Below are 121896 nucleotides of genomic sequence, written 5' to 3'. Positions count from 1 at the left end.
TCTGGCATATATTAGGAGTCTTACTTAGGCAGAAAAGTGAAAATAAGGAGAGACACAGAGGAGATGGATGGGCATGGGGAGGAAGACCCCAAAAGGTAATGGGGCAGCTTGGGACCAGGGTGGCTGCAGCCCAGTCCCTGGGCGCCTCCCCAACACCGTCACCTTTGCCAGACGCTTCTCCAGGGCGGAGTGGGCAGTCCAAGCAGGGGCTGTCACGACGCCGGAGACCCCAGCCTCCACTGCAAGCTAAGCCAAGGTGGGCACATCAAAGGGAGAGGGAGAAGTTGGGGGACAGGCCCTGACTCACTAACGCCTCCAGGGGCCTCTCCCCACACAGCTGCAGAGCCTTCTAGAAGCAGTCAGTTCTTGCGCTCCTCTGATAGCTGAGGGCTGGCACCTCCCTCCGGGGAGCAGTGAGTGAGTGAGTGTGGCCCAAGGGGCAAGTGTCCCACAGACAGGCTGGAGTCCCCAGGTCCAAGGAAGCATCCGCTCCCAGGACCCTGAGCACAGCCACCCCCACACATGACCGGCCATCAGGGAGCCCCTCCGCCTCCCCCAGGGCACGGCGCTCACTCAGGCGATCTGGGCGGAGATTCTCCAGAGACCCTGCAGGGTGCTGGGTCTTGCACCTGTCCTGGTGGGCAGAGGGTCCACACAGACCCAGCACACCCACGCCCCAAGGCTGGGGGCACAAGGCAGTGGCCACGTCCCTTCCTGGAAGAGCTTGCAGGGACCTGTGCTCCCAGAGCCACCTCAGCAGGGCCCAGGGATCAGCCGTTAGTAGGTGGATCCTGATGTCTGGAACACTGGCGGGCCCTTCTCCTTCCCGGCTTCTGGGACAGGGCATGGGGGCAGGCAGGGCCTTTCAGCCCCACCCCTCTGGGAGCAGGCCGCTTTCTCCATAAGGCCCGGGAGGCCCAGCACCCAGGGCCTGTGATTCTTTCAGGGGTCCGTGAAAATGTTTCAATTTTAGTTTCTTTTAAAATAAGAAAAGGGGCCGGCCCAGTGGCGCAGCAGTTAAGTGCGCACGTTCTGCTTCGGTGGCCCGGGGTTTGCCAGCTCGGATCCCAAGTGCAGACACGGCACCGCTTGGCAGGCCATGCTGTGGTAGGCATCCAACATACAAAGTAGAGGAAGATGGGCACGGATGTGAGCTCAGAGCCTGTCTTCCTCAGCAAAAAGAGGAGGATTGGCAGATGTTAGCTCAGGGCTAATCTTCCTCGAAAAAAATAAATATATTAATGCTGAACATATAGGAATCCAGACTGGTTTATATCCGTCTTTATACCAACCCAGTCATAAAACATACTCATTAATATTTTTTACTGGAGGAAGGCAAAAGTGCGAGGCCCACGGGGTCAGAGCGTGAGGCCAGAACCTACGAGAACTCACTCCTCTCGCTCCACAGATATTGTGGGGCGTCGGTCCAGTGCCGGGCGCCATCTAGGTGCTGACAGGAGCAGAGCATGGACGAAGCAGACCCTGGGCACCGTGAGCCCGTGGAGATGTGTCCCCACGCGCCTTCCGGCTGGCTGAGTGCCCCAGAGGGTGTGTGGGGCCAGAGAAGGTGCTGGGAGGCCTGGGTGCAGCTCTCCTCAGCCGGCCACTTCCCTCCACAGTCCCTGGCTCTGAGAGGCTCTCAGTCCCAACCAGCCGTCTGTCCCCAAGCGTGCCCGAGCCGAGGGGTAGTCAGGTAACATTTTAACTTCAGGCCCCATGGTCATCTCACTTCCTCTCCTGGATAGGGAAGAAGGTGCATTGTACAGCTTTCTAATTTTGTTTTAACTCCAAGTTGCTCTTTCTGATCTCTCCGTTAGCAGCTCAGATCCCAGTGGACGCCCAGCACCTCCTCTCCCACAGGCACGGGCCCAGGGCTGGGGCCCAAGTCCTTGGCACACCCCAAACTGTACCCAACCCCTCACATTTGCAAAGGACTTGAAAGTGTACGGCATGATCTAATGGTCATTTACTTGTCATGACTTGCTAACGACCCCGATAAGATGACCCACATCCTCCCACTTCACGATCAGTGACGGCGACAGAGGACGGGGAGGACTCTGTAGGTCTTCAGACTTGTCCTCCACTGGGGATTGATGAGAAGCAGAGCTCAGGGAGGCCATGGCGTGCCCAGCGTCCCTACGCAGGGGGACTCAGCTGCCTGCTCCGCGAACAGCCCCCTCACCTCACTGGGCTTTACCTTCCTTGAGCTGGAAGAGCTGGACCGAGACCATTCCAAGCTTTTCCTCCAGCTTTAACAGTCCGTAATTTTACTCTACATTCAGAAGGATAAGGCCGTTGATGGAAAAAAACCCAAACCAAAACCCACACACCCCCGGCCCAAAGAGATATGATTCAAGAGTAAGCATTTTTTTGGTAAAAGTCAAAGGCTTTGCAGTTCCAGGATGTGGGAGCACACTTCCTGTATTAGCCAGGGTCTCCAGACAAACGGAGTCAACAGGACGTACACAGAGAGAGACCTCCTGCAGGGAACTGGCTCACATGATCACGGAGGCTGATGAGCCGCCAGGCCTGCAGTCAGCGAGCTCGAGACTTGCAGGAGGGCTGATGGTGCGAGTCCAGCAGGTTTGGGACCCAGGAAGATCCAGTGTTAGAGCCTGACAGCAAGAAAAACGCCGACATCCCAGTTCAAAGGCTGTTAGGCAAGAGGACTCCTCTCATACTTGGGGGAGGGTCAGCTTTTTGTTCTAGTCAGGCCTTCAACTGACTGGACGAGGCCCACCCGCACTAAGGAGGGCAACCTGCTTTACTCAGTCTACCCATTTAAGAGTTATTCTCATCCAAAAACACCCTCACAGAAACACCCAGAACGATGTTTGACCAAATACCTGGGCACTGCACGGCCCAGTCACATCGACACTTAAAATTAACCATCACACCCCTTCTGAGGTAAGAGTTCAGTAAACACGAGGGCTGGAAAATTTCCTCCCCTGGCCCTGACTCCAAGGGCAGAGCCAAAGGGAGCAAGGACATCATCCTCGCCCCAGCTGGTGACAGGGGACGCCCATCTCCAATGTGGCCACAAGGTGGCGCCAGGGGAGGAAGGACCCCGGATGAAGCAGGGACCTCCCCCCCCCCCCACTTTGGCTGACTGGAAAGAAAGGGGCTCCGCCTGGGGGCTGAGCTTGGGTTTCATTCTGGCCGTGGCACCAGGGACTGTCAGGCCACGGGTGCTGGCCGGCCCTGCAAAAGGGAGGACAGACAAGTGTTCACAGTTCAACTCCGTGGAAATCTGGAATGCTCTACCAATGGAGCTGCTGGGGTCCCTCCAGCCAGACCTCCTGCCCTCACTGGGAACAATGCAGAGCCAGTGGGCACAGACTCATCTCTCCTCCGTGTCCCTCACTATGACAGCGTGGTGGGGGCTGGTGCACAGGGCTCACGACTGCCTCTCTGCTGCTGTCCAAACTGTTCCCGAGTTCCTAAACCCAAAGGCAAGGTCAGAGTGGGAAACAGCCCAGCTGCTTCCATTTGAAGAATAAGGAACAGTGGGCGGCAGGCAGCGCACGGCTCGGGGTGTTGCTGCGAGGGCAGCAGGAGCCTCACGGCCACTCGCTGCCAGCTGCTGGCACTGCTTGGCTGTCCTGGGCATGGCCACAACCTCAAAAGAGCTACTGCAGGGAGCATCCCGGGACACGGCGCCTGCGCCACAGACCCACCGTCCCGGGGGCCTGGGGATTCGGGCACAGGGACCCAAAGATCTCTCCTTTAAGGCAAACTAACCCATCTAAAACCCTAACTAAAACCAAAAACCCAAAAACAACAACAAGCTTTCTCATTGTAAAACAAAACAGACGCAGAAGAGCAGAAAGTGGAATCGACCACTCAGTGAACTAGAAGCACAGGCTGCGGGGAGGGAGGCCTTTCAAGGCCACAGGCGGGGTGCTGGGACTCGCACGGTCACGGCGTCACGCAGACACAAACACAGACGTACAAATACACATACACACGCCTACATCTACACACACATGCTGCAGACGGAGACTCTCAGAACCACCATGTTAATGCTGCCACCAATATGATTACTAAGAACTCGGCATTTCTTGCCTACACTGTCCCCATTCTCCTCCCATTTTAAAAGCTGTCAGACACGGACATTGCCAGAGCACGTAGCCAACAGGTACCACCCTCGTCCCCTCTACGACTTCACCGGCCTCAGTTCTACGGCCGACACTTGTCTCTGGCTTGCGTGGCCCTGTGCGTGCCACCGTGCACTCCCCCGGAGCTCCTGGGAGGGCTGGCAGCACCCCGGCGGGCCACACCTGCACACCTTCGTCCGCGACCTTCACAACAGAGCGTCAGTTTTGCTGGATATAAATTCCTCGGCTCACTCTTCCTTTCCATGAAAATCTTAATTATTCCATTTTCTCCCTGCATAAATCTCAGCCTTTGGAAAGCCTGATTTCCCCCCAGATGCCTCAGGGATTCTTTTCTCTAAAACCCGTCACTTTTACTAAAACACTTCTTGGTGTTGGTCCTTCTCAGGTGCCCGCCCTCTGAGTATCACCCTCACGTTCGGTCTTCTCTGCTTCTTTTCAATACATGTCACTCTCTCTCAATCTCTGCATCTTTTTCTTCCTTTTTGGTGTATACAATTTTCCTCTTTTGTACCTTTCAGTTCTTAAAGCAGTACCTGCTGCATTTTTCACTGGGTTCCTTCTAATCTAGTCAATTTCTAAAATGATTTTTTTCATTCATTTCCCATTCTTTCTTGAGTTCTGTCACCTCATTTCTGAGTTTTCCTAATTTATGCTTTTCTTCCACATCTCACATGTCCTTAATGTCTTTTAATTCATTAAGAAACAAGCTATGTTTTGTTTGCAGGCACATTGTTCTGGCTGGCCTTCATTGTCTGTAGGTCGTTCTCCTTATTCTCAGCTTTACACGCACTTGACTTTGATACTTTTCTGATGCTTATTTGTATGTAAAAGTATTTCATAAACTTTCAGAAAGGAGTGGACTTCAAGAAAACTTTCCTAATTCTACAGAGCTCCCTCTTCTGCTGTTGGTGTGAAGTATTTAAAAAGTATGTCCAATTGCTTCCAGAGCTTTCCTGGCTCCTGCCCTCCCCATTTCAGCCCTGGCCTTCTCTTCACTTTCTCTCCCTGTCCTGCTTAATTTTTATTTCACTCCAAGCAGTTTTTCCTCAGTGAGGGGTCCGTTCCTAGAAGGGAACGCTGGCAGGTCAGTTGTGGGGGTTCAGAGGGGCTGGGTGCACCAACCCTACACAGCTCCCAGCAGTGGCCTTGGCCTTCTCCAACTATTGGAAGCAGCGTGACCCCTGGCCCGGCCCACCTGCTGTGCTCAAACCGGGCACTGTCCTCCCCCCTGGGCACCTGTGGGCTCTGACGTGGCCCTGCTCTACGGCCGGCAGATCTCCACTGTTTAACGCGTGGGCTTTGTGACTACTGGTGGTTCATGCCTCTGTCTGGGGTTTATGGGGATAACGTATCATTCGCTGTAAACCATGTCCACAGGGGTTTTTTATTGTGGTAGAGTACATATAACAAACGTTGCCATTTTGACCATTTTTAACTGTGCAATTCGGTTTTCCACAGGGGGTGGCCATGTCACTTTCCCTGCGGCCAGCTGACTAAAGAGCCATCACATCACTAAAGAAACTGCAAGGGGCACCATGCCACAGGCCGTGTTTGACCTTGCGGGGTTCAAGAGAAATGACGCGCATCTTCTGGAGGCAAGAGAACTGCCAGCATGCTTCTACTTCTGCATCAGCAGCGAACAGCTGCCACGTCTGCTCTGGGAAGGGTCCTGCCACTTGAGAACACCGGCGCCGGGGCTCCAGAGCCCCTCCTCTCTTCAGTCTCTAAAGGCTCAATGTCACATTCTTCAAGGGAGACTGCCGCTTCACAATAAGAAAAAGACTTTCTTTTCTTTAAACAGTTCACATTTATTATTGTTAACAATAAAAAAATCTTTTAAAGACTATCAGTATTGTATTACCAAGAGTGAGGTAATATGTTTACAAAACATTTACAGAATTTGATATGCAAATAATGAATTTAGGGAGGAAAGTGAATTAAGACATTAGTAACAAAGGGAGAAACCAAAAGAATCATTAGTGCTGAAAAAAGAGGAAAAGACAGCAGCATTTTAAAAAGAGTGCAGGGCCCCGAGGAGAGAGACACGCCAAGGGCGCACGGAGCCTCTGCCCCAGCCCCTCCAGAGGGGGCGGGTGGGCTGTGGCTCATGGGAAACCCTGGGAGCGTCTGTGCAGTCATGTGCTTTGAGCTCTAGAGGATGTAGTCAGTTCTTGGGGATAAAACAGTGCCACTTCTGATCAACTTAAAAAGAGCAGCTCTTCAGACGGGGCAGGGGAGGGGCTGCAAGTCAAAGGGCTCTACAACATCCCTGGGCTGGTGTGGGCTGTCGAGTGAAGCGCTTTCCTGGCAGCTGTCAGCAAAATCGCCATCTGAGACACAGAGAAAGAAAGAGAGAAAGAAAGAAGGGACCGTCTCAGGTCCTTACAGTCTGGAAACAGGAAGCACTGACTGGAAGCAGCACAGACGCACTGACCAACCCTACTGTACTTGCGGGAAACAGGCTTCAGGAGCCAAGGATGAGCTTGTCTTTTCAAAGGAAACATACAGCTTGCTCGGGGAAGGCCGGCAATCGTGGAGGCAGCCCAGGAGGGGCTCCAGGGCAGAGGCAGCCGGAGCTCCACTGGCTGGGCAAGGAGGCTGCTCCGTTTCTGCGGAGCCCCAACGCCTCCCCCATGGGGCTCACACATCCTGCACACCTGTCCACTCACACGGCCACCCATCTTCAGAACAGACTGAGAGCAACGCTAACCAAGGTTTACGTGCCTGCCGCACACAGATAATGGCCATGTGGGTTTTGGCACGTGTCTTTAAAAGCACAGACTCTGCCACACACAACACCACACATCATGTCCTTATCATGGAGACAAACCCAATGCAACATTCAGACAGATTCGCAAATAACCTGCTTTTCCCATAAAAAGCTGAAAATACGAGGGCCCATACAAGATAGACCATGCTTTGTAATTGGGAATCAAAAAGAAAATGTAAAAGGCAGACCAATCTCGTACTCTGATCTGCTTCTATGAAGAATCCTCTGTAATATGAACTATTTCTACTTGCCCCACCCGCCCCAGCACCGCACTGCCACACCCCCATCCCAAACACATACACACCCCCCCTCCCCATGAGCCCACAAAGAAGCCGGGCTCCTACGGGCCAGTGTTATCCTGAAGTGGCCACACGGTGAGAACGCCAGTTAGCTAAAATGAACACTGGATAGTTTCAAGATGGCAAATGTGACTTATTCTGTCTTTAAAATACCCTTCTAGTGACTAGAAGGACCGCCTGGGCTCTGACGCTATTAAGCTATGAGGAGCACTGGGGACAGAAATGCAGAAGGAGTTCAGGACTAACATCTTGCAGGTAGGAAGAGCAACACACTGGAAGGAAAGGGAAAGAACACCTCTGCCAAGTTCACATACAGAAAAATCCTGCTCTGAAAGTGTCAAAAAGATATGAAAAGGAGGAAAGAGAAAAGCATGTTTAATGATGGCGGTGTTTCTCCTGGAGTCACGGAGAGCCCTTGACCCGCCAGCACCCACTTTAGAACAGTGGATCCATCTGGCCACCGGGAGCCAGGCTGGGTGCTCCCACCGGCTGCCTCTGAGTCCTTGCAATTTAAGCGGCGTCGTGCTCAGAGGAAAAGGTACCCAGCGGCTGTCCCTGAATCCGCGGAGCATGTCGACTGACGGCAGGGAGAAGGTGAGGACTGCGAGGCAGTTTCGGGAACAAGTTGGCAGCTTCTGCTCCACGTAGGAAGCTGGGGTCATCTCTGAAGGATGGTGTAGGAATTCATCCACTAATGGACAGTGTGGAGGTTGTTGGAAACATTTTTTGCATCAACATTTGAGATAAAGTCAACTTCTTAATTGGTACATAAACTACTTTTCTTTCAAGAGAGCCCTTGTGCTCTGGTTTGATTTTGTGCACACTGTAAACTGTATACAAAATCTATGGCTACTGAGTTACAGTTGGAGTTAAAACTGCCTGTCGAGATAGTTTTGGGATCAATGACTACATTTACCATCTGGAGAGCTATTTGCTACCTAGAGGGTGACAGGAGTCTGCACAATGAAGCCGCTGGGCAGCCGGGCAGTGGGCGGAGCACAGCGGGCTGTCCGAGGAGGCGTGGCTACGCCCACGGCGCACTGGGCACGGGGATCGCGGCACTACCTGGAAATCATGGAGCTGGAGTGGGACTGGCTGGAGGAGGTGGTGGCGGCGCTCAGCTGGGAGAACCCGCTGTGGCTGGACTCCAGGCTGCTCATAGAACCTCTGCAAACAGCACAGGAAGGGGACGAGGCGTGAGGACCCCACTGCAGGCCGGCCACTCCACTTCCCACACTGCCTACCGGACTTCCTGGCCAATCCTGCTCTCTGCTCCCCACACTCTTCTCCCTCACACTCACAAAGCAAGCCGGTCAGGCAGGGTCCTCCAGAGCCATGGCTCCCCATGCCCTCGCACCCAGATGACATCACGAACAGGCAACAATAAACGGTCCAAAGGCGACCCCACCCGTACCCAAGCCCCGCTGCACATGCTGAGCCTCCCTCTGACCAGGCCAGACTCGCGGCAGCCCCGCCTGGAAGAGGAGCCCGTACCTGAAATCCTCAGACCCGATCACCTCGGTGTAGTACATCACTTTGCACTTGTGGGAAGAGACCTGCAGGGAGGCCAGCACGTCGTCCACCCGGGGCAGGCTGGTGGCAGCGCACGCTGGCATGCTGTGGAATTTCCACTGCAGGATGTAGAAGCCGGGCCACCGTGTCACATGGGAGCCCTGGAACAAGTCAGACAGCGCCAGCTGAGAGGACTTCCTTCCAAGTCCTATCCTACAGTGGGTCTGACAGTGCCGAGGGAGCCGTCGCGAGTCCACTCAGCTTCAGCAGTCATCACCGACCATCTTGACAGGTGGAAGGCGTGCTACGCTGGTTCACTGTCAGGGCCGGTCCCATGCTGCCTTCGCTGAGTGCCAGCCCTGCGGCGAGGCCTCTGCTAGGTGCCGGGAAGGCCACGGAGAGTACCACTCCACATCTGTCCGTGGCAGGGACCCACAGCCTCGTGGGAGGAGGAACACGCTGGAAGCAGAGGCCTGGCAGGATGGGAGTGCTTGCGGGCCCTTCGCTCGGTCTCGGGGGCATCAACAAAGGTCACCCGGACCAGGCAATGCTCTCGGTGACACACTTGCAATGACCTCACTGACACATTCTGTGTTAAAAGAATGTCAATCTACAGTAGAATGCCAATCTGTGAAAATTGCTTTCTCCATCAATTCTGGAATTAAAGACTGTGATACAGCTTAAAATATTCCTTATTTTTAAAACTGAATAAAATCCTCTCTCACTGTGGTTCTAAGACCACTGGAACACTGAGAGACTTAGCCCTGAAAACTGTGAAGGCGGCACAATCACGTATCTATTAGGAAGGCCAGGAGCACCGACCGACCACTGCGCACACAAGCACTCAAAGTAACCGGGCAAAAGTTACAAACCGAAGTGACAGAGCACTTTAAAATAAACCTGAGTGCTCAGTAATGACAGTGAACAGTTCCCTACGTACTTGCTTCTCTCACTTCTATTTGGGGTGATTTTCCTTTGAAGGAGAAACGTAACACAGTCAAAGGCCGTCCTCGCGGAAGTCTCCTGAACCCCAGCTGTGTGTGCACAGAAGGCCTCTTCCTTCCTGTCCGTGTGGCTTCTGTGAAAATGCTTCTCAAGGAGACCCATGCACTTTAGACACAAGTCATGGATTCTGTCCAGAACCACTGTGCAGGTTTGAGTTCCTTTTCTTCTAAGACTCACCTGGGTTCCTGAGACATTCTTGACTGTAACACCTACCACCCTCCAGAGACAAATGGCACCAGCCACCCGGGATGGGAATAAAGCAAAGGCTCTTTCTTCTCCAGACAAATAACCAAGCGGTAGACAATCAGAGATTTTTTACCTGCACACTTTCTCCCTCTTTGCAAATCAGAGGTGACTCCACCATGCTGTAGTCGCGGCCCAACTGCCAGGCTCTGTCTATCAGCTGCACGTTGTTCCCTCCTGGGGAAGTGATGCTGTGCGCCCCCAAGGAGTCCTTTTTGGGCGGCTGTGGTGACCTCTTGGAGTGGTAGATGTTAAAGACAATGTCCCCTTTGCACACATCAAAATCCCAAGTGATCACAGAAGAGGCATCCACAATCTGAATGAGAATCTGGAAAAAGAGATGGCATCAACCAAGCGAGGTAGGCGTGAGGCCCCGTGCTGACACTGAGGCAGCGGCGTCCCCTCCAGGAGCTTCTCAGCCCCGCTGCGTGGCGGGGGGGAGAACCACCCAGATTCATAATCCAACCACCAGCTTTCCCACTGACTCTTCCTCCTTTCAACCAGTCGCTCCGGCTCCAGGCCCCGTGCCATGCTCTCCGTTAGCTATCAGCTACACCTCAGCCCCCAATTTCCCATTACACGATCTCTAGCCAGCACGCTAAAACACCAAGTCCCGGCTGGAAAACGCGTCCTAGTAATACCAAACAGAAACAACACACAGCAGCCCGCAAGTGGCTCCGTGGGTTTCTCTGCGCTGGCGAGCACAGGGAAGGTCCCAGAAAAGGTGGAAGCTAAACACAGAGCACACGGAGGGCCGGGAGGAGGTGTCCCTGGCAGGGGCTGGGGACGGGACCGAGGCCGGCCTCTGCAGAGGCTCACGTAAGGGACAGTGGCAGTGGGGCTGGGTGGACAGAGAAGAGCCATGTGGTATGGTGGGGCGGGCCTCGGGTGTTGAGTGCCAGTCTAAAAGCTGAATGTTAAACGGTGCCCGTGTGAAGATTCCCAGAAGGGAACGAGCAGAGTTACAGCTTCAGAAGATTACTGTGGAGGGATGTGAGAATCAAAACCAGATGCAAAGAGCCGTGCAGTCACTGAACAGCTTCGGCACCGGCCAGGGCCTGTGTGCGCCCGGCCTTCCGCCCAGCGCGCCCGGCGAGCCCTGCACACACCTGCCGTCTCTTCAGCACGTGCTGTGCGCCACGTGGGCCCTTCCCCACCCCACCGCTGCCCTCCAACCGCTGAAACAGCGCGGGACCCCCTCAAAGAGTAGGTCCCACACAGCGCGAGTCACATCTGAGAATGGCGGTGGCACTGACGCACGGCCCACTCTCCTTCAGCAAAGTGGCTCCCCAGGGGTGGAACCCTCCTGAGCCGCCAGGCCCCCTCTGTGACAGGCACTCTCTTTTTCTGCATTCACAACAGGGACATTTAACTCAGCCTTCGTTTCAGGGGTATCACTCTCCGCGATTCGTGCTTTACTTAACTCCAAAGCAGAACTGCGGTTTGTAGAGTTTGGATGTAGGAAACCTGGCTGTGCATTTTCACAGACACCCTCCGACTCTCAAGGAACATTTTATGCCACAAGTTCTCTACCACAGAAAAGAGCAACAGTTACCTAAGAAAAGACAAACCAGAACTCCGTCTCCTCGAACCTGCTCTCCAAATAAGAAATTAATACAAGTAATCCTCTACAAATAGTCATGAAAACTGGAGATTCTCCCTACACAATCTATGAATGAGGCACACCAAATCTGTCTCACTTGTTCAAACAACAGCAACAGTGTCCACTTGCCTCACAAGTGACAGGCTGGCTGTACGGAGACATGCCATCAAGAACAAGTGGCTGGTGGCCCAGCCGGGCAGCTGCCGTGGCAGCAGGCAGCAAGGGGTCAGCTCCTGGCCACCAGCACCAGCCCGGGCCAGCAGCCCACTCCCACTGAACGCCCACACTGTACCAAGTGCCGCCATCCTCTCCAACGGCTCCGAGCCACAGACCCCGCGCTGGGACTCAGGGAAGGGCAACTGCCTCACACCTAAGGTCACTCACCATGTCACAGTGTATATAGAAATACAGGAATACTCTTGCTTCTGCACCACAATGTGACAGCAGGAAGGGAAAATAGAGATGTGCTAGTTTTTCCTCACTCCATTATACTCACAAAAATGGGCTAATTCCTTAAAAAATATAAATAACCAAAACCCAGTCAAGAAAAAACAGAAAATGAAATTGGTTCTATACATCATTAAATAAACTAAATTTAAGACTCAAAAATCTCCCTACAAGGAAAGACCTGCTATGCATCCCTGTGTGAAGAGTATCTAGTCAAACGGAGGCCAGAGACCCCAGCTCCCTTCCCTGCGCTCTCTGAGCCGCGCCTGCTCTCCAGTGTTGACGCCCACCAACAAAAGAACACGTGTCCACAAAACCTAAAGACAAAGACCAGAAAAAGCACGATTCTTCCAACTCAGTCCTCTTGGGAAGAGCCGCTGAAGAATCTGCCGGAGGAGGGCGCGTCGCAGAGGCGCACCTCGTGGGGGGCTCCCTTGAAGACGCTCGCAGACTGGTAGATGGTTTCTGTCCAGAGCTTGAGGTCTTCGTTTTCCAGCTCCTCCGCAGTCCTGTACAGCGACTTGGGAACCAGTCCGCCCTCGGGCACTTCACACTGGAAATGTAAACAGAGCAATCAAAGCCAGGCAAACACAAGCGATCCTCTGAAAACCAAACAGGCTGGCAAGCGCCACATCCTGATACGCTCGACTCCTTGGAGCTACTCAGAAAATGGAAAACACTAGCAATGTCATAAAATATCCTGTAGTACTTAGGAAAAGAATTTAAAAAAAACACTTAAATACATGTCTTGCTTTAAATAAATGAGAACAGGTTGAAGCTGACTGACCACAGAATTCACACTAATATGCACGAGGTACTGGACTCGACTACCAAAGCTGGTTTATATAAGAATTACAAGTATTTCTATCGCACTACAAAGCAGAAAGATTATGTTAAGAAAACAGTTTTATTCTCAGCAGCTACAGGCATTATTTTTAGTACATGCAATTATAGTCAAGAAATACAATCAACGATGAAAGCTTCGTGTCTATCCCAAGTCAAACAATTGGTCCATGTCAGCCAAACAATAAAGGAGAGCTTCTTTTGAATGTGTGCATGTCGTGAACTTCCTAACTGACTTCGCCGTAACGACTTAACATTAAAGAGTACGAACTCTAAAGCGCTCCCCACACCATCAGCCCCGGGAGGCGGCCGCAGAAAGAGAACACTCCAGCCATGGCTGGCAATGGAGCGCAAGCGTCACGTCACAGCGATGACGTCATGGTAGCAGACAGCAGACCGACACGTGGAAGGGAGGCCCCTCTTCAACACCAGCCTGCACAGTAGCACAAGAGAGCTGAGAAGAAGCCTCAGAGGCCAGAGTGTGGAGATCTCAATGAATTATGAGGCCTCTCAGCAGCAGGAATGCATCGCAGGGGTCAGTGCGTGACAATGCAGGCAGGATCTGCGGTGAGTCAGGTCTCCTGCTCCAGCTCAGCTTTTCAGGTCGTAAGTAGGAGGAGCAACCACATGGGAGCATTCCCTCATATAACACAAGTCACTGTGGGTTTCTCCAACCTTCCCTCACGGTTTAATCTCACCGGCACTTGGTAAGTTAGGGTCCTGTAATTTACTTGCTCCTTGCACTGCACTGTGATTACACCCGCAACTCGTCACAGCAGGACTGACGAACTGAGAGCTGAATTCAAATGCTGTTTAAATTCCTCTACCCATCCAGAAGATTCCTGAGAGCCCAATTCATTAGCTCAATACAGGAGTCACATCCAGTGCGTACACATCTCGAAAGGATAAGTTCATCTACCATGAAGGGTGACAGAGACCCTCTCTCAGGCAGGACCCAGCCATGTGATCACATGCCACCATGCTGCCTTCAGCTGTCACTGCAGCAGTCTCTCGGGCCTCTCCAGGCCTCGGCTTCCTTCACCCTCACGGCAGGCAGTCATGCTCTGGAGGTTGTAAGGCCCTCAAGGAGCTAAACTCCTCTGAACCCCTCACCATCAGTACCGGGGGTAGAAGTGGAGGCGTTGGCCTGATAAGCCAGCAACTCAAGGTATTAAAAACCCTAAATTACAGAAGGAGAACCAGTTCCCTTAATTTATCCTCATTAAAATGTTATCCTGATTTATTGTCGGGGGGGGGGGTCTTTTTAAGAATCAACTTGATTTTCTTTTTTAAGATTTTATTTTTTTCCTTTTTCTCCCCAAGGCCCCCTGGCACGTAGTTGTATATTCTTCGTTGTGGGTCCTTCTAGTTGTGGCATGTGGGATGCTGCCTCAGCGTGGTTTGATGAGCAGTGCCATGTCCACGCCCAGGATTCGAACCAACGAAACACTGGGCCGCCTGCAGCAGAGTGCGCGAACTTAACCACTCAGCCACGGGGCCAGCCCCAAGAATCAATTTGGTTTTTTTAATAGTGTTTTAAAAAAATGCACAGCTCCTCTACAACAGTTAAAAAATCTGATCCACACAAAGCTGAGTGAACAAAGCTGGCTGAAATTATATTAGATTCTGAGGCAAACTCTCGGTAGTATTTAACAATGAAGAAATGTGCACACTGGGGCTGGCCCCGTGGCCAAGGGGTTAAAGGTCGCGCGCTCTGCTTCAGTGGCCCAGGGTTTCGCAGATTCGGATCCTGGGCGTGGATCTAGCACCCTCACCAAGTCATGCTGGGGCGGCGTCCCGTGTAGCAGAGCTAGAAAGTACCTACGACTAGAATATACAACTACGTACTGGGGGGCTTTGGGGAGAAGAAGAAAAGAAAAGAAAAGAAAAGAAAAAAACTGGCAACAGATGTTAGCTCAGAGCCCATCTTAAAAAAAAAAGAAAAGAAATGTACATGTTATCAAAAATTATCTAAATGGTTCTATTTAGTTTCACCCTGGATCAGAGAGATGCCACCCAAAAAAACAAAAACAAAAGAAAAACAAATAATCCACACTAAAAGTTCTGAGAATATTCATGCAAACCGGCATCCACCTTTCCCAGCCTTTAGGCTGCCAAATGTGCAGCATGCAACTTGCCTAAACACATACCATGCACTCTCCGCCCAGGAAGTCTGGAATAACCTCTCTATCAATGTAATCCAGCAGGCCTCCAGGACCCTGGTAGTCATTTCCTGCATAAATCAGGAATTTCCTTCTGGTGTTGTCATCAATGAATGGACTAACCTGGAAGGAATCAGAAAAGACCATGTAGTCATATTAGCTTTGCTGTCTGATTTTCAAAGACTAAAATGACAATGTGATATTATGAGTGGGTGGGTAGGGGTGGGGGGAAGGGAATTGAGTTTGACACACTTGTTCTGTAAAGTCCATCTGCATGACATTAAGACACTCAGGAATTCTTTCTTCCCTTAAATGGTCTGAGAAATTTTCTATCTTTCCATGTTTATTTTGTTTTTTCCTAAGACTTAAAGTCATAAACACATGTTTATGAATGCATGCATGTCTGCCTTCCAAATGGCTACCAGTTACTGCGAAACAGCATCTGAACCCACCAGCGTCCAGAGGACAGGAAACACCCGGGGAGCCCGAAGGATGAGGAGGCGGCCCAGAGTCTCGGGGTAGTTGGCCTCCACCACCTCGATGATGCGCAGCAGGGCTTTGACGCCGGGCCTCCACAGGTGGCGCATGTTCAGCCCCTCCAGGTCCACCAGGCAGGTCCACGAACTGTGGGGGGCGCAGACCCGAGTGTGATTATTCAATGGACAGCAGAGTTGGCAAACTGTGTCCTACAGCTACTTTTTTTCTTTCTGATATTATAAAACAGTCATTTATATCCATTTCCAAAGACACCCGGTTTTTCAAATTACAGTGTTTCGAACTATACTTCTATCTACGTCTATAAAGCACAGGGGGTCAGTGTGGCAGGACCAATGCCTGGAATGTGAAAGCAATCAATGGCCAATCAACAGCGAATAAAAACCTCAGTCTGACAAACTCAGTGACCAGCAGATAAGGTGACATGCTGTCCCTGACATGCTGAGCCACCTCTACTGACCCAACAGGGCTCGGAGCGGGCAGTTTAATACGCAGTGTAACTGAACCAGAACAGGCTACTCCTCAATGAATATCTGAGTCAAGTGCCGCCTCAGGAGCTGTGAGCACAGCAGTGAGAACAGCTCAAGTCCCTGCCCTCAGGGAACTTTAGCGCCAGTTAACCGGCCACACCCGTCTCAGCGCAACCTCTGAAGCACTGCACGTTGTCAACAGTTCACCACAACTAGAGTGTGGTTTAGGAACACAGAATAGTTTTTTGCACCACGCCCTGCCCCCAAAAAGTCTGCGACCCTGGGCTCCCAAAGCCCCTGCAGACTAAGAGGGGACAGCAAGGCCACAGGCTGGGAATGCCAACACCGGGCAACTGTCCCTCACAACTGACCACAGACGATGTTTACCTTCTACCTTTTAGACCATGGAAAATAGTAAACTATTTAGATTTGGTCCTAAAAATCTAAAACTCAAATGAGATTTTGGTTCTGAAAATCAACTAGAAATATTTAACTCATATTCTCAATAAACTGAAGGAAAAACAAAGTCGCAAATCTACCTGATAGGCCGACCAAAGACTTTTGTATTTTCTTCACATCGTCTTAGCCCTTCTTCATTGATGGAGAGAACCTATGGATAAAAGGGCCATAAAAACCCCATGATTATTCAAAGAAGGTAACACTACCGTATCAAGCTATGAAAGCAGGTGACAACAATACAGCATATTTTAGGTAAGCATGTAAACTTTCTGACACATTCATGCACACAAGCAGACCACCGACGACGAAGATCTCACTCTCAAAGAGAATAAGCACTGATCTGTGCGGCAAAGGTGACAGCCACCTTGAGTGCCATCAGTTACGAGGAGGCCCCAGACGGGCAGGGACGGGATGGCCCGCTCACCTGTCTTCAGAAGGAGTGCACCTGGCATAGTCAGAGGTAAGTGACAGTTGGCTTGGGGAACAATTTCATGCTACATGTACCAGCCAAGAAAAAGGGCAGTCTTAGGACACTTGGAGGACGGCCAAAGGGAACCCTTTGATTTGGATTAACAAACCCTTCCCTACAGAAGCGGTCCATCCACATCTTTCTGTGCAAGTGTGCACACGTGTGGAAAAGTATGTGTGCACGTATGAACACAGTGGCAGGGGCTAACAATACCCGACAAAATGCCAAAGGGGCTATTTTAGGATAATGGGACACAGATGTGCCTTTTAAAGTCTTCGTTTTTAATTTAAGGATGATAGTCTTCTCTTCCTACCTGCCCCACTGTGGCAGCTGCAGTGGAAGCAGAGCGCCTGGGGCCAGGGAGACAGGGAAGGAGCACTTGTGACAGAGCAGGTGAAAGACGCTGAGAGGCTGCGTGGAGGCGGTGCGCAGAAAGAGCGCCCCTGGGGGGCCTGATCGGAGAAGCGCCTGAGGAGGAGTGGGGAGGAGGGCAGGGACCACCTCAGTGCGGGAGCAAGGGGAAAGATGACTCAGCATGAGCTCCCAAGTAGTCATCTTGACGGGACACGGATTTTTTGTCGATGCTTCCCCTTTGAAAAACCTTTTTATAACTTTTATGTACTCTTTCAAAATTTGTAAAACATATTTATGGATTTTCCTTTCTAGTTACAAAGGCAATAAGTGCTTGTTATGACAGGACAGCTGTAATATCCCAATCCCGTTGGCAGAGAAAAAAACCGCAAAGCCGAAAGGGAACACTTACATATCTGAGCAGGGCCTCCTCCCCGAGGGCTCTCACCAAGCCCTTGGTGTCCATCTGCCCCAGCCTGAGCACATAGAGGGGCCGGCCATCTGCAGGAGGCGAGGGAAAGGGTTAGCAGCACAGTTCTGACAAAGCCATGACTCAGAACCTTTCCAGGGAAACGTGTGCTCCCACATTCCACATGAGCTTCAAGCTTGTTCTTTTTTTTTTTTTTTTTTTTTTTTGCTGAGGAAGATTGGCCCTGAGTGACCATCTGTGCCAACCTTCCTCTATTTTGCATGTGGGTCGCTGCCACAGCATGGCTGCCATCAAGTGGTGCAGGTCCACACCCAGGAACCAAACCTGAGCCACCAAAGTGGAGTGCACTGAACTTAACTGCTAGGCCATGGGGCCGGCCCCAAGCTCTTTCCTTCTAACAAGCAGCAGCTGGTTTCTGTGGAGTGGGTGAAGGTGCAACATTTTTCTGCCCAATATTGTAAAAGAAAAACATAAGAGCCAGTGGACGGAGCAGCTCAGCAGGGGCGTTGAGCCAACTCTGCCGGGGCCGAGGGGAACCTCTGCCGGCTCTAGCCTGCACCGGCTGCGGGCAGTGCTGGGCTCAGCCTCCTCAATGAAACCAGCACAAGGCTGAGCAGAGCTCTGACTTTCCACAGCAGGGGAGCATGAGGACACCCACAGACACTTTTTCTATGAATACAAAGTACTTTTAAAATTTCATTTTTTAGGGGAAAAAACTTTTTTTTCATTTCATAGGTTTCCAAGAAGTTAATGTCAAGATTTTTTCAAAGCCAGCTTCCCTTAATTCCCACGCTAAGGATCAAGATAAATGAGGATTTTCTGGAAATCTTTACATCCATACCAGCCAGCATATGTTGGCCTACTTCTTGACAGCCCAGAGGTCGAATGGATGGAGCCTGAGAGGAACCTAACGCACTATGTAAACTCCGCCGTCACGGGCCAGCTACACTTAGAGAAAAAGATCTAGGTGGCCAGAGTGTACCCCTAGAGTCGCAGCTCCGAGACTCCTGCCACTCGGTGCCACAGGGAAGCAGCAGAGAGGAAAGGCACGATTATGCTCCCATGGGCTAAGACTTGTCTTCTGCTCTTCACGGAGGGTCAGTGCTGTCATCGTGACACAGGGGCCCAACAGTCACCTTGCGTTTATCACCTGCTGAACCTGACCTCCTAGGAGAATCTGGATCTAGACCTGTTCTACTTAAAGCAAAAAGGGTTTTGTGCTCCCAAATCTTGTTGAAAGGAAGATTTATAAAGAGTCTTTCCAAACATTTAATAAGATACATTTGTTAATGTCTTACTACTAAATTTTTTAATCTTTTGAGGGCTGGAAAGTGGAATAAATATATGCTTCTAGCAAAAGCTAATAAAGCTACAATTAATCTGATTAATCTGGAGAAGTGCATGAGATGCAGTCAGGGAGACAGACGAGCCAGAGCTGTTCAGTTCTGAAAGGACCTGCTCAGAGGCGGAAGGGGGCCCAGGATCTCTGCGGCCTCTCATTTGCGACTCCATTCCATCCACAGGGGAACTCTGGACAGGAGTGGCGAGGCCATCTCTGACAGGCAGGCTTTCCTGCACAGCGTCTGCGTGCGGCGCTCCGAGCAAACCCGCTCCCGCAGCTCACTCTGCACGTTAGTCCATCGCTGTTCCTCACTTAGGTTTGGCTTCCTCCCCAAAACAGAGCTGAAGCTCTTCACCGTTTGATGTAGAAAACCTGGCTACACGTCTTTACAGACACGTCGGGGTTCAAGTCACTACACAGTTCTTCGACCAGCACTGTGCGACTGAAAAAACTCTGCCTTCAAAGTTTCGTTTCTTAAGTAAGTCAAAACAAGCTCCATCTAATAAGAAAGAAGTGAAGTAACCTGCCCGAGGGCAGCGTGTGCTATGAGGAAGAAGCAAGCACAGTCTGCTCTGCAGGGCACTTCCCGGCGGGGTGTGGAGTGTGGCACTGGGGGGGTGACGAGACGAGGCATAGGTCAATTTGTTCAAGCTAGGAGATGGGAAGGACAATGCCCTCACGGAACCCCACTTAATTCTGAAGAAGGAGGTCTCTAAGCTTGTCTCGAATGCCACGTTCACACGGTACCTTTGTCGTGATGGTGCCAGCCACCCGCGTAGTAGTCCTGAAGGACCTGCGGAGGGTTCCAGGTGTCCAGAATGTAGTCCACCTGATGCTGCTTCCGCCAAGTCAAAGACTGACACATGACCTCTCTGGCTTTGTCGATGTTGAAGTCCCGGGCACGCAAGAACCGAAGAATATGCTCATCTTTCGGGATCTATTAAGAGAAAGAGATGTTTCTAAGCAATGCTAAAAGTTGCTAAGGGAAAAAAGCAAGTTACTAAGCGAGTAAGACTAAAACTTTAACTTCTTGTCAAAAGTGAGTTGCATTATACAACTTAAAACTAGCCGTTACCAGGAAAACCTCCCTTAACGCTTTAGAAAATCAGTATTAATCTAAATAATCTTTAGAGTATTCCGTTTTAGTTTCAATAGAGTGAAGGCATAATTTCTTCAACACCAAATGCTCCAATTCACTGTGCTGCTCTATGAGTTTTTATGATGCGCACTTTTCTGTACACGTTACACTTAAATAAAGAAAATGCAGAGAAGTGCAGCTGGTTTGGTGGCAGTGGTGATGTTGCTAACAGTCAGGAACTGTCTCCAGATCTCGCTATCAGCAGGATCTGGATCTCCGAATCCACAGGTCGGCTTCCCCGAGTAAAAACAAGGCCAAGACCATGTCTAAGTCCCATCTGGACCAGCTGTCTTCCTCACGGCCACAGGCTCACTAACACATGCCGCTGGGCCACGGGAGATGAGGAGAGAGTGGCAGATGGAACCAGCTCACTACCCCACTCCTGCAGAAATAACTCGAGCACCGAGCATGCATCATCCTCACTCAGAAAGGACTCCGTTATACAGAAGTGGTTAAGAAAGTGGGTTCTGGAACCAAACGGCCCCACCACTCACCAGGTATAAGACCTTGGGCATGTTACTCAACTTTTCCATGCCTCAGTTTACTCGTGTGTACCACAGCGGTAACAAAAATAGCACCCACCTCACTGGGCTGTTGGGAGCATTTAATAAAGAGCTTGAAACAATGTCTAGTACATGGCAAGTGCACAAGAAATGATAACTATTATTACAGTGGCTGTTTTCTCAATAATTGATACTAACAGTCCTTGGACAGTTGCACTGTAGTAACTAACAGCGACACAAGGAGACAGCAGGCCAACAACAGGCAAGGCCCAGCTTCCCTTTACTCAGTGATACCAGTAACAAGCTAGACACAGGAATCTGCCTCTGCTCGCTTTCAGTCCCCCATTAGGATGAGGCTTATTACAAAAATCTAATTCTTTATGATGCTAAAATTTACCAAAAACCTCAGAATCAAAGCTCAAACATTTCTAATCTCTACGTATCTGTGAACTCTTTCCAAATCTTCTGAAAATTACAATGGATGAATACTTGGAACATACTGTTGCTGTGTAAATTGACATGTAATTGTTTTAAGTGAGGCTATTCTCTGTAAAACCCAGAAAAATACAGCTAATTACACAGAGAAAGGCCACAGGGGACTCGCATGCCACACAATGACACAAAGTCAAGGACTTCACACTCCCAGCTACGGCTGCTGGGAGCACTGACTCTCAGTAACTACGGCCGGAGTCAGGGGTGCAGGGTTTCCCAGACAGCGTCCATACACGCGAGGCGCCAACTCTCACCTTCCCCTTGTGGGTTTCCTGGAGCCACTGGCGGAGCCGGATCAGGCAGCTCTCCTGCAGCGGGGTCAAGTCACCCAGGTATCTCTTAATGTAGTCCGCATCCAGTTTGTCTGGAACATAAGTCACGTGAAACCGTTTACAACCAAGGACACTGGAACTTGAAGCATTCCGCAGTCCTGCCCGGCGCAGCTCACGTGTGGCCCTGGAGTCTCAGAGGCGAATGAAACCGCAGGGACGGCAGATTCAAACCAGCCGCCAGGGAGAAGCTCAGCGCCAGTCTCTAAAATCAAACCAGTGACCAGGCCACAGTAAACTTGCTGCTTCAACGACCTCTCCCCGATTACCATCGGGCCACTTCCAGCTGCAAATCTCAATAGTAGTCACAATAGTAACAGATACTGACTGACTTTTAATTCAAAGTTACATAAAGAGGCCTTACATGATCTAAAACCATGAAATAAAACAAACAAGTGGATCTAACCTTATTACGAACAGAGCCACTGTGTTCAAGAATATAACAAATCTTTTTCAAGACACGGTAACATAAACTGGAAGAATGTGATAAATTAAGTACAGCAAAGAAAAATTCATGATGTGAAAAATAAAACGCATCCTCAGTCCAATTAAAATATCTGCCATCTGCCACCTCTTGAAAGCTAACAAATGGCATAGTTCAGCCGCAGAGAAGAATGTATGGGAAGATAAATACTGATGGTTTAACAAAACTTCTGAGTGGTAGAATTCTCTGTGTTTTCTTATTTTTCTGCCTTCTGAACTTGGTACAATGGGCAATACTCTTAGAAATAACAAAGTTGTGTGTGTGTGTGTGTGTGTAACACACATGAAAGGCAGCAAAGCACAGTGGCTGAAAGCAGAAACTGGAGCCAGCGGCACAGGCTTAATCCCAGCCCTGCCACCTACTAGCTATATGACTCTATCTATGCAAGTTACTCAATTTCTCATGTTAACTCATGTATAAAATGAGAATAATCACCACGTTCTACCTAAAAGGAACCACTATTAAGTGACCCAATATTCATCAAGTGCTTGGCACACAGTAAGCAGCGAAAGTGATGACAACATAATTGTTAAAAGGACTAGCTGCTAATTTACATTCACTAAAGACGTCAACTAAAATAAATGAAAAATATTTCCTCATCTAAGTAAAGGCATAACTGGATGTAACTCATCCTGCCCATTAAAAAAGAAAATTCTAAGTTTCTTCATTCTAAGAAAAAAGATAAAATGAGTGTGGTACATAAACTAGAGGAAAAGGGACAGTAACGAGACCCGTTTTTTTTACTTAACATCTAAACATCCTCAGGAAACAAGGACAGTAGAGTAAGCAGAGTGGAAACGACTCCACGTAACCCACTGGTCTTGCTCTCAGACCCACCATCAGGGGTGCCCGCCGCGGGCTCAGGCACCCCACTCGGGTGACCGGGGGTCTCACTGCTCAGCCCTTCCTTTAGAGCAGCGTCTGGGACGACAGCTGACGCCACTGCTTGTTTCTTGCACGACGCAGATGTCTCTGAAGAGGGAGCAATGGAAGGTGGTGTCCAACGGGGCACAAACGTTACGCCTTCTTCTTCCAACTGACGAAGATAGTATTCAATTATTTCCTTTCCCTTTAAAACAAAACCAGTTTCAAGGTTAGTATATACTCAACATTCAAACTATTCATGCTTCATGGGTTTTTAAAACACTAATAAAAACTGAATTGCTATGGAATAAATAGGAAAAAGAAAACCCAAAAGCCTTTGTTTTTTGTTTTACATAATTATTCTACTTCTTCTCCAGAGGTCTAGGAAATACATCTAAAGAGAGGGAACTTTTTACACGACTAATTAAAAGCACTGATTTACCACACCTGTACTCAGTATGTGCTTTGTGCCTCAATCCAAATTCTTTCCAATACCATTTAAAACAAGCCTTCAAAAAAAGCACTCCATAATGCCATACTGATACATTTCAAAACCAAAATTCCACAACAATGAGTAGCAGCATAAACACGAGAAAGTAAGTTTCCATGGATGATGAAGCTAACCACCCAAGGGCTGGGGAGCCCTGAGAGATGAACTGGCTGGCACCTCTCCAGCACCGCACTACCTCCCACCAGCAGACCCTGAGCTGGCACCCGGGGGTGCTGTAAGCCCCCTGCTCCTGCCTCCCTGCAACTTTGACCTTTCCCAGCACTGCCAAGCAGAGAAGGCCACAGCCAGAGGCTACACACTCCTCCCGACCTCCCCTGGCAACCAGCACTGCCTGAATCCCCACCTATCCTTTCCACTCCCTGGGATGTAAGTCACGGGGAAAAGTCTTATTCCTCTTCAAGAAATGACTGGGAGCCCTGAAGAACCCATTCTCAGCCTTCTGAAAAGACTGCCAGCTCAGGTCATCTGAAACTCCTGCCCACCCTTTTCCATAAAATTCCAAGGCAGACTCACTTTTTTAATGTTGCTGGTATACTGCTTCATAGCAATTTTTTCCACTGTACTTTCAAAACCAAAGAAAGATTTAATATCTAAACTTGCAGACTGTTCAAAACAGGTCCAATCTTCATTTTCCGGGTGAACCTGCAGATGAATGAGAAAGCATTCCTTTAACTATACTGACACTGGAGAATATCATTTGTCTGCTCCTCAATCAACTGGTAACCAGAAAAAACACTTATTTTACTAATAATGTTATTACCATGAAAACACCAGATGGAAAAATTACACAGGTTCAAAATCATGAAGAACCAAGTAATATTTCTAAAATATCCCAAAAATGACTATTAAAAGGAGAGCTTCCTTTTCATTCTTGGTTCATTCATTCATTCACCATATTTACTGAGCAGTATTCTCCACCATGAATAAAACAAAGATCCTTGCCTTGTGAAGCTTATAGTCTAGCAAGGAGAGATAGACAACTAGCCATAAACATAACAAGTAATAAATTATATCGTTGTCAGAAGCTAAGTGCTATGGAAAAAAGAAAAGCTAGAGAACAATTCAAAGGATTAGAGGGCAGGCTGCAGAATGAAGCAGGGTGTTCCGGGCTGGCTTCATGAAGAAAGGGAGAGCTGAGCAAAGCCTGAAGGAGGTGAGGGCGGGAGTCAAGCTGAGACCTGGTGACAACGTGATCCTGGCCGAGGGAGCCCCTGGAGCAAAGGGCCTCAGGGGAAGCCTGGCCGCGAGATGCAGGAACAGCAAGAAGGTGGGCGGCTTGTGCACAAGGAAGCAGGACAGCTGAGGCATGATTAAGAGGCAACGCAGGGCCCTGTAAGCCACTGTAAGGCTTCTGGGCTTTCCCTTTGAGTGAAAGGCAGAGACACGGCAGGTTTTTGAGCCCAGAAAAAGTATGACATGGTCTGACACATTTAAATGGATCACTGTGGATTCAGTGTCGAGGATATACTGTAGGAGGGGAAAGGTAGAAGCCGAGTCTATTAGGTTATTCTAATAATCTGGTAGGAGAAGTCCTGAAACAGGGTGGTAAGCAGTGAGGATGGTGGGGCAGAAAGATATACTCGGCTCTCATCTTAGATGTACACAGTATCTTGGGTCCTTCAATATATATCTCTAAAGTGTTAGAGTGGGGCCAGAAAACATGCAGCATATTAAAGTAATGTTAACAAATAAATCAAGGCATCACTTGGCTACCGTGACGGCTCCAACAATGCAATCTGTTCTGCAGTAAACCACACCTACTACCCTACGGATCCCACTAATCGGAAACAAACGACAATATTTGAGGAAGAACTGCCCTCTAAGGCAAAGAAATGCACTGTTTAAAGAGATGGCCAAACAATTCTTGGAAGCTGTACGTTCGCATGCTCACGGGCCTCCCGCGGCCTGCTGGATTACTCACGGTGTAGCAGCAATGCTCGTTAATGATGACTCGATTAGAAAACGTTTCATTGTGGGCCTCAATGTGCAAAGTACGTTCTCGGTAATTCAGTGAGTTTTTCTGGACAAAGTAAACATAATCAACTCCTGCAATCTTTAAAAAAGAAATAAAGAGAAAAAGGGTTGATTAATAACACCCAATGGCAACAGAAGCTGCAAGCATCAATTCACTTTGGTTTTGGGGATTGCCTCCAAAATGTGCTTTCCAGTTACCTTTTTCAACAGTCTAGGTGCATCTATATCCAGTTTGCAGCGCCTTTCTATGACATGAATAGCCCCATCTTCACTCTTGAATTCACTCACAGTGTCACTGTCCACAAACATCGGAATCAAAGGACACGTAGGGAACCTCCTTTCATAGGCCTGTGAACCAATTTTTAGAAAGAGGAATTGAACAAAGATGCAACCTGAACAGTTTGTCATTGATAATCCCCCTGGAACAGAATTATCTCTTAAGACATGTCAACATGTTACATCACGGCTATCTCTGTCTTTATAGCGTAAGCTTTCATTGAAAAAGAAATTCGATGTTCATGGATTGGAAGACCCAACATAGTAAAGATGTCAATTCTCTCTATATGGATATAGAGGTTTAACATAATATCAAAATCCAAGCAAAACTTTTTTGTATCTATAAACAAGGTTATTTGAAAATTTATATGGAAAGGCAAAAGAACTAAAATAGCTAACACAACTTCGAAAAAGAAGAGTGAAGAGGGAGGAGTCACTCTATCCAGTAGTGAGGGTTACTTTACAGCTACAGCAATCAACACTGTGCGGGAGAAGGAGAGACACAGATCCATGGACAGAGCAGAGAGCCATAAATTGACCCACGCAAAGATGCACAATTGATTTTTGACAAAGACGCAAAAGCAATTCAATGGAGGAAGAATAGCCTCTTCAAGAAATATTACTGAAGAAACTGCTCGTCCATGGGTAAAAAATGGACCGTGACCAAAATCCCACACTTCATATAAAAATTAACCCAAAATGGATCACAGACAAATATTTTTGTAACATTCTTGAAATGACAAAATTATAGAAATGGTGAACAGATTAGCGGTTACCACGGGTTAAGGAAGGGGTGGGGGCAGGAGGAAAGTAGGGGTGGCTATAACAGGGCAACAAGAGAGACACTCCAGAACTGTTCAATATCTTGACAGCATCAATGTCGATATCCTGGTTGTGATGAGGTGCCATACTTTCCCAAGACGCTACCATCGGGGGAAAACGGATAAAGAACACATGGGAACGCTCCGTATTATTCCTTGTGAATAACATTTTATTAACATATTGTGAATCTACAATTATCTTAAAATAAAAAACTTAAAAAAAGACTTGCTAGAGAATTCATCAAACTTTTAGAAAATGCATTTGGGCACTAGATCTAGTTTACTCTGCAGCAACTGTGAAGATTACTGAACTAATTTCTGGATTCGCATTCAAGCCTATGTGATCCGATGGCTCACAGGTGCATGTGAAGAGGAAACCCCAGGACACAGCACGACAAGTGTCTGGGCTGGAAGAAAGAACCTGAAGAAGGAAGCCCAGGGCATGCTTCCAAGTTCTGCCCTCGGTGTAAGGAGACGATGCCCATGCTGGACAGACAGACGCCACTCCTCTACTAGGGTGTACTAAAGATGGGGGGACGGGAACTCCGACTTCCCCTCTTAAATTAATCATAACCAAACATACATTCAAGGCAGAAATTTATGGTGTTAAAAAGATCAGTGAAAATGGCCCAGACTGCTCTGATTTTACCTCTAACGAGGTGCAAGCAGTTTCAGAGTACCATCACACTAAGAAACCCTGCCTTTCCTGGAGAAGTTTCCTGATGTTCCCCTTGAAAGGTCTGACCATCTGAAGATAAGTAATACTCAAACCACAAGAGCTGCCATGGAAGAGCCCAGAAGGCACCAGAACAACATACTAATTCCTCCACTCAGGATTCTCACTACCATTCCATTCCATTCCATTCCAAGTCATTCTCAGTTTTCTGGTATGTATCTCACTCTCTCGCCATCACATTACAAGGTTACATTAATCTGAAAAATTTATGCTGTGCTCCTGCTATATATATATTTATAAGGTACCGGGCAAGGCAATATGGGAGGGAGGGAGGAAGGGGAAGATGAATCAGACAGTTCAGGAAGGAAAGTCAGGGAAATACGCGAGAGTGTCCTACTATACAGGCTTAAGGAGAGAGAGAACACACTCAGCTTGGAGGCAGGGCGGTTTGGAAGGGCTTCATGGGAAAGCAGGCATTCACCCGAGGCCTCAAGGAGTGGGGAAATCTGTTTGTAGTCAGTGATGAGGGGAGAGGACTTCCGGGAAAGAGAACCCAGGACTGTGACTGTGAGGAAACCTCGGGGTGCGAGCAGGGACCCACAGCTTACCGTAGGGCAGGGAAATGGCAGCCTGCAGTGGCACTGTGACAAGGCATGTCCCTGCTGAGCACCGACCATGTAGCCAGGCCCCAAGGGCGTGGAGAACCAAGACCAACAGAAGGCCCTGCCCTCCTGGAGCTGACCTATTCAGCAGGCGGATGGGGACGAAGGGAACTCCGCCCTGTGACTGGAGTCACGTTTTCAGAAAATTCCTCTTAGAGTAATGCACAGGATGGTCTGGAAGGGAGGCAAAGCCCACATGTGGAACAATTCTATTTGCTTTTAAACGTTTTTACTTGGGAGTTGAAAATATACTTTTCATGTTTATCTACTCCCCTCAAATATACTCTGAATCCAATTACTGCTATAATCTTGCTAAACCACACAATATTTGTCTCAATGCATTTTATAATAAACACTTAAGAAGTTTATTTAACTGCTCAGATCATACCACAGATAAGTCTCAGTGAGGCCCTAAAATTTGTTAGCATTAAATACTGCACAAGTGAACAATTCTAGACAAAAAAGACTATCATTTGCTCTACACACTGACACCGGAAAACATCGAAACTGACTTTTAAATTGTACTATGTTAAAAAAAAAAACTGGCTTTGTACATTCCAGCAGTATGAAGCGCCAAGACATTGAGAATACAAGGGCTTCAAACAAAACAGTTTTTTTTAAGTCACACAAAGGGTAGAGTAAGCACTCAACAGGAAACAATCTCAGCTAGGGTCTCTCCCATTTAAGTACCTATTAGGTCATTTTCAAAATACCCACAACGTCCTTTTAATTCTTGAAATAGAGTTGTCAGCTTAAGGCATTACCCGCACAGCCTAGCCTTGAATTTAGAACAGAGTGAAAACTTTCCATTCCCTGTAAAGTGATCCGCCCACGCAGACTCCCATTTGCACAGACGTTCACTGTCACCTTGGGAGGCCCCAACCACTTGGCGTTTACGGTATCCAGGCTAACGAGCAACTAACAGGGAATCATATGTTCTTCTCTAAAGCTCTGTTGGTCTAACAGTGGTGAGTAAGCATCGACCTTTTTCCCTCCACGTCCCCTTCTCCTCTGCCACCTGCCACCACAGGCATCACTCAGCCACAGGGCAGAGACCAAGTCCTACTTCTCTTTGTATCCACAGGAGAATAAGGACCTTATCCAATGTCTAAAACAAAGCTGCCATTCAATACACATTTTTTGAATTATGGAATAAAAGCTTACTAAATAAACCAATGAATCCAACTTTTTCTTTCTGCGCTCACTTACCTCGGCCTGTCTTTCAGAGATGGGTAGCAGTTAAAGAATTCTGCATACTGTTAGCACACAAAACTCTAACTTTCTGGAGGGTTACAGAAAAGGAAGACTGCAAAAAGTTGACATAACTCTAGTCTCTGAAATTGTTTATAAATACCATACCATAGTTTTCCAGCATGAACTACAACCTATAAAGTTTCTACAGTCTCTGAAACACAGACACATTCCAATTTTATTAAAAACACTGATACATGTCCTAGCTCTATCCATAAGAAGGGCCTAGAAGCAATGACACCTCAGTATCAAGGAGCAAACTTGGCATCCAGATCTTGGTTTCTAAATACCATTCCCTACTAAAAAGGAATCCATGCTCCTTGGAGAAATGGCTGATTACAAGTCTGGAGCAAGGAAAGGTCAAGAGGAGTCTGAAGCATTCTCACCAGAAGTCAAGGAAGTGCTCAGTGACTGATGCGGACATGTCAAAAGAACATAGGAGGGGTTGGTCCGGTGGCGCGGCAGTTAACCACACGTGTTCCACATCGGCAGCCCGGGTTTGCCGGTTCGGATTCCGGGTGCAGACATGGCACTGCTTGGCAAACCGTGCTGTGGTAGGCTTCCCACATATAAAGTAGAGAAAGATGGGCATGCATGTTAGCTCAGGGCCAGTCTTCCTCAGCAAAAAGAGGATTGGCAGATGTTAGCTCAGTGCTAATCTTCCCCCCCCCCAAAAAAAAAGAACATAGGAACCAGCCTGAAGGGGTTCCACTTGCCAATTCTGGGATAATCTGAGCACCAGAAGGAAAAAGGATGTTAAAGCATAATAAACCATACAGTGATACTCAAGAAAAATGGGCAGGGGAGGAAATTTTACAGAAAAACATCACCTAATAACGACAAGAAGGAAGGACAGGCTTAGAAAATCACCGTTCTGCAAGCATGAAGTACAATGACCAGTCCAGGCAAGGATCATCAGTGGATGCTATTGAAAGGTGGCTGCTGGAAGAGATATCACAGCCTTAAATAGATTACTGCAGATTATTAGTTACAAAGGGACAAAGGTGCCTTTATAACGGGAAGATCTAGTAGTCATCAAATGGTTAATCAAATGACGGAACTCAGGACCAAAAATGGGACAATCTGACAATCTGACGTGACGCAATGGAAGCATACACAACTATGCAGTCCTCATAACAAAAACTGTGAAGCTGAAGTTAAGCACAAAGAAACAATCAGACAAATCCAAATTATGGAACATTCTACAAAACAAACAAGCTGGACTCAAAAAAGAAAAAACGTCAGTGTCTTGAAAGATGAACCAAAAAAGCAGGGAACTGTCTAGAGTAAAGGCAACTAAAGAGACAGGACTATCAAATGCAATGCTGCATGAGCTCTTGGATTAGAATAAAAAGAGCTCTAAAGAATATTTAAGGAAATGTGACCACGCATTACACACTAAATATTATTCTCTCAGTGTTAAATTTCTTGGGTATGATAATGATAGTTATGTAGGAGAATATCTATTCTTAGGCAATACATACTTCAGTATTTAGGGCAAAAGTGTTATGATATATGCAGCTTACTTTTAAATGGTTCTGCAAAAAAAATGGTGTGTGTGTGTGTGAAAGAGATAAAGCAAATTTGTTAATTTATCTAGGTGAAATGTATACAGTTGCGTTCACTACACTTTATCAACTTTTTTAAAAATGGAAATTTCTCAAAAGCAGCAGCTGGGAAAAATATTAGTATTTCCTACTAGTTACTAAGGTAACTTTGGCGGGAAAAGTCCCCATGTAAACTAATAGTGCTTTTACACATAACTGATTAAATACGACATTGTCACATTTTACACACGAAAACTAATACAAATTTTAGGTTTGCCCAAAGCTCTGGCCCCAGTTTGTGGCCAGGTATGCAACGGGGACCCGCGCCTTCTCAGAGGGGCTTCCTGCCCAGCTCCAGCTCACCGCAGCTCAGAGGAGATGCGGGCCCAGAGAGCGCAAGCTTCTGGTTTTTCAAGAGAAGCCAGCAATCTGGATTTTTATGTGAAGTGGCCCTATTTTTAAAACCCTGTTTGAGCTGAAGAGCCCACATTAGCAAGCCTTCAATTTTTATCTCTACACCAAGAAATCTCTATGAGAGAACTGAGGAAGACCCGCGTTTCAACCCTCACCAGGTTCAAATCACTGTCAGAAGAGCAGCAGCAATTTCCAAAGGTCTGCTTATTTTTTTGCAAACTATCTGCAATATTATCAAGTCATTTCCTAATCATATTCAACATTTATCAAATACAAACATCAAGAAAGACTGAATGAAATTAACTCTTCCAGAAGTAATTTCTTCAGCGAGATAGAAATGTTCTTTGATGTCTCTTCTTAAAAGGAAAAATTACTTTTGCAAGAGAAATAACCATGTGATCATTTGTTCCTTCTTTTTATTTAACACAGCAAGTGTTTCCATAATGAGAACAAAATAAGGGCCTCATCCACTTGCCCCAAGAAGAAAGCTCCTTCCGGGTAGCTCAGTTTCCTCCACCTCCTCACACCCGCTCCTCCTCCACCTCCTCACACCCCCTCCTCCTCCACCTCCTCACACCCCCTCCTCCTCCACTTCCTCACACCCGCTCCTCCTCCTCCACCTCCTCACACCCGCTCCTCCTCCACCTCCTCACACCCGCTCCTCCTCCACCTCCTCACACCCCCCCTCCTCCACCTCCTCACACCACCTGCTCCTCCTCCACCTCCTCACACCCGCTCCTCCTCCACCTCCTCACACCCACTCCTCCTCCACCTCCTCACACCCGCTCCTCCTCCTCCACCTCCTCACACCCGCTCCTCCTCCTCCACCTCCTCACACCCGCTCCTCCTCTACCTCCTCACACCCGCTCCTCCTCCACCTCCTCACACCCGCTCCTCCTCTTCCAAAAGGGGTTTCGGAGCCTGCAATTTGGGAGCTTGGCCACAGGACTTTCAATTTTTAACCAACCTTTGAACGCAATTTTGACATATTAAAAGCTTGCACTGTGCTAAAGAAAACCACATTTTAGTGAAGACATTTCAACTGGAGAATTAATGAGCTTAACACTGCATTCTGTCAGGAAAACCCATTTAAAAGAAATTCCATTTAAAGAACTTACCTTTAAATTGAACCACGTTCATATCTAATTTCTCCAACAAACTAAGCCAGTTGCTTTCTGTATAGCCAGTTGGATAATCTATGGCACTAGACACAACCATCAAACTCACTTATAAACAGACCTGGTTATGTCCTGGAAGAATCAGTAAGTGTTTTCTTAAACTAACCATGGCTTAAGTCTCTCTTAGAAGTTGACAGTGCTCAAAGGAATAAATATACAACATATCAAGAAAATGTGGCATACTGGTTAAAGTCCCTCAGAGTTACAATTCTGTAGCTCATTGACTATCAAAATAACAGCTATATATGGAAGGCCTGCGTATACAGGCACTATGCTAAGACCCTAGAGAGCACAAAAGCGGAAGACAAGGAACGGGGCTTATTTAGAGGTGAGACATACAAACATATAACTGTGTACAACCACAGAAAAGAAGACTGAGGGAGGAGGTGACAAATTGCAAATGAACTGTGTTGGCAATCAAATTGCTTAAGAGATTCAGGGGAAATCACTTCAGGCTGAGGTGGTCACAGCAGGCCTCGCTGAGGGCACGCGTCTGCACGGGTCCGCAGGGGCGCAGCTTTAGAGCAGCAACACAGGGAGAAGGGCGCGCTCCTCGAGGGAGAAGCTGGCAAGCCACAAGGCAGCAAAGCATGCACAACTCCAGACGAGTCCTTCAGACCCGCTTAGAACGTCAGTTCACTCAGCAGCCGGCTCCAGCACGGGAGGTGGCTCCAGGAACAGCTTCGAGCATCACGGTCTGCTGCTGACCCTCAGAAGCATATAAAGCCCTAAGCTAATTCTAGATATTAAAAGTGACAACACGCCGGGGAGCCTGGGGGCCCCGACACTGCCTTTATCACCATTCAGTCCTCTGCGGGCTCTCACGCTCCACCTCCACTACTACTGAACTTGCTTCTATTCAGTCCATTAGAAACCGAGTTCCAAATCACATGCTATTTGTGAATACATGTGTTCCTGCTTAATAAGGTATTTATAAAACTACAATGTGAAGATTTGAGCCCTCTCAAAGAAAAGTTACAATCTAGTTAAGTCATGATGCACTTTATTCATCCAAGTACTTACTGACCACCCATCAGATGAGCTGTTTTCAAACTAGTACAAGGCTGGGAGCAAACTAACAGCAGCAGAACGGCACGCACGATTGTACTGGGGAAGGGCTGTATTCAAACCAGTCATTTCTCTCAATCACCAGTCTTCAGTTAGACCAAAATATTAAGTCATAACAACAGGCTGGAACATCCACTAAGACCAAACAAGAAAATATAATGATTATATTAAAACTAAAAAGAAATATGTAGGGGGCGGCCCAGTGGCGCAGTGGTTAAGTTCCCACGTTCCGCTTCGGCGGCCCGGGGGTTCGCCGGTTCAGAGCCCAGGTGCAGACATGGCACTGCTTGGCAAGTCATGCTGTGGCGGGCATCCCACATATAAAGTAGAGGAAGATGGGCACGGATATTAGCTCAGGGCCAGCCTTCCTCAGCAAAAAGAGGAGGATTGGCAGCAGATGTTAGCTCAGGGTTAATCTTCCTCAAAAAAGAAAAAAAGCGAAAAAAAATCCCCCCCAAAAATACATAAAAATTTGATATACCCTAAGCCATTTCCCTCTAAAACCAAACATATCTGAATTTTATTTAAATTTAAATTACAAATTTCATCTTAGAAAACCTCAAATTCCATGGTCCTGATAACACCCTTTTTCCAGAGGTAATATTTAGTCTGGAAAAGCTGTGAGACCTAAGGAAAGGGCATCTGAGAGAATGATGAGAGAATGATGACAGATGATGAAGCTGGCCAATCAGAGGTTCCCTTCTTTTCTAGGACCTTCTCATTAAATAGGATTATGATGAACACTGTGGAAGGCACAATTATAGTTGAAAGAACAGATGGTAAATGTGTTGCTCATACACCATACACCAAAACATTTGCAATTCCAAACATTTTAGATATTTTTTACCAGGAACACATTCTTTTTACCATCCCTCTCTCCTAACACCCACTCTCACAGTTAGCACACAAAGCTATAAACCAGCTATATTTACTTTTGATAAAGGAGTCATTTCAATATATACTACTCTAACAACAGAGAGGGACTGGGCAAACATCAGCTAAGAAACGTGAGGAATTCTGCATCAATATATCACAGTTTCTTTCATTCATATATCCACTCCTTTGCTCCAAGAGTTCTAGACATGAAATATTTTTGCTAAAGGATAAAAGAAACTTCAGAATTTCTTCTAGACTCCACATATTTTCTCTTAGGAAAACAGCACATGGACTCAGGCATTTGTGCCAACGGGGTGTTGGGCCTGCATCAAAGAAAGGTCACTACATCCAATGACAATCTGTGTACTCCGCCCTTCAGCCCACACTGGACTCCACCTTTACTACCTGCTCTTGAACTGACCTTCCAATGACGTTAGCAGGCAACCGTGACACAATTCTAAAGGACCTCGTAAAAATTACCCACATCATTAAAAGACTTCACACGTAAAAAGTTTGATTTATCCATACTACGATATTTTTTAAGTGTCAAAAAAAATACCCCACACAGTAGTAGGGTTTTTTCTGACCTCTTAAAATAATTCAGGTTAGTGATACTCAAACTATACTTGACCCTATTCCAAAAGGCAGGGTTCTTGCAGATCTGAATGAGAAGTGGGATGGAAGTGCTCTGAACCCAAATTACTGACAACGATCTCCTCTTAAAGAACAACACAAATTGGTACTAAATACAGTTCTCTCCATTTTAAGATTTTCTACTACAAATTTTCCTAACCCTTTGGTTCCTAGAAACAAGTGCTAGTACATGAGCCTCCCCCCCCCAAAAATCAGTAAGTAAAGGAACAAAGGAGTGGGTACAAAGGAGCAGCAGGCAAATATGGCAAAGGACTGGGACACCCCCTATAGAGCATAATGTGGCGTGCCCTCCGATCCGGCACTCTCCCCACAGAGGACAGCGTACTTGTGTTTGTGGCTTACACTGCACATCTGACAGTCATGTGTCCTGCTCACAAATGGTTCCTGGTTCACAGGAGAGGAATGACTATCAATCTTTCACAACACTCAGCAAAGAGCACCATGGCCCCACAGTATTCAAACCATTGCTATAAGGACAAAAGACACAGGAAAACAAAGAATTACGCATAGAAGAAAAATTCAGTAGTCCCCTCCTGTCTGAAGGGGTACGTTCCAGACCCCCAGTGGCTGCCTGAAGTAACACCAAATCCTATATATACTGTGTTTTTTCCTATACAGACATACCTATGATAAAGTTAATTTATAAATTAGGCACAGTAAGAGATTAACAATAACTAATAATAAGATAGTTACCATAGATCTTAGCAACCTCAGCATACGATCATTTTTCTTTCCTTATTAAGTCAAGAACTTTCACCTGTTCACTTAAAAGCAGCACATTCCCGCTTCTCCCTGGCAGATCCGAATTGCCAGCATCACTACTCTTGCACATTGGGACCACTATTAAGCAAAATAAGGGTTACATGAACACAAGCACTGTGACACAGCGACAGTCAGTCTGACAACCAAGGCTGCTAAGTAACTGACAGGAGGGCAGGACACACAGTGAGATCTGCTGGACAAAGGGACGACTTGTGTCCTGGGCAGGACGGAGCAGGATGGCTCGAGACCTCATCACACTACTCAGAAGGGTGGGCAATGTAACTTATAAATTGTTCATTTCTGGAATTTCCACTTAATATTTTCAGACCACAGTTGAAACTTCAGAACGTGAAACCGCAGATAAGGGGGACTTATCACCTAAAACTACTAAAAATGGGCTTGTTTCCTACCATTCGGATCTTGCTTTAGCTGTAATTTCTAACAGAGCAGCTGCAGGTTGCTCCTGGTTAAAGACGAATGGACGCCATTCCTTCTCTCCTTGCTGAACCTAACACGGACACAACCAACTGTACAGCTAAAGCCTTGATTTAGCAAGGGCTTCTAGAATATGATATCTTACAGTACTTGTCTTCCTCTTCAAGAATTTCTAGGCAAGATCACCTGGAAACTTTTGTTAACACAATCTAACAGACTGACATAGAGTTACTGAGCTTTCAAATAAAATTCAAAGCATAATCTAGTCTGTCTGATTAACTGCATCTTCTGCATTTGAGTTCAGATTAGAAAACTAAGGCCCACACTTGCTCAGGAGTGCTACGTTTCTGAAAGATCTCAAGATTGACATCTCAGACAAAGCCGAAGGGGGCCTAGGCTGGGGGGGGGGGCTTGCAGTTTGTTTATTGTCTTGAAGATAATCATTGATGACATTTTCTTTTTTTTTGGAGAAAGATTAGCCCTGAGCTAAGATCTGCTGCCAATCCTCCTCTTTTTGCTGAGGAAGACTGGCCCTGAGCTAACATCCATGCCCATCCTCCTCTACTTTATATGTGGGACGCCTACCATAGCATGGTTTGACAAGCGGTGCATAGGTCCAAACCCAGGATCCAAACTGGCAAACCCTGGGTCACTGAAGTGGAACGTGCAAACTTAACCGCTGCGTCCCTGGCCAACCCCGATGACATTTCTGACTGGCTTATTTGGGGACACTTGTCCTGAAGCACTGCTGCATGGCACTCTGTTGGAGGTTTCCAAATTTCAGTTAACAGCACCCTTGGTATCTCAGTAACTTTCACAGTGTCCCAAGGCTAAAAGAAATACCATTTATTAAATTATTAGGTCCAAACAACTTAAAAAGCATTTGTGTCCTGGGGCCGGCCCAGTGGCCAAGTGGTTAAGTTCGTGAGCTCCACTTCAGCAGCCCAGGGTTTCGCCAGTTCGGATCCTGGGCGCAGACATGGCACCGCTCATCAAGCCATGCTGAGGCGGCGTCCCACATAGTAGAGTCAGAAGGACCTACAACTACAATATGCAACTATGTACTTGGGGGCTTTGGGGAGAAGGAAGGAAGGGAGGGAGGGAGGGAGGGAGGGAGGGAGGAAGGAAGGAAGGAAGGAAGGAAGGAAGGAAGGAAGGAAGGAAGGAAAAAGATTGGCGGCAGATGTTAACTCAGGTGCCAATCTTTAAAAAGAAAAATTAAAAATATCCTACCACACTGTGGTGCTCCAGGGCACCTCAGAACACAGGTTAGGAACTGTGGCTCCAAGTGTTTTAAATTTTATCCATTTAGTCACAAATTCCTTTGCCTAAAGAGGCATTATTCAAAATCTACACAAATGAGCTTCAATCCAATTAATCACCCTATATTATCAAACTTTCTATCAAATACAAACCAGTGTTCTAGTAAGTTCTAATTTTTGCATAAAGAGCTTTAAAAATCTAAGAAGGGTGAGCAAACTTTTTAAGTAAGGGCAAGACAGTAAATATTTTCAGAATTACGGGACAATCTCTGTCTAAAATACTCAACTCTGCCTTTGCAGGACGAGGCAGCCGCAGATAATACGCAGACAAACGAACACCTCTGTGCTCCAATGAATCACTACCTATGGACACGGAAATTTGAATTTCATATACTATCACGTGCCATGAAATATTATTCTTTTAAATTTTTCCCAACCATTAAAAAATGTAAAAACCACCTTTAGCTTGTGTACAAAATCTGGCAGCAAGCAAGTTTGCCCATTCCTGACCTAAGAGATTAACCATAACAGGTTGCATTTAATTATTTTCTCACAAAAATTCAAGAGCTGTTTTAAGTGCCAACCAGTCAAAACCATGAAGGACAAAACCTTTAAATAAAATGAAAGGATTATCAAGTCAGTGGATTGTCACTTAATATGTTTGTTCTTAACTGTTCAGTGAGCTCCAACAAATGCATGGCTAACCCACGTATGCCAATTTGACCACATCCACTCACTCCACAGTGGGGAGGCAGGGAGAAGAGGGGATTATCCTCAAGAGTGAGGCACACCCACCCCTCCACTCAAGAACAGAAGGGCTCCAGAAGGGCGTCATCTAAACCAGCAGCCATGGCCACACGTGGCTATGTAAATTTAATTAAAAGTAATTAACATTAAAACTCAGTTCCTCAGTCTCACTAGCCACACTTCAAGAAGTTGCTCTGATATTCCTGGCTGACTCACAACACGTAAGTGAATTCTGTAACAAACATCTTGACCTGACGACTACACATCTTTGTCCTAGTTACTGTCCTTAGAACGTCTGTGAGGCTGTGGTGGCAGACGCCCTAAATAATAAGTCTTATGATAAATTTCTTCTCTCCATGAAACCCAGAGAGTCATTCATACTTATTGATAAACTAATTATATGAGTTCCAAATCTGTTTTTATCAACTAGGCTTTGTTATTTAAAGCCTTTTGTCTAGATACAGAATAGAAGGCTGTATCTCCTGTTCAAAGATTTCTGGCAGCAGAGGAAATTATTTTTTTTTGGTGAGGCAGATTCGCCCTGAGCTGACACCCACTGCCAATCTTCCTCTTTTTTTTTTTTTTGCTTGAGGAAGATTAGCCCTGAGCTAACACCTGCGCCAGTCCTCCTCTATTTTGTACGTGGGAGGCCTCCATGGCATGGCTGATGAGCGGAGCAGGTCCGCATCCAGGAGCCGAACTCGCAGACCCTGGCCACAGACCCTGGCCCACAGACCCTGGCCGCAGATCCCGGCCTGCAGACCCTGGCCCCAGACCCTAGCCACAGACCCTGGCCGCAGACCCTGGCCCACAGACCCTGGCCGCAGACCCTAGCCCGCAGACCCTAGCCACCAACCCTGGCCCAGAAGCAGAGCCCGCGGGAGTACAGCCACTCTGCCACGGGCCGGCCCCCAGAGGGAACTTTTTTTACAACAGGCAGCCTCTAAACTCACACCAAACATAAACATCAGTTAACTCTTTCCAGGACAGCTTACTGAGGGGGCTCCAAGGCCCCCTCTGAAGAGATTCTGGAGGCAGAGGGATCAGTCAGGCCTCAGGCCCCTCCCTGCTCTGGAAGCTCCGCCCCCCCACAGTGCAAGCTCCCTTGCTGCTCAACTCTTCCCCAATTTTATCCACTTTATCCCTCCCCTCTCTTGTTCCCAAGATTCACAGATCTAGTTTTGTCTTCTGCCCAGAATATAACTTTAGTAACTGTTTTTCTTTCTTTCTTCTTCTTTCTTTTTTTACTGACAGCCTGAAAAGTATCCCTTTGTTTTCTAGTTTACAAATATTAATCCAGATATTAAAATAAATTATAGGTTTTACTCTTAATTCTAACAGATCCAAAACCTTATAAAAGTACTATGAAATCAAAAAGTATTATCTTTTTTCTTTCTTTTCTTTTCTTTTTTTTTTTTTTTTGGTGAGGAAGATTGGCCTTGAGCTAACATCTGTTGCCAATCTCCCTCTTTTTGCTTGAGGAAGATTCACCCTAAGGTAACAGCTGTAACAATCTTCCTCTACTTTGTATGTGTGATGCCATCAAGCACAGCTTGATGAGCAGTGTGCAGGTCCACAATCAGGATCCAAACCCACGAACCTTGGGCCACCGAAGCAGAGGGCGCAAACTTAACCACTATGCTACTGGGCCAGCCTCAGTATTCCTTTTTTTTAATGCCAATGTTTCCTGCTGCAATATATGTAAACAAACAAATTGTGGTATATCCACCCAATGAAACACCCTTTAGCAATACAATGTAATAAACTATTCATGCACACATGAATGAATCCAAAATAATTATGCTGAATCAAAGAGGCCAGGCAAAAAGAAGGGTATATGTGACTCTATTTCTGTAAAATTCTAAGAAATACCAACTACTTTACAGTAACAGAAAGCAAATCAGTGGTTGCCTGGGGGTGGGAAGGAGGAATAAATTACAATGGGACATAACTTTTAAGGTCATGGGTATCTTCATTATCTCAATCACAGTGATGGCTTCACAGATCTACAGATATGTCAAATGTACACCTTTAAAACGTACAATTTTTTATTTGCCATTTATACCTCAATAAAGCTAAAATAAACCACAATAGAAACATAAATATAGTTTTTATTGGCATGCCAACTCAAGGAAGCATTTCTAATAGTGACCAGTATTTCCTGATAAAGAAACTTGACTGGCCATCATTCAGCACAGAGCAAGAAAATCTCAAGGATATTTGAAAAGGAATGCAGCATAAAAGGCTTTATTCATAATTGCCAAAAACTGGAAGCAACCAAGATGTCCTACAAAAGGTGACTGGATAAACAGACTGTGGGGCAACCACACAATGGAGTATTATTCAGCGATAAAGAGAAATGAGCGGTCAAGCCATAAAAAGACATGGAAGAAACGTAAATAATTGTTTCATGAAAGAAGCCTGTGTGAAAAGGCTCCAGACTGTATGATTCCAATTCTATGACATTCTGGAAAAGGCAACACTATGGAGGGAATGAATAGGCCAGTGGCTGCCAGGGGCTGGAGGGGAGAAGGGAGGGATGGACAGGCAGAGCACTCCGCAGGATACTGTAATGGTGGACACACGACATTACAAATTTGTCAAAACCAACAGACCTGTACAACGCAAAGAGTGAATGTAAACCATGGACTTTAGTTAATAACAATGTATTAATATTGGTTCACCAACTGAAACAAACATGCCACACAAGACAGAAACAACAGGGGAAAGTGGATTGGGGTACACTCTCTGTACTCTCTGCTCAATTTTCTGTAAACCTAAAACTGCTCTAAAAAAATAAAATCTATCAAATATTTTTTTAAAAGACATCAAGCAACACCTTGGCCAAAGGTAAAACACTATTAACTGTTCATGCTATAAGAAAACAAAAAGAGAAAGACAAACTTCTTTTAAAAGAACCTAGAGAAATTCCTATCACCATTGATTGAACAAACACGCACTCCATTCCCCACGGCAGGCACTGCAAGCAGGCGCTGAGGATGCGCGAACACAGGACAAGGACCCACCCGTGCAGAGCTTCCCCAAGGGGAGAAAGGAATCAGAGCAGCGACTGCCAAACCCTCGCCTGCTTCCCCAGAGCCTATGTGTACGCATCACAGTCAGTCTCACAGAGAGTCCTGCACTTACTACGCATAATCTTTCCATGTAATGAGCTTCTCCCCACTTCAAAACGAGAGAACAGAAGCTGCGAGAAGCAAACGCCCCAGGATTTGAACTGAGGGCTGTCCCACGCCAGAGGCAGCAGCCTACCTCAGAGCACAGGCCCCGGGAGAGCAGCCCTGGCCTCAAACCCCAGGCCACCCCGGAGACGCCCCTGGGAAGGTTACTTCATCTCGCTGAGCTCCAGTTTCTTCACCTTCTTCAATTCACTTTAGTTTCTTCATCTTCTCTGACGCACAAAATTTTGGAAGATTAAAAAAGAAAACGTAAAGTGTTTAGCAGGCCCCGGCACAGAATGAGTACAATACTAAGAAACGTGGCTGCTCTTCCATGCTGCACATGAACCTCTCAGAGAGGGAAAAAGTGACTGAGCACCAAGACACTGCCGTGCAACAGGCCAACACCAACCCGCTGTGCACAAAGAGGAAGGGGGCCTTTCTCATGCAAAAGCTTTGAAAACTAGACATTTTTCACGTGACATTTATCTTGTTTTACTACACTCTGAAAATGTACCCCCCAAAAATCCATGTATTCACCAGACTAAAATGATAATTACATCCCCCTTGGTCCTAAAAACACAAGATGTAAATCTCATGAGGCTTGTTGGAAACCAATTATTTTAAGTTTATAATTCGCCAACTAAAAAAATAGGAACTAGCTGGAAATAACATCATATAGGTCTCCTACCTGCTATAGGGAAAAGAAAAAGCCAAGAGAAGATAAAGACAGAAATTATCTTATTTAAATTTAGGCATTGAGAGTAAAATATTCCCTTTGTAATATGAAGTAAGGATAAGAAATGATGGACTTAGCTAGTTATATCACTCATTAATTAGCTAAATATACTATAGTCAATCGCTGGAAGGAGAAAATATGGCCTTGAAGATAAACGTGACCAAAGTTAGGAAGAGGACGTTCGTAAAATAAACAAGGGGGGAGGTTTTGCTGAATAACAAGATGTTCTCTGAAAAGGTTTCAGTTACAGGTAGCCCCGAACCAGGCGTCGTGCTCATGGAGTTAACATCTGCCACAGAATGAAGAAGCACAGTAGACTTGGAAGGGAAAGAATTCACATCAGGAAACTAATCGCTCAGCTCCCATCATGGCCTGAATAAACGTAAACATTCGACCGTTGCTCCCACAGTCCTGGGAGAGTCATCCGCTGTTCTGGTGACAGACAAAGCCTTCTCTGGGTAACCCCACACAATGTCCACCACAGCGAGGAGCGCACCAGCACTTACGGCCTCAAACTACTTTAAACTCAAGAGTTCCTAGAGACTTTCCATCCACCCACACCCAACTGTCAGGCATTCAACTCCGCTACCCAACAGTGCCCTGTCCCTCCACTCCTGGAGTGATGTCACTTGAGGGCTAAGACACAAACCAGGGAGGCACACAACAGTCAGCGGAGAGCCTGGGCTCTGGTGGCAGCAGGCCTTGATCTGAATCCCAGCAGTACCACCCGCTAGCAACAGCCAGCCGTTAAAGACAGGAGGAAGAATGACTGCGAGCCAGCAAAGACGGAGCTCTAGAGAAGAAATTTCCCTGCCCAGCAGGGACCTGGGTCAGACAGAGACCGATCAAAGGGAAAAAGAGACTCGGGGAGGAGAAATGGGGAGGAATTTTAAAGCAAAGAGTGCAAACTGGCCCTGTCCATAACTAGGAAAGCCCAAGGTCTGAGTGTTGCTGGCTGACGGACGAGACCCAGGCTTGTGTGGAGGTGAGCTGGCTGTAGGCAGTCTGTGCATTCGTGCGGCCGGCTCTGAACTAGGGCAGCGGGCAGTCTGCACCACCGCCAGCGGGCAAGGCCCCAGGGCAGGGACGGTCATTTGGCAAGCAATTTAAACCTAGCTTCCTCATCTGTAAAGTGGACTAAGAGGAGAGCCTAGGCGAAAAGGTACAAACTTACAGCTGTGACACAGGTCAGTCCTGGGCTGTACCGTACAGCATGGTGACTGATGCGGGGTCAGTGAGCCGAGGAGTCAAAAGAAAGATTTCTTAGACTCTTAAGATCTGGCAGTAGTGCTCTTTTATTTAGAGAATAGAATAGCATGGGGACAGGACCCATGGGCAGGCAGAGCTGGTGCGTGGGGACAGGACCCACGGGCGGTCAGAGCTCCTGCTGCGGCCGCATGGGGACAGCACCCATGGGCAGTCAGAGCTCCTGCTGCTGCCCTGAGTTGAGGGTTAGGGCTAATTTTATAAGGCATGGGTACGTGACTTATTTTTACTGGAAAAAAGAAAAGATGATGTAAAAAGTCATTAAATGATTTCAGTGCAGATGGGGTCTGGTTATTGTGCAGTCATATAACTTTAGATACGAATCTGGCCACATAGATGGGCATGTAGGTGAGGATGCCCTGGGCTTCTCTCCCTGGGGCAGTCCTAATCCATACCATATAAAAAGTCCACTGGGTCGTATAGTTTGGCATGTAGGCCAGGTCACCTTGGGCTTCTCTAGCTGGGGCAGCCTTAATCCACATCAGTGACCACAGTCAACAACACTGTGTTGGATATCTGAAAGTTCCTAAGAGAGTAGATCTTAAAAGTTATCATCATAAGAAAAAAAAATGTCTATGTGAGGTAATAGCTAGAACTTATTGTGGTAACCATTTCACACTACGTACATATATCAAATCATGACGTTGTATACCTTAAACCAATAATATAATGGTACATGTCAATTATACCTCAATAAAGCCGGAGGAAAAAAAAGGAAGAGCCGCCCCACAAACCAAGTGTGAGCAATAAATGAGACACTGGCTCATAAGCACCCATAAATGCCTGCCATTATTCTTAGACCTTTTATACGTTCTTTAGGTATTTCACAAACGGTGGTCCAGCAGTACGACCCCTGTCTGCCCACAGGGGCCCCGGCAACCAGGTCCTCTCAGTGGACTGCACGCTCGAGGAGAGCAGAGCCCACAGAGACCGTTCGGTCGCCCGCCGCGTGCTCAAGGCCCAGCGCAGCTGAACGCCCTGCCATCCTCTCCAGCAGGCGAGACCTCTGCCGCAGGAGCTGTTCCAGAACTGTTTCCCAGCCCCTACAGCACGCAACCCTACTTTGCCTCCCAGGTATATGACTAACATTCTCAAACTAAAGTGCTTTAAAAGTTTTAAACTTTGAAAGCTAAAAACATGATACAGCTGTATTTAAGGATCATTTACAAAACACTCTAAAATTTCCTTCATGAAAAAGAAACATGACCATGAGAACCACAAACACAAAGACTTTTCCCCCCTTTTCCACTGTAGGGTGACAAAGCAGAATCAAAATATACACACTGTGTTAACTTCCCCAGATCTGAGTGAGACCCAGAGGAAGTTGAAAAGACTACCGTCCCTAGTTTGCTTTCTCAGCCTCACCAGTCCGTACTCAATTAAATGACTATCAAAGGACTACCGCCACTGATTCATTGTATAAAAGGGTTGCCCATTAATACTTAAAATAGTTGAGCCAACAAGCCACTCTCCTCAAGCATAGAGAATAACACAAAATGTTTACCCCACCCCCAACACTTGTTGTTTTCAACTTCAGGTTGGGTTTCAAACAAGACACAATTTAAGGAACTGGCTGATTTGGATTCATGAAAGTATAGCAAAATCTGAGAGAAACTGCTCATCAAGTTTGAGGAACCTACAGACCCCTTTTAAAAGGGAAAAGTTTCCTTGGGTTTTCAGTGCTGACCAGCTATTTTTATTATAATATTACTTAAATACGTACATACAAACTAGGTAAAAACTCATATAATTATAAAACCCAAACTAACGACATACATTTAACGGGAAGGATGACATTTGTTGAAGACGTGAATACGGAAGCGATCGCAGGGCACAGCCGCTTTCCAACTCGGCAGGCCCACCCAGAGATGCAGCGTGGTGACTCACCACGCCCACCACTTTTCTCTACTTAAATCTTTATTTGTACAGCTCCCTGTCTGCAAAGTAACTTAGCTTATACTTGGCTCAAACACATTATTTACATATTAATTCCATCTCTATTCCTTTTGTATTTGCTCCCAACCATTACAATAGTACTATTTGGGTAGCTGGCCCCATGGCCAGGTGGTTAAAGTTCTGTGCGCTCTGCTTTGTGGCAGCCCAGGTTCGCAGGTTCGGGTCCCTGGCAAAGACCTGCCCCACTCGTCAGCCACGCTGTGGCAGCATCCAACATACAAAACAGAGGAAGACTGGCACAGATGTTAGCTCAGGGCCAATCTTCCTCAAGCAAAAAGAAGAGGACGGCAGTGGATGTATTAGCTCAGGGCAAATCATCTTCATCAAAAAAAAAAAAAAAATTACTATTTGCTGCCCAAAAAATAAACATAGCAAACCATGTAGTGTCTGATAGCATTTAGCCATAAATATGATAGACATCCAGAGATCTCAATGTGTTCATATATTTTTTTAATTGTCAAAATAAAAGCACATTAACCAATCCCTCTTAGAGAATTAAAGGGCATTAGTTAGAAAAAACAGAGGTATACACATCTTTAAGGAGATCTTCATACTTAAGATATCTTACTCCGTCAATACATCTTGAAGGTCACATGTTTCCCAGGCCACAATCACTGAAGCCCTAGGCAAACCAGAATGTCTGGAGTGCTGTGAAAGGTTTCTCTTCTCTTAGTTTTTCATGTGCTTAATTCTGCATTTAAAGCAGTCACATGATTGACCCATGAGCCAATGGAACCAAAGCATGTCATGATTTTCCAAAACCATTCCTAAGCCATAAAATTTTTTGTCTAATAAAGAGCAAACTGAGTATACGTGACAACAAAAATAGCAGTTTTGTACATTGCTCTTCAAACCAAGTTGGATTTGGCAGACTACTGTTTTACTTTCCAGAGTGTAAAAAATAAATTCGTGGACTTCAGAAAAGCATTTGGTGTTCCAGGGAATTGCAGCTGTCAGCTTTTTAAAGATGCCATGTGTTTGCCCACATAAAAGAATGTAATGAGCTATGGAAATATTATCCGGTTTCATGAACCAGAACAAAGACCCCATCGTCGGTGGGCTGATAGTAGGAGTCGGTTTAATTCATCAGGAAGACATCTATCATGTACTACTTGTTAAACACCTAATATACAAGTTGTGCCCCACAGACCCTGAAGCGTCTGATTCTCTATTTCTCACTGCCTCCCTTCCCTTACAGCAGGAGCCGCGACTCACTCCAGGGGATCGCCGCCCGGCTCACCACTCTGCACCTGCTGTTAGACGCTGCTCGCTCTGAAGAAACTAGCAGCAAGGGCAACCACGAGATGTAAAATAGACAGATTCTGAATAGACGAAATAAAATAGAGTGGTTGAATTCCTCAAGGAACTTGTCTTTTGGATCTGGAATCTATCAAATATAAAAGACAAAAAGAAAAATAAGCCTACAGAGATATGCAATTATTTTTTGGTTGACGTTATAGTCAAAAACTAGACTTTAAAAATGTACAGTAAACACAATAGCCAAAAAGTAGAAGGAATCTAAGTGTCATTAAAGGATGAATGGATAAACAAAATGCGATATATACATAAAATGGATTATTCAGCCTTAAAAAGGAAAGAAATTTTGACACGCTCCACAACATGGATGAACCATGAAGACATTATGCTAAGTGAAATAAGCAAGTCACAAAAGGACAAACAATGTGTGATTCCACTTATATAAGGAAGAGTTATGGTCACAGTCATATTCATGGATAGAAAGTAGAAAAGGGGGGTGTTTGCCAGGGGCTGGGAGAGGGGATAGGGGAGTGAGTGACGGGGACAGAGTTTCTGTTTGGGAGATGAAAAAGTTCTGGAGATAAATGGTGGTGATGGTTGCACAAATATGCGAATGTACTTAACACCACTGAATTGTCTATTTGCAATGGTTAAAATGGTAAATTTTATGTTATGTATAGTTTACCCCAATGAAAAAGAAAAAGTACAAATCTATTCTACTTGAAAATTAGCAAAGGAAGTCATGCAAATAAGACAAGTTCAAGGAAGCACATGCTTGTTAATGTAACTTTGGTATCACTAAATAAACTTAAGAACAGCAGTCTGGAGAAGAACATAAAGCAAGTAAATAAGTCTCCTTTTGGTATATGCAAATCCTTCAAAAGAAAGCATAATGTAGTGAGAGTCTCTATTACATAGCCTGTTAAAAAATCTATTCCTGGGGCCGGCCCCGGGGCCGAGTGGTTAAGTTCGCGCGTTCCGCTACAGCGGCCCAGGGTTTCGCTGGTTTGGATCCTGGGCAAAGACATGGCACTGCTCATCAGGCCATGCTGAGGCGGCGTCCCACATGCCACAACTAGGAGGACCCACAACTAAAATATACAACTATATACAGAGGGGATTTGGGGAGAAAAAGCAGAAAGAAAAAAAAGATTGGCAACAGTTGTTAGCTCAGGTGCCAACCTTTAAAAAAAACAATCTATTCCTTTCAAAAATTTTAACTTAAAAAAAGTTATAACAGAAACAAACTTCCTTTCTTCCTATTCCATTTGCTACAAATTCCGATTAGGAGAGCTAAAGGAGTGGCTCTCAAACCTGAGCAGGCATCAGAATCACCTGGAGGGCTTGTGAAGGCAGAAGCTGGGCCTACTCGCAGAAAGTCGGATTCAGTGGTGAATCAGAACGTAGAATTGTTAGAATTTGCATTCTAAACCAACTTTGCGTTAAGAAAAGTAAAAGGAAGATAACAGGTGTTGGGGAGGAGCTTTCTGAATATTAACAGCTTAAACCCTGCAACACAACCAACCAGCTCTTGACCAATGTACTTCTCAAGATGTGTGCCTTGTAGCTTTTAGTTCTGGACGTGGTTTTTAAAACACACAGGCATTAAACTAGGAAAAAGAAACACACTCATTTTATGATTAGGACTACCTAATATTACAGAATAACTTATTAATTAAGGAAAAAAGAGTCATGTAACAACCAATCTCTCAGGGTTTAAACATGTAGAGATCTCAAAAAGAAAATTAGAATACCATTCTATCATAGTCAAGAATTTTTGCAGGAGAATCACAGAAATGGAATTTTTTATATACTTGGTATTCATCACTATGGGAGAAAAGCTACTCAAAACACTAAGTGATACATAAACCAGGACGCGTTTTTCAGTCGACCACAGTAATCATAAGCTTTAGTTCTCTGAACATAAACTTTATTTTATTCACAAAACATGATTTGCATCAGATTCCTTCAAAATATGATTTAAGGAGTAAATACCTCCAACCAAAAGCATATGTTTCAATGTGACCTTTCATTAAAATTTTCATTACCACAAACAGAAGTAAAGCAGGAAACACAAGCATACATTCCAAGATTCACTTATTCTTTAGACAAATCTATTTTGGAGGGCTTACTATATGCTCAGGATAAAAAGCAAGATGATTTGATTCCTACTCTCAAGATGCCTGCATAGAGGGGAGGTAGACAAGCCTAGTGACCACGGCCAGGCAGAGTGACCAGTGAGGTGACAACAGGCCGTCAGAGCACAGAGAGGGAATTCCAACTGGGAGACCTGAATCTGACCAGTTAGGTTAGGCAGGTGAGAAGAGGGAGGAAGGTATCCAGGCAGGTTTGTAGAGAAGTACAGAGGCCACGAGAAGTAACGGTATACTTAGGAAACCACAAGGAATGCAATGCAACAGAGTGTGGAGTCCACGTGGGGGCCACGCAGGTGGAGACGAGGCTCTAGAGAAAGGTCGGAGGCAGACGGGAAGGGCTCTGAGGACCAAGCTAAAGAATCTGAACTTCATCTCGAAGGTGAGGTGCAGCCACTAAAGAATTTTAAACTAGCAAGTGGGGGTGGTCAGACCCACAATCCAGAGGCCCTGGGCAGCAGCCCTGAGAAAGACTGGGTGGGTGAGATGGCGCCAGGAGGCAGGGTCCAGAGGTGGCTGCAGGGGCCCGAACACGAAGTAATGAGTTGTGATGTGAGACTGAGCCAACACCGGCAGGGAGGCACAGGGTCAGAAACAAGCCAGGAGACGTCCTTGACAAGAGAGGGTCTGGCCATCACTGGGGTCGAGGGGCGAGGAGGGGAGGCTGCCAGGGATGCCTAGGTTTCTGGTCTGAGGGTAGGGCATGTGGTGGTGACACCCGTCAGACGCAGCAGCTCAGAGGAAAAGGGAGAGCTTTTTAGCGGCATTTTACCGGTTTTTTTGGTGTGTGTGTGTGTATGTTCTGTTGGGATGTGTTCTTTGTGCGTGCAGGAGGAGAGGGTGGCTTCTGTCTCAGATGTATCAAATCTGCCCAGAAGAGTCAAATGGACATATCCTAGCAGGCATCTGGCTAGGAGTCTAGCCTGCAGATAAGCTTTGAGATCTGCAGTTTATAAACTAACAGTTGAAGCCACAGTTTAAATGAGACTGCCCAGGAAGAGACGTCAGATGACAGAGTGCTGGATGGTTCTAAAATAGCAGTAACTACCAACGGAAACACCTACAATGGACAGAAAACACAAAATATACAACCAGGGTCTCAAAATAGCAAAACAAGTTATCATTAGAAGAGTCCCTCTGTAGCCAAGAAGGCATGCAGGTGGGCAGAGAAAGAAAAGCAAGAGCGACCAGAGACGAGGGCAGAGGGCCAAGGGGAAGAGCTCGCATGCAGCCATCTAACCAAACACGCAAGACATTTACCAACTGGGCACTCTCAACAGCTCAAGTGCACTCTGAATATTCAAGGGCAAAAACATGCAGGAGAGATCTACGAAATACAGATGGTAGGTCGCTGAACAGAACGAGGATTCAGTACATATCAGCCACAGATAGCAATTATCTTGTATAGAGTGATAATTACATATACACAAAGACTCTTCTAAAAAAAAAACTAGTACTCCCAACATCAAATTGTACCTTTCAAGAAAATTATAATGCAAATATGCTTTCTGTAGCAACATGTAAAATTATTCCACTAGAAACATACAGAACTGTTTCACTCTGTACAGGTTAAAAATCAAGAAAGAAGGATCAATTAGCACACCAGGCAACCAAAACCCTCTCTTCAGTGAACTTCTCCGTGGGAGCTTCTCCAACCAGCCTGATACGCTCTCCAGGGCTCTAAGGGAAGAAGCACACAGGACGGGCTGACTGACCAGCATGGCCGGACACCTCAGACCACGGCCACCCCCTGCACCAGCCCCAGCCAAGCATTCACTGCACGTGCCACACAGAAATCCTCTTAATCAGACCAAAATATTAAGTCCTTTCAACTGCTTTCTGTGTGAAATATTAGGACCAACCAAGTGGGTTAAAAAGTAACTATTAATAGATCTAGTTTAATTTGGGAAAAAATATCTTGCATCTTATTTGCAACTCAAAATTACGTGGGCTAACCACAGGGACGAAAGGCAAGCGGCCAGCCGCTTTAACCATTCCCGTCACTCTCCATCAGGAAATGTTTAAACAGAGCTGCTAAAAAGTAGCTGAACTGATTTGAGGTCTGCGCCTTCTCTTTGTGCCTTTCTCCTTGTGCCTATTTGCCATAATGAACAATTAAATCAGCAAAAGGTTAAGGTAATTGAACGAGACAAATGACCCAGTTTCTCTAACAAAGAGACAGCCTGAAAGGAAATAAAGGGAAGGGGGAATGGAGAAGATGAAGGAGCCTGGAGAAACCTATTAACCAAGTGCAGTGTGTGGATTCGAAGGGGGATCCCAGCAACTTACAAAAAGACACTGTTTTAGACAAATGAGAAAGTCTGAACTTGGACTCGGTATTAGATGATATTAAGGAATCATTAGTACTTTTGTGAGGTATGACAATGACACGGTGGTTATGTCTAAGAAAGAAAAAGGTCCTTACTGGTTAGAGACACATGCTGAAGCATTTATCGATGAATTAACAAGACGTCTGAAATCTGCTTTAAATAAACCAGGGGAAAAAAAGTGGGGAGAAGAGATGAAACAACACTGGCAAAATGTTGATACAAGTGGAGCTGGGTGACCAGCACACGGGACTTATTCTCTCTACTCACACATGCTGGAAATTTTCCACAATGTAAGATTTTGGGCTTTCTGTTTTATTTCGTTTTGTTTCGTTTTGTTTTACAGAAACAGGTAAAGCAAAGAGGCATGGAGCTGAACTGGATCCTACTTTATTTCTCCTTGAAATATTTCCTACTAAACCACAACTGTCTTCACCATGGCATATTAAAAATAATTCAGAATGCATGTGTTGCGAGAGTGGGTGTAAGAGAAGGGAAAATGCCTGGTTCTGTATAGAGTATAATGAAAGCATATTATAATTGTCCATTTTCAAAACTAAGTAAATCTGACTAGTTACACCTCAGCTTTTATTAAACGCAAAAGGACACACACTATGGCATTCAAAAACTTTATAAATGAGAACAGTCCAATCTCCCCCCACTAAGAACTGACCAGGATCCTTAACACATCACGAGAGCAACTGCATTATTTCCCTCCACTCCTAGACTGGAATAAAATTGGGTTTAAAGTCAGCAACCCCAAAATACAGACTGCTTATTAATTTGGGTAAAAACAAATTCTATTGCCTATTAGGCTGTTTGAAGATCTAACAATACCTCGATTAATGAAAAAGATGTATTTCAATATCACACACAACTATCAGAAACTTGGAAACCAGAGTCAGAAATACAAAAAGGTCTAGGGATGAGAGGAAGAGGATGTGCTTCGAGAAGAAAGATAAAAGAGGGAATAAAAATGTTTCATAACTAAAATAATGCTGAAAACCCAATAAGAAAACAAAGTTGGGAAAAAAGGGATAGGCAGCTCAAACTATCTCCAGGCAAGGACGGAAGGGGTGGGTGAATGGAGGGGCTTCCGAAGGCAGCTGGCTGCCACACAGGGTGAGAAAGGACAAAACAAGAAGAGGGCCCAACAGGACCTGTGCTCGTCCGCCCCACGCGACCAGAGGAGCAATCCGGGAGGGCTGCGCGGGGCGGCGCTGCTGCTCCAAGGACTCCACCTCACCTCACCCTCACCCCAAAAGGCCAGGCCTGATTTAACTCACTGTGAGGCTCTCCTCAGACTGCAATCGGAGCCAACAAGTCCACCCTGGGGTCCCCCACGTCTCCCTAGCTGTTTTGATACACGAAATCTGAATGGATGAAGTAAAGCTTAAATTTAAATACAAATGCCTATTTAATCTAAAAGAGACATACACACTCAGGCATACACTGTCACAGTAGAGTCACTTACTCACATATAAACTGGCTCATTTCACCGCGCACTTGGACTGGGAAAATGGCTGAACACCAGAGAGGAGGGGAGGACGGGGGTGCTACCAGGCCCCGCCTTACCCACGCTCCTACCTGTGGTCTGTTTAACCTAGCACAGCCTCACAACAGTCTCACGCTAGTCACTGGTCTAGTTCCTAGGTTCCAGAGCTAGTCTGCGGCAGGGCCCAGATTTGTACCTAGTCTCACAGCATATCTCTTTTTCCTCCTTTCATCCTTTAGTCTTACTGGGAAGAGCGGAGATATCTAAGAAGAAAGGGAAAAGTGACTAAAAACCAGAGAATGAAACAAACAAACAAAAATAAAACAAGAGAATGAGAAGAGCAAAAGCAAATTTTGTTGTGGTGGGCCATTTAATCAACAACTGTACACTGGCAAATAGGTTTTTTGGTTATTCAATCTATAAAAGTACATCGCTTAAACTACTATTACAGGGTTTGTCAACAGATTTTTGCATAACTTATGAAGATGTAAAATAAATAAATAAATAAGCCTACTTCATCACAAAAGGACTCTGCTCCTGCGGGAGGCACGGTTAACTGAAGGATCATAGCACGTTACTCCTTTTCCATGGAAAAAACACGAATCCTTGTCTGAAAACGGATCTCAGAGCCACATTTCAGATCTGAGCTTCCATCAAACCCACTTCCCGAGTCCTCACACTCAGAGTTCATGTGGAAGACACCAGCTGATCCAATACGCCCAGGCGCCTACTGTGCGCTCAACACCCACACTGGAGGAAACGAGAAATCACAAAGTCACTGCCCTTGAGGAATGTGCAAAACGGCTGGAGAGCAACTCAGGAACCTGAGAATGAAACAAACTCGAATTATAAGTCAAAGTCCTTAACACTGACTTCACTGTTACCAGAATCAGAGGAAAGGGAGAGAAACATGAGCAGCATCTTTGGGCGGCAGGGAAGTGCGGTGGGTCAATAAGATGAAGCCTCGCAGAGACAGATGGGGAGAGGCAAGGAAGGAAGGATCACAAGGGAGGGGCCAGGAAAAGACAGGGTGAGTGCCAAAACCGGAAAGCACAGGACAGATTTAAAAGTTCATGTTGGGAAGTTTGAATAATTTATGAAATAAGGTTAAACAGAGAGGGTAGGACATAAAGGGCCTTGAAGAAAAAGCAAAAGAGTTGAGAACGGATACGACAGACAATAAGAGACCACATAAACAGGCCTGACAACTGGAAACAGTAGAATGCAAGATGACAAAGGGATAAAAGATGTAAGTAAGAAAATAACAAGTAAACTCTGGTCTCTCCCTCCAAAGAGATGAGGACTCAGGCTGGAACGATGGCCGTGCCTGGGAGAGAAAAGGACAGAAATGTGACTTGAGGGCACCCTCTAAAGGCTGTGTCTGCGAGGGATACAGATTTTGAAGGGGGATCTGGGAGAACAGAGGTGCTATCAGGAGAACAGGGAAACTGAGAGGATGGTGTGACCACAATTGTTGTGATAACGGAAAGCCCAAGTAGAAAGGGGGCTGCATAAGGCCATGACCTGTGGGGCCTCTCCTACCACGTGTTCCAACTAGTCGAAGTGACAGCTGTCCTGGAGCCAAAAGGATGAGAGGCAAGCCTCACCCCACTTATGACTCTTATTGCAGACACCTACCTGTCCCAGAAGATGGACTCTTGTCTCAGACCATGCCCAGTCAGAGCGCCCTAACCATGCTCCTCCATGCTGCCGCCATGCTACGCTTCTAATGATTCTCTATAGCCTTATTTTTCCTTTGTATCATTTATTAAGGGCCATTAACTCAGGAGGGGGAAAACTGTACTTGATAAGGTTTAAGTTTTTTGTTTTTTGGGGGTTTTTTTCTGAGGCAGATTCACCCTGAGCTAACATCTGTTGCCAATCCTCTTCCTTTTTTTTTTTCCGCTTGAGGAAGATTAGCCCTGAGCTAACATCTGTGCCAGTCTTCCTCTACTTTGTTATACGTGGGACACCTCCACAGCGTGGTTGACGAGTGGACTAGGCCTGCGCCCGGGATTCGAACCCATGAACCCAGGCTGCCAAAACAGAGCATGTGAAACTTAAACCATTTGCCTTGGCCACAGGGCAGGCCCAATAAGGTTTAAGTTTTGAAATTTGTGTTTTACTTTAGAAACTTCAAAATGCAACACTCTAACCCAAGTATCTCAGAATCCTACCTCCCATTCTAAGCTCCTTCTCTGTTGGATCACATCACCATGCCTGTGTGAGACCACCAATCCTTGAAGGCACAGCAGACTGCAGCGTCCTTCACTGATTAAATTCTCCTCCCCACAGGTCAGGCAGGGTAGCCCCAGGGGATGTTTCTGGCTGAGACTGGAAAAATTAAGACATCTTCATGGACAAGCACCCTGATAAAACATTCCAGAATACACACTACGGGGCAGGGGCGGGGGCGGCATGGAATGACAGAAAGAGCACGTAACTCAAGAATCGGATCTCTCCCGCTAAGTGTGCAAGCTTTAACTTCTCTCAGTCTCAGACTCCTCGCTCTCAAAGGCGGGCTGAGCTACGTGATTTCTCAACTCACTAAGCTCTAACATGGCCTTCTGGGCTAATCTCTAACACAAAAAACCCTAAAGTACCACAAACGCTTGTTGAAAAATCTCCACTTCCATTTTGCCTGTCATTTTTTAATTCAAATGAGTTAATAAGAAATTACATGATTTCTTAATGCTACAGTATACAAACCCAAATCAAATGATAAACTTTTATTAAATCAATCAAAATGCAATTAACATATTTGATACCCACCACGCACCTATTTACATGAGGCACTGCCTATCTAAACAATTTTCTGGCAATACTAAATTACAATAAAACTCTTGCTTAAAACAAGGGCATTTTCTCCAAGTCTTTCTTCTCACAGGACCCCTGTAAATTAGGACTTGGATCCACCTATCAATTCCACAGGCTGATCATCTGCCAAACACTCTTCTGTCATTGTCACGCGCTGTGATTACAGAGCACAATCACTTCTTGAGGTTCTCACCAATATTTCAGCTGAATCTATAGTTCTGTCCTTGCTTTAACTGTCTCTCTCCTCACTCCAAATGAACTGAAAAGAACATTTTCAAAGTGACTCCATTAGACTACTGTTTTCCTTTGATGAGAAAAAAATCAAGCAAGGTAAATACTGAAGATTCTATGTCATACAAGTACAGTCAGAAAAGTAGCAAATGACACCACACAAAAATCTCTAAAGACTTAACAAATATTCTCATTTCTTTTTAATTCTAGAAGGAAAATGGTAACATATTTCATTTTCAGATTAAAAAATATTTTCTAACAATTCAAAAAAAATTACTGCCTCAAAACAAAAGCAATTTAAAAATGAGTTAATTTTAGAAGATTGGGCGGTGATTCAGAATTTGAATTTCAAATTCTTCTGTAAATCCATGCATAAAATTCGGGCAGGGTAAACTCTACCATTTCGAAAACAGTAAAGTAAGGCAAATAAGGAAGTTGAACACTAGACAATCAAAATACCTCTTCATCAAATCTCATGTTTGCACAAGAGACAACCTTTGTCTCAAATGATCAGGGCTGCATCAAGCTTTTAAAATCACACCTAAGGTTTTGGACAACGTCCTGCACGGTCACGGTGCCTGCCCCCCCCCCCAGCGGGGCAGTTCTCTGCCTCACACATGGTGCCCTTACGCCCCCACTGCTCCCCACACCTCTCCCCCAACTCCACCAGCCCCGGCCAACTGAACAAAGGTTAGGTGACCAACCCGCGGCAGATACTCCCCAGGCTGGCCGGGAACCTGGATCCCAGATCCAGGGGAGAGACGACCAGACCAAGTCTCTCTCTAGAATCTGAACCAGGAAATATGACAAGAATTGGTCACTTAGAAACTGAAAGAATGCAACAAGAAATGCCACAAAGTTGAACTCGGGCCAGAGGGGTTTTGAACCAGCTAAAAAAGCACGTGAGCTAAAGCCACAGGGGAGGGAAAACCAGGAGTGAGCAAAGCAGCCAGTCGGTGGGGGGAGAGAGGCTCCAGCATATGGAGCTCAGCCGAGTCCCACGGGGTGAAGTTCCAGGGACAACTGCTGCCGAGGCCCCAGAGCTGCCAGGAACCACCCTCCAACGCCAGGTTCTTGGAGCTCAGCCCGTCCCAGCTCGCATTCCTGGATTTCTGTGCGATTCCTATCACACTGCATGTGCTGCCACCAACAATACTCCTTCTCAAGCTCGCTGGAGCAGGTCTTGGCTCCAGACAACCAAAAGCTAGACCAGCACACACGCAAACAGGAAACAAGCCTTCCTGATCACCCAGTAACACAAAATACTGAACAGTCCTAGTATTTAACAGAAACACAGAAAAAACATTCCCCCTTACCCCCCGCAAAAAACCCCAAACCTCACATCTGACGGAGAAGGGGCACAGGGAACTTTCTGAGATAATGGACGGAAGGGTTCTGCATCTTGTCAGAGGTGGAGGTCACTCTTCTGTCAAACCTCATCAAACTGTACACCTAACACGTGACCACGTCACCGCACGTAAATTATACCTCAATTAAAAAAAAACCAAACTCCTTAAATGTAATTGTTCCCCTGAGAGGACTGGCGTTTTCGCTTTGTTTTTCAAAACTATATTGATCTGGATAAATCTCACAAACGATGCTGAGCAGAAGAAGCCAGATGCTAAACCCCTGAGTTGCTATTTACATAGAGAAGAGAAGCAGACAACACCCACCGAGGCGTTAGAAGTCAGGCAGCGGCTAATTCGAGGGGCAGGGAGGAGGAGGCAAAAAAGGCCGGGCGGACTTCCTACTGGGCTGGTGTGTTCTGGTTTCTGATCTTGGTTCAGCTGGACATTTGGATCAGGGTGTATGTTCACGACAGAAGAATTTCCCTGTATGTATATTACATTATACCCTAATAGTAACATAAAAGAGAAGGGAAGGAATACCTTACGGTAATCTAAAAGTGATTGGAAAAAGGTTTGTTTTGTTTTCCATCTAGCGAAATGCTTCTTTTCAGCCAAACTCTTCAAGTAAATAACAAAGAAAATGAAGACTTTGGTTAACCCATTCACGGGACTCTAATATGACTCAGGACTTTGATATCAGGGGCAAAAGCTCATTCAGCAGAGTTGTTAGAATCACGGAAATCTCCACCGCACAGTGCTCAGTTCTATACCAAGCGAGTCACCCGCAACCAGCGCACGCTTCCACATGAGCGGCAGAGGGACGGGCCCGCTCCCACAGCCCTCTCCTCCCTCAACAGACAAAAGAAGAGCAAAATCCAGGGGAAGACGTACTTAGTCAGAAGCCCACTTCTGTGCTTTTCAAAGGGAGAATTAACTCATCCGTTACCCCGAGGTACACTTTTAAAAAACAAATATGTGGATTTTGATTTCAGAGACTTACAGTTTAAAAACATTTTACAAACTCTAGATACAGTTCACAAGCATAAAACGGAAAAAGCAAAAGTGGAGCAGTGGAGACAAATAAGAAAATAAACATTAGTGTACAGATCATCAAATCTGAATACTGAAAAAACTAAGACGCCAAAGAGTAAATTAAAATCTACAGTACTCACAGCCATAATCAATTCGAAGGGGTGCTTATACACCCTCACTGGCGACTGGTACTTTTGCACCATGATCGTAACACAATAGCAATTCTCTCACACCTGCAAAACACAAACACGTGATAAACCACCATGACGTGGAAAACATTACGTCTGCATTTACACATCCTACTACAGTCTAAGGGCAGAAAGGGACCTCATAAGGTCATAATTCTATGCACACAAAAATCCAGAGACGATGCTTAATTATACAAGGGCAGGGGAAAGTAATAGGAGAGTGGAACGAGGAGACAGCACCAGTCCACCCACCTCTCTGCCTCACTGGGCCTCCCCAGGGGCCGCCCTGGGTTAGACGACCTGAGTCCTTTCCAGCAGTGAAATGTTAGGATTCGATTATTCTGATAACCCACACAATCAGTTCTTGAATCATTTTCACTTCAACAACTTCTACAGGCAGCCAAATAAAAACGGTGGCACTTTAAGATATTAAGTCCAAGGGCACACAAAAATAAAAGTGGAAAGAAATATTATTATACCTCAAATTACGGAATATTCCTCAAAAGCTAGCTTCAAGGGAAACCTGTCAATCACTGTGTTTATGTAGATTATGATTTCAGAGACCTGTCTTCAAATGGCAGAGAGGCCACGCACTCCGGCCAGAGGCCCCACTGAAACCTCCTGCTCTCAACACTGTAATAGCTGTAAGCGATCAATTAAACGCCCGAGCCTACTTCACAGGCCAAGGAGTACTCCTGCATGCGAGGTTCACATCCACACGGCAGGCCCAGCCTAAGGAGATTTTTCTGAAAACACTTTTATTTGGAGTCCTCTCTGTGACTTCACTTCCCTATTTAAAAGTGAGGAAGAAAAATAAACCCAAAGAGCCCACCTGTGCTGCCGAGGATGCTCATGAAGAACGTTAGTTTAGGCTGAATACTGTGAGAGGATATTCAAAAGTACAAAATGGAACAGCCTCAAGGACCCCAAGGTCTAGCTGTAAAAAAAAGGAAAAAAATTATGAAGATATATTTTATTTCAGAAGATTCCCACCTAAACTATTACATTTAAACAGGACTGGAACTTTCTCTGCCACGTTTGTTTAGCACACATCTCAGAAAGGACACCTTATGGCGCAAAACAGCTACAAAATAACTCTGGGTGACCTCACACAAGTCCTTTGACTTGGCTCGGATTTCGTTTCACCCCTGTAAAACGAGGTTTGGGGTGAGATAACCCTGAAGACTTCCAGCTTTAAAACAGGAGACTCAAAGCCAAACTGCGAGTTCTCCAGCACGCTCAGCTGGGAGCGGTCATTCATCTTGATCCCGACACTGGCAGGTCCTGGAGCGCTGGGACCGCGTTCTATTTAGTTTCGCAAACGCGACAATGCTGGTGCACAGTGGGAATTCAATAACCTTTTAAAAACCTAATTGGGAAAATTAATTTTAGGGTATCTCCCAAGAGGAGGGGAGGGCGATTACCAGGTATAAAAAGGGGTGGGGGAGGGTGCAAAAAGCGGAATGCTGGGTGAGGACGCCTAACATCCATTCAGGATTCCACCGCCCGGCGGAACCCGCAGGGACTACGCTGGAGAACCTGCCAATTCACAAGCTTCTGAACCCCTGCCAGTTCCCAGCTTCGGATGCTCCGGTCCAGGGAAGCGTCCTAGTGGGAATCCGGAGTTACAGCGGCCAAGGGGCGTCCGAGCCCGGGGCAGCCTCTATTGCATGACAATCGGGGCTGCAAAATTACTCAATGGCCAGAAGCAGGGAGTCCATCTCCAGAGGGCTCGAGGGCCGGCCGGGCTCGAGGGTCGGTCAGGGGGTCCAGCGCGGCGGCTCTGGCGGGCCTCCGGCCCAGGGCGACCCCAGGAACAGGCTCGGCCCCCAAACTCTGCCTCCCGCAAGGCGGGGGGGGTCCCGGAGTGGGAAGACTGGCGGGGGGGGCCAGCACAGTGGGAGCGGCGATGCAGGCGGCGGGCCCGGGCCGGAGGCGGGCCCGCTTCAGCCGGGCCGCCCGAGGGGGCCGGGGGACCGAGGGGCCGGGAGAGGGCGGGCCGGGCGCGGGGCGGCCGCGGAGCCCCGCGCCGCCGGGAGGGGCCGGGCCGGGAACGCCCGGAGCCCGCCGCCGCGACGCGCGCCTACCTCTTGTCAGAAGGGCCGAGCCCGGGCAGCGGGGCGGCGGGGGGCGCTCATGCCGGCGGCTCCTCGGGGCCGTCGCCCTCCACTGCCGGCGGCTGCAACGCCGCCGCCGGTTCCGGGGAGTGGGCCGAGGGGCGGGAGCGCGCGGGCGCGGCGAGCTCGAGTGGTTGTCACGGGTGACGAGGAGGGCGGGGCCGGCGGCCGGAAGCGGCGCGCGTGCGCGAACGCGGCCGAGTGGGCGGAGGCGGGCGCGACGACGGTTGCTAGGGAGGGGGGAGGGGGAACAACCGTGGCCGGGACGAGCTGCGCAGGCGCCAACTCCGGGCCGCCGGGCATGGGAGGAGCTCGGAGCCGGCGCCGGCCCGGACGCACGGCTTGTCTCTCGCGCGGCGCCTGGCCACGCCCAGTTTGCGTCATGGGGCGGGGTCAGGGTGAGGGGCGGGCTCACAAGCAGCGGGGCGGAAGCGGGGTGAGACGCAAATGGGGCTGCGAGGCGGAGGCGGAGCCGGAGCCTGAGGACTTCTGCTGAATTGGAATTGGGAAGAGGGCGAGGTGTCAAAATTACCGGGGCATTCCGGCTTTGCTGCTGACCGGGGCCGGGGGCTTGGCCGCCTGCTCCGAGGCCCTGTTCCCCTGCGTTTCCTCATTTTCTGTTGACTGCTCGAAAGCACCAGGCTTCCCCCGTGCAGTGCTCTGACCGCATTCTCGCCGAGTAATGCAGATGAGGCGAACGCCAGGGCTGGGAGGGGCTGGGTGGAACCCAGCAGTGTCTTGTCAACATATCTAGGCTGTGCGATGGGTCTAGATTAGAGCCAGGGTCTGCCCCTGGGGAAGATGAGGCTGCATTTCAGCAAGAGAGCCACAGCTCCAGCTCCAACTTTGAAAAACAAGTGTGATACACACTGAGACATTTAGGGGTCCTTAAGAGGCCCTAATGACTAGAGAGGGACACTACTCATGTCCACCCACTCAGCCAGACTGGTTTTATAACCAACATACAATTTCTCCATCAATGGCACTGTTGTTCCGTTCGCATTAGTCACCCTGGGTGGCTGTACGTTTGATGCTGTTACTGCACAGAACATTTTTGGAACAGTTTTGGAATTTCCTTCAGGGTCAGTTTACCAGTCACACAAGAAAATCATTCATTACTGGATCACACCTTTTTTGCAAGTCAAACCATCATTTTCAAACTCGATCACCCACACACTGCTCACTAGACTCAGCTCAAACTGGCTTTTGCCTGTTTGTAAAAATCATATCCACCTTCAAAAGATGCTTTGAGAAGGAGACAACCCAGTAAACAGCAGCACTTGACCTGCTGCACAAATTGACCTGATCTGATAGGCTGCTAAATATAACTACCAACTTACAGGAAATAGACAACAGGGAACATGCTAAATGATACCACTGGAAAACAATTGGCCAACTACAGATGTGGGAAGTATGTGACAAACACATTCCTTATCAAATTTCAAAGGAAAAAAGAGGGAAAGGGCCAATCCATAGATTAAAAGAGATTGAGAAATTCATTGAGCCATACACTTATGATTCATGTACTTATTTCTGTATATATTATAGTTCAATTAAAAATTTTAAAGAAGGGGCCGGCCCCATGGCCGAGTCGTTAAGTTCGTGCACTCAGCTTTGGCGGCCCAGGGTTTCGCTGGTTTGGATCCTGGGCGCAGACATGGCACCACTCATCAGGCCATGCTGAGGTGGCGTCCCAGGTGCCACAACTAGGAGGACCTGCAACTAAAAAATATATATATATACAACTATATACTGGGGGGATTTCGGGAGAAAAAGCAGAAAAAAAATTTTAAAGAAAAAACAGAGACTTGAGACATGAACCAATTGTACCATATGAATTTATTTTCATCTTGATTTTTACAAATAAATTTTTATGAAACAGGGAAGTTTAAACATTGAACATATGATATTAAGAAATTATTATGAACTTTTAGGTGGGATAATGGTATTATGGTTAACGTCTTTTAAGGAAGCCATATCTTTTAGGAACACGTGCTTAAATCCTTTTGGGTCAAATGGTGTGATGTCTGGGATTAGCTTCAAAATAATCCAGGTGAAAAAAGGTAGGCGTAAGGGCCTAAATGAAATAAGATTGGTCCTAAGTTGACAATTGTTCATAATATTATTCTGCTTTTGTATATGTTTGAAATTATCCATAATAAAATGTTTTTCACAAAAAAGATGGTTTGTCACCACTGAGGATAGCAAATCAAGACATAATTACAAAAGAGGTATTTGAAAATGTCTCAAGCAATAGCAGTATCCTTAAGATACATGAACAGATTCCCCAGGTGAATACTTTGAAGGAAACAACACTCGTTTAGATGTATCGGTCATGATCTGTTTGATTGTTTTGAAATCAGTTTTTGGGGGCAGGTGTCCAGAAACTTTAAGAAACTCTACTGAGCAGCTTACTGCAGAGTTCAATAAAAAGATCCAGTCCCTGACCTTTTAACACATGTGCAAGGGGGCTCTTATTATGTGTCAGACACTGTGTGAGGTGTAAAGATGAGTACGGCGTGAAGGGGGAGGCGGAGAAGTGTGGCGGGATCAGGTGTGGCTGCCAGTGACCAGAACTTCAAAGTAAAAATGCCTTGACAAGATAGCAGTTTATGTCCCTCTCATGAGAATAGAGTCCAGGGCTGGAACGGCACCTCCATGATCACTGTCAACTGCTGACTCCCCAAATACTACCAGAATAGCCTGCCAACGAACCAAAGCTAAGGTGATGAAGCCAACTGCAGGAGGGGAGAGCATGGCCTTGACCAGAGGCAGTCCGGAGACTCTCTTGGTGTGTCATAAGGGGCAGGGCCAGGTGGGTATTTCAGGGTTGCAGGGGTCTCAGCTCAAGGGTCCAAGGCAGGCCTCTCACGGCTGGGATCTAAGAAGCACCGGGCCAAGTCTATGATGTAGTAGTTTAGGCCTGGTGGACACAAGGCTTGAAGCTTCAAATCTTGATGAGTGAACGGTTGTTTGATAAACCAGCTGTTTGCCCCAGTGAGCCATCTCTCATCCTGAGAAGGATCTTTTGTTAGAAGAAATTATTTTTCATGAATTTCCTGAAGCAAACAGTGAGGCTGTTTATTGGTTTACAGTCGTATCTTCCTGAACAAGAATTTCCTAGACAAATAGTAAGTCCTGTTGACACAGGAGGTCTTAGATCTCAGTCTTGCTGGTTAAGCTGCATGGATGCGGGTGGTCTCACTTCTCATCGTCAGGGACACAAGTTCCTCCCGCCTTGCTTCTTTGCCCTTGTCACACTGTATCCTCCACCTCAGCCAGCAGTAGGAGGAAAAGGCCAAGAGGATCCAATGCCCTTCCTTGACCGACACTTCCCTGGGGGCTGAGTTTGTGCATTCAGTGGTGTGTTGTGACAAGCAGAGCAAAGGCTGGGGCTGGGGGAACGGCAGTGCTCCCGCGGAGACAACGCTGCTGCCCTTGTGTTCAACAGCAGAGCCTCTCTCTTCCTCAGACAGACTCTCTCTAAAGTCGCATCATGAGAGTATTCTGGAACACCTTAGCCCCTAGCTTGACGAGCATTTCTATTAGTAAGCTCCTCAGCTGGCATTGCCTCTCGTTTGATGGATGGAAGCCTTGACGGGTGCTGGGTGAAGGCCACTTATCAGGCACCCTTGAGATAGAGAGCAAGGATTCCCAAGTCTTGGCTTCCACAGCAAGACACTCTGGTTCCTCAGAGCTGCTCAGCTGAGTGCCCACTGGGAACCTGAGTCTGAAGCTGCTGTCCTACGTGGCCACCTCTGTCTGATGGTCAGGATGTGATATCAACAGCCTGCTCACACCTGCCTGGGTGCTGACACTGGGGCCTGTTACATCTTCCTCAACAGGATTAACCTGAGCTGGAGACACTGTTACTGATGCCTCCAGACACCTCTTCTCCATTGCTCTTAGTGTGGTATTAGGAGTCATCCCACGGAAAGCGTGAGAAGTTGGTGACACCAAGAGGATTGGGGGTGTGGATTAAAGGGGAGAGTCATTGCAGGAAAGACAGTGGGAGGCAAGTGACAGTCTTACTAAAATTTCAGCCTGCAGGACCCAACCTTTCCCCCACGATAGCAGAAGAAGCAGGAGATGAGTCTGAAGGATCCCTTTGAACATTACTAAGAGTCAGCGTCAACTGAGTGTCTGGGCTGTGCCCAGAGAGGCCCGGTGGTACTTGCTTCTGATTCTCTGGTGGCCCTACTCACCCTGGCATTTGTGCTTTACACTTGGGTCAGTTATAGGGACGTGTCAGGTCTCTAGAAACTGCTTTCTCATTTGATGGTAAAAGGGTGAAAGACAGCCTTGCCAGGCACGACAGAGTCTCCTGACATGGGCCATCTGGCAAAGTTTCCAGCCTGGAAAGGTACAGAAAATGTAGGTTACCCTACAGGCACAGTTTCCTAATTGAGCCCAGGCAGGCAGCCAGTGACCTTCAGCTGATACCATTGCATCATTCCCAACCTGGGAAAACTTCGGGCCAAGAAGCCAGATCTGCAAAAGTTATCTGGCCTTAAATACATCTAAAATATTTCATTTCAATCTGGAGAGGCGAAGCTCCCCGTATCTTAATTGGTTTCCCTGCCTAAAAGTCTTCCTTCTTCCAGGGCACTCTTCACGCTGCTGGCAGAATTCTCTTCCAAAATCACAAACTCACTCCTTCACTCAAGAACTACACTGAAGACAGAATTCAAGTTTCCAAGCCTGTCACCCAAGGTCCTCTATAAATCTTGTCCCCAGCTTTCCTTTGTCCAAGATGATTTTATTTCTATCTTCACTTTATATGTTCATTTATTCATTCCTTTGTTAATTCAGCAGACATTTATTCAGCCCCTTAATTTATTCAGGCGCCATATTAAGCGTGGGTGTGTAGGAAGAGACATCATGTAAAAGAAGATTTTCCTTCAAGTGAAAATGCAGCCTGTTCAGTCTGTGGCCCTCCCTAAGCCTCTCCTTTCGCCTCTTCTTTTTCTATATGCCTTTGCACTTGGCATCACCATTACAAGACACACTGCCTTAAATGAGAAGGTAGAAGAATCAGGTCTGTCTCTCCCATAGAGCTGTAAGTTGCTTGGGTCCTGGGACCGTAGCCGCTCATTTCTTCTACCTTTCACAGTGTTTGGTATTGTCCAGAACCCTGTTAAACACCGGCTGGGTTGAAGTGATGAACCTTAGATTAGGCCTTTATGCTGAGTGCACTAACCACGTCTCCCCATCCCATGGACTGAGCCGAAGCATCCTTGGGGGGTGATGCTCTCACCCAACTCTGTCTCCTGTGTCACCAAGCTAGGACATCAGACCCAGGGAAGCAGCCTCACTTAGGAGAATTGCTGCAGTGTGCCCTGGGAAGCATAGCACGGACCCGCTGAGGTTTAGGATGACAAAGGATGACCTAAGGCCTTTTAGCTTCCCGCTCGGAGAAATAAAAATAGCCAACCCAATCATACTTCTTTTTGGTTTGTTTGTTTCACAAAATATAGTCCTTGCTTCTCCTACCCTGATGCAGCTGTGTGGCACTTTTGGAGGCCAGATTGGGACTTAGGTTAGCAAGTCAGCAATTTGTCTCCAGGCTGCTCCACTGTCGGTCACACAAGCTGGAGGTGGGGTTGGCCTCATGGAAGTGATGGAGCACTAACAAGGGACAGGCCAAAGGCCACCTAACAAGGGGGTGCTGAGTGAGGGATAAGAAGCAAGGCACCCCAAATCCGATTAGAAAAGCAATTTTCCCAAGGCTGAACATGGAAGAGAAAGTCCTCCACCCTCAGGTCTGCGGGCAGAGACTGGAGGGCACAGGGAAGACACAGACAGGGGTCGCTGGAACCCAGAGCTCCCCCACTTTCTCCTTGACATGGGTGAAAGAGAGGGCCATGTCAGACCCCCAGAATCTGCTGTCACCCCAAATGCTTTTAACCGTGGGAGGAGTGTTTTGGTTCAATTCCTTATTTGGGGTGCATCCTACAATTCTGCCTCTAGAATGTTCTGTGACCTCCCACTGAAGATCACACATCTGCTCATTTCACACCTCACTGAAAATTCTATCTCCCATCCCTTCCCACTCTGGCAGAGCCTGTGTGCCTGACAGAGCCATCTCAGTAGCCCAGAGCAACTTTTAGGATTTTTCTCCTCCACAGGAAAAAAAAAAATTTTTTTTTAACTGAATGTTGATGGGATTTGGTGTCAGAAAATGTATATCACAGGGTTGTTAAGCTGAGATAAGAAAATGTTTGTGAAAACACTTTGTAAATGGTTAGGTTCTATGTAATACCTCCCACGGCCAGGCCTCCCACGGCTCTGCCTCCAGAATGTTCTGTAAGCACAGGTTATTATTATCCTGCCTACTCTTCTGGTTGGTTACCAGCATCATCCTCTATTTATTTAGATAAGTCTTTTCGCATCTTAAATTTCCCCCAAACAGAGAAATAGTATGAAGAATATTGATCATAAGACAGGTCCTCACTTGAATGGCTACAAGCACAGGCCCACTGAAAAAACATGGGGGTCTTTCTTGGTAAACCATCTTCTGTAATGAGTAGCGTGAAGGGATCACAGACTTAAAGGGGTCAGGGAACACACGCGGAGATGGTCATCTCGCTTAGTGGGCACAATGGTCTCTGGCACCCTCCGAGTTCAGAAAGCTCACTCAACTCTAAAAGGCTGAAGTGGGAATGAACAACAAACCCTCAAGGGCCCGTGCCTGCTAGCCCTGCCTCCCCTGGTGACCTCTGTCAGGTGCTGTGCTCTTGCCAAGGCACGACCCACTGCTGCCTCCGGGACATTAGAGGGGCTTCTAGTGCTCCCCAGAAACGTGCACCCACACTGACGCTGAATCAAGGACTGCCGACCTTCCGCCGTACCCCCGGGACGAGACGCACCTTTGAACTTTGCAAAATGCAGAGAAGAGGCTTTACCACAGAGGCTCAGGAAGCACCCACGGCTGGCGTGTGAGTTTCCTGGGGCTGCTGTAACAAATTGTCACAAATTGGGTGGTTTAAAACAACAGAAATTTCTTCTCTCACAGTTCTGGAGGAAAACCTTCGTGTGGGCAGAGGCATGCTCCCTCCTGGGCTCTAGGGCAAGATCATTCCTACCTCCTCCAGCTTCTGGGGCCCCCAGGCATCCCTTGTCCTAGGGCTGGCTGCGTCTTCACCCTAGTCTCTGAGTGTCAGAACTCTGTCTCTTTTCTCTCTAAGGACACCAGTCATTGGATTTAGGGCCCTAAATCTGCAATGATCTCCTCTCATGATCCTCAACTTAATTACATCTGCAAAGGCCTTATTTCCAAATAAGGGCGCGTGCACAGCTACCCGGGGTTAGGACTCGCATGCATCTCCTGGCAGGCCCGTTCAACCCTCTACCGTTGGTCAGAACGCGAAGTCCTGTTGGAGGGAAGGGCACGCTCCTGCTCGCTCTCCTCTCCTTGGCACCAACCGTTTCAGCCTGAAGTACAAAAGAAGCTGCCTGAAACCCACAGGGTGGGCCCCTAGGACCCCGAGGGCATGCACCCTTGCCTGACCCCCCCAACCACTGTGGCCTCTAAGGAAAGTGAGGCCAAAGGAAGGACAAGGCAGGCCTATTGTCCACTTCGTAGGCCCTGGGCTCTGAAAGAGCCTGAGAACAAAGACGTTGCTGTCCTTGGCAGCCAAGGGGCGGCCTCTGTGTGGGGGCGGGGTTTGTTCAACGTGTACCTAGAGAAGAGCTTGACTCTCGGGACAAGCTCAGGCTCGCAAAGGGCTTCTCTGGGGACCAGCCTCTTGGCAGCTCCGGGGAGACCTCCAGGAACCCCTGTGATGCTGGCAACCTGAGCTTATTCCACACCCAGCAAAACCAAGGCCAAAAGGACTGGTTGTTTAATCCTTACAGAGAAGTCGGAACTGTGGACCCTAGTGACAGCACGTCTCTCCACATAACTAAATATGGTGCTCTGATTTAGTTACAGATAATAACAGCTCCTTGTTGCACACCAGTGTATCAGGGCTGGCACTACGCACTCTACATGTGTCATCGCTGATCCTCATAAGAGCCTGTTTTACAGATGGGGGCGCCAAGGTACACACGGCGTTGAGTAACCTGCAGGGCAGAGAATCTGCACCTAACACTGTTTGACTCTAACGCTCATGGTGGTGTTTCCATTGTATTAACTTCTCTCTGCTTAACTCGCAGTTTTTCCGCTTTTTGTTCTTTCTTTCAGTTCACCATTTTCAAGGTTTGTATGTCCAGGTGTCATAGTGAAAAGTTCGTCAGTCATCAGCACACAAGATACGCGGAATGCCCAGGCGGTGAACAGTCGAGGAGGCTGTGCGTCAACACCTGACGGATGTAGGCGCCTGTGCATCCTCAGACATTCTGCTGAGCAGGCAAACGAAGAACATACCTGGAAAAGGTATTTCCATATGGCCGCTGTGTAGCAGTTGAATTGGCTTGACTCATAAATTCTTTAAATAGCAAGTGGCAATTACCCAGATGACCTTTTAATGTTCCATTAATTCTTCCATCCGTTCATTGTTCTGAGATTTATAACAATGGAACTCCTGAGTGCCTAGCACATGACATAATGGAAGGAAGAGAACCCCGCAACTTTGAAAGCTGGGGATTAAGTTCAGGTTTTGGAATGCTGAATGAAATGAAAGGTAACCTTAACTTGGTGAAAATAATAGGAAGCGGTTTTTTTTTCTTTCTTTTTCTTTTCTTTTCTTTTTCCTTGAATCCTCTTATTCTTGTGTCGCAGCAGCAAAGACTGCTAGCTCAATTTGGATCTCAATACAAAAGAAAGCTTATTCTCTGATGGAGGACATTGAACGCACTGTCAATTTCTGCATCTCTTGCTCTAAACAGTTAAGCAATGTACAACAAACTGAAAGGCCCCCCTGGTTTCCCCACAGCTGGTTCAAACTTGCTGAAAGGAATGCTGGAACGTCTATGGACTCAGGAACCCCCGAGGTGCCTCCAAGCGGCTTCTCTTACCCCCATCCTCAGATTTGCAATGCTGGGATCCGAGTCACCTTCAAGACCACTTCCTTCATCTTGACCAAGCCCTTAAATGTTTGAGAAGTCTGCATCAAATAATGTCTGATGAAAGCTGAACACTCTTCCCAGTGCTACGTCCGTGGTCTGGCTCGTGTGACCCACGTGATAGACACACCTGAGGAAATGCATGTCCTGTGATTGTCGGGTGGCACCAGTTTGGTTCCTGGTGTTTCCAGAGATAAAACAATATCCTCAAGGAGAAACAGGACGGGGCTTTTGTTCCCATTTAGGTCATGATTATTTTCTATTAGGAGCTGGACAGTTTCATAAACAGAGGGACTTATCGACACAGCTCCCGCCAAAGCCCTCAACTGTGCTTCTAACCACGACAAGGGGAATTTAAAATTTGTTTAAATCAATGTGATTTGTAAGATTATAAAACAGTATATGCCATAGTAGACTGTCTACACAGCATCTATTTCCCCACATCTTCCTTCCCAAAGCCCCAATTTTGTCCAGGCACCCGCCCTCCTCCACAGGCGAGGGGCTTCAGGGGAGGCTGGCCCCTGTCCCAGCTCCAACAGGTAGACCAGGCGAGTCTGGGGCATCCCTTCTCCCAGGCCTGATGTAGGAGTAGGCATGTAACCCAGTTCTGACCAGTGAGACCCACGGGGAAGTCTGCCAGGGGTTTCTGGAAAGGTTTCCACACCGTGAAGAAGGAGACACCAAAAAAAGAAGGCTGTCATTTCCGTGTCCGGACACTGCTGTGCCCTCTCTGATTCTCGGGACTGCTACAGCTGTGCTGCGCAGACAAGGGGAACCAGCCTTTGATGGGGGGGATGCTGGGGACACAGAGAGGAGAGGTGGAAGAGGCAGAGAGGGTGTTTGGTGACATTGCTGCCCCCACCTTACCTGGGGCCCTCCTCCTTCTGCTAGACGTCCAGTCACGTGAACTTGTCAGTGTCCTCATTGTGCAATCCAGTTTGAGGAAGTGTCTTCTGTTCTTTGTAGCTAAAAGCAACCCGAGAAACATGTTTAAATGCAGAAACGCATAAGGAAGAAAATAAAAATCACCTATAGTTCCATCACCTAATAGGAATCACAATTTATGTGTTGTTGCTTTCCATGTCTCTTAAACCACTGATTTCGTGGTGCTAATTGTGATATATACTCACATCAGTAGTACACTTGCTTTTTTTAAAAAAATTCAAATAGCGCAATTGTTGAACGCAGAAAGTAAAGAGCTCCTGTAATCCTCTCCCCGCGGTGATGGACGCTTTGCAGTTGGTCATCTGTTCTGGGAATTCTCCCCACTCTATCCGTGTTTTCTAATGTATGGGCTGCTCCTGACTGATGAATGCCCATGTGACCTTTTAAGCCCATACATAGGTGAACTGTAGTGTGACTCAGACCAGCTGAACATCTGGGCTCAGAGAGTGGGAAGCCAAGAGGGGTAAAAGGAATGGGGAAAGGATTTTCCACTCCCATCTGCAAGCAGAGCTGGCCTGGGAAGAGTAACAAAGTGGAGAGATCCTGGGCTCTGAGTGCAAAGGGTCTGGGTTCAAATGCCTGATTCACCGTTGAAGCCTGTGTGGCCTTGGGCAGGTCCCTTAACCATTCTGAGCCTATTTCCCCATCTGTAAAATGGAAATAATAATGCCTAACAGACTTGTTATACGGGTTATAGGAAATGCACATGGTACGGCCTCAATAAATAGTAGCCATTATTCAGAATATTTGCCAACTTCTCATATCTTTTTCTAGACTCTTCTATCACATCCTGAACGTCTCCTTTCCCCACCCTCTGCTGTCTTCGATCCACCTATATTAGCCGGGGGATTCTTGGTTGCAGACAACAGGATCCACTCCAGCTAGTTTAAGCCAAAGCGGATTTTTGAAGGCATAGAGAGCTCACAGAATTATCAGGAGGGCCGGAGATGCAGGACCTAGGCTGGCTTCCAGGGACAACCGGCTTCCCGAGTCACACTGAAGAACTGGCTCCCCGAGGGAGCTGCCACCTCACCAGGATTCGGAAGCTGCCAAGTCAGGATGTTACTGCCTTGGCTCCTGTCTCCAGAACCGGGCTCCCTCTGCCACAATCCATGCCAACAAAACGATGCCCTGTTCCCCGTCTCTATCTCCATGTAAGTCAGTTCTGAGTCCAAGTCTCCTGCAGGAGCATGTGATTCGTTGAATCTAAATCACGCATCTGAACCCCAGCAGGTTTCACATTTCTACGTTGGAAAGGGGATATCTATAATCTGGAAATCTGATTACTATCGGAATAGGGAGGAAAGGTTCCAAACCTTTGGGGCAGCCTCAGATGACGGGCGGGGAGTCACGGGCCTCCGTCCTTGTCCATCAGAGATGGCATTGTGATATGCTCCAGTTAGAGCCCTAGCTGAGCTCGGATGTGAGGGGCAAAGCAAGGTGTTTAAACAATCCATTCCTAGGGGCATGTGTTTAATGGGTCCTTCACATTTCACACTTTTAAGAAGATGCTTAGGATGGGGTTCAGAACCTGCTACCCCAAAATACGGCAGCTTGGCGTATTAAATATTTTAAGCTGAAGGAGTTTGAGGAAATGACAGAAGCAGAAAGTTCACTCTGACTTTTTCCCCTTCTCCCTTGAAACAGGTCACAAAACCCTCACGGGAGAGGTCCCTCCCTATACCCGGAGGAAAGGAGCATCTGGATCTCCGCAGACAAGGGAAGCTGAAGAATCCTAACAAACAGGCCTCGCTCACTGGACCCACCTCACCGCTCCACCTCACGCTCTCTGACTTTTCATATTTTTCCACGACTGTCCACTCTTCGTCAAACCCAGCACAAAAATACTCAGGATTAACTGTTCTTCGGGTCTTCATTTCCTCGTGAAGGCTCTCATGTCATGTAAAACTTATATTAAGTAAATTTGTGTGTTTTTCTCCTGTTCATCTCTCTTTGTCAATTTAATTTTCATACCCAGCCCGGGCCCCTAAGAAGGTTGAGGAAAACTTTTTCCTTCCCTATGCTTGTCAACTTGCATCTCCAGTTGATGAAATCTCTGGCAGTATAAGAAATGAGCTGGAATTGTTTTCAGGTCAATAAAGGAAAATCTTGCTAGTAAGGACGAATGCAGCCTGAGGGTCAGGGCAGCCTGGAAAAGTCCCTGGATTCCTGAATTGTCCCTGCTCTTCTAAACTGCCGCCTTGTCTCCAGCACGGGATCAGAACCTATCTGTACAGGCTCTAATCTTTCTAATAGTCACAGCCTTTGCCCCCAGAGTGAGGGGAGCCAGCAGGTGTGAGCACAGGTTGGTGTATGTAATCCAGGGACGACACACACAACAGAAATATGTCCTGCTGGAGTGTCCTTTGAGACACACCAGATCGCAGCCTCTGCTTACGGACGAAGAAGCTATTAATTACCTGCGACTCTAGATGATATTTTGTATTCACTCAGCATAAATGATTTCGTCGAATACTTACTCTTTTATCCTGCAGGTGGATAAAAGAAATGTTGCTTCTTGTCCTGCCAGAGAGCTGGCATCCTTCACAACCCAGTCTGCTCTCTCACAAGGATATCAGCTTCCTAATGAGGTTCCCCCCAGCTAATGCCCTGATTTGAGCCTCATCCTTTCAATTTCTGAAAGCAGCAGGTATTTGTTCCAGGGTAGGACAGGAGCCTGGAATTCATCCATCACCCCTAAGGAAAAGCGGCCTATGATCTTCTAGACTGCATTTTCCTTCTCCCATCGCTGCACGCAGAGGTTCATTTTCCTAGATGTTAAGCCAGCTCTTGGGACCCTGCTCAGGAAGACAGCAAAGCCAGGGCTGCCTTCATCTTGCTGAAGATGGTGGGATGGTTACTGGAAGGTACTAGTTATTTCTTTCCCACTCTAAGCCTCCTGGGATTACCTTGCCAGTTAAAGCCGGTGCTCCCTGCATAATAAGATAGGAATGTTGTACAGAGGAGATGCTAATGGCAGCTAAATATAGATGCAAGCTTCTGGGTACACCACTTGCGTGCATGCCTGCACACCCATTAGAACAATTACGGGAAGGAAGCTTTCACGCTGCATAATTACAACCTTGACTCCTCTGGCTGGGGCCAGGCCTCTCCTTAGGTTAAATGGCATTCCTGGACTGGCAGCTGGAAAGGCTCTGTCGTTTGTTACCTTTGGACTTGGTAGTGCCCAGGATTATATGACATAATTCTGAGTCTATTGTCTCTCAGAATGCGTGAGGCTCAAAGGACAGACCTACCTGGGTGGAGATTGATAGGCCTCATGAATGAGTCACATTTCTTCCCTCCTCCATCCTTATTAGGGTGACATTCCAGTTGGCCACAGGCAGTCTCGGTTTATGCCTATTGACTCAAGGAAATTATTGGTAATGCCCCTTTCACTCTCAAAATGACCTGTTTGCGTGATAAATTTTAAGATTACAGATTTGTAATCTTCAAGGAGAAGGAGGGAGGCAAAGACTCTTCCTAGGCGTGGTCCCTCTGAGAGCCTGCCTGGGCAAGTGGGCTTTAGGCTGAAGAAAGAATGGGAAGAAGGAGCTTTTCCAAGCTCTTCTTCTTCTTCTTCTTTTTTTTTGCTGAGGAAGATTAGCCCCAAGCTAACATCTGTTGCCAATCTTCCTCTTTTTTTGCTTGAGGAAGATTGACATCTGTGCTAATCTTCCTCCACTTTATATGTGGGTTGCCACCTCAGCACGGTGTAGGTCCATGTCTGGGATCCGAACCCGTGAACCTGGGCCACTGAAGTGGAATGCGCCAAACATAAGCACTAAGCCATGGGGCCAGCCCCTCCAAACTCTTCTAAAGAGCTGTCTGCGGCACCCATCCTCAATGACTCTGAGCAGCACACACCCCCAGATGCTGGGGCACTGGGGGGACCAACCCAAGCCAGGTGGACCTGACGGCGGCATATTCAGTACTCCCCAAGTGGAAAAATCAAATTATTCCCAGAATCCAGTTGACCCTGGGGCTGACCAAGATGAAATGTTTCCCTTGCTGCTGGCCTCCAAGCCTTAGGCCTTTTGGTCATAGGTTCAAGAGGACGTCAGCGCCAGGCTTGTGCAGCGGTGCTGGCCATCTGTCAGGCCAGCGCTGTTTTCTAGAGTCTTCTCACCGTGCTGGGGCTTTCGAGGCCCATTGTAAAAGGCCGAATCATTCCGCCATTCTACACAGATCTCACCTAGAGGGATGAGAACGAAGAGGGAAGGACTGGACTGGACAAGAGTCTTAAGAGTCTCAAAGATCTGATGCCCCCAAGCTAACCCTTTTCCCCCCAACTCCGTTGTGACGAAGGACTTTCTAATCCCTCAGCCCTGCTGAATTTTCTTCCTGCAGAAGGCCAAGGCCAATAGTGTTCTTGAGCAATTTGTTGGTGACAGGCCAACTCCACGGGGAAAATTCTCAGCTAGGGCTTGATCTGTGAAGCTGCTCTATAATTCATCAGCTCTGTCTAAAAGCTGTAGAACTCGTCGATCACCATTAGGCTGTCAAAACACTCATTCAGCTGGTGAGAATAGCTTATTAGAGCTTTTAAAAATACCAGTCTTTCGCAAAGATGTTGGTTGAGTTTCTGCATGCACCCAGAAAGTACCCTTGCATACAGATGACTTCAGCAGCATTTACTTCAAAGAAGAGGGAAAGACTGGAAACTGTTGGGTGGATGGCATTCAACAGACCCAGAGAGAACCAGTTATAGCAAATGAAAAGGATGCTTTAAGATTTAATTTTGTAAAGATGGGGTGCTGGCTTGGAATCACAGTCTAAAAATTCCTCCTACCCACAGCCCAGCCCCCACTTACATCCACAGCATTCCAAGAAGAGGGATGAATTCCAGTCAGCTACCGATTATCCTGCCAGGTGGCCCCTCCGAGGGATGGGAGGAGGTTCCGGAAAAGTCTGTGGAATTCCAAGATTGTTTGAAAATGCTCTTACTGATAAAAATGTCCCTTCGAATTCTGAACCCCAAACCCCGACTTCTAAGCAAATTTATGCCCGTGCTAGTTCTGAGAGTTGTAAAGCACAGTATGAAGACAGTGATAAAAATACAAGATTTTGGTTTTACTAAGACCCAAGAGCCAAGGGCTAAAAACCAGGTCCATCATGCTGCTGTCTTGTGGCCTCGCTGTCCCAGGAACACGTGCCCCTCTCCTGTCGCCCTCTCCAGAACTTAAACCTCTTCCCCTGGGACGTCTTTTTTCTCCATCTCTGCCCTCCGAAGTCCTGCCCCATCCCTCACGGCTCAGTTCCTCTGAGTAACACCCAGATGCAAGGTCAGAATGAATTCCTCCTTCCTCTGGGTTCCGGGTTGGTTTTGCTCATCCCTTTATTACTGCTCTCCTAAGATTCTGCCTTTTATAGCGATCCCTCAGGCACACCAATTTCCTGCAGTGGAGAGAGCCGGAAAAATGCATCTTACAGCCATGCGCATTTTTGTAGGGTTTAAAAATATGTAAGAGTCGAGACTTTTCAGCCCTTTCTTTTCATTTTCTTTACCACACAATGAACTGACTTCAAAACAGGCCTGATCAAGAGAATTTTAAATATAAGTGTTCTTGCTTTATTCTGCCAAGTGCTCTTAAGGTACTTGGGAAACGTCTCCCATGACCTCTCCCGGCACTGATTTCGTTCCTTTTCACTTAGGAAACAGTGATTTGTTTTCTGGGTTTGAAAGCGAGAGAACATGCTGTTTTGGTTGCAACAACTCACAGGGTAGTCCGAGCTGAAAATGGCCCTTTTCTTGGAGGTGAGCAGCCTCTGCAAAGGGCTGTGGCCACTTCGCCAAGAACAAGGGTCCGATGCCCAAAAGGGCCTGAAACAAGTGGAGTCATTGATGGAAACCCCTGGCGCAAACTTAGCTGCCAAACCAGAGGACTTGGAGCTCTGAACAAATCCCGCAGCTGCAGACGGGCCCTGCCGAGGTTCCCATGTAAACACCCAGATTCGCCTCTACTGGTTTATTTGTAACTGGTGGACAGGCAGATCCAGGAACAAGCTGGAAGGGGGCAGTTTTCTGGAGTGAATGAGTAAAATAAACGACTAACGGCAAAGCTAGAAAACTGCAATTAGGGACTGAGAAGACACCTGTTCCTGTGGTTTATGAGGTGTGAGCCTCTGGAAAATGCAGTGAGGGCTTAATGGTTTGAGTTGTTTGTGCCTGACTCTGGAACCGTGAGGTGGGGGTGGAGGGACGTGAGTGGCTCCTAGGATCTCTAGGATAATGTCATTTGTCACAGATATCCAAGTGGCCACACAGTGTTGTAAAAAAGATCTCGCTGAAGGTGGGGATGGCTTGCTCTCACTTGCATGTCCTTGCCACCCAGGGCGGCCTTTGCTGGTTTTATGTGCACCCACATTTAGTGTCCAGGGTCCATCTCCTGGGGCCAGAAGGCGTGCGCCCGAGAGTGTTTTAGGCCTGTGAGTAGGATAAGGGGTCGTGTTTATTATAGCAGAGTCAGGAGGCTATGGCACAAAGTGGAAATAAGACTTCATGGCTCATGTTTAACTCTCTGTTGCCCTCCACGGGAAGCACAAGGCCTTAAGGATTTTCACTTCTGGATCTTTGTCGGTCCCAAAGGCAGTGAGAACCTCAGCCCCAGAGGTATTTCAGGGGTGGGTGAGCAGAGGAACAAACTCACCTTGGCTGGTATTTCTTAACTTGTTCTTTATCGAGTCTCTTGCAGCAGATGAGGTTTTTTTTAAAAATTATTTTATTGAGATCATATTGGTTTATAACCTTGTGTAATTTCAGGTGTACATTATTACGTATCAGCTTCTGTGTAGACTGCATCGTGCTCACCCCCAATAGTCTAGTTTTCACCCCTCACCATACACATGCGCCCCTTTACCCCTTTCGCCCTCCCCCATACTCCCTTCCCCTCTGGTAACCACTAATGTGTTCTCCTTATCCATGTGTTTATCTTCTACATATGAGTGAAATCACACAGTGTTTGTCTTCTCTGTCTGGCTTATTTCGCTTAACATAATACCCTCAGGTTCCATCCATGTTGTTGCAAATGGGACAATTTTGTCCTTTTTTTTATGGCTGAGTAGTATTCCTGCGGGTGCATTTTTGGGTGCATCCAGCCTGTCACCGGGCCTGTGGTTCTGCGGGCAGAGGCAGCGCTGGCCTCTCAGACGCTGGGAAGGGGACCTGGTACCTCCTGGGAAAAGGAATGCTAAGGCGTCACTGGCAAATTACCAATACCCTGTTCCCAAAATGTAACTCGTTTGTCTCACATATTTTGAAAATTTCACATATTTAAAATTAAAATAAAGCCTCCTTTTATTTCAAAATTTAAATTTGATCAAAATTTTAAGCAGAAAAGCTGTTTTTCTGGATAAAATTGTTCTGCATGCCTAGGAGAAAGAGATGAGTTGCCAAGGGCAGCGATATGCTCAAGGCTTTTGGGCTTTTCAATTCATCTTTCTGGATGTAAAGACTCAGGTGGACTAGCGGCTGCTCAGGACTGTCCTGGCCGCCCGACTGACTGACCCTGGGAAAGACACAATCCGTACAGACAGCTGAGACTTTTTCTGTTTATGAACTTTCTAACTGAAATCACACAATGTCAACACAATATGTTTTAAGAGCACAAATTTCAGTGTGTTTTTACGTATGCAGACACTCAGTTACCAGCCCTGAGGATGAAGACAAGGACACATCCCCACAGCTCCCTTACCCCTCCCCCGCCCCCAAAGAACAGTTGGCGGACCTCTACCGCCACCGAATTCCTTGTGCCTGTTTGGGACTTTGCATAAACATAATCATACTGTAGGCAGAAACCTGTTTTTTCCCTCATTCATCAAAATATCCTAAGCACCTCTCCACTGGGCAGGTGTACCACATTTGTTTAATTGATTTCCACTTTTCGTGTCTGGTTGCTTCTGATTTTTGGCTAGTTTTCGAGAATTAAACATGAGACACACCAGGTTTCTTTCACTCATGGAGGCAGTAGGTCTGTGGTGGTAAATCCATCGCGCACCCTTCTTGCTGTCTCCTCACGTATCGTCATCACCCCGGGCAAGCGGCAAAGACTGAACTCTGCAAGTCTCTCTGGTCGGAGACAGGACTGTCCCCCGCTGAGACGATTGTTTTCGTGCAGTCCCACAACACAGGCCACTTCCTCTCCCAGCAAGCTGGTGACCGAGAAGGTATTTCCTCTTGGAGCGCCGTCAGCCTAACTGCTCCAGCGGACAAGCCACTGTCCAGAGCTTCCTGTTCTAAGACAGGAACTCTTCTCTGTGTCCCTTGGAAGACAAAGAACGTTCCTCAAGGAACACCAAGTAAACACATCCACACCTCTATTCCAGGCACAGGACAGGTTTAAAACCGAAGCAGTTTGCCTGCGGTCCGTCCCAACTATTGCGTTGTTTGCACGGAAAGTACAGAACTGAGCAGCACAGACCAGCGTGTTCCAAGGAAAACGTTCGCAAGCTGACAAATTATGAGGAATTATGACGCCACTTTCAAAAAGTGTGCATGTTAGGATATTAGCATTTTAGGCATTTAGTTAATTAGTGGGTAACAGTCTGCTAAACCGTAGTGAAACCGGCGACTCTGATGACTGGAAATGAGTCGGTACCAAGTACTTGTGGATTATTTTGTTCCTTTTAGAATGCATCGTATAGTCCAACGCCAGGCATAAGAAATAAATGCTACAGAGAGTATATCTTTGAACAGTTAGTTTTAGTTCATTCTGTTTCAGAGGGAGGCAGTGAAAAAATCTGATTAAACATCCTTTACTAATGTGTCATCAGAATTTTTTTCTCGGGGTGACCACAGTTTTAACAGAACTGGGATGAAAAACCATTCGGAATACGAAATGATATGTGCATGTACAATGATCTAAAACTGGGGTGCCCTCCCTCAGGCTGTTCCACTTCACTTAGCTGTGGGGAAGAGCAGAGAGCAGCATGGGGTCACACCAACCTCTCCACCTGTCCAGGAGACACACTCTGGACCCACCTGTGGGCCTCGGGTTGTGATGACCACGTTAACTCGGAAAGTCGGGATGCTGGACGAGGGTATTAGAAGAGCTCGAACAGTACTGAGTTGCTTTACCACCAAAGGATTTTACTGAACTAATTTATTTGGTCCCCACTACACACTTACCCAACAGGCTGGAAGAAAACTGCTTAAATGGGCAAATGTGTGAGAGTCCGTGTATGGGTGTGGAAGAGTGTGGGGTGGAGGGGGCTGACAACAATGACATAAATGTCAGCCCCAAACTGTCACTTTCAGACATTGTGGAATGAAACCCTCAGCAAAGGTCCTTTGTCCAAGGGATTTTCAGGGGTTGCTGACAGAGCTGGAACCCTCCAGAGTAAATTTTGAAAACCAACTCGACCACTCGCAGGTGTAAAGGCTTTAGAAACACCGTGAAATAAGTCTCTACATTGCTGCTGTTGTTGGCAAGAAAGTTCAGAATGCACTTTTACGTCACCAGATCCTCCGATGCCTCAGTGTGACCAGGACCCTCCTCTGCGTGGACCAGGTCGTGACTGATGCACACGGGAGGCTCCCCCGCCACCTGCTCTGCAGAGTCTCCGTTTCTCTCCCCCGTTCTCTTGGACTCTGTCAACCTCCCTCCCTCTCTCCTCCATGTCTTCAATAATTGGGCATAACAGAGAATGGAAATATATCATAGATATTTCATATTTAAAATACTTTTAATATTTTTATATTTCGTTAGCTTAAAATCAGATGAATGAGACTCTCTTCATTTTACGTTGTCGTGAGAGTCAGGCAGGGCCCGTGTTCCAAGCCCAGCACTAGCTCTGGGACTCCGGCAGTGACTGTCCCTGTGCTCGGGTGCCCTTAACTCTAAGGTGGAGGAAAGGATGATCCGGCCTGAGAAACCCGTGCTCAAGTGAATGAGATGGAGGGGAGGCACCGGGCCGGCGCTGTCGCGGGTTAAGCGGTCCATGAGTGGAAGCTATTTTTTGCTTGTAGCTCTTTGCTCCTTCCTCTGTGGGTCTGTAGTGCAGTTGGCACAATAAATAAGATTTTTCTCCCTGCCCCAGAATCTGAAGTCATTAAAACTCCTCATGGAGCAGCTGTTTCTCTCCAGTAGGCGAGCGATTCCCTGCCGGTAAATTACACGCCTCAGGGGATAAATGAACTCTCGTAGGTGACACGCAAACACCTCTTGCGCACAAAGTGGAACGCAGTTGGCCGGACACAAGTATTCCCACGGGGATGCAGAATCTCAAGCAGCAGGCAGGGGAAGGTCGAAGGAAGGACATTCGAGGTGGCAGGAACGGCAAGTGGAAAGGTCATTCTGCAGGATGGAACCAGTGGTGGGACTGGGACCCAAATCCAGTGCCACTCGACTCTGAAGCCCGTCTCTCCCCACTGAGGCCTCTGGGTACCTATACCCCCAACAGAACTGGGCCTTTATGCTGCCTCGTGTCAAATAAAACACAAATTCGGACTTAGGAAATAGAGACTTTATCGGAAAGGATTATTACCAGGAGGTGGGGGAGGGAGCTCTGCCACAGGGGATGGCTCTGAGCCCCGAGGGCTGCGAGAGCCTCACAGGCAGGCGACAAGGAAACTCCCTTTACAGGGAGGAGTGGAAAAGGCCAGAAGGGGCCAGGTGGGGGCGGCTGGGTGGGACAGGAAATCAGAGAAGGTTGTAGCTGAGGTCCCCCTATCCTCGCCAGGGGCCTAAAGACGGGGCAGGTGTTGGGCCAAAGTTCAGGGTTGGGGGGCGGGGGGAGAGGGGGAAACTTAACCAAAGCCTCCTGACAAGCCCTTTGTTCCCATTGCTCAATGGGATGGGCAATTCCGCTAATCACTTGTGCGGCCTAGAAAGGGAATTTGGAGGGGCCTGGTGGGCTTGACACAGGTCAACAAAGGGGACACCTGGGAGTTTTCCCTAACTCTGCAGGCATTAAAACTGTTTCCAGAAACAGAAAACACACACACACACAAAAGGTGGAGGGAGTGTTTCTTAACCACCACTGTTTTCCAGGAGCTCAGGTCAAATTCAACACTGCCAGTCTCCCCTTTTGCTCCAGATGGAATCGTAAATCTCCTCGGGGGGCGAACGGTACCTAAGAATAGTCCCCCGCCCGGTCAAAGCCCATTTCAGCCTAGTGATGAAGCCAAAAGCACTCTCAGGGAAAGCTTTGAAAAACTGCGGAGGTTTCCCTGAATGAGGGCTGCCAGATAAAAGACAGAACAGCCAGTCATATTTTGAATTTCAGACAAATTTTTTTAGTATAGACATGTCCCATTCAATATTTAGGACTTACTTCTACTAAAGAAATTACTCATTGTTTATCTGAAATTCAAATTTAACTGCCTGTCCTGTATTTTTATTTGCTAAATCTGACAACCCTACACGGAATGGATGTCAAAGTTATCCTCAAACCTTTTTTTAGCTTTCTTTCCTGAAACCACCCCCCCCCGCCACCCCCCAGCACAGTAGCTGCTCTCTACCCCAGCTCTCTTCAAAAACTCCGGGCCTCCAGGTCCCCTCCCCACCCCATCCTCTGAACTCCTGGGACCGTCCTTCCAGCCCTTTCCTCTGTAAATCAATACGGCGTCTGCCCTCTGCCCTGATCGCCAGTCAAAGATGAAAAGTCCAGCTGCTCAGAAAGGTGGTGGGATGAGTGTGGGCTCTTCCCGGGTCGCCACTTACTATCTACAGCCATTTCGACTCAAGTCAACACACGCTCACTGAGCTCAGAGGCTGGGCCCACAGGGACGAGGAGGCGGACGCAGCCCTGCGGACGGTAACGTGCTACGTTACCATCTAGTTAGTGAACGTGCCCGAACGCTCTGTGAATGCCTGGGCCCTTCTGAGAGCGTCTCACATACTGGACGTGATGAGTTCTCAGAGTAACTACAGGAGGTGCATGTTGAGCCCAGCACATGACTGAGGGATGGAGGCTCAGATTCAGTAACTGGTTCAAGGTTTCCCACCGGGCTGTGTAGCAAAACCAAGATTTGGATTTTATACATAAGATCGCAGAGTCTGTCCTAATTTGGTAAAAACACGCCATGTATAGAAGAGCCTTGTCCACAAGCTACTCCTAATGGTGATCAGACAGTGACACAATGCCACGCAAAGTCCCTCTACGTTTCCTGGCTGAGCAGCCCTCGCACAGGCTCAATGAATTGTCCTCCCTCCTGCCAGGATATAATTAGATCCTTCCAGTCTCTCGTCACAGCTGGGAACTGTACTTCCTATGGGAAATCACGGTCCCAGAGGCGCAGCCTTACAGGTAGTCGCGTCATTCCCGCAGGCGAGCCACCCAGCGAGGTCTGGGCCTCTCAAGAACAGAGGGGCAGCCCCACACGCAGAGGGAGGGGGCGCTTTAGAGGGTCCTCGTTCCTCGGTCGCAGAGAACACGGGTGAGCACAGGCAGTTAGAAGAAAAGAATTCCAGGACATCACTGTCGCTCTGGAGTCTTTGTGACTCTTCAGACGGAAGGCAACTCTGTGGCTTTAGTAATCACCCAGCGTGTGTGAGGGCAAATACAAATTAAAACTTAGAGGGAAGGGCCTCCTGCACCCTCTCTCCCTTTTCTTTGAGAACTTCTTCCTCTGTCCTTCTCAAATGTATATCCATCTTGTCAGTGGCTAAATAAGTGTCTTTCCAGTCTCACGACTCGGGCGTGTCTGCTCAAGGGCCAGACAGCCCTCTCTCAGGAACATAATCATGGAGGAAGACAGCTGTTTCCTGGGAGGAGAGGGGCCCAACTTCGCTGTCACCTGACCAACCGCAAACCCACATAATGACCGGATGGGTCGCAGCCACTTGGCTCTACCCAAGAGCAAGGTTTCTTTCTGTCCGTATTCCTTTAGCGGCTTGCCTGCGATGCTCACCACATTTTGGTTTAATGCTTATTCAGTGGTAACATTGTTTCCTTTCTCTCCTACCTTTGTGGAGAGTCTCCTGGGTTGTGACAAAGATTCTTTGCTTGACCAAACTTTAGTCAGACTCCTGAACCTTCTCCTAGGCTCATGTACACGCTACTTATGAAAAAACTCTGCCAAGTCAGTTCAGCAAGACTTCCTCATCCTCCCCCGCCCCGCCCCCCAGGGGAGGTCTGCCGGCGTGGCTGCCTGCAGCAAGAACCCTATTAGGTCAGCTTGGCCAGAGCCCCGCCACCCCTGGTGTTTCCTCTTAGTAGTTTTCCATGCACTGCCCGCACCCCGCGCCTGGGCTGTAACTCCCCGCTGGCCCACACCGTATCTGGAATTGAACCCGGTCTACACCAACGTCTCTTTTCTTCTATTGCAATAGTTGTCAATAAAATCTGTTTTGACCGCTTTAAGTATTGTCCAGCTCTGACCTTGTTTTTATCCTACTTCCCCAACATGTGACTCCAGTTTTATTAAGCAAACAGCAAGGTGGGCTTTGGGTGTGTATCATTGCCTCTTGCTGCGCTATGTAGACCCCAGCTCACACAGTGCAGAGGCCCAGGCGCAGAGTAACATCCCTGTGTGTAAGCACTGCCAGTAATCGCAAGTGTGCACGTGTCGTCCAAATCAAGCCCACCCCAAGCCCAGCATCTGACAGAAACGCACTGAGTGACTGACCATGCCCTCCCTCACTCGTCAAAGGACGGTCCCCAGACCAGCAGCACCCGGGAGCGGGTGAGAAATGCAGAGTCCCAGGCCCCACCGCAGATCTGCTGCGCCAGAACCTGCATTTGACAAGCCCCAGGAGATCTGTGTGCACGTCGTCTGAGAAGCCGCTGGCCTGGGCAACACTCTATGTTCTTAAAACAAAAACACAAAAGACAGGCCTTCCTGACCAAGCCAGGCATTTAACCAAGACAGACATGACGTCTCGGTCCAAAAGGGGGACTATAAAGTAAGAAGTTGGCCTAAACCAGGCCTGGGGCAGCCTTTTTTGCCTGATATAACTCATAGCCTCCTTCTGGGAAGAGACTGGCACCCCTGATCAAATTAGTAAGGAGTTTCCTGGGAAACCAGTTGCCCACCCACCTCCCAGGACCTTTCGCCAGCGATTCTTTTTGTATTTAGCCGAACAACAATCCATCCTTTGTATTTTCCTATAAAACATCCCTACCTAAAAATGAACTTTGAAATTGGTCTGCTGGGACCTCTCCCCATTCATACAAGATTCTAACAAAACTTTCACAAATACTCATAACTAAATTGTCTGAAAAGTCTTCTCTCACTCATCTAAGAAAAAACTGGAACGGACAGATTACTTAGTCTGGGTGACCTTGTGTAAAGTCATGCCGAAAGGCTACCGGGAAACGTGGGGAGAATCAGCGAGAGGTTTACAGACAGATCGACCAAAGAAAGAGCAAGACAACAAAAGGGGCAGAGAAGAAAGCGCCAGGGGTAATATGCTTCAGAACGTAAACTCCAGATGCCGACTGAAACAGACATGACACAGGGTGATCGTTATCAGGGAGCTGAGGAAGGAGAGGCAGGGGGAGGTTGTGCGCTCAGCCCAAACCCCTGGGAAGGCAGCAGGCGAGGATTAAGATGACGAGGCAGGAAGAGCAGCGTATCCATGTTATTCAGACAGGGAGAGGGGCAAACCTGGAAGAAAGAGCTGAGAGAACAGAAAATGACTGCTTGTGGGAAGTCTGGGGGGCTGGGTGGGGTCCGACAGGGAACTGCCACTCAGTGTCAGCCTTTTAACCCTACGAACTTTTAATAAGACTAGTGCATTATTACTTTAGGAAAAAATTTAAAACCCCACCAGGCAGTGTTGCTTTTTTTTTTTTTGAGGAAGATTAGCCCTGAACTAACATCCACCACCAACCCTCCTCTTTTTGCTGAGGAAGACTGGCCCTGAGCTAACATCTATGCTCATCTTCCTCTACTTTATATGTGGGATGCCTGCCACAGCACGGCTTGAAAAGTGGTGTGTTGGTCTGCACCTGGGATCCGAATTGGCAAACCCCGGGCCATGGAAGCAGAACGTGCAAACTTAATCGCTGTGCCACCGGGCCAGCCCCCCAGGCAGTGTTTATACATATCTAAAATGATCAGAGAGAGTGAAACCTTTATTTCATTTTGACTTCTTAATATCTTCTTTTTATCCTCCCCATTTACTTTCAAAGTGTGAAGTAGTTTGGAACAAAGATGGCACATTAGTGAAGGGGATTTATGGGAGCTTTGCCCATAACTCATCGTGATAGATGACAATAAGTAAAGTTTTCACATGGGCACATATGTGCAAGTTTGACTTTAAGAAATCCACTTGACGGACAGCCAGCACAGGTGGAACGCGGCTCACGGAGCCACCAGTGGCAGTTAGTATTAAAAACCTGTCTTGGTTTTGTGGACAAGGAATGTGTTGTTGAACGGAAGGAGGAGTCTATTCTAATTTCGTAGGATAGTCTAAACGTCCTGCTGACGGTGGCTGCAGTTCTGGAGCAGCGTTACATAACCATCACAAGTGCACAGCTGACGCGCACGTGGCCTCCCACTGACTTACTCAGCTCCACTTGGACTGAATCGGCAATAAAGAACTAGTTTTCCTGTAGCTGCAGAGGTGATGGAAAAAATATCGGAATGAATAAGTGTTTTAATTGCACTCATTATGTGTAAGCACATAAAACCCAAACAGGCCTCGACACGGTAAAGATGACATTGGAAAGGTGACAGGGCAACTACCTGTGCAGTCTTGACAGTAATTTAACTGAAATGCATCTACTCTTTGTTGAAAAAACAAGTGCATACACAGTCCCTAGCAGGTGGAAGCCGGCAAGAGAAAAATCACAGAATGCTGGTGAGCTGTGACGGAGGTGCGGCCGGGCCGGGACAGGCAGGCTCTCCTTCCAGCCGTCTCTGGCTCCACCCACAAGGTGAAGGGCACAAGGTCTTTATATGTGAAGAAAGCCGGTAGTGCCAGGAACTTTACTTGTCACATCCAAACATCTTTTTCCACGTCATTCATCTCGGGACACGGCAGTCATGATTCAACAGAGCCAAGGGTGAGCCTCCCGCAGCTGCCAGGGGAAAGAACACACTCCCCATGCGTGGATCCAGGATCGCCTCACTGGGCAAATCTGCCAGCATAAGAAGAGGAAGCACATACTTCTTTTTTTTTCTTTTTTTTTTTGATATCCTTACTGTTCTTTATTTGGAATTGTAATAAAAAAAAACGTCTTCTGTGTCATGATTTACATTTTGGTAAATTTTAGCTTCACACTATAGTATAATTTAGTGAAGCATTCATCCATCTTTTTTTTTTTATTGAGTTATTGATAGGTTACAATCTTATGAAATTTCAGTTGTACATTAATGTTTGTCAGTCATGTTGTAGGTGCACCACTTCACCCTTTGTGCCCACCCCCCACCCCACCTTTCCCCTGGTATCCACTAAACTGTTCTTAGTCCATAATTTTAAATTCCTCATATGAGTGGAGTCATACACAGATTATCCTTCTCTCGCTGGCTTATTTCACTCAACATAATTCTCTCAAGGTCCATCCATGTTATTGCAAATGGAATGATTTTGTTCTGTTTTGCAGCTGAGTAGTATTCCATTGTATATATGTACCATATCTTCTTTATCCATTCGTCTGTTGATGGGCACTTAGGTTGCTTCCACGTCTTGGCTATTGTAAACAGTGAGGAAGCACATACTTCTAACATAAACTCATTAGGGTGAAAACGGTCCCTCAAACATGAGAGAAGAGAGGGGGCCGGACTGGTGGCCAAGTGGTTAAAAGTTCTGCGCACTCTGCTTCGGTGGCTGGGGGTTCACGGGTTTGGATCCCGGGCACAGACCTAGCACTGCTTATCAAGCCATGCTGGATGTTAGCTCACGGCGTCTTCCTCAAAACAAAAGAAAACATGAGAGAAGACGAAAATGTGAGCTCCTGACCCAGAGTAAAAGCTCCAGCCCCACATGTTCCTCCAAGGCTCTGCAAGGCCTGGCTCTCAGCCCCTCCAGCCTCCTCAAAACCCTTGTTTTCCGTCATACTTGCTTCCTTTGCACCGGCCGTGCCCTCTGCCTCAGACGCTCTTCCATCACGTGACGTGCGCGTTTACCTTAGTTTTGGGCCTCTCCAGACTACCCTATCTAAAATCGCAAACTCCACCCTAGCCCTGTTGTTTTCTTTCTTTCCAGAGCACTCACCACGCTATCCCACTATCTATTGCTTTCTTTCCTGTCTCCCCTACACAATGGAAGCTTCCGGAGGGCGGGGAGGAGTCTCTGATTTGCAACGACCCCTCAATTCAACATGTGTTTAAGCCATCAGAAAGCTATCAGGTTCACAAACCAGAGATCATGCAGTACTCTACTTAAAATTACACCTCCAGAGTCCTAGTTCTTTTTTCCCAATTCAACAGCACTTTTTTAACAACAATCATCAGCAACCTATACCACACTGGCTCTGCACAAACTTTGTTCAGTCTTGATATGTACCTTTCAAGTATGAGCTACGTTCCGGCTAGAGATGCTTCCAAAACCTTAATACATGTCTGGGACTTCAACCACTGGTATGGGCTGCACTGGATTCCTTACCAAAGATCTGTCACACTGAGTAGAACCACCTGTCAGCACTGAAGTGAATCTGGATGGAAAGATGCTTTAGAACGTGGCCGCCCCCAAGCACTGCGTGCACAGCCGTGTCCTACGACTGGGTTTGGTTCAGCTGGTCCTGACACGAAAAAACTTCTCAGGAACTGTACGCAACTGCGACACCCTGGCAGATTCCTCAGAAAGAGCCCAGCCCAGCATGCAGATCAACCTTCTGCGTAACTTTCTGGTGAAATAAGATCTTGGCTTAATTACAAAAAAAGACTGTAACAAGTGACAGAAGAGAAAAGTCTGGTGTAGGACTGCATCCTCTAGTGGACGAAGAGAGAAGTTCAAAATCTTGACGCTACAACGATTCTTTAGTTCAATCTTTAGTAAATTTTCCGCTACAGGCCTCTCGTGTCCCTACAGTAATTTTTTAACATTGAAAAATAACTTCTTATGGGGCCGGCCCCGTGGCCGAGTGGTTAAGTTTGCGTGCTCCGCTTCGGTGCTCCAGGGTTTCGCTGGTTCGGATCCTGGGCACGGACATGGCACTGCTCAAGCCAGGCTGAGGCGGCGTCCCACATGCCACAACTAGAAGGACCCACAACTAAAAATATACAACTGTGTACCGGGTGGCTTTGGGAGAAAAAGGAAAAGTAAAATCTTAAATAAAAAAAGACTTTCTTAAAGCCCAAGCATTTCCAGCAGCTATCCATTGCTACTATTAAAAGTACCCTCTCTTTGAAAGACTGAACTCCTGCCCACTTCAACCCTCTCTTACATAATCCCAAGGAACAAGAACCGTAAACGCTAAGGCCCATCCATGATACACCACAGCCTATGTTACATATCCGTCTGTTCTCTGAGAAAGACCAGGACACCAGAACCCCATCCAGGCCAGTCGGGGCCGACTTCACCAAGGAGCGGGAACTGAATGACAGCAGGAGACAGCTGCGGATTATTCCAGGAGCCACACTTAAGTACGGCATCAGCCACATGAAATGTTCTCACGAGCCGCCTCCTCTGGGCTCCAGGCTCCCCTCTCATCTCCTACAAAGGTGCCCAGCCACCACATCGATGTGCAGGAGAATCAGTGAAGGCCGTGCTCGTGGAGCGCAGTCACAGAGACGGGTGGAGGCTCGGTGTTACGAATCCACATTAGGGCAGCACTTCAGCAGACTGAGAGGACAGGGACGTCAAGACCCGCAGGCATCCTGGGGGTGTGGGGGGCTTCCAGGGAAGGTCACCTCTCTCAGTCCACGCCACTCTGCTAGGATAGTCATCCTTTCCTCATCCTGATGTTCCTGTTCTCGGCAGCCTCCTCCACTCTTAGAAGTCCCAGATCAGCCCAAATGGAGCCACTGGGGACACTCAAGCACCCTCCTCAGTCAATGTCAGAGCCAAACGAGCAGCACAGGCAGGCACCTGCCAATCACAAATGCTCCGCCAACATGAACCGCATCCACTTCATCATTTCCCATTAGAAATGAGATGTTACTTCTCAGATGGGCCCAGGATCCAATGCTTCCGATTAACCCCCGAAACCAGAGGTGGAACCAACCCCTCACCAAGTCTACAGACATGAAGCTGCTCAACCAGACTGACACTGAGGACAGACAGACGAGGCCCTGCCACAGCCACTGAAGAAGCTGACACGTGCACTCAAGACCACCACACAGAGGAATGTAGCAGTGATGGGGGTCTCCCAACCGTTTGTTCCAGAAATACCGATATGTACTATTTTTCCCAGTGTAGATCTTGACACAGCATGCGAATTTACGCAGTTATTACACTTTCTCCCTCTAACGACAACCAGGTGGAGGAGAGTGTAGCTAACTACAGTGAGTTGTATGCTCTTGTGAGTGGCCCAAATGTGAAAACTAAACAGTAAAAAACCAAGAGCCCATAGTAAGCCCCACCTCGGCTCTGAGGCTTTTCCACTTGCCTTGGGAGCAGGCAGGCACCTTCCTGTTGCGAACAACACTCCTTAAGACCCCAGAACTTCCCCACACTGCAGCACCCTACAGGTTTACAGCTGGAAATACCGTGAGAACGCTCTGAAAATCCGAGGAAAGATGTAAATGATGACAACGATGGCACAGCTAACGGGTCTGAAGTGCTCCTGAGTGCTTCGCCCGATCCCTCACAGCACCCATCCGGCAGCAGTCGGCGTCATCACCGTCCCCACTTAACTGAAGAAACTGAAGCACCAACAGGGGCCACGCAGCAGCCGTGCGCTAACTCTTCTAGGCGTGGAGAATTTGGGTCCTTCTACCCAGCGGTGGCGAGGTGGCTGTTTCCTGGTCCCTTGAGCTGAAGTGCTGCTCTGCTCCTGAACTGCCCACGGGGCCGGGCCTGCCCTCTGCACCTGTAGCTCTTTTAGATAACTGGTCTGTTATAAACCCACCCACGGTTTACCCTGCAGTATCGACGTTACATTCTTGGTTTTGGCAGGCGCTAGCGGGGCTGACCCTCCCAAGAGTTGAGCTGAACAAGACGAGGGTTGGACGAGAGGCCGTTAAGTCAACAGGTTCCCTACGGATGTCCAAAAACACAGATACAAGCAAGGACAAGCAGGTACCTTGATGGGCCGGCTAGACCCAAAGTCTAAGATAACCTTTCTTCACCACATAAAAACTGTATTCATCTGTAAAGCTCTAACCACAAGACGAAGAGAGCGTGAAATAGTCATGTTTCCAGTACATGCAGAACCACCACCACACTGACAGCAGAAAACACAGGCTGGTTTTTCCTTTGTTCACTCAATAGACAGCTAAACGCTGAAGAGTGGGAGACCTGGGGGAATTCTCTGCTATGAAGGAGGGTCCCACCCCCCAGTGCCAGCAGTGCCCGAATCTCTGTGACAACAATGTCCCCCTAGATGTGTTTGCGTCCTGGGGGAGAGGTGGTTCTGCACCCACTGAGAACCCCTGGGTCAGGGGTGCCAAAGGACTAAGTTAAAGGCACACGGCACTGGCAGCCCAAAGGGTGTGTGACCTGAAGAGCCACAGCACCAAGCCCCCGAAGCAAGAAGCTGTCCATCCCTGCAGAAGGCTGGCAGTGTCCTCGGTGAAGCGTGGACCTAGGATCGCAGGCTGGAGGAAGAGCTCGGCATGGGGTCAGCAATGCACATGAGGAAGCAGAGACGGGCAGTGCCTGGCAGCTACTGATGACCAGTTCTGAAGTCAGTGGTCACTTTCTGGCAAACTCTATCCAAAGCGAAGTGGCCCTTCTTCTGAACGAGGTGAACACCACCCTTAACGATAGTAGCCACTCCCGTCCCATCAGATTACCAAGACAATGGTCATCTCCCTCCACGTGCCCCCGCTTCTTGAGAGTTCAGCTCGTCAAGGATGAGCAGTGTCCCCAATGCTCACACTTCCTATAGAGAATTGTGAGTGGCTCTAGAAGTCACTCTTTAGTTGGGAACAGCACCAGCAACTGTGTATCTCAAGCAGATGCGACACGGGGTCCCCGGGCAGGGAAACCAGAAAGTTTATGAGAAGTCTCCTTGGGGTCTCGCCCCTTTTATTTATACAAAACTGGGTCTTGAGCAGCTCAACGTTCAAAAATTACATGGTTAAACCAAAGAAACATGGAAGGTCCTCAGCCAGAACAATTACTTTTCAGGTATACAGAAGCAGGCAGAAAAGAAATGAGCAGATTGTGATCCAGCACGCACACAAATCTTCCAGTAAACTCACCTGCAAAGAAAGTACACTTCGTCAGCTTTTCTTCTGCTTGAGCAAGTCCGCACATTCAGAGAAGTTAAATCTGTCAGCACCTTAAAATACCCTCCAGAGTCTAATACCTACCTTCCACCCAGAGTACGAGGTGGCAGGGGCCCTGGAGTGACCCACCTCTATCAGCCCCTCCTCCTTCCGAGGCTCCGGGCTCCAGAGGCTGCTCGCCTCCTACCTCAAGGCCGTCACAGTGATTTCCTACGCCTCTCTCTGCAGGCTGCACCTGGGCCGTCCTCAGAAACCTGCCTGTAACGCAGCTGCAATACCCCTGAACGCTGAGAAAGCCCCCATAACCCAACACCCACCCAGCTATCCTTACCTTCTTCCTCCCTTCTTCCAGCCTCGTTTTCCCCAGTTTCGCCCCAACTCGCGAGCCCCCCACTTCCCCTCACGCCCTTCAGGCTTCCTGCCTTTTGTCTTGTCTCATGGGTGGACACAGCGTCTACTTCTGCACAGGGTCACATCCTGCTGAGTGCCAGTGAAAGCGCCCCTTTCTGTGTCCCATGGCACTGACTGACACCCACCTCTCTAGAGCCTGAGCCCCTCCACACCAGGCCCACTGTCCTCGACACGCCCTCTGAAGCAGACACGATGTTCTGACCACGGCAGGCAGAAACTCCTGCGCCACGAGCCACAGGCTCAAGATAAAAGCGACATGTCCCCAAGCAGCCACTGTGCACGTGCGAGGGCCTCAGGAGCAATCGCCGTGGGCTGCTCCCCAAGCCGACTCCACCTCAGCCTCTACCCAGGAAGGGACGGGGCGCAGGAGATTAAAGGGGCATCTGTGTGCCATGATTCCAATAAAGGTGTCACTGCTCCCTCCGATACCTTCTAGATCTGCGCTGTCCAACACGGCAGCCACTAGCCACATGTGGCTATTTACATTTAAATTAAAATAAAAAATCCAGGTCGTCCATCGCACCAACCACACTACAAGTGCTCTATAACCACATGTAGCTGGTGGGTGCTATACTGGACAGTGCAGACACAGATCATCATAGCAGAAAGTTCTATTGGACAACTGTCCTGGACATAGTATTCTTTCGAAACTCCAGGTTTCAGTACATCATCTGCTTGTTTAAAACCTGTAATGACCTCCCATATTCTTAGGAAAGACCAAAATACCCACATGAGCTACAGGCCCTGTAGGGTCTGGCCCTGCCCCACCTTTTCAGTTTCGTTCTACATCATTCTCCACCTTGCTTTCTGGGCTACAATGGCCTTCTTTCAGCTCCTCCACTAGCCACACTTGCTAAGCCCCCGGGCCTTTGCACATGCTGCCACCTGGTCTTCCCACTGAACTTCTACTCATCCTTCAGAGGCCAGCTCAAGGATACCACCCTCAGGAAAGCCTTCCAAGCTCCATCAGGCTCCTTGTCATACACGTCCTTGTAAGGCTGTGCTTTCTTTCAGGGTATTCACCTCAGCTTAAATTACACCCTCTTTAGTGAGACTGCTTAATCTTGTCTCCCCAACTGGGCTGAAACTCCCTGAGAACAGGGGCCATGGCTGTTTTGTTCATCTCTGTATCTCTAACACTTAGCACAGTGCCTGGCCTAAGTATCAACAAATATTTACTAAGTCATCACCGTCTACAGGTTTTTGAAAACCACCTGCTGTCTGGCACTGACCGCGGCGGTTCTCGCCTTTGAGCAAAGGTCCTGTTTGCAGTATCATACATGATCATCACAATGCTGCTAGAATGTTCACACCTGTTACTGCAAATTCAGAGCCCAGGAAACAGTCCTCCTGGGAATTTGCTGTAGGTCAGGGTCGGGCTGCCTGGTACAGGGCTGCACCCGCCGCCGGGCAGGTTCAACAACACAGGAGCCGTTCTCCAGACCAGCGGCCGCAGGACAGTCCCCATGCCTGACATACCTGGATCCGCAAACCGAGGTCCCTCGGAAGGCTGGCGTCGCCGACGAGCAGGAGATCACGGTCGCACGCCTGCTCCAGTCGCCGGGGGCTGCACAGCGCTCATTTTCGGCGGAAACCCTGCAGAAAAGGGGGTAACACAACGCGCTCCGGGAGGGCAAGCCTCGCTCGAGGTGTGCGCACCCCGACACCCGCGCTGGCTCCCCAGCGGGGCCCCGGCGCCTCCCTCCACCCCGCACCCCGACCCCGGGGCCGGCGTCCGGACCGAGCTCCCTCGGCCTCCCCGTCCAGGCTGGCTGCTGTGGCGGAGCGGGCCCTGAGGTCCCCGGCCCGGCCGAGGGGCCTCCCGCCCCCCGCGGAGCTTCGCTGCCACCCCGGGGCGCGGTCCGACGCCGCAGGCCGGGCCATGGCAGCCCAAGGCCCGCGTCACCCCGCGCGCCGGGGGTCGGCGACCAGCCGCGGATCACGTTCGCCCCGGACACTAGGGAACACGTGCCTCAGCCCGCTTCCGACCCCGGAGCCCAGGCCGCCCGGCACACGCACTTCCGGCCGGAAGTGACGACTTACCATAGAGGTGGCAGCTCGAGGGTCGCCCTCGGCTTTGAAACTGGGTCCTCCAAGGCCGTCTTAAAGGGGCCGCAGCCAGCGAGGTGTGGCGTGCTGCGAAAGAGAGCCTTGGGCGGAGGGGAGGGCCCTAGAGCTGGGAAAGCAGAAGTGGCGCCCCGTCTCTGGAGAGTCTGCTGGGGGCCTGGAGCCGAGCTTTCGTTATCCCTTTACTCCTCACGCAGCCCTGTGAAGGGGACGGGGACAATGGTGGCTCCTCTTTTCCAGATGAGAAAAGTGGTGCTGCGGAGAAGCTGAGTTCCTTTCCCAAGGTCTGCCAACCGGGAAGCGGCCGAGCCGGGTTCCAATCCAGCGCACTTTAGACCACGCCAGGTGGCAGGAGGGAGAAAGCTGAGGAGGAGGGGGTGACGTGAAGATGGAGGCTGACTTTGCCTATTGAGAGACATCCGCTGAGATCTCAGTCTGCCCCAAACTGAGCATCTGATAAATTCCCTACAGTTCGACGGCCCAATGGGCAGAGGAAGCAGCGAGCAGCATTGTTACTTTGGGTCTAATCCCACCATGGAGGAGGAATTTGCTGGAGTTGTGGAAATGACAGAACCTTGGAAGACCCATGATCACCACCGTCCTTGGCTTAACCATCGTCATCGGCCCCCACTTTTTGTAGTAGGGGTCACAAACCAGCAGGCTTCCATTCTCCCTCTAGGCAGGGCTGGCAACTCTCTGGTTAGCCACAAGCCCCCTCCACTCCCTATTGTTTAACACCCACTGTTCTCCACATGTATAATACCTGTGGTCCAAGGAAGGCATTTGAATGTGTGACTTGGGGTCTCTAAGCTGAAAATCCCAACTTACTGGCATTCAAATCCTTGAGAATCTAGCCTCATTTGCCACCACTTTCTCTCTCCCTCTACTACGGGGGGGGCTCCTCACCATGCCCCCAAACATCCAAGCCCTCCCAGCCTCATTTCCCCACAGGAAATGGCTCTTGAGGCAAGTCTCGAAGGACACGATTTGTCTTTGCACACGCTGTTCTTCTGGCCTGGAATGCCTTCCACCCACGCTGTCTCCCTCCCAGGCTGAAATCCACAGAGCACAGCAGGAACCAGGACTTGCTGACATGAGGTCTTGTCACCTCACAGAGCCTGTACCTGGTTGATGCCACTCCAGGTGCTGGGTGAGGTCAGAGGAGGTGAGGCAGTCTGTCAGGCTGCTTCTGTTTGCTGCTGTGCAGCCTCAACCTCTCTGGCCTCTGTTTCTCCGTATGTGAGATGAAGAGGCCCAACCTTCATTTACCAGTGAAATCCTATTTTTAGATGCAATATTTTTCAGAAATCCAGTAGTTACAACACATAAACTTTCTAAAAACCAACAACAAAAGGACGAGATACCCCACTAAAAATGGGCAAAAGACTTGAACAGACCTTTCTCCAAAGAAGGTATGCAAATGGCTGACAATCGTATGGAAACATGCTCAACATCATTAGTCATGAGGGAAATGCAAATCAAAACCACAATGAGATACCACTTCACACTGACTAGGATGGGTATTATCAAAAAATCTGAAAATAACAAATGTTGGGGAGGACGTGGAGAAATTGGAAGCCTTGTGCATTGCTGGTGGAATGTAAAGTGGGGCCGCTGTGGAAGATAGTTTAGAAGCTCTTCGAAAGGTTAAACAGAGAATTATCACATGACTCAGCAATTCCACTCAGAGGTATAGACCCAAAAGAATTGAAAATAGAAACTCAAACAGGGACTTGTACACCCATGTTCGTAGCAGCATTATTCACAACAGCCAAAAAATGGAAAGGACCCAAGTGTCCATCAAGTGATGGATGAATAAACAAAATGTGGTCTGTACATTCAGTGAAATATTATGCAGCCCTAAAAATAATGAAGTGCCGATACACGCTACCACACAGATGAATCTTGAAAACATTACAGTGAGAGAGAGAAACCGGACATGAAAGGCCACATATTGTATGATTCTATTCCTATGAAATATCTAGATTAAGCATATTCATAGAGACAAAGGAGATTTGAGGATACCAGGACTGCAGGGAGTAGAGAATGAGGAGTCGTTGCTTAATTCTGCTTGTGGTGATGAAACAGTTTTGGAAGCAGATGGTGGTGATGGTTGCACAACATTGTGAAGGTGCTTAATGCCACACACCACACATTTAAAAACGGTTAAAATGGTAACTTTTATGTTATGTATATTTTACCACAACAAATTTTTTCCTAATAATAAAACGGTTAAAGTGGCAAATTTTGTGTTATATACATTTAGCACAGTAAAAAAAAAAGGGAGGGGCTGGTACAGTGGCATAGTGGTTAAGTTCACGGGCTCCACTTCTGTGGCCCGGGGTTCTTGGGTTAGGATCCTGGGTGTGGACCTATGCACCACTCATCAAGTCATGCTGAGACAGCATACCACATTCAAAATAGAGGAAGTTTGTCATAGAGTTTAGCTCAGCAACAACAGTCTTACTCAGGCAAAAAGAGGAAGATTGGCAATAGATGTTAGCTCAGGGCTAATCTTCCTCACCTAACAAAAAAAAAAAGGGACACAGTGAGTAGAAGGTCTTCCAAGATACATTTTTAAGTGAAGGGAAAAGCAAAGTGCAGAACAATGTGTTTGGTGTGCAACCATTTATTTAAAAAATAATAAAAAAGAATATTCACATGTGAAAAAAAAACTAGATAAACAAGGAGTTGCTCTGGTGGAAACAGCACAGGCTTCTGTGGCCTTGAGTGACCCTCGTCCCAGAGGTCTCCCATAGGGTTCCATGGACCCGTCAGCCCACGGAGCAGAGGGTGCCAGCCACGGGACACTGTCCAGGGCTCTCCGCAGCTCTGCAGTCCTGGGATCTCAGAGTGAAAAGGGCCTAAAAGGGAGCCCTGTATGGAGTCAGATGCGCCCCTTGCCTTTGGGGGAAGCAGAGGTTTAGGGGAAAGGTTGGTATCAAGCCCAGTGCTCGAAACACTGCGAGGAAATCTAGTTCACAGGGAGCTATCAGAAAAATGCCGCCATCTGGATACTGTGAGAAAGGACACGGGGTGTCCTTGGGGCGTTCTCTAGAGCACTGATGGTAAACAGACGTGCTTAATGGGAAAGAGGGCGCCCGGAGGGCACAGCAGAAGAGCAGGCCAAGCCTGTAAGAGCAGGGGCCCTGTCGTTATCGTCAGAACCAGCTGAGGCGTAGAGACAATGCTGAGGGCAGTTTTAAAGCGTACAGTTCCGTTTCTAAAGTACATTCACTATGTCGTGTAACCATCAACTCTATCTAGTTCCAAGACTAGATCTATCAACTATCAGAACTAGTCATTTCCACTCTATCTAGTTCCAAAACATTTTCACCACTCCAAAAGGAGTTGACCTACGAAAGGCAAAAAGTTCCTGTCATCTGCTTTCTTTCTGGCCTCTCAGCAAAGAGAATGCCCTGAGCAGCCGGAACACAGACTGCGTGTCTCCCGGAGTCTCCCCATCAGGGCTGGGGGCCTGACACGGGGGACTCTTCCTTCCTCACTGCCCAGTCGGCTGTATCTGTCGTCTCCATCCTGCCCAGTGGCTGTCCTTAAAACAGGGCCACCCTCTGGCCCCAGCCCAGGGGCTGCAAGCAGCTCCTCCTGGGAAGATCTCACAGAGTGAAGCCCCACCCACGATAATTCACCCAACAGCCTTCTCTCTGCTGTCTGGTCCCACTTCTGTACTTTACTCCCCTCTGGCATCTGGCCTCCTCTTTCAGGACCAGCCAGTAGCATCCTGAAGGAGTCTGGGGTCTTGCAGGAACAGGTGACAAACCCAACCCAACTTAAATTAAAGAGTGAATTGATTGGTTCTTGTAACTGGTGTGTCCAGGGTTGGAGCAGCCGGGGGGGGGCTCAAGATCCCATTCTAAGGATGGCAGCAGGTCCCTGGAACTCTGACTGCCTGCCCTGCTCTCCTGCTAGGGGTGGAGGGAGGGTGGAGGTGAGGTGGGGCGGAGAGCAGAGCCACAGGCCACACACAGCATCCTCCTTATGTCATCTAGAGTCTCCCCAGGGTCCAAATATGAAACTAACCCAGTAGCCAGGGGCATGTATAGTAGAAACATTTTAACCTTTTAACCTACACAATTTGATTGGAATCAGTTTATCCAAAAACCTGACTCTGAAAACGCAGGACACAGAAAAAGCAGACCTGTTCCATACATTTTATCGTAGTGGGAAACAGAGGGAAATAACATCCGTTCATCAATCTCCAGATATGAAGCTCAGCCCTTTTATTTTTAGTGGGAATCTGTCTTTCTAGGGAGGTCCTCAGGATGCTCGCAAAGTCGTCGGAGAGCAAATTCATCTAGATTGTTGTGACACCCCCCAATCTTTTAGAAGTGTCCCGCTCACACCTAATTCAACAAGGAGTATCTTCAGCTTTATAGACTGCGCAGTATTCGACTTGGATTTCCTGCTTTTGTTTTTGAATAGGAGCAACCATTCTGTGTGCTTTACCCTGTCCACCAGTCTACATAATATCTGATCAATTTGTGTAATTATTGAACAAGTTCAACTGGGACGATCAGGTTTGGGAACAAACACAGTGGCTTTGGGCAAGCCTTGGGCTCATCCAGTTGGCGCAGAAGTCTGGGTCCTTCGAGAGAGGAGCATCCAGCCTGTCGTGTCCCTGGGGCTCCGGGCGCCAGTTGATGAGTTTCTCCGAGGGTGTGAGGACCTTCTCCGAGCTGGAGCCCCCAGGAGGCGGACGTCAGGTAAGACGCGTCCCCTCTGCTGTTTTTGGTTACTCCCACCAGAGCCACTTGGCGTGGGGACAGCTCAGGGAGGCACAGCTCCCAGACGGGGCAGGAGTGATGCCGCCAGAAGAAGAAAAGGTGTGCAGGGCTGGTTGGAAACTAGAGGCCTGCTCCACGGCCCCATCTGTGCCCCCTGGTGGCGGCTCCTGGTGGTGCTGCTGAGCGCAGGTGGTGTTGGAAATGAACCAGCAGCCTGTCGTGGGAACTTCTTCCAACTAAGCAAATGCTCATGATATGCATGTTGTTACGTGTGTGTGTTTTTCAGAGTTAACTTGACATTCGAGGCCCTCTAGAGCCCGCTCCACCTGCCTGTCCATCTGATCTCCTGTGTCATCACCTTTGTGCCTGCACAGATGCCCTGCTCTGGCCATTCTGGTCAGCCCAGCCTGCAGACACCCCGTGTGTTCTCACTTAAGCAGAGCCCACCTGTCCTTTGAGACCAGCTGTGGTCCCAGCTGACACTTTCCTTTCTTTGGTTCTGTAGTGCCAATTCTCTGTCCTACACTCCTGACCCATCTTGTGCCACCTGGGGCTGTCAGTCACATACCTTTTGACAAGCACCTTTGGTCTCCCACTGAGTAGGGCTGTTCCAGCTGCCCTGCACCTGGCCTCTCTCTCTCTCCAGACAGAGGCAGGACGTTGTCAGCATCCTCAGACTTACCAGGAAGACGAGGTCTGCAGTGAGAGCCTTTGCCCCCTGCCCCTCACCAAGCCAAGAGGGGGATGGTACCCTAGGAGAACCCCCAGAGTTTGGGAGGGGCTGCAGGAGGCAGAGACCAACCTCTCATCCCCAGCCGGATGCTTGCTAAGCTGTGGACCTGGCCAGGTCATCCTACTGCTGCTGCCAGAGAGAATGTTACGAGAGAGTCCTCGGGAGAGGTTGACAGGTGTCCCCTGCAGGTGCAGTGTGTTGGAGCGGAGAGTCTGGTGCTTGCTCTTGACTGGGGAGTTCTTTATTTTTTTTTTTCTTGCTGAGGAAGATTCACCATGAGCTAACATCTGTTGCCAATCTTCCTCTTTTTGTTCCCCAAAGCCCCCCAGTATAGTTGTATATTCCAGTTCTAGGTCCTTCTGGTTGTGCTATGTGGGATGCCGCCTCACCATGGCCTGATGATCGGTGCCATGTCCACGCCCAGGATCCAAACCAGTGAAACCCTGGGCTGCCGAAGCGGAGTGTGCGAACTTAACCACTTGGCCATGGGGCCGGCCCGTGTTGTTTTCCTGAAGTTCAAATTTAACTAGGTGTTCTGTATTTTGTCTGCAGCCCTAACTGTGAGGCAGAATCCTCAGGGCCCCTCTGCACGGCCCTGCGAGAGGGAGTGGCTGGGGACAGCAAGGTGCCAGCATGACGTGGATGTGCAGGTGGAGGGCCTGGACATTCTGAGTTCCCGTGGTTTGGGAACCCATTTCAGAGAGCAGGCATGTTAATCCCCAGGGCCAGCCACATGCTCCCCCCCGAGCAAGGGCTGGGCGGCATACCTGATGAGTCGCTCACATGTGCATAAGGTGGTGTCAGGGATGCACAGAGGAAGCAGAGGAGAGCGGGTGTGATGGGTTAGACTGTGCTGCCAACTGGTCCACTGTGCATTGTGGGCCTCAGAGAACCAGCCTGGGGCCCTGTAGCCGTGGCCACTGATAGCTCCCTCACCTGTGCCTCCAGCTGTGCAGGAGCACCTCCTGAAGGTTTGTGGGCCAAAGCCCTCAGACCACCCCCACCCTCTGGTAATGGAAGGCCCTCAGACCACCCCACCTTGTCTTATGTGGTTACCACGACTCCTCGAATCCTCACAGAACCCAGGAGGTGGCTGCCGTTAACAGTTCCATTTTGCAGATGACTACATGGGAGCTCAGAGAGGTTAAGTAACTTTGCTGAGATCACAAAGCTGTGAGTTCCAGACCTGGGGTTTGAAGCCCCTATCTGTAAGCCCTTACTCTCAAGCACTGCACAACAGTCCACTCTTCTCCTTCCCAAGGCTGGGGGACCTGAGGGAAAAGGCTTCGAAGGGAAGAGACAAGGTCTTTGGGAACATATATCTGCACCGCGTAAAATGCTCCCGCCTGGGGTTTGAATGGGGCTCCTCCCGCGGATGCACAGCTCAGGATATGCTGAGGCATGTCATCGCTCACCAGGCCCAGCTTACGTTTTAGGTGGCAAATGAAATTTAGCAAGGGGGACCCTAGCAGGGCACCAAATGCTCTGCGATCCTGGGGGAAGCTTGTCCCTCTCTCTCTCTCATGAAATTGCACCAAGCACCTTGAAGGCACACCAGAAGTGCCAGCTCTCCCAGGGAGGTGGGCAGGAGCCTCTGGAGTGACGCTGACCCCCTGGGCCCTCCCCTCAGCCCACAGGACCTGCCTTACGGCTCCCGGATGGACTCCCCTGGATCCGGTCGAGGGCGGCTCTATCCCATAGAGATGCGCTGTGAGCGGCATATGTAAGTTTACATTTTCTAGTAGCCACATTATAAAAATCCAAAGAAACAGGTGAAATCAATTTTAATAATATATTTTATTTAACCCAATGTATCAAAAATATTATGGTTTCAATATGTAACCATATAAAAATTGTTAATGGGAGATTTTACCTTTTTTTAACTGAATCTTTGAAATCCAGTGTGTATTTTACACTTAGAGCTTGTCTCGCTTTGCAGAGCCCCATTCCAAGTGCTCAGTGGTCACGTGGGGCTTGTGGCTGCCACCACGGGAAAGCCACATCTAGGCCCCAGAGGCTAGCCAAGCCCAGTGCCCTGATTCTGTGGGCTATATGGGGAGGAATGGAGTGAGGGGCCTGGGGGTCATTAACACTGACAGGCGGCTGCTAGGTGTCTGTCTTGGTGCTAGTTGCCTTCACGTAAGCGGGTCATTTAACCTTCAAGGCAGTCCCAGGAACCTGGTATTATTGTGCTTACTGTTTATGTATTTTATTTTATTTTTGGGGGAGGAAGATTAGCCCTGAGCTAACATCTGCCACCAATCCTCCTCTTTTTGCTGAGGAAGATTGGCCCTAAGCTAACATCTATGCCCATCTTCCTCTACTTTATATGTGGGATGCCTGATCACAGCACGGCTTGCCAAGTGGTACCATGTCCTCACCAGGGATCTGAACCGGTGAACCCTGGGCCCCTGAAGTGGAGGCTTAGATTTGCCTGAGATCACTCAACAAACACTGACCCCCGCCCCCAGCTGCCTGACTGCTCCCACGGTCTTCAGTGATGTCCTCAAGGTCATCCTAACCAGCCATACTCTCTCTTCAGCCTTCTGGCTCTCCGCTTGCTCAGGGTTTTGGCCGCCAGGAAAGCTGCCAGTTCCCGTCATGGCCGGGCCTGTCCTCCCAGACGGTCTCCCCAGCCCGCTCCCCAGGGTGGGATGGGGGCCTGGGGAGGTTAGCACGGCCGCTCTCCCCAGGCTGAAAACTGTCTGGAGGCTGAAGGCAGACCGCGCCATCCCGCTTTCTGTAAAAGGAGCCCCTGGGAGCTGCCCCTCGTTCCAGGCCTGGATTTACGCCCTTGCCAGAGCAGACACTGCAGCCCACAGCCCACCCACCTGGTGGTGACAAGCTTCCTGGCGGCAGCTGGTGTGTGACTATTAAACCTATTCGTTTGGCCGGCCCTTGAGGGGCCTCTGTGATTACTGTCACTTTGAGGGGCGGCTGAACCAATTTCCTGAGGATGATAGATTTCTTCTCATTTGCTGCTCTCAAGCTGTGGATTCCTTCTGTGTCCTGGAGCAAAACACTTTCAAAAGATGCCATCTCCTGGGACTACCCCCTGGATGGGGCTTTGAGAAGCAGTTGTCCTGAGCTGCCCCTGCCAGCCCCTTCTGCACAATGGCAGGGAAGTTTCAGGAGTCGGAGGGGTCTGCATGACTCCCTCCTGGGGCGCAGAGGAAGCCAGGCCCCGAGGGGAAGGTGGGGGGGAGTGGGATGGGGAGCGAGGAGGAGGGTGAGGGGTAGGAGAGTGGAGGGTAGGGGGGTGGGGGGGTGGGGGGTATCAGGGATGGGAGTCGGGGGTGGGCAGCCGGCCTATAGCTGCTACTTGGATGTCCTCAGAATAGTGGTTCTCAATTTTGGTTGCACGTCAGAATCGCCTTGGAGCTCTAAAGAGCCTGGTGCCAGGCACCACCCACAGAACTGCTGATTTTCAGGGTCTGGGGTGTGGCCTGGGATGAGGACGTTTAGAAACTCCCCAGGTTATTCTAAGGAGCTAAACGGAGGCGCTCCAGGTGGTCTTAAAGGTATGAACAGACTGAGATAGCCCCCTGTTGAAGGAAATTACCCAAGACTTGAAATGGACACAGAGCTCCTCCAGTGGAGCGGGGGGTGCAGCCTCCTCCCCAGGGCCTGCCTGGTTCTGGGGGCGTCTGTACCTTCGATGGCTTTTCTGTTGACTAGGCTATTTGATAGCTCTGATGGGGAGGAGTTAAGCTGGCCCACTGTGGCTCCATCACACTGTGCTTTGTGTCTCCACCTGCTTGCCTCCCAGCTATACTCAAACACATCGGGCATGGAGTCGTTGTGGTATTTATATATAATTTTAAAAATCCCTGCTTCATCTGGAGTTAGGTCTCCTTTTCCATTCCTGATATTGTTTGTGTTTTATCTTTTTTTCTTGCATCGGTGGGCCACAGTTTTTCTTTTTAATTAGTTTTTCAAAGAAAAAACTTGTTTTGGGTGCTCTATTGTTGGTTTCCCATTTCACGACTTTTTGCTTTTACCTCTATCATTTCTTTTATTCCGCTAGCTTTAGCTTTGCTCTGCTGTCGTCTTTTTGGATTCTTGAATTGCATGCCTGACTCATATTTTCCATCTTTCTTATTTCTAGTACACATCTTCAGGGGTTTCGACGACCTTTCAGTACCCCGTTGGCTGTGTCTCCCATCCCCCATGCCCGGACACTGTGTGGACACCCGTTTCCCTCCTGCTGGTCTCTGTGGCCCCGCTTCTTCCTCCAGCGGCTGCCAGTCTTCCACCGGCGCCACTCCCAAGCGGAGCATCCAGGTCAAGGACGCAGGAGGATAAGTCACAGCCTTAGAAATCACAGCATCCCTGCGCGGCCTTCTTTGTCAAAACAAGCCACGGGGCCAGCCCGGATTCAAGAGAAAGGGAAGCAGACTCCGCCTCTTGTCAGAGAGTGACCGAGGATGTTCGGCTGTCTCTCTCTCATCCCCCACGACAGTGAAAATACTGCATATCTGTTTTAAGTATATAAAGTTCAAAAACAGGCAAAATGAATCTACAGGAATAGATACCTGAAGAGCGGTTACTTCCAGGGGGTGAGGGTGGGAGTAGACTGAAAAATGACACAAGGGGGTTTCCTAGGGTGCTGGCAAGACTCTACATATGGATTGGGGGTGTTAGTTACATGGGTGTATATACATTTGTCAAAATTCATTAAACTGTACCCTTAAGAGCTGAGCACTTTACTGTATGCAATTATATTTCAATAAATAAATAAATAGCCACAACAAACACACAGCTGTCTTAACCTTAGTTCTCTTCCTTCCTCAACACACACACACACACACACACACACACACACGATAACCAGAGCCAGAGACAAACTCCTGTTGATCTGAAAAGTAATCCCAGTGAGCAGGGGCTGGGGGCCTGGACCAGGGGAGGAGAGAAAACCAGTACAACGATGTGTCATCGGTTTTGCTACTGCCGTCGGTGACTGGCGCCTGGGCCTTCTCAGGAGCCTTGTGGAGCGCATCTCGCGACCATCTGCCTGGAAGGGTGGAGAGGACACGTGTTTCCATCAGCTCCTGTCCCCCGTGGGTCCAAGTTGACTTCTTAGGCATTAACTTCCTGGTACTTCTGGGTTGTTTGTAGGTGTGACAGCTGCTCCAAGATGGCCCCCATGATTCTTGCTTTCTGGTGTTCACAGCCCTGTGAGTGCCAGTGTGTTCTAGCACTCGTAGACATAGCACCAGGTGTCAGCTGTTGATCTAGTATATCGACCGCCCTATGCTGCAGGATGTTACCCCTTATCAGGTGCCTTTGGTGAGCCTTTAATGAGCTATTCGGCTGTTCTCTTAGCCCAGATATTAGCAGATGATGGAGTATATGGTAAGACCAATGGGTCTCACGGCCATGTGCACATTATCACATCTCCTTTGCCTCTGGGAGTTGGGAGTGGGGATTGGTTGGGACAAGAGAGAACTTTCCTGGGGTGATAGCAACGCTCTTATAAGGGAGGAAGAAGTTTTTCTCTACTCTCCTAGTTTCTTCTGGCTGGCCTAAGAATTAAATTGACATAAGACAGAATAACAGGAGAAAGTCAAAGCTTAATAACGTGTATACATGGGAGAAATGCAGGAAAACTGAGTAACTCACCAAAATGGCCAAAACCACTGCCTTAAATACCATCTTCAGCTAAAAACAAAGGAGGATGTTGGTGGTGGTGGTTTGGGGCTTCAAAGGGGAGGAAGGCAATTCACACGGAGATGGAAAAGTAAATGTTTGGTAAACAAACGTTTGGCATGCCTTTCAGAGACAATGGGACATGGGGAGGATGTTGATGAAAGGGGCCTTGCTGGGTCCCCTCCCCCCCCCCCCCCCCCCCCCCCCCCCGACTATCACACCTCATTCACATTGTACTGCAGTCATCTATGCTGACTGCTCCTTCCTGGGACAGGCCTTCTATCTTAAATTCTTTTAGGCAGTTAGGGGGCCGTTCGAAGTTTCCTCTTGAGTTTTTTGTTCTTAAAAATAACCAAGCCAAAGAGATACATTTTGGGATGGCAATTTCTGCTCCCCTATACTCTATATGGTGACAGATTTGGGATACACCGTGTGTGAATTTGTCAAAACTTAGGGAACGTACACAGGATTTGGGCATCTCATTGTGTGTAAATTTTCCCTCAAAAGAAAAACAAGTAAATCAATATGGAGCTCTAGCTAATGATAAGCATCCTGAATTACTTAGGGGAAGTGTACTGATGACAGCAATTTACTTTGAAATGCATCAGAAATAAGATGCCTTGTTGGATGGGTAGAGTGATAGACGGACAGACAGATCAAGCAGGAGCAGTAAATGTTCATGATAGGCTCTGGGTGACAGATACGCGATTGTTCACTGTACGATTTTCTCAACTCTGCTGTCTTTGAGAATGCTCATAACAAAATGTTGAGAAAAGCAGAGAGGGAAATAGTGAGGGGGAGGACCCAGGAGGGCCCTGAAGGCGAGCTCTCATCTAGGGAGCCTCAGCGCAGTGGGAAAGGAGCAGGACAAATTGGGGATTGATTTGGGCTGGTTCTGATCTCCTCGAGGGTTTGATATGCGGCTGAGTCAGGGCTGCAGGGAGCTCATAATTGGGAGGATGGCCTTTTAATCTTGCAGGAAAAACTTCGCAGCAACGTAAATTGACTAAATCATGTCCACTTGGAGGTAAAGCCCTTTAACATACTCTTTTGGGAGGCTGTGTGATGAAAGAAAAACACTGGTCTGGACTCAGACAAGTCCAATTTTTAGCCTCAGCTCTGTTACTCATGAGCTGGGCTGCCTCAGGCAAGTCACTGAACCTTCCTGTTTCTGTCTCAGTTTCCTCGTGCGTAGTGTGGGCACAGTTGTGCCCACGTCACAGGTAGGGTTAAACGGAATGCTGTCTGTGAAACATTTTGTGCCTGCTACAACGAGTTCTCAATAAATGGTAGTTTTTACTCCCCTACATATGTCAGTAAAGACACTTGCCGAGAAGTGATGTGGATTAAGGCTGTCCCAGCTAGAGAAGCCCAAGGTGACCTGGCCTACATGCCAATCTATATGACCAGATTCGTATCTAAAGTTAAATGACCACACAATAACCAGACCCCATCTGCACTGAAATCATTTAATGACTTTTTACATCATCTTTTCTTTTACCAGTAAAAATAAGTCACGTACCCATGCCTTATAAAATTAGCCCTAACCCTCAACTCAGGGCAGCAGCAGGAGCTCTGACTGCCCATGGGTCCTGTCCCCATGCAGCAGCAGCAACAGCTTTTCACTGACCATGGGTCCTGTCCCCATGCCTGCAGCTCTTCACTGCCCATGGGTCCTGTCCCCACGCTATTCTGTACTATTCTCTAAATAAAAGAGCACCACTGCCAGACCTTGAGAGTCCAAGAAATCTTTCTTTCAACTCCTCGCCTCACCGACCCTGCATCAAGAAGTATTTGATTTTACCTGGAACATGATTTGGAAGGACAATATCATAGGGATTTGAACCCAGAAGACATCTCATCAAGTACACTATTTCTGACATGTGCTTATTCAAAGATCCTCTCCGTCCATCGTTTCTCAGCTTCTTTGATTTTCAGTGGAGCTTGAAAAGAAGATCTACCCCGTCTCACCATGTTCTACAACATGTCAGTGTCACTATGTTATTTGCTATGTTTCTTCTCGCGTCTTTCTTTCAAAACAACAGCTACAGAATGAGTAGCATGTACGTGTTTTATAAACTCCTTCTCCCTCCTGTCGATTTCTTGGCAAGAGTCCAATTCCATTAAGACAAGGAGACTCAACGTCGGGCCGCAGGAGCACATAGGGCTGCTGTAACGCCTGGGCATTTATTCATCGTCTTCTCTCCTGCTGCTTCCGGCCTTGTCACTCAGCACCACAAATACTTAATGGCTCGACGCTTCTCCAGGCTTCGTATTTCACAACCAGTCGGCTCTGCAGTGGGTCTGCTCCTTCTCGCTTTAGTGAAAAATTGGCGGGGGGCGGTCGTAAAGTTTTATTCTCCCATCTTCTTCTTCTCATTTGTAAGGGTTTCCAGACGCACATGACTTATTTATATCCTGACTCTGAAAGGAGCTTGCTCCAAGAATGCCTGCTGGGTAATTGAAATGATGGTCTTCGGAATTTTTCAGCCTCCCATCAGTGTGCATTCAGTTATTGACAGTGACGTTCCTGAAGAATGCACCGCTGTCGCAAGCACTTGCTGAGGCTTTCCAGGATGCTCAGAAGCCATTTTGACTTTCTTTACCGTCGCTGGTTCTTTTGCTTACTTCACACGGCAGTGTGCTGGATGGTGCCCAGTGGCGCTCGGGAATAGCACTTGCGAATAGAGGATGGTGGAAAAACCTTCCTGCATTCTTTTTTTCCACGGTTTTCCTATTCTTTTTTCTTTATTGCGCCTACGATAGTTTGCCCAGCACGGAAGTCAGAGCAGCAGAGAGACGAGCACACAGACTCTCGAGTCAGACAGCCCTGAGTTCACATCCTGTCTGCCCAGCTGTGATGGACGAGATCTTTGCTCCCAGTCCTTCCCTCACACCCTCTATCAGAACTAGAAATTGCTGCCCTTTGGCGAGTGGCTTCGCAGTCCCTCTCATTGGAATGGGCAGAGCATGTAGGGTGTGGGGGGAAGAGACCGGGAGCCTGGCCCCAGCCTACGCCTTCGGGGGTGTCATGTTTCTGCTCGTGCTTCCTCCGTCTACCACGAGAAGAATTTGCCCCGGGTGACTGCTGGTCCCAGAGCACTGCAGACAGAGCCCTCCGGAACCCAACCCGCAGCCTGGAGATAATCGTAGCCAACCCAGAGAACTTCCAGGGAGAAAAAGAAATGGTGGCAGGGTTTGGCTAACTTTTCCTTTAGAAGGCCAGACAGTAAATATTTCAGTCTTCGCAGGCCGGACGGTCTCTGTTGCACCTCCCTAACTCTGCCTTTTGTATTTCAAGAGCAGCCACGACAACCCGTTAACACATGAGTGTGGCTGGGTCTCATGAAACTTCACTTAGGGACACCGAAATTTGCATTTCACATAGTTCTTTCATGTCATGAAATATTCCTCTTCTGATTTTTTTTGACCATTTAAAAATGTAAAAACCGTTCTTAGCTGTGGGCCGTAGAAAAACAGGGGTGGGCTGGATTGGGCTCACTGGCCTTCATTTGCCCACCCCCACTGTCACTCAGTGAGATGCGTAAGGTTTTTTTGTTATACAGCAAAACGGATTAATACATCCTTCTGATTGCACAATCTTGGACAAAACGCCTAAATCTCAACTTTTTCATCGTAGGATGGAAGTAACAACAGGATATTTCTCTCAGGGTAAATGAGCTCACGTGTAGGAATTGTGTCGGCGATGCTCACCTAACCTGTTAGGGTTTTATTCCACGGTACTGTCGCTCCAGTAGAGGGCGGGGAGGGGCGCTCTTCCCTTCAACCCAAGCCAAGTGAGGGAGCATCTCTCTCCCAAGCAAACCGAACGAGTGGGGCTCCAGGAGGAGAGCTCAGAGACTGGGAGGGGGCCACAAGGAGGGGCCACAGCAGCTCCCTCCCAGCCGGGTGCTTGTGGAGCCGCAGTGCTCCGTTCCTGCTCTCAGGACAGACAGGGGCATGGAGAAGGTGCACCCAGGAGGGCGCGGCTGGGGTCCTCTGGAGTGCGGCACGTATGGAAACGTGGAAACTGATGTCCGCGTCCACCTGCAGCACTGCCAGGACAGGAATGTGGTCGGAGCAGCTGGCAGTGGCTTCAAGTAGGGACTTTGGTGCAATCGCCCGGGAAGACAGGAGAGGGGAGCCTCAAACCCACGTCTCCAAGGCACCTGGAAGGCATTGTAGAGACCTGCAGGGATTCCTGTGGTTCCAAGGGGAATGACCATGACCCCGAGGAGAGGGGGGGAGTCAGGGACTGTCCAGGCTGTGGACACAAAGTGGTAAGGGCTTGGACCACCGTCAGGGCCCAAAGTTCCTTTCAGAGGGCACCGTCAGTGGTGGAGATGTCCAGTGTGAATCTAAACAACACCCTGGGGAGCTCGGGTGTGACGGGCACCTTGAGCGCAGACGCCACGCGGGGCAGATGGAACCAGATCGAGTCAGAGAAAGACGGCTGTTCCCACACCCATCTCAGAGCCGCAGCTGGGCGGGCATGGACGTGAGGTAGTAGTTTAAACCCAGAAGGATTTCTAGTAACGGAGGGTGATCAGAAAACAGTGGGATCTGCCTGAGACGTCAGTGGGAGACAGAAGGTGGAATTTGGCAGAGTGTGGCTGAAGGCGTTGGTTAGAGAAAACACAAAACCATTTTATGTTTATACCCCCTGAGTCTCAAGACACTCAATAAGCCCAATAAACCACTGAAACGTCTGATTACAATCCTCCTATTTTCCCTCCACCCCACCTCCCCGCTCCCCTGCCAGTGTGGAAACATTACAAGCTGGTTTCACCTTTTTGCTGCAGGAAGGAAGAAAAAGGAAAGAACGGAGAACGAGAGAGAAAGAAAGGCAGGTAGAGTTAGTGGCTATTTGTGAGGACACACTCAGGCCAGGCGATCGCCGTTTATAGGTGAACCCCTGCGTTAGGCGTAACCACGGTTACCTTACCCCTAAGACGCCTTTACTTCCCGTTATGGTCCACGCGGGTTGTAAAACCATGGAAACACAGCTAAAAAGAGAGTCTTCTCTTCTGAGCTCAAATGACCCAAATGTTTGCTTCCTTTCTGAGTCCTTTTCCTGCTTTTCATCTTAAAAATCTCCACGCATCACTCGAGACCCAGTTTGAACTTCATCCTCTCCATCAGCACGGTTTAAGACTCAGGAACTGAGGCACAACCCCTAACTAACGGAGTAGAGGCCCCCACAGCCTGCTTGAAATGCAAATTGTCACAAAAAATAACGACATACTCTTTTCTTCCTAAATGTGTTGAGTTGGATTTATATCCACCACACTCAGAAAGCTTTACAACCTCAAGAATCTAAAGATATCCACCCAGATTTTCTTCTAGCACTTTAATGGCTTTGTTTTTAAAACTCATGTCTATGATCCAAATTGAATTAATTTTAGTCTAAGAAGGGTGATGAGAGGCACGATTTTGAGACAAATCTGTGCTCCCTGAACCACATCACGTGGCCATTCTCGGCTTTCTCCCTTCATCTCACACCTGATGGATGCTGCTCATGGCATGATACACCCCAGGGAGCCTGCGCAGGGCGGAGCAGAAGGCTGGAGACACAGGAGAGGGGACAAGACACAGACCTCGAGTGAGGGCAGATCTCAGTGACCATGGAGTGGGCGGGAAGGGCGTCATTTTCCAGGGAAAGTCACAGAAAGAGAAGAAGGGGTATTTAAAACTGAACTCGGGGCACTGCCTGGGCTAGGAAGCAGAAACAGGAAGGAGAGGCCTCAAGATAAGAGGCTGGTTGGAGAGATTAGGGAAGAATTGAGAGGGTGTGTAGCAGGCAGTTGGCCAAATACCACACAGACGGACAGCCCAACAGCTAGAATTGTTTCTGCTGCAGCCGGGATCTCACCAGCGTTTTGGGGGCAGCTCGTCGCAGAAGCAAGAGCGTGGGTTTTGGGGTGTGACATCCTGCCTCCTCTTAGCCTAGCTCAGTCACCTTGACTAGGTTAGCCAGCTTCCCTCAAAAGCCTCCTTTTCTTCCTTCACAAACGAGACACAGTTCCTGTCTCCTGGGGTTGCTGTGAGGACTAGGTGAGAACGTACACAAAGCTCCGGGCGCAGTGCCCTGTGCCCGGGAGAGGCCAAGATGTAAGAGGTAAGGTAACTCTTCTTCCCCCGCTTCTTCCTTTGATTCCACGAGAGGGAAGCAATGGCCGAAGATCCAAGGAGACACACATTTCTTCAGGTGAAAAGACGTTCTGGGTGGGTTGCTTTTGGGGTTGGCGATGGCGTGGTGAGATGAGTGGGCGTGGGCGCTTTGGGCCATAAAGCAGATTCTATCTAACGCCCACCCTGGAGGGGAGCGGAGCCCCAACAGCACACCTGCGCCTCCTTTCCCAGAGTTCCAGGTGTCTGCAGCTGGATTTGTCTGCCGCTTGCAGATGGCCTGTGGCTCGAGGAAAGAATGATAGGGTCTGAAACTCTCCCTCCAGGACTGAGGGGACTTAGGAACCTACATGGCACCAGCTGGTTGGAACAAAGTAATTCCCACGTGGACCCATCTCCCAGTCGTAAAACAGTAACACACCAGCAAAGCCGATTTGTACAGGTTTAGGAGGGAGCCAGGTCTATTGGAGCACGTGCTCAGCTCGCAGGAGTGTCCCTCAGCCGGGAACTGCGAGTCCGGATCACCACCAGCAGATGTCAACACTGCATAGGGGTCTAAGAGTCCAGGTCTTGAAGTCCTCTCAGTAAGCTACAAGGACACAAGTTGCCTCTTGTTCCATGTTATTTTGTAATTACTGCTAGGGAGAGAGCCCAAGACAGAGACAGGGACTGACATATGACGGTGCAGGGAGCCAGCGTGTGCGCTAAGGAAGGACTCTCAGGATAATACAACAATTTAAAGTCCAATTTTTGTCTCTCTGGAGGTTCTCATTTTTCAAGCTGCCACAGGGATGTCAGAGGATGTCAGCGCTCACGTGCGGATACAGAGCCCCACAATCCTGCAGTGCCTGTGCCCCATGACAGCCTGAGGATGGTGACACATCACCCATTTGTTCCTCCGACCAGGTTCCTGCCGCACCTCATCCATCAGTCGTGGTTGAGGGAGCAGAGTGTCTACACCCCACACAACCCACTCAGGCCCTATCTCTCCTGCCTGCTGGAAATGCTTCTGCAGACAATGTGGTGGGACCAAGCGAAACCAGACACGTGTTCCCCAGCCAGATATCGTCCCTCCCAGAACAGGGGCTCTCTCTGCATAAATGCCCAGCGATGGAGGTGTGTGACCAGGAGGTGACTGGGGTCCCCTTCAGTGTGGGCTGCCCCAAGCCCTCCTGGAGACAGCATTGTCGGACTGCTATTCTGGCTCTAACCGGGGGTTCCCAGAGGAGAGATGCTGGATGGTTGTGTGACCCAGGGTGGAGCAAGGTGCCACCTGCTGGAGTTACAGGGACGGGGTGAGTATGATGTGGCACCAGCCCCAGAGGAAGTCTGTGTTTCCTGAGCTCGGCAGTGACTGGGCAAGACACACTTCTAATCCGTTGACGACACCTTGTTGACGGGTCACCGAGTGTAATCAGTGCAATTTTTTTTTTCTGTCCAATGTCTATTCACCCCCATAGAGTTTGGGTTCCATGAGGGTGGGGAAGATTTTTAATAAAAATATTATATCCTGGAATACTACTCAGCAATAAAAAAGACAAATTCATCCCATTTGCAACAACATGGAAGGACTTGGAGGGAATTATGCTAAGCGAAATAAGCCAGACAGAGAAAGACAAACATTAGATGATTTCACTCATATGTGGAATGTAAACAAACACATGGACAAAGAAAATAGTTCAGTGGTTACCAGGGGAAGGGGGGTGGGGGGTGAGCACAGGGGTGAAGGGAAGCACTTACGTGGTGACAGCCAAGAAATAATGTACAACTGAAATCTCACATTGATGTAAATTATTATGGACTCAATAAAAAGAAAAAATTAGGTCTGGAGAGAAAAAAAATTATATCCTCAGGGCCAGCCTGGTGGTGCAGCAGTTAAGTTCGCACGTTCTGCTGGAGCGGCCCGGGTTCACCGGTTTGAATCCTGGGTGTGGACCTATGCACTGCTTGTCAAGCCATGCTGTGGCAGGTGTCCTACATATAAAGTGGAGGAAGATGGGCACGGATGTTAGCTCAGGGCCAGTCTTCCTCAGCAAAAAGAGGAGGATTGGCGGCAGATGTTAGCTCAGGGCTAATCTTCCTCAAAAAAAAAAAAAATATATATATATATATAATGTCTTCAGCAATTAGAGCAGGACCTGGCACAGAGTGGCACCAAAGATGTTTTTTGAATGAACAAAGAAAGGATGGGTAATGACGAGAGCGATGTTCCCGAAGGCATCCTAAGACCGTGCTATCCCGACATTACTCCACGTTACTACACAGATGCCAAATCTAGGGACCCACTTCTCCGCAGACCAAGACCCCGTTTGGGCCCTTTTTCTTCATCTCCCCAACGGCTTGGGTGCTCTCTGAGGTCCCCGGAGCTCAGACCGTCCTGAAGCTGCCCGCCCTTGAATGACCTCCCAGCATCACCATCAAGTTGTTCTGGAAATCTCCTTTACTCCGGTTTCGGGGGCAGAGATGAAACAGGACGGGGAAAACTCAGCGTCCAGGCCCTCCAAGGCTGTGCTGAGAGGGCTCGGGGGAGGCTGCTCTGCGATCACACTGGTCACGGGGAAAGGAAAACGCAGGTACAGCCCCCGGCGTTGAGAAAGCCAGCGACGCCTGAGGAGGGAACGGGGTACACATGGGGTGCTTGTTGACAAAATGCACTTGAGACCCTCGGCCATTTCCCTGCCTCCTTGGCACTTGGCTTCAGGGTGGGAGATGTGGGGACAGAGGGTAGCTCACAAGCCCTTCAACACACGTCTCTGCACCTCTCACCTGCTTCCTGCCAAGCCGCGTCGGTTCCCCCACTCCAGGTCTACATAATGACCGTGACAGCTTGTCCTGGGGCCCCACAGTGCACTGGGGAGGCGTTTATCAGCCCCAAACACTCCAGCCGTTGGCATGTTTTATGGGATTCCAAAACCCTGGCACATGGAGGCGTGTTCTTCCTCCAAGGGGAAAAAATGAGGCATAGGAGAGATGAAAAGGCTTTTTTCTCCCAAAAATTAGAACCACATTTCTGATGAAATAATGCATCTTGAAGGTTGTGATAAGATAGAAGAGAAAATTGCTGTAGAAGTGTTTAAGACGGTGTCTCCGCTTATCTTGCTGTGCTCCTGTCAATTGGAGACTGTGTTTTCTGCTGATTGAGAAAAACTGGAATACGGAACAAAAGTTGCCTTTAAAACATGGTCTCTGAGCACATTAGCCCATTTTTAAATGTGTTTAATTTTAAGGCTTCAACACATTCAGGTTTTTTTTTATGATTTCATGAGGCAACTGTGGGAAGAAAACGAAATGTGGCTGCCAATTAGTGCTGTGTCTTGCTTGCTTGTCCAACTGCTCCATCTTTTGTCGAGCTGCAAATGCATTTTTCCAAGCCAGTCGGCTTCTCGGATGCTGTATGTTTCATTTGCTGGGAGCATCCTCGCGGACCAGGCGCTCTGACAGTAGCATTCCACGCGAGCCTTGTGTGGTTGCACCGGGGGGCTGAAGCCCACGCCCTCGTCAGCCAGCACACTTCTCGGCTTCACGGGCAGCCTTCCTGGCAGGCTTTCATCAGAGAAAATGTGTTGCTTTCTGTTATGGGTTGGCTTGTGAACCCCCAAAATTTATATGTTGAGTCCTCACCTCCGTGGCCAGAACGTAACCTTGTTTGGAAGTGGGGTCCTTGCAGGTGTAATTAGTTATGATGAGGTCAATAGTGTGGCTCCTAATCCAGTATGACTGGTATCCTTATAAATAGATGAAATTTGGACCTAGAGACGTGCATAGAGGGAAGACGATGATGTGAAGAGACACACGGAGAAGATGGCCATCTGCAAGCCAAGGAGAGAGGCCTGGAACAGACTCTCCCCCACAGCCTCGGAAGGAACCAGTCCTGCCGATGTCTTGATTTCAGATTTCTAACCTCCAGAACTGGAAGGGAATAAATTTCCGTTTAGTCACCAAGTTTGTAGTACTTTGTTTCAGCAGCCCCGGGAAACTCTCTAGGTCCCTGCGTGGTCTAGAGAGTGCAGGAGGCTGCCTCAGTTTCCCCGTGTGGCTAAGCACGGACTAGGTTTAGGAGCAGGGTTCGCCCTACTCAGCCCTGTTCCTCCTGTCTCCCCTTCCTCACCTTCCCCCACCTGCCTCACACCTGTCTGCTGGTCCAGGAGGCCAGGGAGGGTGAGCGCAGTCTTCCATCTGGTACTGCTCGCTCGGCACCAGCTCCTCCAGGCCATCCATCCCCGTTCTGGTCGTCCTAGGGGAGCTGCTCTTAACCATCCTCCCCTGCTCAACACATCCCTGACTGCTGGGCTGTCATCTTCCCTGTGGCTCTCAGGCCAATCTGGGTAAGACGTTTCTTTAACGTACTAAAAGGCCGACCATTTATCCCAGGAAACCTTGGCTTTCTAGAAGATTCCTTCACATTCAGAACGATTGTTTGGACATTTGTCCCTTAGAAGCCTGCCTGGACCAATCAAGCAGTGAGAGCATCTTCAGGGCCCCCGCTGACCACGAGGAGCTTCCACTCAGTTGAGGGGCTTGAGCCGTTTGTGCTGACCCTTGAACACGCTTGGCACAGCCACCCACAGAGCTTCAGCTGGTGCCTGACGGCCTGCCAGGGCCGGGGGGTGGTGGGCCCGAGGCTTCAGGGACAAAGAACTGGACAGCATGGAGCTTGGGTAAGGGCTGGGGTGGAGGACTCGGGTGGAGGCCTATTCTGAACCCCAAGGTTAGATAGGAACCCGAAGAATGAGTGATCTGTCTCTGAGGGCTGCCGTGGGCTGATCCCCCCGCAAAGGATATATTCAGGTTCTAACACCTTGTGAATGTGACCTTATTTGGAAATAGGGTCATTGCAGATGTAATCAAATTAAGGTGAAGATATACCTGAGTCGTGTGGCTTAGGGCCCTAATCCAGGATCACTGGTGTCCTTATAAGAAGAGAAGAGACGCAGACCCACACACGCAGAAACACACTCACACACACAGCGACCATGCCGTGTAGATGGCCAGCAACTCCCGGAAGCTAGGGAGGAGCAGGTACAGAACGGAGGCCCCTCCAGAAGGAACAAACCCTGCTGACTCCTTGATCTTGGGCATCTGGCCTCCCGCACTGGGAGAGAATACTTTCTGTTGCTTCAAGCCTCCCCATTGTGGTCATTGTTACAGCAGCCACAGGAAACCGATACCAGACCCTACTCTGTGCCAGGATCATCTCCATCAGATCCTGATGACAGCCAGAGGTGCGTGGTGGCTCCGTTTCCCAGATGAGGGAACAGATGCTCTGAGTGAGTTGGGGTTGGGATCTGAACCCTGGCCACCTGGCTCCTCAGAGGGTCCGCTCCAGGCAGAGACCCCTCTGTGCCTCTCCTCTCCCGTCAGGATGCAAACCCACTCAGATGTGCCCCCTAACACCCCCCCTCCCCTGGGCAGGCCTGACCCTCTGCCTCCGCATCCCTCTTCGGCCGCACATTGCACACTCCATCCTCGGCCTCTGGTGGGCAGAGGGATGGGGCCTGGACGCCAGAGGGAAGGCTGAGCCCACCATGTGAGGTTGGAAAACCTTCTTCCACAGGCAGGATGACAATTACCACGAGTCCAGGTCCTCAGCAGGATGTCCAGCCACAGCCACTTGCTCCCCGTACAGATAATCTCAGGGTCATGCCAAGCCTATTGCTTTCCGGGGGATGGTCCCTGGGCTTGCCCAGTGGAGGGTCTGAGGCCAGACCAAGCTAAACTCTAGAGCATCATTTTAAAGGCGCCTAGAGTTCTGGTCTCCGTGCTGGAATGTCCCTCCCTGCGGCGAGCCTGGGCGCCACTAGATGGCAGTAAAGACCGGGCCTGGACCAAGTTTAACGCAAGGGCATGGACAGGGGGAGCGGAGGAGACCCAGAAGACCCACGGCGGGAGAAGGGAGGGCACTTGAGCTACCCGTGTCCTGAGGCACCCAGGAAGGGGGACCAAAGTGTGCACATGCGGTGAGGATGTGCTGGGCGCCCAATGGTTTGATGCACAGCAGTCTCTTGGAGGAAGGTCCCTTGGGAAGAAGGCCTGGGCCCTCCATTTTGAAGCAGGTGGCCTTCCAGACCCCAAGTGGTCCTCGTGGGCATTACAGGGCCAGGGGATGCTGGGCCAGATGGTGCCCACTTGCCTGTCAGGCCAAGGAGACTCAGGGAGATGGGCAGGTGGCCACTGCACAGGGCAGAGCAGAGGCCACTGGGGGCTCATGGGCCTGGAGGTGAACCCTGGTGCAAACATCTACCAGCTAAAGACCCCAAACGGGTTACTTAACCTGTCACCTGTGGGTTTGGGGTGATGACAGTATCTACCTGGTAGGGTTGCATGAGACAGTGCAAGGAAAGGAGGCACAGTGCCTGGCACCCAAGCCAGCCCAGAGCACATGCCATTGTCAGCATCATTAACTTCATCATCCTCATTCTTCTTCTTTTTTTTTTTTTTTGAGGAAGATTAGCCCTGAGCTAACATCTGCTGCCAATCCTCCTCTTTTTGCTGAGGAAGACTGGCCCTGAGATAACATCAGTACCCATCTTCCTCTACTTTATACGTGGGACGCCTTCCACAGCATGGCTTGCCAAGTGGTGCCATGTCCGCACCTGGGATCCGAACCGGCAAACCCCAGGCCACCAAAGTGGAACGTGCACACTTAACCGCTGTGCCACTGGGTCGGCCCCATCCTCATTATTCTTAACGATGTAGGGTGATCTTAGAAGTTACGTCAAGTGTGAAAAAACAAAACAAAACAAACCTACTCTTCCACATACACAGATACTATGAGCACAAGTCCAGCTTTGAATTGCAGTGTGGTCAACCCGGTCTATTCCTAGATACCTTCCGAGGATGACCCCTTCCCATGGATTGCCCAGTATCGTCTATAGATGTACCCAAGCTCCCTCCCAGACTGTCAAGGAGGATGCCATGTGCCCAGGGTACCAAGGAGACCTCCACCTGCCTTTGTCTGTGATGACTGAAGGCGATACAGGAGTTGTGTCCTGGAGGGGCCCCAAGGTCAAAGCCAAGAGAACAAGCCTCAAACCAGACATCAATCTGAGGGCAAGGCTGAGAGCGGAGCCAAATGGGAAAGGAAGGAGGTGGGCAGAAGGTCCAAGGAGCCACAGGGCATGGAAGCTCAGAAGGGTGTCTGGCAAAGAGAGAAAACACAGGACATGTGGCAGCCTCATAGGTCATTCTGCAGCTGATTTGGTTGGCTGGTTAATGAGGCTGGACAGTGCAGAACGGGGAGGGTGCAGCCTGGAGCGCCCTTGCCAAGCTCGCGGGGTTATTATGTGATTCTCTGGAGGGAGGAGAGGATGCTCATGGGTTAAGTGAGAGGCCTGTGTGTCCCTTCCATGAGCAACTCCAGGCCAAGTGTTGGCTTTCAATAAATGCTGAAAGGAAGAAATGGTAACTGAAACAGTAACTGAAAGCATAAGTCCTCCCGGTCACTTTGAGCATCATGTCCTTTAGTCACTTCACATAAACTAGACAGGACCCTTCCAGATTACTTAGTTCATCCAGGTCTCTGGAACCTTGGGAGAAGCATCAGTTATTATTTGCCAGCAACCTGACCGTGTTTCATTCCCTGAGCTGAAATCACAACCATCCTGTAAGGTGCTTCACAGGTTCTTTGGACCTGGTGTTGACAGTGATGCAAAGGCAACGGGGAAAGTTAGTGAAGACATTGTAGTTCTTAAAAAATAAATATTACCATAATAGCTAACATTTATCAAGTGCATATGATGAACCAAGCATTTTGTATGCCTTACCTAATTTAATTCACAATGACCCTCTAAGACAGGGGAAAAAATGATAACTCCCATCTTACAGAGGAAGAAACCGAGGTTCAGAGAGGCTCAGAGACTGATGCAGTGTCACAAGTCGGAAAGTCTTGGAGCCAAGGTTCTAAGCAGGCCCTGGTGCTGTGGAACCCACTCTGTACAAGAAAGATGCTCACCAAGTGTGCAAAAGCTCAAAGTCAGGATGAGAATGAGAATGTCAGGAGTTAAAATTGTCAGGAGGAAGGGGTTAGAGGAAAGGCTTTGGGTTACAAAGATTGCATAAAGTCCAATTCCGCTTTGCCCCAAATATCTTTTGTAGATCAGAGCGTCTTTGTTTCCCTGGGGGCCCTTGGGACCGTCGGATAGACTATCCTAACAATGTGATTTCTGGTTGGTGGGGGGGGGCCTTGGACCACATGGTATCAGTCTGAGCTCCGGAGGGGCTGCAGACTATGGTCAGCTGCATGGACAGTCAACTCTGTCTGCACGACTGAGACCCAATGGAAACTCTGAGCACCAAGGTGCAGGCGAGCGCCCCTGGTTGGCAATACTCCACGTGTGCTGTCACACGTCATTGCTGGGAGTGGCTCCACTGGGAGGGGACAGCTGGCAGCTCACGCTTGGTCTCGCCGGGAGCTGCCCCAGGCCTCTTCCCTGCACTGATTCTGCTCTGTGTCCTTTCACTGTAATAAACCATAACTGCGAGGATAACCGATTTTTTTTTTCCTGAGTTCTGTGAGTCTTTCTAGTGAATTGTCAGACCTGTAGATGGTATTGGGGACTCCCAAACTTCGCACATGGCAAAAGGGACTTTGCAGATATAATAAAAGTTAGAGACCTTAAAATAGGGAGGTTATTTTTGGATTATTGGCAGGGGCAGGAGGATCTAACCACATGAGCCCTTAAAAGCGGAGAACTTTTTACCATCTGAAGAAGCAGCAGCAGAGAGATCTGAAGTGTGACAGGGACCTGCCATTGTTGGAAGGGGGTACAGGGAAAGCATGAGAAGGGATGTCAGCGTCCTCCAGGAGCAAAGGCTGGCCCCCCTGACAGCCAGCAAGGACCCTGCGTGCTGCAGCCTTGCAGAACTGAACCTGGCGATTCCCTCACAGACCTTGGAAATGAATTCTTCCCAGAACTTCCCAATGAGAGCCCAGCCCGACTGACGCCTTGGTTGTGCCCTTGTGAAACCAGGGGCAGAGAAACCAGAGCAGCCAACCTGGACTTCCGACCTGCGAGGTAATAAATTTGCGTTGTTTTAAGCTGCTACATTTGCGGCAGTTTGTTACAGCAGCAGCTATAGGAAATGAATACACTCACCTGCCGTGAATTCCTTCCATCCTTGTTTTCTAGACCAAATTGCGTGATCTCTGGCCCTCTTACAGCAGCGTCCCATCCTGGGTGTCTCCAGGGTCTGTTGCTCTCTGCCCGCTTCAAGTGTGAGACCTGAGTACCGAAGCTCAAAGGACCTTTTGAAGTTCTCTGGATAAAACAAGGTGTTTGAAGCCTGGAGGGAGAGGCAGGGAGGCAGGGAAGATGTGCTTGGCCCAATAAAAGCTATTTTGAATTCCAATACAAAGATTCCAAATCTAGAAGCCTTCTCGAGCACACAGACTGCACGGAAGATTGACATTACTTAAATATAATTATCTGGCTTTATGCTGAGTTAAAGAAGCCACACACAAAAGGGTTCATCCTGCGTGATTCCGTTTCTGTGAAGTTCTAGGATGGGCAAAACTTATCTATGGTGACATCGGAATAGTGGTTGCCTCTGGGGCTGGAGTGGTGGGGGGAGAGGGAGAGGGGATTGACTGGGAAAAAGCATGAGGGAACTTTCTGGAATGAGAGAAATGTTCTATATTTTGATAGGAGTGTGGGATGCACTGGGATATGCATTGTCAAAAGTCATCCCCAATTGTGTACTTAAGATGTGTAAATTACACTTCCCTTAGAAATCAGAAAAAAAAAAATTCCTTAGAGAAAATAATTGAGTATTGTGAATAAATCTTTGTCATTTAGAGGAAAAAGGCTACAGCTTTAAGGATAAAGAAGATAAATTTCTCTCCAGCACCCAAATGACACAGACTTCAACAGGCAGGGCTAGCTTTGGAGTTCAAAGGCAACTGACAGACATTGATCTGCTTCCGCTGCTCTCCGGCCCGTCCGCGGCAGGTCCTGATTGTATAGGAAGCTCATCAATGTGTCCTGGACCGAGAAGGACAGGAAATTCTGGTATCCGGTGGGGGTCTGCCCAAAGCAGGGGCTGGAGCACAGGACCTTCTGAGGCACCTGTCAGGTGGGTTTGGGGCCCTCCCCACAGCCCCCGCCTGTCTTTTGTGTGCAGGAGAGGCTGTGAAGGTGTTGAGCACACAGGGGGTTAACTGAGGGTGGAGAAAACACTTCCTTAAGTGCTGGGCTGTGATAGTCTTGGACGACCCCTGCTGAGATTAAGGGTTGGGTCATGGTTGGTTCTGCCCGCTTGCCTGGGGCGGCAGTGTCCCTCGGAGGGGCGGGGGCTGGGAGCAGACGGCTCTGGTGACCCTGCCTGCAGCTCCTTTGAGCACCAGTTCTAACTGTGTGAAAGAGAGGGACATATCTAACCTTGCTTGCAAGGCAGACAAGGACCTGGGCTCCGGCCAGGGCTGACCAGGCTCTTGACGAGGGTTAGTGTGTGGACGCTGGGAAGGTCTGGGTCAAGGCCACAGGAGGTGGCGCCTAGGGCAACCCCAGACCCTGGGGCAGACCAGCGGAACAGGACCATGTCCATCATCAGATCTAAGGGAGAAAGGGGCAGAACGCAGGATGGAGATTTCAAACTGAAAACGAGCAAGATGGAGGCAAGGGCTTGGGAGGCCGAGCCTGGACGGGTCCCGAGTCCACGGAGCTTTTGGGAGGCGCCGATGAGCAGCCTGTGGGTGCATGGGGCCTGGTAAGCGTGCTTGAATCTACCCAAATGAGACTTTCCTACTCTCAAGAATTGGTTTCAACATAGACTCCAGGAACCCCAGGGCCGGCATTTGATTTGACTTTATTTTTTTAACGCTTAGATCTAGGGCTGCATTGGTAACTTCAACAGCTGACTCTTCGGACAAAAAACAAAAAGAGCCGTACTGTATCGTATTTATCAATTCCTGTGGTGTGAGTATTCCCACTATAGCTGATTTC

At 48.4% G+C, this 121896-nt stretch overlaps 1 protein-coding gene and 1 non-coding gene across 4 annotated transcripts; both read right to left on the bottom strand.

Moving 5' to 3' along the window:
- Positions 1-5901: 5901 nt before the first annotated feature.
- On the bottom strand, positions 5902-60248 carry SEC14L1 (SEC14 like lipid binding 1). 3 transcript variants are annotated; one of them, XM_070483695.1, is made up of 19 exons: positions 60016-60193; positions 58761-58865; positions 58181-58347; positions 57881-57973; positions 25512-25661; positions 25261-25392; positions 23853-23981; positions 22802-23033; positions 21406-21515; positions 19766-19955; positions 17659-17747; positions 16507-16577; positions 15455-15626; positions 14991-15125; positions 12416-12550; positions 10024-10275; positions 8682-8860; positions 8253-8354; positions 5902-6448 (listed from the first exon to the last, which is right to left on the bottom strand). In XM_070483695.1, exons 4-19 carry the CDS (start codon positions 57941-57943, stop codon positions 6433-6435), a joined length of 2157 nt encoding a protein of 718 aa, XP_070339796.1. In that variant the 5' UTR covers positions 57944-57973; positions 58181-58347; positions 58761-58865; positions 60016-60193; the 3' UTR covers positions 5902-6432. The 3 variants fall into 3 exon arrangements, with proteins under 3 accessions (XP_070339796.1, XP_044600539.1, XP_070339797.1); XM_044744604.2 differs by lacking the exon at positions 58181-58347 and having other exon boundaries at positions 60016-60248; XM_070483696.1 differs by lacking the exons at positions 57881-57973; positions 58181-58347; positions 58761-58865; positions 60016-60193 and adding an exon at positions 56702-56820.
- Positions 60249-92893: 32645 nt separating this feature from the next.
- On the bottom strand, positions 92894-93080 carry LOC123276502 (small Cajal body-specific RNA 16). Its single transcript, XR_006513007.1, has one exon. It is a non-coding gene; the product is annotated as a small Cajal body-specific RNA 16 (non-coding RNA).
- Between the last annotated feature and the right edge of the window lie 28816 nt (positions 93081-121896).

The sequence above is a fragment of the Equus asinus genome, chromosome 13 (genome assembly GCF_041296235.1).
Source record: "Equus asinus isolate D_3611 breed Donkey chromosome 13, EquAss-T2T_v2, whole genome shotgun sequence".
NCBI lineage: Eukaryota > Metazoa > Chordata > Mammalia > Perissodactyla > Equidae > Equus > Equus asinus.
The sequence above is the reverse complement of the archived record's forward strand: the minus strand, read 5'-3'. Positions and strand labels throughout refer to the sequence as shown.

What these genes read in the sequence shown, in the direction of transcription:
- SEC14L1 (XM_044744604.2), bottom strand. Translation starts at nt 57,943, where the DNA reads ATGGTGCAAAAGTACCAGTCGCCAGTGAGGGTGTATAAGCACCCCTTC. An exon ending in CCTTCGAATTGATTATGGCT is followed by an intron (nt 25,662 to 57,880) that starts GTGAGTACTGTA and finishes ATTGGTTCACAG; the next exon opens with GCCTATGAAAGGAGGTTCCC. An exon ending in CGCGGCGGGCACCCCTGATG is followed by an intron (nt 21,516 to 22,801) that starts GTGGGTCTGAGA and finishes CTTATGTTCCAG; the next exon opens with ACAAACTGGATGCGGACTAC.